Genomic DNA, 117,813 nt, shown 5'->3' with positions numbered 1-117,813 from the left:
GTCAAGTCCCCCATCCGGATACCAGGCCATCCTGTCCTCAGCTCAGAGTCTTGTCTTCAGTCACCTGTTTTGCACTCTCCGTCCTGACCCAAAAAGCCTAGTAGAAATGTCTATCTCCCCACATCAAAAAAATGCTTGCTCAGCTCTGAGACTTGCATTTTCCCACATTGTAACATTTGTGAAATTAAGTTGCATCTTGTGGTCATTGCCAAGGGAAATGTGGCACCAGGAGAGGTGAGAGGGGATGTCCACAAGCCACTTCAAGGAGATGGTGTCTTCCCTGTGACCTCTGATGGACTGGTTGCATTGGGAGCACTATGCATGGTTGAATTTTAATTAAAATCTAGAAACAAATTTGTCTTTTTAAATGTCAGTAGAAAAATTGAACTGTGATGTAGTAGCGAAATTTAATTTATTATGTATACAGAAGATTGCCTGTCATCACAGGCAGTATCATTAAAGACTGTAGAAATTGCCAAGTCTCTTTGGATGGATCTATAGTGGGAAGCCTTCAGCTTCAACCAACACAAACCACAACTTGAAGTGGCTTGAACAATAAGACCATTTGTTCTCTCAGCTGAAAGACAAGAGGGAGGTGGCTCTGGGGCAGGTTGAATCAGTGGCAATGTGATAGAGGACCTGGCTTGTCTATTTCTCTGGCCATCACCTTCAACCATAGAAGATTCAGAGGAGGAAGAGAGCATTGTATCATGTGGCATTCTTCGGATTAAAAGAAATTTCTTAGGAGCCCTAAGAGCAGCTTTCCCTCATATTCTTTTAGGATTTAGGGCTGCGCCCCCAGGAAATCACCACTGGCAAAAAAGCAGAATGACTATGCTGGCTTAAAATATGCACATGAGATGGGTCGGACTGTATTGGGAAAAGTGATGGTTCATTTTATGTATTCACTTGACTGGGCCCTGGGCTGCTCAGATATTTGGTCAAACATTACTTTGGGTGTTTCTGTGAGGGTGTTTTTGGGTGAGATTAACATGTAAATTGGTGAATTTGGAGTAAAGCAGATCAGCCTCCCCATTGTGGGTGGGCCTCATCCAATCAGGTGAAGGCCTGAACAGAACCATAAGGCTGATCCTGCCCCAAATAAGAGTTTTCCTGTCTTCCTTGAACCAAGACTTCAGCTTTTATCCCACCTTCAGACTCAAATTGAATATTGGCTTTTCCTGGGTCTTGAGCCTGCCAGACTTTAGACTGGACTGTACTGGAACTCCATCTCTGGCTCTCCTGGGTCTCCAGCTTGCTGACTCACCCTATAGCTCTGAGGACTTGCCAGTCTCCATAACTGTGTAAGTTAATTCCTGGTAATGAATCTCTCTGCATATATACACCTCCTATGGATGTATATTTATATACTGTCGGTTGCATCTGTTTCTCTGGAGAATTCTAAGACAGAAAGTCATCCACAACCAGAGAGGCTGGTCAACTATTCACATGCATGAAGGATCCTCATTCAGGTACCAACCATCTATCTGTCAGAAGCTGCCAGAAGCTGCATCACTTCTGTGATAGAAAATGCAATTAGGGAAAAAAATAAATCAATTAGGGAAAAACTAAAAATTCACACATTTGGGAAATGTAGATGCAACCCCAGTGTTCTCTGACATGCTGTAGAATTACATCGTTGGTCCCAAATATTCTAAAGCAGCTGGGGTCCTGAGCTGGAATGATATAGAGAAGCCTGGTACCATAATGGTCAAAACAATTCCTTTAGTCTCTATATGTGAAAAGGCTGGAAATGAAACTTGAGTCCTCATGCTTGTAAATGTAACAAAAGTCAACAATGATTGGCGAAACCTCATTATTTAAGAGAAGGAAGTGCAATTATGATTACAATTACAGTTATTAAGCTTTAAGAAAAAATTAAAACTTTTTTGTTACAATAAAATTTTGAGAGAATTTTGTGACCTTAGAGTTCACTGGAACCGTCAATGTGAACTCATAACTTTGGAGAGAAATACCTTTTTTTTCTCACTCTTATTAGTAGTGATTGTGCAATGTTTTTTGTTTTGTTTTGTTTTGTTTTTTGGGTTTTTTTGTCTATCACCAATATGCATGTGGAACAATCAGATATGCATACCCCAGGGTTCAAACTGTGGGCTTTATAACTGCTCCTTATTAAAACTAGCTGGTTCCAGAGATGTCTGGGTGGCTCAGTTGAGCCACTGACTCTTGATTTGTTTTTTGTGTTTTTTTTAAAAGATTTTCTTTAGGGATCCCTGGGTGGCTCAGAGGTTAGTGCCTGCCTTCAGCCCAGAGCATGATCCTGGAGTCCCGGGATCCAGTCCCACATCAGGCTCCCTGCATGGAGCCTGCTTCTCCCTCTGACTGTGTCTCTGCCTCTCTCTGTGTGTCTCTCATGAATAAATAAATAAAATTTTTATTAAAAAATAGCTTCTAGGTATCGAAGGCCAAAAAACATACTATAAAACAACAACAACCATTTTCCTTATCTATTAGAGAGAGCATGAGAGGGAGCTAGCACATGGGGTGGGAGAGAGGGGAGGGGCAGAAGGGCAGGAGAAGCAGACTCCCCACTAAACAAGGAGCCCAATGCAGGGATGGATCCCAGGACCCTGGGATCATGACCTGAGCCAAAGGCAGATGTTTAATGGCCTGAGCGACCCAGGAACCCCAAAGAGGAACTCTTTACCTTCCCACAGTGTACACTTCCACTGAGGAGAAACTAAAACTTCAAGAAATTAGAAAACATGTATAGGACAATCAGTTCTCCACGTGGAAGAAAGGCTGGGACTTGGCCATATGACATGCTTTGGCCAATGGCATTGAGGAGACATGATGCAGCCGGAAGGCTGTGCTTTGTTGTGGGAGAGCAGGCCCCAGATCTCCACTGACCCTTACCCTGGATCCCCAAAATAGTATACCTGGAGCAGATTTTTTTTTAATTTTTTTAATTTTTATTTATTTATGATAGTCACAGAGAGAGAGAGAGAGGGAGGCAGAGACACAGGCAGAGGGAGAAGCAGGCTCCATGCACCGGTAGCCCGATGTGGGATTTGATCCCGGGTCTCCAGGATCGCGCCCTGGGCCAAAGGCAGGCGCCAAACCGCTGCGCCACCCAGGGATCCCGCTGGAGCAGATTTGAACCCATGCACAACCTGAAGCCAAGTTCAGCTGATCCACAGACCAAAGCAGAGCCATCGTGAGTACCAGAAGGATGAGCTGAACCACAGCCTACCTGCTGACCCACCCACAAACATAAGAATAAATGCATATTGTCATAAACCACACTATTTAGGATATTTGTTGTGCAGCAATATGGCAGAGGCTGACTAATACATATTGCTTTTAGGCCTTTCTATCTCTCAAGACTGGTTCAATTCTGATACAAATGACTAAATTTATATACTTATTATTAATATACTAATTTAATATACTTATTAAATATAAAGTGTATTTGTTTTAGTCCATTTGGGCTGCTATAACCAAATACCACAGACTGGGTAGCTTATAAACAATGGAATTTACTTCTTATAGTTTGGAAGGCCAGGAAGTCCAAGATCATAGTGCCTGCATGGTCACATTCTGGTAGTGGCCCTCTTCTTGATTTGTAGCTGTTGTTTCTTGCTGGGTCCTCACATGGTGGAAGAGGCAAGGGACCTCTCGGGGGCCTCTTTTTTTTTTTTCTTTAGATTTTATTCATTCGTGAGAGACACCGGGGGTGGGGGGGGAGAGAGAGAGAGGCAGAGACACAGGCAGAGGGAGAAGCAGGCTCCATGCAGGGAGCCTGACATGGGACTCGATTCCGGGTCTCCAGGATCATGCCCTGGGCTGAAGGCAGCGCTAAACCGCTGACCCACCCGGGGCTGCCCTGAGGCCTCTTTTATAAAGACACTAATCCTATGGAGTCCTCATGACCTTATCACCTCCCAAAGGTCCCACCCACTTCCTAATACTATCATCTTTGGGAGGGGGTAAGATTTCAATATATGACTTTGGGGGGGATACAATCAGATTATGGCAATATTTGTATTTAAAAAAATCTCTAGTGAACATGATTGACTGGCAGGAACTTCATTTAGAGTGAAACAAAAGCAAGTCTCAGACGAATACATCAAATTCCACTTAAAATGCAAAGCCTGCAAAACGAAATAGCATTGGAATGACGTATATGCACAGGAAAGGAATCTATAAAGAAAAGCAAAAGGCATAATAAACACAAAGTTCCAGATTATAGTTCCTGGGGGCAGGGCCAGGGTGAGAATGGAGATGCCACACAGGACGTTCTAACAGTACCGCTCACGTTCTGTGTGTCCCATTGAGTGGTAGGTAGGACAAGGGTCCACCCAGCAGTACGTGCAGGTTTAGTTGCCCCTCTGCAGACAGGAGAATCTCTGGACGCCTGCTAACTATAGTCAGGTGCTGATGAGTCGTGTGGAAGTTTCCATGGACTCAGGCCTTACAGGAATGTTTAAGAGAATTTGACTTATTTGTTTGTAATCAACATTTCAGTATTTTCAATAATTTGATTTATGCATTTTGTAATATTTGACTAAATATGAAGTATTTAAATGTTCAGGAAAATTATGCTTCATACGGTGAGCAAGTCATAGTGCTGTCTCCAGTCAAGAAGTCCTTTGGATACTAAGATCCTAAATAATTATGAAAGAAAAAAGTGGTAAATAACTGTGCATATAAAGGTATTTTATGGGCTGTAATTGTTATTTTTCCATCTCTGAAAGCTGTGATTAAGTTGGAGGTGCATTTCAGGAGCTGGACTAGAAGAGAGAGGATAAGGAAAGGGGCCTTGACATCCCAGTGTGAAGTGGAGGTCTTCCTGAGGTCATGAGCTACCAAAGATGAGTGTGGATGAGCCTTCACATTCACATGAGCAAGGAGACTTGCCAAAGTGATGTGTCTAGGAACAGTGAAGAGTCTCACACCAGACAATGAAGTACATTTCTATCATTTAGAGGAGGTATTTTGCTCTCATTTCTCTCCAAAAAGTATTCAGAAGCCCCAAGGTCCAGGCTCAGAGCACTTTGCTACCTAATCAAGAGGTTTCTAACGGTAAAAAGAATCTTTTACAACTTAAACTGTTTCCTGCGCTGTCCTATCCCATACACTGGCCCCCAACATCTGAGGGGTGGGGGTGGGGGGTATGGGCCTGGCCAGCAGGTATGTTGATTGCTACTGTCCTGTCAAGGCCCCAGTTCTTCTGGGCTGCTGAGAGGGCAGTTTTTGTGCCAACTGGAGTATGGTCTAGAAGGAAGAGCCACAGGACAATGGAAGAGTGGACAGTCAGGAGTGTGGTTTCTGAAGCTCCAGGAAGAAAGCAGCATGGACAGGTGAGTCCAGAACAGCTGGGTGTTCCTGTCTGCACACTGAGGCCTGAGGTCACTGCACCAGCAGCTGCCCACGGGAGCACTGCCAGGGCTAGGCTGGACTCGATCTTTATAGCCCCTGCCATATTGGCTTATAAGGGCCCCTCTCGCCAGATTATACTCCCTCCTCAGGGAACTGCTGGGAGTGGTGTGGATTGTAGAGGTGGGGGTGGAGTGCCCAAGGTAGCTCAGAGTCCTGGTCATGTCCACAGGTGCATGTCCACCGGCACTTCCATCTCCCCATCCTGGGCATCTTCAGATTCCAAAACCAAGCATCAAGGCCAAGGACTCATTACACCAAAGATCTGCCAGGACCCAGACTCAGTTTCAAAAAGCTGGGCTTTCTGGTGTGCAACAGAGTGGGGGCCAAGAGGGTGCTCACGGGTCTGACGGAGAGGTAGGAATTATCTGTGTAGCTGCAGATGACAGTAACAAGGAAAACTGAATTTGGTTTAAGGATACTTGCTATTATCTGATAATAGTTAAAATGCACATACTCTTTCACCCAGCATGCCATGGTTCCAAGTTATAAATTTCTCCTATAGATATATCTACACAAAGCATTTTATATGCAGACATTTATTGAGGCACTGTTTGCAGGACCAAAAGAAAAAAAAAAAAGGAAACAACCTAAAAATCCATCAATAGGAAACCACGGATAGCACATCTACATCATGAAACACTTACTACATGGCCATTAAACAGAGCAAGGAGGATTTATGGTGCTGAAACAAAAAGATCTCTAAGATGTATTGTTCAATCAAGAAAGCAGGATATCATCCCGCAGCTGTGTGGGCAAAACGGGGGGCGGGGAGGGGGGGAACGGGGCTCCGCACATGGGTTTCACATGCGCGGCCTGGACCTCCAGGATACACCAGAGACTGGCAGCGCGGTGGTTTTTGTGAAGGGGAATGGGTCAGAGAGGACACACACCCTTTTGCAATATTTGAATTAAAATATATATACGCATTCCCTAGGTTTACCAAATATTGAAATTTTCAGAAATAGGGCTTGGAATGAATTGTGACTACTAGCGTCCACACGTATGGTCTAGGTAGTCGCCGTTTGCCGTCCCCCGGCAGCGGGGGGCGCCCGCCTTCAAAGGGCGGTGGATGAGTGAATGCGCGGCGGCAAGGCGGGCAGGATGCGAGTGGCAGTGTGGCCGTGAGCCAGGAGGTGGCGCTGCAGAGCTCAGGCCGGGGCTCACCCTGCGGAGTCCCGCGCGCTCAGTAAGCGGGGCGCGGGGGCGTCTTTAATATGAACATACAACCGCTTTTGCACCTAATCGACGCTCCCTTCGAAGCAGGAGCCTGGAGGAATACTCAGAGGAATCCCCGAGCTCAGGCCTTTATACACACGTCAGAGACTCCTGCTTAATTTTGGAAATTGTCAAATGTCATTTGGCCGCAACTTTGGTTAAAGAGGTGAGAGATCAAGTCAGACAAGTAATCCCTTCGTTTACAACACAGAACAGAACAAAACACAAAGCCGCCAAGCGTGGAGTCAAAGCAAGCCCTGCTCGGATGCTTCTTAAACACAGGTTGTGACCGCGAAGCCCTTAGGCGGGGCCGGGACGCCGCGCGCCTCGGCAGCTCCGGGGCGCGGCGGCGCGCGGCTCAGCTCTTCTTGCGCAGCTGGCTGTACTGCGCGCGGCCCAGGATGGGCTCCATGACGCTCGGCCGGAAGAAGCTGTCGCTGACCCTGCGCGTGGGCTTCTCGCGGGCCGCCGCCGGGAAGGCGGGGCGCGGCGCGGCGGGCGCGTCCAGCCTGTCCTCGGGTCCCGGGCCGGGGGGCGCCCCGGGGCTGCGCGCGGGCCGCGGGCCGCCGCGGGGCTGCGGGGGGCGCGGCGTGGGCTCCGGCGCCCCAGACGCCCTGCGCTCCGCCTCCCGGCGCCCGGCCTCCTCGATGTCCCGGAATTCGCTCTCGGGCTCCATCAGCGACAGCCTGGGGAGCTGAGGGCGCGGCGGCCGCGTTAGGGTCCCCGGCCTGCACCCGGCCCCGCGCCTCCCGCCCGCCTTTCTCAGGGACCGTCGCGCGCGCGCCTCCCGGGAGCGGCCCTCCGGAGCGCACCGCCTGGGGTGGGACCGGGGCGGCGCAGGGGAGACCGGGACGGCTTGCCCTCTCCGGTGGTCTCCGCGGCCCAGACCCCTAAGGCGAGGCCGGCAGCCCCCCTCCCAGAGTGTCTGGACCCCTCGGGTCTCCCTCCTGGAAGGTCAGCGGCTTTCCCACACAGCCCCGCCCCCTTGGGCCTAAGCACAGCCCACACCCTGTCCCTGTCTGGGTCAGGGGGCCCATGCCGGGCCCTGTTGGGAGCCCAAGGTGAACAGGCTGGCAGCCAAGAGCCCTGCATGCTTCTGGAGGTGTTGAGTAATTTCTGCCCCCAACCCTTGCTCTGAGGGGTCTGGTGTGTCCCTGGCCCCCCTGGAGCCTGCACAACCCAAAACTTGCTCTGGGAAGGGGCCTGGGGACCCCCAAAAGAGACAGTATTGGTGTCTCTCGGGTTTTTCCTGTTGGTTATAGGTGATACTATCGAGATGGGCAGCAGGGAGCAGCATGCAAACCCCCTGGGGGGGGGATGGCTGGGCCACTGGGAACCCCCAGACTGAGGGTCAGAAGGGAGGATGTGAGGGAAAGGTCTCAGGCCAGGGCCAGGGTCTCTACACTCTCTGCCGGGCTAGCAAAGGGCCCCCTTCGTCAAGGGTGCAGTTTGTCAAAATGTTTCTGGAGCTCTGAGGACCGGAGCCCGCCAAGGAGTTTGGGGAAGGCAGGACTGCTGCAGCCCCTTCAGTCAAATCTGCTTTACCTGTCCTTCCCCGGACCCTGGGGTGGGACTCACCGGGACATAGTGCACGACTGTGTCCACCACGTTGTCAGTGACGCCCTTCAGGGCGTCTGACAGGGACATGGCCCTCCCTTTGGTGGAGGAGACAGCACGGGCTGGGGCGAGGTGTAGCATCCTCGCTGCTGAGCCCAGCACGGCCGCAGGTGCCCATGTCACGGCTGAGATGGTGCTCTGGACGGCCTTCTGCAGCGTGTGGGCCACACTGCCCAGGAGGCCTTGTGGGCTGGGCAGGGCTGCTACCTGGGGGCCAGAGCTAGGTCAGCACCTCCTGCAGCCCCACCCATGGCCCTGATCCCTCCACCTCCCCCCACCCCCCCGAGTGGAGGGAAAGAACTTGGACACCTAATCAAAAAAAACTGTCTGCCAATTTCTTCCAGCTGTGTGGCCTTGGGCAGGTCACTTCCCCTCTCTGGACCTGCTTCTTCATCTGCAAAATGGGAAAGACCGTCTCTGCCCTGCCTACTTGGTGAGGCTGCTGGGAGGGTCTGCTGAGAGAACAGTGAACAGCGCAGCAGGCCTGCACGATGTCTCTGGGCCTGGGGGCAGAGACTTGTTTCATCCATTGCCTCTGCTTCACATCCCCTCAGTGGCCTGTGGGACCTCGAGGTGGCCACCTCCCCACTGGGCTTCTACTTGCTCCCTTACCTCACTGAGCTTGTTCTCCTCGGTGTCTGATTTCTCCTCCTCTGTCTCCTCTCCCTCGGTGTCTGTCTGGTCATTGTGATCCTCCTCCTGGGAGGCAGTGAGGTTGTGCAGCCAGGGCACCCGCACCTCACTCTGCCGCCGGGGCACCACCTGCATGGCTACCGATGCGCCCCACTGGGCCAGACTGCTCTGGGGGTGGTGGGGAGAAGGCCAGACAGGCTGTTGGCTTCACGGCACCTGCCAGGCAGCTCCAGAGGGCAAATTCCCTCACCCCCAGGGCCTGGCCCCAGCAGGCTGTGTCTAAAACCTATCGAGGGATGCCTGGGTGGCTCAGCGGTTTAGCGCTGCCTTTGGCCCAGGGCGTGATCCTGGAGTCCCGAGATCGAGTCCCACATCAGGCTCCCTGCATGGAGCCTGCTTCTCTCTCTGCTTGTGTCTCTGCCTCTCTGTCTCTCATGGATAAATAAAATCCTTAAAAAATATATTTAAAAAATAATAAAACCTGTCCTCAAGTGATAACTTGCATACCTAGAGCACACACATCATTAGTGGGTAGCTCTGTGAACTTTTAGAAGCACACATTTCTGTAACTACCACAGGACAAGATATAGGTGATTTTCAACACCCCCAAAATCTGCCATGTGGTTGCCCCCCTCCCAGTCAGTAACCCCCTCCAAGAGGGACCACATGTTGACCTCTGCCACCATGCACTGGTTTTTCCTGTTTCTGAAATCCATATAAATGGACTATTGCGATGTGTCTCCTTTCATGAGAAACTTCTTTTGTTCAACATGATGTTGTGAGACTCATCTGTGATATTGTGCCTCTAAATAGCCCCTTCTTTTTCACTTCTGGGTCATATATCATGTATATCTACCACAATTTACCCACTCTGCTCTTGGTGTTGTTTTGTTTTCAGTTCTTGGTGAAGGATAAAGACTGATAGGAACATATTGACCTGTCTTTTGGGGAACAGAAGCTCTCATTTCTGTTGGGTTGAATTGCTGAGTCTTGGAGGGTAGGTGTGTTAAACTTTAGTAGATACTCCTTGGAGATCTTTAAAGAGTGAAAAAAAATCAAGAGGACTCCAGTATCCCATGGGCGAAAACAGACCTGGGCAGGTGGGCTAGTGTCCCCTTGAGGCAGAGCTTGGCTCATTCCTCATCCCAGGGAGCTCTACAAACAGGGTGTCTTCACCACAGAACTTCAGGGGACAACATTAAGTTCTATGTGAATAGGGTGCCTGAGGTTGCATGGTACAGAAGGCCCTCCTGACTACACATAAGGCTGGGACAAGGGTTAGTTGCGGCCCCCACTGGTAGGTAACTGATCCCCAACACACGGGACAGTGATACTCCTGTATCCCTACTGGAGCCACAGAACCTGACTCCTAGTAGGTTTTCAGCAAGCATTTGAGTGAATGAGTCAGTCCTGATGATGCTTTTTAAAGTGTCACCCAGGGGCGCCTCAGTGGCTCAGTTGGTTAAGTGTCTGCCTTCAGCTCATGATCCTGGGGTCCTGGGATGGAGCCCCACATAGGGCTCTCTGCTCAGTGGGGAGCCTGCTTCTCCCTCTCCGTCTGCCTGCCACACACCCCACTTGTGCTCTCTCTCAATCAAATAAATAAAATCTTAAAAATAAATAAAAGTGTCACCCAAATGATGGCTGAGAAGTGGTTGTTTTGTTTGCTGACCTTTATGCTTTAATTTTCAATTTTTATTTCCTTTATTTTGGCCTTAGTTTCTTACTTAAAGGTCCTTATAAAAAAAATCCAGTCTATATCTGCTAAAATACACAGTGGGGAGTGGGATATGGTGGGGGGTTAGCCCTGCCCAGGTCTAGAAAAGGCAGCTTTACTTTAGGTGCAAGTAGGATGCAAATTAGACGCTTCTAGAAGAGAAATTTTTAAAACCTGAGGTCAGTCAGGGATGCAGCCCCGCCAGCACTCTCTCCCCAAGAGAAGGGGTTTGGGGCCTTGCCTATTTACAGGTGACACTCCCCAGTGCCTGGATAGCAGCTGGGGGTCTCTGCTCCCTCATAGGTGGGAGAGAGCCCATGGCAAGAAACCCCTTTGCCAGGATGAATGCTGGGGGGTGGGACTCAGAGGGAGAGGGAGAGAGACAGAAGTGGGTGGCTTGCCCTTGGCTCACGTCCTGTCCTTTCTCTCTCCTAAAGCCCAGAAGACTGGCCTTCGGTCCCCATAAGGCCTCTTGTCCTTAGACCAAAAGCCCCAGCCCAAGCTGGAGGAGGGATGAGAGAGACACAGACTGGGGGGTCAGCCAGAACTCAGGGCAGACACTCACCAGGGGTGCCACGCCTGGGATCCACATGGCCAGGGCCTGGCCCTGCTTCAGTGCCCGGGCTGTGGTCTGGAAGGTGTGTCGAGAGAGGATGTTGGCCAGGGCCCCAACCCTGTGCACAAGGCTCGGCTTGGCTTTGGGGGGCTTCTGGGTCTGCTGGTGTCCTGGAGCAGGGGCTGGGTGAGATTTAGGGGGAAAGAAAGGAAAGCTGATCAGAGAGAGAGGGGCTGGAGGAGCTGGGCTGTGTCTAGGGTTGGAAAGAGGTCACCCTAGGTCCACCACTTGGGTCACTCACTTTCCCCACTTACAAATGGAGAGAGGAGGCTAACTTAGGATAGATCCATCTGGAAATCTTGCTGGGCCTTCCCTGTTCCAGAGTAGTGGCCGGGTGCACCCTGGCTGCCTCTTGCTAATTCCCAGGCAGCGTGGGCAGTCAATTCCCTTCCCAGGGCAGGTCTGCCAGCCCCCCAGCAGTAGATACCTGAGTCTTCCTTGGCTGAAGGGAGGAGGAACTCTACCACCTTCTCAACACCACCCAGGGCCAAGTCGGCCCCTCCAGAGGCCAGCCGGCCCGCCCGGGTGTTGGCAGCATACTCAGCAGTGTCTTTGGCTACCCCCCAGGCGAGCTCACAGCTGGCCAGAGCGGCCCCTAGGACCTTGTCCGAAGTGCTGGCGATGGGCACACTGATGCTATTCCTGGCACTGCGAAGGCGAGTAGAGATGGTGTCCTTCAGCTCAGAGGCAATCTGGGGGAAATGGGGAGGGGAGTCAGGCCTGTGGGTCTGGTAGCCCTGAGCCCAGCGTCCAGGAAGGTCTCACCTAAAGGCCGAGGTGGGGAGTATCTGGCTGACTTAGTTGGTAGAGCAGGTAACCTTGCTCTCGGAGTCGTGAGTTCAAGCCCTACATTGGGCATAGAGCTTACTTAAAAAATAAAATACAGGCCCAGTGGAGTGGCACCAATATCCAGGCTCCTTGGTTAAGCTGGGCTTTAAAGGGAAAGGGCTCCAGTCGTCCCTGGGCATGAATCTCCAGCTTCTTCACGCTCCACTTCGGCCTGTCAAGATCCTAGCTAACTGAACCCCCTTGGTGACACCGGCGTTGATATTATCATGCACATAAGGCAACTTCACTCTCAAATTCCTTGAATGTCTTGTCTGTCCATCCCTCAGAACACACATCCCCATCTTCGTTTAGACTGATTCAAATATGTGGCTGATCTTCCTACCAGCTCCATATTGGAATAATTTCTCTTTCCCTCCTATTCATCTGGAAGCTCTTTTGTGACAAAGATGCCCTTCATCTGGAAACATGTGAAGAGCACAGGCCTCTGAGCCAACACACCTGCTCTCATGTGGCCTCCACTTAAGGCTGTGTGGCCAGGGAGAAATCACTGGTTTTCTCATCTGTAAAATGAGGATACTCACTCTGTCCCAGAGGGTTGACAAGAGAAGATTAAATTGGGAAGGCCCCATAAATCGCATCATGGCCCCTGGCACAGGGTAGGGCTCAGTAAATGTTTGTGGGATGAGGAGATAGTTGGTCAGTAATTCCCCAAAAGCACCTGATATGGCCCTTAGTTACTAGATGCCCAATGAATATATAGCTAGGTAAAGTGATTTTTTCAGTCTCATGGTCCATAAAGGGTTGATTTTGAGGACGCGGGACTGCACAAGATCTGATGAGTACAGCTCACAATCTTAGGTGACTATAGTTACCAAGTGGCCCAGGGCAGACCCACTGAGTATCCTGGGATGGGGGAGGGGGAATGGTGGCATCAGAAGCAGTGGGACCCACCGCAAGTCCCTGTTTGAGTTTGCCCCTAGGCCGTTCCTGCTTTCCAGAAAGCCTGCCCTCATTTGGCACCACAGGGAGAGGAACAAGCCCACTGTTTGGCCTTAGGGGCAGGCAGCCACCCACAAACTTGGATGGCACTTGCATTGAAATGAAAGACTGGTAGTCGTAGCCCTGTGCCCTTCCCTCCCAGAGTACCGGCACACTAGAGACACTAGAGACGGGGAAGGGGCTCACCTTCTCAGGAGGGTACTGGAGGGCTGGGATCTTTTCCTCTAGGTGGTCTAGGCCACGGCAGGCCAGCTCATTGGCAGCTGTGACTAGAAGTGAAGGGCCACAGTGGGGTGAGCCGTGAGGACCTGGCAGTGTGCCAAAGAAGGCATCTCGGAGCCCTCAAAACCCCCCAGCCCTGCTGCTTCCAAAGCATCTTGGAACCTGAGCTCCACCCCCCTCTCCCGGCACCTTTAGCCCCCATCCTCCGTGACTCCTAGAGGTTGGGCCCATGTCTTCCCTCTGTGTAGGAGCTCTGGAGTCAGGCAGATCTCAAAGCCCTGAGCATGCACCCGCAGACTGCAGCTCTGGGCAAGTGTCAACCTGCTCCCCATTTGTTAAATGTGGACTAGTGGTGCCTACCTCGCAGGGTTGGGGTGAGGAGGAAGCAGCAGGGACTCTGTGACTCACCAGCACATACTGGTCTCTCCCCTCTCTGGGTAAGGTCTGGGTAGGCATGAAGGACAAGGGGAGTGAAGGTGTGAGAGGAGGGGCAGCAGGGCCTTTGGGTGGGCTTTGTGGGGGTAGGGCCGGCACTGCTTAGTCCTAGGGGTGACCAGGTCTGAGCTGCAGCCGGCCCCAGGCCCCAGACTATCCACGTCCTTCCTTCTACCCTCAAGGAGTAAGATGATCAAAAATGGGAACAGGGTCACAGGAAAGAGAAAGGAGCTCCCCCAGAGAGGGGAGCAAGTGCCAGAGGATGCAGATGCTTCTAGGAGCTACTGCCCAAGGGCTGCTGAAGACAGAGCTTTGCAGTCATGAACATGGAGATTAGTTCTCTATATTTTTTTTTTCATATATTCTCTCTCCAGATAGCTTACCTTTCTTCCCAAAATTCTCAAGCAAAAGAAGAGCCCAGATGACATGGGCCACCTTCTGATTGGACAAAATGAGACCCAGAAAAATTATTTAACGAGTTTGTAGGCAGGGAGGCTAGCCCAGGGTGGAATCCTCAGATACCCATAGTTCTCTAATCAGGATGATAGAAGGTTCTAGATTTCTTGGTGCTACTGGAATTTCCCTCAGCCCTGTCAAGAGGGAGGCACTTGTCATGATGAGCACTGCATGATGAATTGCTGAATCACTATATTGCATGCCTGAAATTAGCATAACACCATATGTTAACTGTACTGGAATTAAAAAAAATAATAACAAAAGAGCCTTTCTTTGGAGACCATATTTTCAAATGGGGCAGAACAATTTGAATTGGGCTGGGTCAGGTAGTAGGGCTCGCATGGACAGGACCCTGGCTGCTACCTCTCTGCTGCTGGGCCCAGAGGTCTTCCCATCCCCCTCTGAGCCATCCCCCAGCCACTCTGCCACCTCAAGGCTCTGCTGGGCCAGACCTAGTGTCTGCTGCCCCTGCTTCTGTGTCAGACTCTGCTAGTTCCTACTGCTGCTGCCCGATTTGGGGCCAAAGTGCATATCTGCTCTACCATGAGCCCCACTCCCACCACTGCCCACACAGCTCTGCCCATCCCTTCCCCTGCCAATTCTTTGGCCTGTCACTGTCATCCCAGGAAAATGACGACTGGGCTGTAGATGGCCAGATCTACAGATGAAGAGAGATGTATGTCTACATCCGTACCTATACCTACAGCCATCTGTAACTGTATCACCTGTATCTGTAGATAAGATCATGTAATGGGATGTAGGTGGTTAGAAAGGCAGTCAGACAGGCAAAAAGGTGCACAGAAATATTGGCAGACAGACAAGCAAGCTATCAGACAGTGAGAGAATGATGGGTGGCAGCCTGCAAGTGCCACGAGGACTCACACTGGGTGGACAGCCTGCGGACCACCGGCTCCATGCTCCAGGCCGCCAGGCTGCTGGCGCCCTGCACGCCCTTCTCGTAGGCATTGCATACAGAGGCCACTAGTGGGTAGGCTTCCTTGGTGCTGGTGTAGGTCTTCTGGAAGCACTCACAGGTGCCGCTCACCACTGGCAGCTGCAGGACCCGCTGCAACACGTTTTCCTGCTCCTAGTGCCAGAAGGAAGGAAGACAATCATGGTGCTCCCCTGCACACTCCTGCCTCTCGGGGAGGTGGCCCTGGGTCATGCAGCCCACTGATGAGGCAAGCCTGTGTCCCAGTGACCTGGGTGGGGAGGGGGCAGGCCACCGAGGTTTCTGGATGGCCAACAGGAAAAACCAGAGCCAGCCTGCCACTCTCCTGGCTCGGTCCAAGCTCTGGGGAGCTGCTGGAACACAGCCTCTCGGCCTGCGGATGCTGTTCGCCTGCCCGTGCGTGCTCCCCCTTCCCTCCCATACTCCTTTCTATCTGGCAGAATGCCACTCCCTCAAGACACAGCTGGAGCCTCTGCTGCTCTGAAGCCTCCCACCCCTCCACGCTCACATCAGCAGCCATCACTCCTTCCCTGGCTCGTCTCTACATTCCTCACATGGTGCTGTGCTGGGATTGTGTGTGTACTCATCTCTCTCCCAGGGGACTGTCATCACTGGGTCCCCACTGTCTAGCCTAGAGCCTGTACAGTGACGCTGGCTGAATAAGTCAATCAGGACTGCACCCGGGGTGGTGGTGGTGGGGTAAGTTTAGATCTGCCCAACAGCACAGAATCACAGATGTTTGGGCCTCCAGGAGCCTCTGTAGCAAAAGGGCTTCCCATAGTCTCTCAGGCAGGCTTGTATTTAGATGCCTCCTTAGATGGACCTCATAGAGTGGCCTGTGGCCCTTGTTGGACTGCACCACTGAGCGCAAAGCGCCCTTACCCGCTGCTCTGCCCTCTGCCCTCTGCCCTCTGGAGCAACACTGAGCAAATCGATTTCATCATTCATGGGAAAATCTATTTCACCATGCATGGCCTTCCACATATTTGAAGGCAGTATGTCTGCCTTCAGTGATCCCTCTCGGGTGCTAACTAGCTTAAGATCCTAACTTAGCTTACTGCCCTGGTCTGGTAGTCCCCTCTGGATATGCTACAGCTTAGTGCTGCCTTTCTTAAACATAGAGCACTCAGACTATGTTTCAAGTGCTTCAAGTGCTTCAAGGGCCAAAAGACTGGCCATGGGATTAATGGCTGTTGAAGCTAGTGTAGGGTGTTAATAGTCTTCTGTCCACTCAAGAGTGCTAAGGATTCTCCACATGAAAAGTAAAAAGGAGGAAGTGCCCCGGGTCCTGACTTAGACGCTGGAGCTCTCTCTGCAGTTTGAACAGGTCCTCTGGGGTCAAGGACCTAGCCTCTTCTATTTGTAGGTTGAGTTCAGAGACCCATGAAGGAGACTTGTAACAACAGGTTACAATATTTTCACTCTCATTTTGCAGCCAAGTTTGAAATTTGAACTAGAAAAAGATTATGACTGTAAATAAGAGTATATTTTAACATTTGGACAGAGCCTTCTGGGGTTGTTGTAGGCAAAGCCAAAGAGGGATAGAGAGAGGTCCTGAGAAGGGAATAAACCACCCACTGTTAGGCTGGATTAACTATGCACTGGTTCATTTTATGCTTCTGTGCTCTATGATTGATTGATTGATTTCAAAGATTTCATTCATTTATTCATGAGAGACACACAGAGAGACACAGGCAGAGGGAGAAGCAGGTTCCCTGCAAGGGGCCTGATGTGGGACTCAATCCTGGGACCCTGAGATCATGCCCTGAGCCAAAGGCAGACGCCCAACCACTGAGCCACCCAGGCGTCCCTGCTCTATGATTTAATATAAAGCCTAATGGTGATTCTGAGTGCAAACGCTAGCTAAAGCCTAACTTGGGACAAGATGGGTGTTATATAGGTTCACAGTTTTTAAAGTTTCACCAACTACCTGAACTGTGCCTAAATCCGAGGCCTGGCCTGGAGGCATCAGGTACACTTCAAAGTCTCAGACTGCTCCAAGTCACAGTGAAAGTCAGGCTGCACACAGAACCCCGGAAGCAATGCTCCTCCAACATACAGCTCAGGCCGCGCACCGCATAACTCAAAGAGGTGCATTCACATATTCTAGAACATGCATGACACCCTGGAATTACAGAAGGCAGTGGCTCGGCATTTGAATCTATATCCCGCCTGGGTGAGTAAAGCACGGGCCTTTGCATCAGCGCTCAGAACGCAGTAGCTCCCTTCCTCTCCTTACCCTCAGCCAATATTTCTGTTCTTTTCCTCTGAGGAGCTCAGTTTTCCGTAGGCACTCCCCCTGATCCTCTAAGAGCCCCCCTACCAAAGGTACTGAGGGCAAGAGTAATGAAGACATGATGGTCAACAAAAGAGGGACACAATCTAGACAGAATTTGTTCTGAGTCCCCTGAACCTCTTTTCCGGCTCCTTCCTCCCCTGCTCAGTGGTCCCCCCACTTCTCATATAAGCCCAAGCTACTTACAGGGAGATCTCCATCCGGCAAGGTGGGGCCCTTGTTGACTGCCATCGTAGCTCTTCAAGCTGCAAGGCAGAGTTGCAGGTCCATCAGAAAGCCCTCAGCTGGAGGCCTGTAGGATCAGTCCCCTAGCTCCAACTGGGCCCAGGCTGCTGGGAGCTCCAGCTCCCTCAACAGAAGACATCAGGTTGGAGGGTAAGTGTCACAGACAGGCGGCCACTCCCTAGGGCCCCACTGGGAGGAGCTGCCCCACAGCCTACTTGTCAAGATTGATGTTTCTTATAAGGGTTTGGGGTAAGAAATGACAAATAAGGGTAAGAGAGAAGAGGTTTTATATGGAGGTAAGGGGCTCCCAGAAGAAGATCCACGAGACTAAAAGAGTAAGTTTCAAGTTTAGTCTTTTCTGATGAAAAAGTTCTGCATTAACTCCTCTCTTTTTAAGCAACCCTAACTGCCACCATTCCCTGAATGCTCAGTGAGGAAGCAACTAGTCACTTAAAACCAGCTATTTCAGCTGTGATCTGGAAAAGCTAGTGCCCCAGCATATCTACCCTACACTCTTGGTCATTCACCTTGAATGATCTCTCTCAGTGGATTCTTTGTAGGCCTCTTCATCTTCAGGGACGTTCTCAGGAGACCCCCACCATCAGCTTCTTCCCTTTACCTCTCAGAAACAAACCAGGGAAGGCAGATGTTTCTGGACCCCCGCACTCACACTAGCTGATGCTGTCTGTCTCAGAGCCCAGGTTGCTGAGCGTCTCCCCCAGCAGAGACAATTCTAGCTGATCCAGGGAAGCCTTGGGCAATGCTACTAACACCTTCCAGCTAGAGGAGGGCAGGGAGGAAGAGGACATGGGGTCAGCCAGTTGTCATGGTTTTTTTTGAGCCAGGGTCCCCTGAACATATATCCCAACCTCTGTAAGGAGATTTAGCCAACTAGGAGGAAGAGGGTCGCGGAATTGACAGAGATGCAGCTCCAGGAGGGTTCTTATTCCAGAGCCATGAAATATCTGTGGGTTTTTTTTCTAATATCTTATTTATTTATTCATGAGAGACACACACAGAGAGGCAGAGACCTAGGCAGAGGGAGAAACAGGCTCCCTGTGGGGAGCCCGATGTGGGACTCGATCCCAGGACCCTGGGATCATGATCTGAGCTGAAGGCAGATGCTCAACCACTGAGCCACCCAGGTTCCCGAAATATCCCTTCTGTAACATGTTTCTGGCCCCAGTTCTTCCTTCTTCCAGAAGGAAGGTGTTGGGATTAAATGTCATTAAACTCATAAATTCTAAAGTTCTATAATCCTTGGCTCCTTTTTCACAGAGTCTCCTGTAAGAGTTTTCAACCCATTTTCCTCATCCTTACTATTTACTATTAAGAGCAAATTTTGAACAGTAAGATTTAAACCCACACAGGAAGTTCACTTGAATGTACTTACTACTCTTTGGTTACTAAGATAAATTACTCTCGGGGTGTCTGGGTGGCTCAGTTGGTTAAGCAGCTGTCTTTGGCTCAGGTCATGATCTCAGGGTCCTGGGATCAAGCCCCACACTGGGCTCCCTGCTCAGCAAGGAGATTGCTTCTCTCTCTCCTCCTCCCTTTGCTCCTTTTCCACTTGTGTGTGTGCGCAGATGCATGCTCTCTCATGCATGCTCCCTCAAATAAATAAATAAAATCTTAAAAGGAGAGAGATAAATTGCTCTCAGTGAAGAAAAGGACAAGAGCTAGGGGTTGACTCCTTGACAATCTAGCCTTTGAGCAGGGAATTTCAACCTCTAGAATTACTAGATTTCAAGGAAGTTTATTGAACTCTACCTGGTCTAAGGTGCCACCAGAATATGCTGTGGAGAGCCAACTGGATTTTGCGGAGTCTGCAAAAGTGTTAGTGTTGACCAGGATCCTCTTACTGATCAATAGCATCTAGACAACCAAGAACTATTACTTCTCATCCCTTCCTTAGCAACAAATCAGGCAAGAGCCTGAGTTCCAGTTCCTGGCTTCAAAGATGATAGAGGACTGTGGTATAAGCCATAGTTTTCAGATTATCTGAGAAGGGCTTTTTAAAATGGATAATGGGGCACCTGATGACTCAGTCAGCTAAGGGTCTGGTTATGATCCCAGGGTCCTGGGATGGAGCCCCACATGGGGCTCCCTGCTCAATGGGAAGTCTGTTTCTCCCTCTCTCTGCTCCTCCCCTCACCTCCCCAGTTCATGCTCTCTCTTGATCTCTCTATTTCACAAATAAATAAATAAAAGCTTAAAGGTGAATAAAAATTAGAAATAAAATGGATAATGGGGATGGGGCGTGCCAGGCTGGCTCAGTTGTAGAGCATGCAATTCTTGATCTCAGGGTCGAGGGCTCAAGCTCCATGCTGGGGCTTTATTAGTAACAATAAAATGGATAATGAGGGGACAAAACTTATTTTCCTTGTTATTGGTAGAATAACCTCTATTGCTGACTCTCTAAATTGTATGCTGTGGGCAATAAGAGAAAGAGGCAGAAGGTGGGAAGATTTCTCATAGATCCTTGGTAATCAAGTCTGTATCTGTGATAGAATAAGGCAGGGAATGAGAGGTCAGAAAAAGGGAGGAGGGTTAAGCAGGGAGCCTCCAAAAGGAGTTCTAAATATATGATATATTTAATACTGATCCAACTCAGACTTTTTAAAATACAAGACAGTGGGGCACCTGGGTGGCTCGCCTGGTTAAGCGTCTGCCTCCAGCTCAGGTCCTGATCCTACAGTCCTGGGATCAAACCCCACAAGGGGCTCGCTGCTCAGTGGGGAGTCTGCTTCTCCCTCTCCTGCTCTGTGCTTATGCTCTCTCTCTCTCTCTCAAGTAAATAAAATCTTAAAAAAAAATCATCCACTTAAAAAATAAAATTAAAAAAATAAAATATAAGACAGTAATGGAGAGGAAAGGCAGCACCTGAAAAAGGAGACTCTGCCCTCACTTCAGGATTCAGGACAAATTATCCATGAGGCTGTGTCTGGAGAATTGGGCCAGAGGGCGGTTCCAAGCCTTTGGAGTAACGGCTCTGGGCCAGAGAGTGTATAGGGCTCTGTGCCGGAAAGCTCTGTTGACAAAGCTGACCCTTTGGCAGCTTTGGCTGGGAGTCTGGAATGTGGGTGAGAGGTGAGGAGTGGTGAAAGGGCCTAGGGCGGTCCCCTGGGTGCAGTCTGTCTTCCAGCCTCAGCTTGAAGGACAGTTATCTTCTTTCCTCCTCCTCCCCACCCCACCGCACCCCCCTCACCCCTTTACCTTTCCACATGAGCATAGAGACCTTGGTCCTCCTGTATAAAGTAGATCCCAGAGCTAAGCATGGCATTCAAACATCTGTTGTTGGATAAATTCTCAGGGAACAATATTCAGTTGTGAATGTACTGGCCTGTACATCTATTAGGAATGTCTTCAGTTTTTAGAACCCCTCATGAATGCGGAGGCTCGGAGTGGGGAAGTAGTTAGAAACAAGAAAGATGCACAGGGAAGGATGTACCAGGGTACCATTAAGGTTTTCAAATTCCAGAAGGGTATTATCCAAACTCATCACCCACCCTAAGTTAGAGGACAAAAGTACCAAGATGGACACCACCATAACATGCCACCACAGATTTGAGGCCAGCTTCTCCAGACAGAAGCCAAAGCACCATCTGACAGAGTTAATACAGAAGACCGTCTCCTGGATGAGATCATCCCAGAGGTCTCTTTCAACCCAGATGTTCTGATCTAAAGCTTTCTTGATCATCTTCCTCAGCTTGGGTCCTCCAGGCGAGAGCTTATTTTTCCTGGAGCTCTCTCTACCAACTGTGTATACTCTGATCATCTCTGGATCGCCCTTCTTCATTCCCAGAATATATTCACAGATACAAGAGTGTCTTTTGTCTAGAAATTTATTAGACATAATTAACCTTTGATAGTAAAGGATCTGGACAAAGTAATATTTAATTGCTTAAAACTTTTTACTTGCCCTGACCTAGCAGCTTTCATTCCTCTTAAAATTCCCCAAGTGTTTCCTCAAATCTCGTTATCTTGACTAATCACTTTAAAAATAAGAGAGCCAAGGACCTAAGTCTACTTCTTAAGAATCTCATTCACATTTACGGGAAATTTATTTAGTGGCATTTCTCTTCTCATTTCCCTTCAGGTAAGTGAAATGGCTTTACTGATAGGACTGATATTGGCTTCCTACCTGACAACATCCTATTTTTCTATATCACTGCCCTCCAATTGGAGGATCTGCAATCACAAATAAGAACTCAACACCCAAGATGGGAAGGAGGACCATGAATAAATGGTCTTCTCAGTAGCCCCTTATTGCTCTTTCCACTCCCCCAACCACCCCACACATATGAAGCCTGATTTATCACAGAAAATTGTGATGCTCCTTCATTCAGAGTATTCGTGAAATTTCTTAACTGCATGAATTTTGATGAAAATTAATGTATAAGTACCCAAACTGTTATATGGCTTTAAATAAAAAATCTAGTTGCTAAATCTAGATAGTTTTTTTTATATAAACCACTAACAAAGTTCTAAAAAAAGGCTTTTCACACAGGATTCTGGAGTCTCACACTTCCACTCAATCAGGAAGGCAACAAACTATTTTGGAAAGAACAATGGATTGGGAGTGAGAGGAATGAGATGCTGGCCTGTTTTTTTAACCTGTTTCATCCACCTGTCACAGGCTACCCACAAGCACCTGTTGTGACCTCCCATATTACGGGTACTCTAGTCCTTTCCATGTGCTTCTGATTTCTGCTTACTCACTGCACCACCCAGTCATCATTTACACCATGAAGGGACCTGATGCATTTCTGATTCTACTTCCGGACAAAGAAATGACAGGATAAAAGGACATAAGCCTAGCTCCCCTGTGCCTTGGCATGGGCCTCTATGGAGAAGTGGGGGGAGGCAAGAGCTGGGGTTGGTATCTGGTCAGAGGAATGAGAGGCCTCTACTAGGTCTGAGAGAGGGCTGGATATCAGACCTACAGTAGTGAGTGAGGCACACAACCAAAAGGTCACTGTATATTAATGTTCAATTGTTTGGGCCTTTTTCAATTTTCACCTACTCAGCAAATAGTAAGCTCCCACTACGAGCATATCAGATGCTCGATTAAGTGTTAGATGAAAAGAAAATACTCAGAAATGCAGAAGTCACTCCATCTCTCTAAAAAACACAAATTTTCAGGCACTCCTGTTCTCCATTCTTGGCCCCACCTCTGCTCACATCGCTGGTCATGAAATGCTCCCGTGAACGAGTCTCTATGCTCAGTATAGCATGGTCTGTGGCTCACAAAAATGTCCATCCTAAGGATGCTGTCTCTTCAGTCTGAAACCACTTCAGTGCATCTTCAGCCTCATCTGAGGATATGCCACTATGATGATGCCTGCTATGGAAGACACAAGACCTCCAAGTCCAATAAGGCCAGGATTGGACTTATAGATCCCCAACTGGTCCAAGGGGTTCAAGATATCGCAGAAGTTCTTCACTGTGTCCAGGAACAAGGGAGGATGCTTCTTCAGAGAGCGGAATAAGAGAAGGAGAAAGGACTGGAGCCACTCTGTTTCCTCATCAGCCACGTTGTACCCAAGAGGATCTTGAGACAGTGACTTCTCCCTCTTTGCTCTGTTGTGTGCAATCTTTTCCATCTGCAAGGAAATTTCATACAGATCCCTGGCCAGGCTCAGCAGGAGAGAATAGTAGTAATGGCGGGCCGCCCACATTCGCCATTTTTCTTTGTTAATGCCAGAGGCTAGCCCTACGCTCCTCACCCAGAGGATGGTATCACAGATGAAATAAATCACACGGTTCACGTTGGCTAACGTTAGGCATACACGGGGCACCAGGTCAGTGGCATGAATGCTCTGCTGAGTCGCCTGCACAGCATGTACTACATTGCCTAGTCTGAACCCTGCAAGAAGAACCCACAACAGTTAACAAATATTTAGTTACTATGGGATATGAAGGCAGGATCCCTATATCAGGATGAGAGACCAGTGCTGGTGTTCTGACAACTGACTGTCATTTGAGGCTCAGTCTTCACTCAGGAATAAGGAAGGACTTTACAGCATATTAAGGACACCCAAAATGATCCTGGAAGGCATAAAACACAGCAACTCTTTAAATTTATCACTTCTATTCAAGTGAATACCTTAACACTGGCTTACAACATCCTTCAGGCAAGGTCAATCATGAGTGTGGATTGTGACATTTTACCATTATCAGCTTATCAGCTCTACATCTTTAGAAGTAGTACTATGATAACATGAAGTCTAGATGCAACTTTATTTACTTCCTTGTTTATTTTTGCACATATTAAGGTTTGATTCACTGTGGCCATTCCTCCCGACCCAAATGCCAATATCCTTTTAGAGAGTCCGATACCTTAGATTTTATTGACTTTCCAGACAAAAGACTGCTTTTTTTGTTTGTTTGTTTTTTGTTTTTAAATAAAACACCATTATCATTTTGCCATCTCTGTGTCCCAAAGCCCCTTCAGCTCCGTAGAGATGGTAGGATTTAGAAGATAGGAAAACTATTAATATTGTCATATGTGACTCCTAGTTGAATTCAATCAACCACTATAAGGCATAGCCATATCTGAGCATGTAATTCAATTAATTGGGGATGTATTAATCAACAAGTATTTACTGAGTATCTACTCAGAATGAGTTATAGTCCTAAACATTATGGAGAATACAAAAGAAGTATTTTCCATTAAGGACCATATCTTTGACTCAGCAAACACTTAATATCCTCAATAGACTTATAATCTCAAGAGAATGTCTGGTATTATATCAAAAATAACACAAAACAGAGTATGTAATGAATAATCCTGGGTTCCAGTTTGGACTCTTGCATCAAAATGGCTGAATGGCCCTGGGTAATTCCTTCCTCAACTTCAGAGACTAGTGACCTATGAGTTCTAAGATACTAAAGAATCTGAGAACTTCTAATCCTATCCTTCAAAGCCATCCCCCAAAGCTCACCCTACCCCCAACATGCCTCCACTTGAAAATTTAAGTCTTCTGGGCACCCCAGTGGCTCAGCAGTTTAGTGCTGCCTTCAGCCCAGGGCCTGATCCTGGAGGCCAGGGATTGAGTCCCACGTCGGGCTCCCTGAATGGAGCCTGCTTCTCCTTCTGCCTGTGTCTCTGCCTCTCTCTCTCTCTCTCTGTGTCTCTCATGAATAAATAAATAAAATCTTTTCAAAAAAAAAAAGAAAATTTAAGTCTTCTGTCAAACTAGTTTCCTCATTGATCGTCCAATACAATGGTCTGTTCATAACAGTTCTGAGCCTTCATGGAGGAAATCATCCTTCAGAAAGGCTCTCCTTCCCTTATTCTCTAGCTACAGCTCAAGTTCCATTTCCTCCTAAACTTTTCTTTTCCTCTATCCTAGCTAATATATTTGGCACTAAATCTTATTATTTACACCATGTAATCTTATTTGTCTCATAAAGCTCAGCACCATACCTAAGGTAGGTACGCAAAAATAATTGTTCACCATCTAATTTCTATATTCCACTCTAACATCTCCGCCTTCCTGCTGTGACAACATCTGATTCTTACCAAACAACTAAGATTTGGGTATGAAATTGTTATTAGAAGTACGAGGTTTTCCCGGTATGCTTTATTATTAAATTGAATTAATAGAGTGCAAAACACTAACTTCATTTTTGCCTTGAACATGAAACCACCCCACAAACAGGCTGAGAACCACCCCATCAATTTCCTCTAGCAATCCCTCAAGAGAAGGAGAAAAGGTAAGCTATTCTGCTCTTCTAGAAAATACAAAGGCCTTCCAGGAGCCAGAAGCTCATGTTAGGGACTGCCAAAACATTGTACAATTCTAAGAATGAAAGACGAGCAAAATGCCATATGTCCACTGGTTATGATTAAGCAAAAAGATACAGTACAGCACCAAGTGTGCACATAGGAGGGTGTTTGCAAATGGTCGGTAGCAAAACATCCAATTTTCTGGGCCTGTCATTTCATGAGGGCAGCCTTACTGGTCAACTTCATCAAAAAACATGATGGATTAGAAATCAATGATCTAGAAAGTAGAAAGCATTTTGTGAATTACAGGGTCTGATGATTTGAAACCAGGAGCCACTGTCCCTCAAGAGACTAGGTACTTACATTTACGGCCAGTGCTCACACTGGACTCCAGTTTCTTGAGCTTCATTACCACCTTCTCTTTGCCAGCTTTAGGCTCTAACAAATATCTAAGCAACATGCATGTGTACTGAGTGGCTCTGAAATGGAAAAAAAAAATGAGGAGAATGATTTACAAACCAAACAAAATTTGATTCATGCAGTAAGGAAAGCAGAAAAGTGTGTTGCTAAAAGCAAAATTTCCAAGACAATTTCTCATGGAAGTGGCTCTTACAAGAGCATAATTTTGCAACAGTCACTCCAAGGGCCAAAGGGTAGAACATGTGATGGAAATATGGCACAAAGGTAATGCAACAGAACTCTGCAGGAATAATGAACAGCCCCTAAAGAGGCCTGTTGCTGGCACAGAGAAATGGGTAGTCAAAGCAGTAAAATGTACAAATATCTCCCTCATGGTAAGTTTCCAGTATTCCATATTCCTTATTTTCTCCTATATAGAATGATTTTTCAGATTTCTAAAATGAAATTTTTACCTACTACCAACTACTGATATGACTGGACATACACTTAAACCAGAACCAAATGAAAAGTTTAGTTGGCACATTGCTTAATTTTTTATAAGAAGATCAAATACATACCAACATAAATACGTATAGATGTCTTTTTATATTCGTCTTTCAATATTAAGCAGGAGCCTTTATTTTTTAATTTTTATTTATTTATGATAGTCACAGAGAGAGAGAGAGAGAGAGAGAGAGAGAGAGAGAGGCAGAGACACAGGCAGAGGGAAAAGCAGGCTCCATGCACCGGGAGCCCGATGTGGGATTCGATCCCGGGTCTCCAGGATCGCGCCCCGGGCCAAAGGCAGGCGCCAAACCGCTGCGCCACCCAGGGATCCCGAGCCTGTATTTATATAAAACCCTAACTAGTTTTGTTTTGTTTTTTTCCCTAAAAATACTAAATATTCAGTAAAGTGATTTTTGCTAGGACTATAAATAACAATCCTTACTAACAGCAATGTAACACATGAGAAATTTTATATCACAGAATCAAACATCTAAACACATTAATATTTAACAAAGTGGGTGCCTGTTTCCCACAGTCCTGTAACTGCACTGGAACCACTGTCAGCTACCAATATTATGCTCAATAAAATGTGGCACATTTTCCAAAATGGTGAACTTGGTACTAGAGGTGAACTAAAAAGAATCAATCTCTCTCTTTCTCTCTCTTTTAAAGTAGATTCATGAAAAAATAAATAAATAAATAAAGTAGCTTCATGGCCATAGGGCTCAAGCTGGTCACACCAATAAGTCTCCCTTTTTCAGATTTGGTCTAATAACAGGAATGTGTCCCAAACCAAGGTATTATTTTATGAATGCCAGTTAGTTTACGGGAGCTATAGATCACCATGGGTGTTGGGAAATAAATACTAGAGATCTCAGATCTTACTGAAAAGTATATCATAAACAATTTGTTTATGAACCAACCTCACTGATAAACCTTGCAGGGTACACTCCGAGAGCAGTGCATTAGAAGGCTTATATTTTAATGAAGCTTGTATATAATGCAACCATTTAAAAAATCCATCAAATTAATTACAACAGTAGTATGGGTTGGTTATTACTATGTGGGCACTGGAGTCAACCATGTGGATTTCAATCTCAGTTCTGCCACTTAGTTCCTATTAACCTTCTGCCTCAGTTTCCCAATCTGTAAAATGGGAATAATTTAGAGTATCTACCTCTTAGGGTTGTGATGAGGGTTAAATGAATGAACAGTTGTAACACACTGAGAACAAAATCTGGATAAAATCGGCTTCCAAAAGTCTCATGACCGGGGCCATTCATGGACTGTCTTAGCCCTTCCACATCCAGAAGAGAAGGGAAAGATGTTAAATGAAATCACAACCCTTACTATTCTTTCTTTATTAAGAATCAACCAAATTTCTTTTTTTTTTTCAACCAAATTTCTAAAAGAAATATCATTAGTGTTACTAATTGGAAACTAATTAGTGTTAAAGCACAATCTCAGGGCACCTGGGTGGCTCTGCGGTTGAGCATCTGCCTTTGGCTCAGGTCATGATCTTGGGGTCCTGGGATAGAGCCCCATGTCAGGCTCCCTGCTAAGCAGGGAGTCTGTTTCTTCCTCTTCCTCCCACTCATGCTCTCTCTTTCTCAAGTGAATAAATAAAATCTTAAAAAAAAAAGAAAAAAAAAAAGGGGGATCCCTGGGTGGCGCAGTGGTTTGGCGCCTGCCTTTGGCCCAGGGCGCGATCCTGGAGACCCGGGATCGAATCCCACGTCAGGCTCCCGGTGCATGGAGCCTGCTTCTCCCTCTGCCTGTGTCTCTGCCTCTCTCTCTCTCTCTCTGTGACTATCATAAAGAAATAAAAATTAAAAAAAGAAAAAAAGAAAAAAAAAGCAAAAAAAGCACAATCTCTGTCTAGTATTTCCAGCAGCATAGCATGCACCTTAGAGGTACAGTTAGTTCTGTCTCTCCATATTGTACTCTGGTGCTCTCCATATTGTACTTTGTTTTATGGTTAACAAAACTATTCCACACACTGGGCAGCCCGGGTGGCTCAGCGGTTTAGTGCCTGCCTTCGGCCCAGGGCATGATCCTGGAGACCCGGGATTGAGTCCCACGTTGGGCTTCCTGCATGGAACCTGCTTCTCCCTCTGCCTGTGTCTCTGCCTCTCTTTCTCTCTCTCTGTGTGTCTCTCATGAATAAATAAAATCTTAAAAAAAAAAAACCAAAACTATTCCACACAGAATCTTGAAGGGGCCAAGAGCAGGCTGCCCCAAAATCTGTACACTGATTATTTTAAATAAAAGTTACTGAAGAAACAGCTGGTACATGGACACTCAGAGCCTCCTTCAACCCCCAGAAAGCAGGAAACATATCTCCCACATGAAAAATAACCTCCCTGTACTAAGAAGTAAAATGATCAAATATTTTGAAATGTTCTATGTAGGAAATGTAGGAACAGGAAATCTTGCCTCCTAACAAACTTTAGTCAGATCTTTAATCATGGCCATTTTTAACATTTTTATCATTTATAGACAGTTAATACTTTACTCAAGATTCCTTTACAAAAGCTTCCTGCAAATATGTTTTATCTTGAGAGATTCCTAAAAATGAATTTTGACAAATAAAGGTTTCGATAACCTTAAGATTATAATACTGAACTGAGTAAGGAATTTTGGAACTAATGGAAGAAAAGAATTTAAGCAGATCAAGAATAAATAACGACTAAATAAACTTTGGAGAATGATTATAATTGACAATTTTGCTTGGAACATTGCTAATTTTTTAATGCTTTGTTTTACAGATTTAAGAAAAGTTTTTCTCTTAACCTATGATTTTTTTTTAAAAGTTTATTTATTTGTTCATGAGAGACAGAGATAGAGAGAGGCAGAGACACAGGCAGAGAGAGAAGCAGGCTCCTGCAGGGAGCCCAACGCGGGACTCGATCCCGGGACCCCGGGACCATGACCTGAGCCGAAGGCAGACGCTCAACCACTGAGCCACCCAGGTGCCCTTAACCTATGATTTACAACGATTTCTTTCTTTCCTTATCTGATCCCTCCAGAATTCAAAAACGCTCATTGAATTATTCTATTTTTTTTTTTTTGGACAATATTTAGGTAAGTTCAGTAAGAATTAGTTCTCCTTGTAACAGGACACAAGTGGAAACATGGGTTACATTACCAAGGCTTTGACTGGAATGTCACACTTGGGAGACAGGCATTAACTCAGATATGACTGGACAGTTTTAAGGCAGTAAGGGTGACTATAAGGAGCCAGTAAGGGCCTTTGGAAAAAGAGCCTGAGAGCTTGCTTACAGGGCTCCCAGCAGCCTTACCAGGTGAGTAAAGGAGGCCACTTCCTGACAGATCCAAGAACCTCAGGGTATTTTGGGGACCTCAAGAAGAGAAGAATTAACTTTTTTTTTTTTTTTTAGATTTTATTTATTTATTCTTGAGACAGAGAGGGGTGGGGGCAGAGGCAGGCAGAGGAAGGAGCAGGCTCCACGCAGAGAGCCCGACGTGGGACTCGATCCCGGGACTCCAAGATCACACCCTGGGCCAAAGGCAGGCGCTCAACCGCTGAGCCACCCAAGCGTCCCAAGAAGAATTAACCTTAATCTCTTGGTATTACAGGTGAAGTCTGATGGCAATATTTGACTTGGCTTCTGGCTTCAAGAGGTTGTTTAAAGTTCAGTATGGAGATTCCTAATAAAAAAAGTTCCAGCAAAGCAGATTTAAAAGAGCCTATATGTTTAATCACTATTTTTGCTTTTTGCTGCATTTTTGTAAATAATCAGGCCAAGTTTATCCCAACTAGATTTATTTTGTAAGAAATTAGTCTTGATTTGGCACTCTTTGGTAAAATGAGAGTGAGTATATGAAAAAAATTATGTTTCAATAATACACCTTTGTGGAAATTAGATTCAAATACAATTCTTTATAAACTGGGCTAGATCCTAATTTCTTCTAGCTTCTTCCGAAGCCTGGTTACAATTCTCCAAACTAGTATTTTTGGTATTTCCTATCCTTTTGACGTGCAATCATTTGATAACTAGGATTGCCCTTTTTCTTAAAGCCCTGCAAATTGAGTATGAACAACTTGATGTGAACTTCAGAAAAGTCACAACAGCTCACACATGAACAATCTTCATGCCTGGTGCTCTACAAGCCACTCAAGATGATCTCCAGAAACACTCAACTACAAACCAAGAAACTCTGTCAGGTTGCCACTGCCTGCCCTCACTTTATGTAAAGATGCTTTAAACCTTAACAACTAGAAATCTTTGACTGGCTACATTCAGAACTCAGAAGCTGGTTCATAATTTGATATAATCATTAATTGCTTTTCTTTTGTTTCCCTAAAGATGCCTTATTTATAATCTGATAATTTGAACCCTGGCCAAACTTAGAACACACTTGCGTCACCACCTCCTGAAATGAGTTTAACCAAAATGACCTATCGTCGGAACTAAGACACTGGTTCAAGGACATGGGACAATCTACCAGCTCAACTTTTAATGTAAGAAACTTCCAGGGAAGTTTCGGAAAGGGAAACCGTAGGGGCCAAGGGTAGGCCAACCCAAAAGGTGCCACTCTGGCATATAGATTATTCTAAATAAAAGTTATTTAAGAAACAGCAGTACAAGGACACTCAGACCCTTCTCTATCCCCCAGAAAGTAGGAAACACATCTCCCATGAGAAAAAAATACCCTCCTTGTAGTAAGTAAAAAGACTTCCTTATCACCAAAGATAGGGGCTTTAAAACAGAGAAATCTATAGAAACAAACCTCGTTACTTTTATTTTTCTCTTCTTCTCATCTTACTATTTCAGCCTAAATCCTATTTAGGATTCGCTCCTAAATGAAGCTCCAAAACACCTGTTTTCTTTATCCTGCCAATTCTTCACAAATATATTGTCTGTTTGTCTAAAATGTAGACAAACTGCCTCCCTGGGTCATTTCTTTAGGTCTTAATTTCAATACTGGGACTCTGTGCACACACCTTTTTTTTTTTTTCCTGTTTCGTGTACATTTATTTCTTAGTCTAGTTGAAAGACCTTAAGGATAGAGGGAGAATCTTTACTTCCCTACAATCTCAGTGAGATAGGAGGGCAATAATAGAAGAGAAATACAATTTCTGTCTCTCCATAAGCATTTCATGGGGGTATTTGAAGCCACAACCAAGTGGCTGGCTTCCCGGGCCACAAATGTCAGCCCAAAGTTCATCTTAAAAATAAATAAATAAACAAACGGGGGTGGGGTGGGGGGAGCGGGGAACGCCTAGTTGGCTCAGTCGGTGGAGCGGTGGACTCTGGATCTCGGGGTTGCCAGTTCGAGTCCCACTGTGGTGTAGAGATTACTTTAAAAAATTAAAAATTTTAAAAGATTTTGTTTATTTATTCATGAAAGACACACAGAGAGAGGCAGAGACACAGGCAGAGGGAGAAGCAGACTCCTCACAGGGAGCCCGATGCGGGACTCGATCCTGGATTCTAGGATCACGCCCGGAGCCTGGGTGCCTGACGCTCAACCGCTGAGCCACCCAGGCGTCCCCCCAAAAATTAAATTCTTAAAAATAACTCCCGGGAGGAATGCCGAGTGGAGAAGACCCGGTGTTCCCCGGGTTAGGAGAGCGCTGGTGGATTGGTGTGCGTGTGCCGTGGTTGGGGTCAGGGCGGCCGCGAGGCCCGGTCCGGCAGAGTGCCGGCGAGAAGGGCTTCGGAACCCAATTCCGTCCCGCCGCCGTCCACTGGGCGGGTCCCTCCTCGGGGAGCCGGGGGTCACGGGACCAGCTCGGGTCGCAGCGCCAGGAAGGGGTGCAGGCCGCCGGCACCTGACTCACCTGAAGAGTCGGTCCCGGCCCTGGGTCTGGTTGGTGAAGCGGGTGAAGGCGTCCATGGCGCCCGGCCCGAGGCCACGTGTCGCTCCGGGTTCGGTCCCGAGTCCTCAAAGGTGTCACTGGGTCCCTGCGGGAGAGGCTGAATCTCCCCGCCTCCACCCGGGCGGGCGCGCCTTCGGAAGAGAGACTTCACGGGCTTCCGGCGGGGACCGGAAGTGGCGGTTACTAAGGAGACGCACCGCCGCCGGCCCAGGTGAGCGGAACTTCGGCTTCCCGGCGCGTGTTCAGCGATTCCCCTCGTGTCCCTGGCCACCCCTCGATATCTAGAGTCTCCTAGAGAGGGGCTCTGCTGCGGGGTGGGGGGTGGGGGGTACCCGGGCTCTGAGGAAGGGGAGGACCCATCTCCCCAGCCTCGGGTGTCCCCGGAGATCCTGGGAACTCCCTGCGGCATCCCGAATGGAGATTCCCCTGAGGTTTTGCTTGGGGACTTTGGGGCTTAATCATTTCCCACCGCTATGCCTCTTGAGCACCACCAGCTGCGGGTCTGGGGAAGAAATGCTTAGCGCAGAGATCAGCCAGTGCGTGGCATGTACTTCTAGCATGGAAAACCCGGTAAAATGAGAGAATTTTCTGTTTGGATCATTGAGTCCTCAAAGAAGATTGCTGCCTGAGGATATCCTAGAAGGGCTAATATGAACAAAGTGGAGGCAGAAACTGATTTCGAGGAAATTGCACCACTGAACGTTGGTTCTTTGGGGCTTGAAAACATGGAAATCCCACCTGTTCCATAGCAGTAATTTTACGAAATATATCCCCTCTAATCAAAAAGTGAGGTCACCTGTTTCTGTAATCGTTATTGCCTTGGTCATTCCTGCCCTTAAAATGTGCAGGCCTCGGGGTAGGATTGCAAATACAGACCCACAAACCATATGTTTTTTATTTTATTATTTTTTTAAAAAAGATTTTGTATATTTTAAATATTTTTATTTCTTTATTTGAGAGAGAGAGTACCCCAGAGGCATGCAGTGAGTGGGGGCTAGGGCAGCAGGAGAGGATCCCCAGGGGACTGGTGCTGAGCGCTGTGTGGGGCTCCATCTCAGGACCCTGAAATCATAACCTGAGCTGAAACCAAGAGTCAGAGGCTTAAAGACTGAGCCACCCAGATGCCCCAAAAGATTTTATAGTAACCTCTACATCCATCCTGGGGATCGAACCTATAACCCTGAAATCAAGAGTCCTGAGCTCCAAGGGCTGAACCAGCTAGGCACCTCTCCCACATTTCATATGTTTAAATATCTGAAAGGTTTTTTAAAAAAAAAATAGTTATTTGAGATAGAGCAGGAGCAAGAGAGAGAGAGACGTGTGGGGGTGGGGAAGGGTAGGAAAGAGAATGAGAGAGAGAGAGAGAAAAGCAGGCTCCTCACTGAGCAGGGAGCCCGATGCAGGACTCAATCCCAGGACCCTGGGAATCACACTCAGAGCAGAAAGCAGATGCTCAACTGACTGAGCCACCCAGGCACCCCTAAATATTTTAAAGTTTTAAGTCTAGGTAACCAGTTGTCACATCAGATATGTTCTGTTCTCCTACCTTGTCAAATATATTTTCATAATGACCTACAAGTTCAGTTTCACATTCAGAATTCTTGGGCTCCTTGAAATACCTAGAAACACAGCTGGAATGTGGGACTGTGGGGAGAGCTGGCCCCCAGTCCTTTCCCACCCGCCACTTCTCTTCTCATTCCTGGCTCCCATCCACATCACTTGAGGGGGCCTTGCATACAATGTGTGGATATTCCAAGCCACATCCAAGTTCTGCCCATACTCCTGCAAACAGCCACGTCCTGGCTACCTTTCAGGTCTAGGAGTGCACATATTAGCATCTGGGCCTGCCCTCAAAAGAAAGCTGGGAAAGAGGTTTGTGTCGGCCTTGGCATCATCTGGGCAGTGAATTTCAGGTTATAGTTACCTGAATGTGGTCTAGACTCCAGAAGGATGCATCTAGGCTCTGGGTATGTATAATCTCTTGGCCCCATAAATTGCTCATCCTTGTCAGAGGTAAGTGCTTGTAAGAGAGGCATTTAGTATTCTCTAAATTGATGTCCCAGGTCAGGGCAATACTGCAAGCAAATGGTTTGTTGATGCTGGCCATGTACCAACCACTGTGCTAAGGCCTAGGTTAATGAGTGACATAGTAAGTAAATAGTAAATACAACACGGTGATATGATGATAAAGATGAGCACAGGGTGCTTTTAAAGACAGATTTATATTGTTTCCTATACCTATAATTCTTCCTTTTCCACAATATTATACAAATTGAATCATGTAGTATATAGCTTTTTCTATCTGATTTCTTTCACTTAGCATCATGCATTTGAGTTTGTTCCATGTTGTATATATCCTATCTGTAGTTTTTGGCTTTTTATTGTTAAAAAAACAAAGTCCATTGTATGGATGTACCATAGTTCATTATCTCTTCACCCACTGAAGTACATTTGTGTTGTTTCTAGTTTGGGGCAATTATAAATAAAGCTACTGTAAATATTTAAGTACAGATTTTCATATGAAACAAACTTTTCTTGTGTAATATGTAGGAATGGGATTGCTGAATCATATGACAAATGTATATTCAACTTTGTGAGAGATTGCTGGACTGTTTTCCAAAGTGGCTATGCTATTGTTTTTAAGATTTTATTTATTTATTCATGAGAGACACAGAGAGAGAGGCAGAGACACAGGCAGAGGGAGAAGCAGGCTCCTTGCAGGCTCCTTGACCCCGATGTGGGACTCAATCCTGGGATCCCGGGATCATGACCTGAGCCAAAGACAGGTGCTCAACCACTGAGCCACCCAGGCGTCCCGGTGACTATGCTATTTTATCTGGTCGCCCGTTGATAAACATTTGGGTCATTTCCAGTTTGGGGCTCTTACAAATAATGAACCATTATTTGTAAGCCAAGTCATAATGAACATTCATATGTAAGACTACATGGGGACATATGTTTTCATTCCTTATACCTAGGTGTGGAATGTGGAATGACTGGCTATTGTGGTAGGTAGTATGTTTAACTTTTTAAGAAATTGCTAAACTTTTCCAAACTGATTGTACCATTTTATCTTCCCAACAGTAGTTGGAGTCGTTCCGTATCGTCCACATCCTTGACAACACTTGGTGTGGTCTTCTAGCCTTAGGCATTCCAGTACACATGTTGTGGCATCTCGCTGTGATTTTATTTGCATTTCACTAACTAATGATGTTGGACATATTTTCATGTGCCAATATGCCATCCAGTCTATCTTCTTTGGTTAAGTGTGCAAATCTTTCACCCATTTGAAAAAATTGGGTCATTTCTTATAATGGAGTTTTAAGAATGTGCAAAACATCCTGAACACAAGTACTTTATCATATATATGACCTGCAACTGTTTTCTCCCAGTCTGTGGACTACCTTTTATTTTCTGGACAGTGTTTTCTGAAAAGGATAAATTTATTTTTGGAAGGTTTAAATTATTCATTTCTTCTTGTATAGGTTGTACTTCAATGTCATATTTAAGAAATCTTTGTTTAGGGGTCCCTGGGTGGTGCAGCGGTTTGGCGCCTGCCTTTGGCCCAGGGCGCGATCCTGGAGACCTGGGATCGAATCCCACGTCAGGCTCCCGGTGCATGGATTCTGCTTCTCCCTCTGCCTATGTCTCTGCCTCTCTCTCTCTCTGTGTGTGACTATCATAAATAAATAAAAAATTTTAAAAAAAGAAATCTTTGTTTGACTAAAGACTGCAAAAGTTTTCTCCTATATTTTCTTCTAGAAGTCTTACAGTTTAAAATTTTACGTTTAGGTCTATGATTTACTTTTTGAGTTAATTTTTGTATATGCTGCAGGGTATAGATCAGAGTTCATTTTTTTAAGATTTTATTTTAAAGATTTTATTCATTTGAGAGAGAGGGAGAGAGAGGGAGAGAGAACAAGTACATGAGTGGGGGTAGGGGCAGAGGGAGAGAGAGAGAAGCAGACTCTCTGCTGAGCAGGAAGCCTGACACAGGGCTCAATCCTGGGACCCTGGGATCATGACCTGAGTTGAAGGTAGATACTTAACCAACTGTGCCACTCAGACACGCCTTAAGATTTTGTTTTTAAGTAATCTCTACACCCAACATAGGATTTGAACTCATAACCCCAAGAGTCACGTGCTCTACCAAATGAGCCAGCCAGGTGCCCCCAGAGTCATTTTCTTTTCCATTTGTATATCTAATTGCTGCAGCATTACTTATTGAAAAAAAAAACTATCATCTTTTCCATTGGATAATCTTTACTTTGTCAAAAATAAGCTGTCCATACATATGTGAATCTAATTGTGGGCTCTTTATTTGGTTTCACTGATCTATTTGTGTATTTTGATGCCAGTACCACACTGTCTTGATTACTGTGGCTTTATAATAAGTCTTGAAATAGGTAATGTTAATCCTCCAATTCTGTCCTTCTTTTTCTAAGTTATTTTGGCTATTCTAGGTACTTGGCATTTCCATATGAATTATAAAACCAGCTTCTTAATTTCCTAAACTTTTTTTTTAAAGGACAGCTGGGACTATCATAGGGATTGTGTTGAATTCATAGATGAATTTGGGGAGAATTGACATCTTAACAAAATTGAGTCTTCCAACCTATAAGCAAGGTATTCTGTCCATTTATTGAGGTCTTCTTTAATTTCTCTCAGCAATATTTTACAGTTTCAGCATACAGGTCTTAAACATCTTTTGCCAGACTTATCCCTATTTCATATTTTGATACTATTATAAATAGTATTTTTATGTCAATTTTTGTTTTTTGTTGCCAGTTTATAGAAATACAGTAGGTTTTTTATATTGAAATTCTATCCAGCAACCCTGCTAACCTCATTTTATTAGTGTTAGTAGATTTTTTTTTGGTAGATTTCATCAGATTTACTATATAAATAATCATATTGTGTGGGAATAAAGACAGTTTAACATCTTTTCCAATCTGGATACAACAGCTTCATCACCCCCAAAATCTCCCTCATGCTATCCTTTTTAAATAACATCCTCCTGGGACACCTGGGTGGCTCAGTTGTTGAGCGTCTGCCATCGGCTCAGGTCATGATCCTGGGGTTCTGGGATGGAGTCCTGCATCAAGCTCCCCAGAGGGAGTCTGCTTCTCTCTCTCCCTATATCTCTGCCTCTCTCTGTGTGTCTCCCATGAATAAATAAATAAAATCAAGAAAAATAACATCCTCCCTCCACACATAGCTCCTGGCAACTACTGATCTGTTCTGCATTACTTGTTTGTGTTTTCTAGAATGCCATATAAATGAAATCACTGCACATAGATTTTGAGACTGGCTTCTTTCACTGTGCATAATGCCTTTGAAATTCACCCGTGTTTTTGTCCGTATCAGTAGTTTTTCACTTTTTATTACTGTGTAGTATTCCTTATGTGGCTATCCCACAGTTGGTTTATCCATTTATGTGGTAAAAGGTATCTGGATTGTTTTTTTTTTTTATTTGGGGCAATTAAAAATAGAGCTGCTATAGACATTTGTGTACAGGCTTTTGTGTGAATGTAAGTTTTCATAGTCCTGGAGTAGATAGATACCTAGGAGTGCAATTGCTGGGTTATATGGTACATATATGTTTACCTTCATAAGAAACTGCCAAATCCTTTCCCAGAGTGGTGGTATCATTTCGTATTCCCAACAGCAATGTAGGAGTGTCCAGTTGCTCCACAGCTTCATTAGTACTGTCAGTGTGTCATTTTTTTGTATTGTATTGTCAGTATTTTTTTATTTTAGCCATTCTAATAGGTATGTAGTAGTGATCCATAAGTTAGTGAGAAGTGTGTTATTCTTGAGCTCTTGTGTATTTCTAAATATCTTTGTGTCATTGATTTCTGAAATAATTCTGTGTGGTCAGAAAATACTTTGTATTTCTTGAGTATTCTTAAATTTAAGAATTGGCTTATGGCCCAGAATATGATTTGTCTTGAAAAATGTTTCATGTGTACTTAAAAAAGAAGCTGTTCATTGCCGTTGTTGGGTAGGGTGTTCTAGAACACTGCTCCACTGTTCTTTACCTCCTTAGGAAATCTGTTGTCATCCTCTATTTTGTTCCTTTATTCATGTCTTCTTTTTCTCTGGCTGCTTTTGAAATCTTGTCTTTATCACCAGTTTTTTTTAAAGATTTTATTTATTTATTCATAAGAGACACAGAGACAGAGAGGCAGAAACATAGGCAGAGGGAGAAGCAGACTTCATGAGGGGAGCCCGATGTGGGACTTGATCCCAGGACCTTGGGATCACGCCCTTAGCCGAAGGCAGACACCACCACTGAGCCACCCATGTATCCCATTTATCACTAGTTTTATTCATGAAGTGCCTTGGTATAGATTTCTTCGTGTTTCATTTGCTTAGGACTTATTTTTTTCTTGTATCTGTGAGTTTATAGTTTTCATAAAATTTAGAAACATTTTGTCTATTTCTACAGATTTTTCTGTCTCTTCCCCCTTTAGGGAGTTCAACCACACTTATGTTAGGCTACTTCAGGTTCTCCCACACCTCACTTTCTTCATTTTTTTCCCTCTCTTGTTTCATTTTTGTTTCTGTATCTTTTTCTGTATCTTAAAATTTACTTATCTCTGTCCATGTAATTCGTTTTGTTTTGAGAGCTTGTGATTAATCTAATCAAATGTAGGGGTGCCTGAGTGGCTCAGCTGGTTAAGCATCTGCCTTCGGCTTGGGTCATGATCCCAGAGTCCTGAGATAGAGCCCCATATCAGACTCCCTGCTCAGAGGGGAGTCTGCTTCTCTCTCTCCATCTGCTCCTCCCCCGCTGATGAGTACAAGCATGTACTCTCTCATACTCTCTCTCTTAAATAAATAAATCTAAAAAATTTTAAATCTAGTCAAATGTATTCTTTGTCTCAACATGGTAATTTTCATCTCTAAAAGTTTAGTTTGGGTTTCTTTGTATCTTCCACATCTCTAGCTAACATTTCCTCTTGGTTTTTGAACATGTGAAATATAACTGTTTTGTCTGCTAATTCTAATAGCTTTGTTGATGATGAGTCAGCTTCAATTGAGTGACTTTTTATTATGGCTATGTTTTCTTGCCTCTGCAGGCCAAGTAATTTTTTTTTATTGGATCCCAGACATTTACTTCATTGAATGCTGGATATTTCTGTATTCTTGTAAATATTCTTGGACTTTGTTCTGGTATGCAGTTAAGTTACTTAGCAATTTTTTGATCTTCTAAGATTTAGCAATACCAGAGAAGCATTTATTCTAGGGCTAATTTTTTTCCACTAGTTGGCAAGACTCTTCTGAGTACCCCACCCAGTGTTTGTGAATTATGAGGCTTTCCAGTTTCCCTGGTGGAAACTGGTATTATTCCTGGCCCTGTGTGAGCTCAGCTTACTGTTTCTACCAGTTAATTCAGGTGGTTCTTTTCTCTCATATTGAGACTCAGCTATCTCCTCTACTCATGCACTGGAAACATCACAGATGTATTCTAGCAGACAAGGAAAGATGATGGCAGCAGGTTTTTATAAGAGTTCCATGGCCCCCAGCACTTTGACAGTATAAGATCCCACTCTGCTACATGTTAAGCATCTTAAAATGGACCCCAGGTGCCACATTAAATGCCTTTATTTAACTGTAATTTTGAAAGCCTTTTTATAATTTGTATAGCTTTGTGTTTTATGAAGTACAGATTACTTGTTCTTTTCTATGGTCTGACATGTTACGCATACACACAGATTGGAACTGATAAATTGTAATATTTTGTGAGTGTTTAATTATTTTGATTTTGTGGGGATTCTGTTTTGTTTTAGTCCAATTTTTTTTGAGTCTCCAGTATTTTTGTAAGCTCTAGAAAAAAATTTCACAGGCCTACAAAAATACACTCTGCCTACAGAACTCCTGATTGGTAGCAGTGAGCCTAGAGAGAAAGGAACAAAAGAGACAGCTAGGATTGCAAGTGCTTGAACGGCATCTGGCATCTGGTTGGAAGTGAGGGAAAGGAAAGAGAGCAATCCTGGTTCACTACTCAGCTGGCCTGGGCACAACCATTTGCAGACATGGAAGAAGCAAGAGAAAACCTAAGTGGTAGGAGAGAGGTTGAATTCTCATTGGGACTGAGACAGACCGTCCCTGAGCAGGAGATGGAGAAAGCAGCAAGAATGCCAGATTCTTCTCCCTGCACTATACCACACATTATCTTGGGCTGGCCTGGAAGATGTGACTCAGCAATACCCATTTCTGCCGATATCCTGATAGTATGAAGAGCATACCTTAGCAATGCGGTAACAATCCTGTGATAAATCAGGAGAGTGGCAGTCTCTAGAAGAAATAGTCCCCATGGGACTTTTCACTAGAAAGGGTAATAATGTGCTGTTTTCTGGTAACTTTCCCTTTTTCTCAGAGTACCTCTGCTTGCTTCCTTTATCAGTTATTCAGAGTTTCATAAGAGGTCCCGGTGCCAGCTTCTGTGATGTCAATCCCCAGAAGAAGTCAAGTTGAGAAGAAGAGGCTCTCCAGTTTTACAAGAAAGGGGCTCCTGGAAGTGCCATCCCCAACAGAGAAGGACTGGCCAAAGGATGATGAAGGTGATTATGTCTTCAAAGATTCAGGTCAGGAGATGGATTCCCTGCCTCAGCCTTATCGAATGATCAACAAGATGGTGAACCTTCTATTTGACCAGTCTTGGAAAGTTATCCAGGAGAGGGATGCATTGAGGGAAGCTGAGCTCAGCCGGATCCAGCCTGTCACCTACCCTCCACATGTAGAAAACAAGGTATGGAGCAGCTGACCAGGAGTCCCTGTTTCCCAGTTGAGTGTTAATAAATGAAACTACCTGATTCAGGGAAGGAACTGCTCCAAGGAACCTTCATTCACAAGACAGATGCATTTTTGAAAGATTATAGGCATGCTCATGGTGATTAAAATGGATCTAGTAATTGCCTGGGAAATGGGTGTTCTAATTAGTTGAAGATTACACAGAAAATCTTTTATATTCTATTGCTATTTAATAATATTTCTGGGGGGAGCCCTGGTGGCTCAGTGCTTAGGCACTGCCTTCGGCCTGGGGCGTGTTCTTGGAGACCCAGGATCAAGTCCCATGTCAGGCTCCCTGCATAGAGCTTGCTTCTGCCTCTCTCTCTCTCTCTCTCTCTCTCTGTGTGTGTGTGTGTGTTTCTCAGGAATAAACAAATAAAATCTTAAAAAAATATATTTCTGAATGTATTAATTACCCTCTTGCTTGATAGTTGAGAATCTGCCAGTGTCTCAGCTATAGCCCTTTCAATAGTGTTCTCAATGAAAAGAGTACAGGGAATGGTGCCGCCTGTCCATTCATCACAGGACCTGTGGTCATGGTTAGCATTGTAAATGTGTACTTATTCTTAACTTATTTGTGTTTTCTGGCCCCTTTCTCCTAAAAGTAGAATGCTATGACTTTCCTGATGCTTGGGCAAGATAATTAGATAAGCACTGTTTGGGGGTAATATTATATCTAGGAAGGGCCCACATGCCTCTTTGAAAAGCTAGCTCATATTCTTATAGATGGTGGCAGATGAAAATCACTCCTTTTTTTTTCTTTGTTTTTATTTTCCCAGCTCAGCAAGATGCCAAATTGTATGGCAGTTTCCCAAGACTATGTCTTCATTGGAGGAGCCAAAGGATTCTCCATCTATAATCTGTACAGTGCTAAACAAATATGTATTTGGGAGAAACTTAAGGTCGATGTCACTTCCATCTGGACCACTGATTTAGGGAATGAAATACTTATTGCTCCTGTGGATGAAATGGGTACAAGTTCTCCCTCTTATTTGTAGCCTCATTTATAGTTATCTGTAGACTGTTTAATTTAATCTCCTTTCCAGGTATGGGTGGGGCCATGTAATATTGACTTACATCTACAGAACAGGATGGTGTTCCAAGCACTAGTCTGTAGGTTGGCCCATTTACCCTCACAACAGCCCTAGGAAGTAAGTACAATTCATTTTCCCTGTTTTTTCAGAAAATGCATCTGAGGCATTGAGGTTAAATAACTCACTTGAGGAAATGTAGAAGGTGAGTGGCACAGGCAGAATGCCAACCAGCCAGTATGAACCCAGACTTCACACCCTTTGGGCACTCAGAAGTCCTGCTGCTCATATAAACCAGGGATTGTTTCTTTCCCTTCAGCCTGAGGGCGAACCAGGCCTTCACAGGGCCTACAGTACACAAGAACCTTAGACAGTGTAATAGAGGACACTGTTTATGTAGGAGAGTGACCTGACTCAATCGGTGTTTTAAGAAGGACACCATGGTAGGACTAAGTCAAAATGAGAGGCAGAAATGTTTGGTTTTGTAGTAGTTTGCTTGTCTGGTGATGCAGTTCTCTAGTATCCCCAAATAAACCTATCTTCTGTTGGGGGAGGGAGGGAGAGGAAGAGGAAGAGGAAGAGGAAGAGGAAGAGGAAGGAAGGAAGGAAGGAAGGAAGGAAGGAAGGAAAGAAAGAATGAAAGAAAAAGAAAGAAAGAAAGAAAGAAAGAAAGAAAGAAAGAAAGAAAGAAAGAAAGAAAGAGAGAAGGAGGCCAAGAACTATTGCTTTCATCAGGGAGAGAAATTCTGAAGGTCTGAACCAAGACACAGGCTATTAAAAGGAGAGGAAGAAATCATAGTATGGTTATGTAAGATGCAATCATTGAGGAAACGAGGTGAGGGATATATGGGAACTCTGTACTACTTCCAAAACTTTTCTATAAGTCTGAGCATGTGCAGCCTTGAGGCAGCTAGAATGGGAATGTTGATACTTAAGAGGAGTTTGGTCTAAAGATGAGATTGCGTTTATCACGCTGCATTTTATCTACTTGGAATCCTATCTGTGTGACCCTCGATGTAATGCATTTGAATGCAGCAACTGCCTTGGTTGTCCGTAGCACATCTGTGGTCATGCAGCAGATATCCCTTGGATGTTTATTGGGTTGAGTTAGGCCTGCACCCACGGTGGGCTCTTTGCCTTTGCCTTTCTGGATTATGGGTGTCAGGGCAAGTTCTGAGTGTCTCACTGAGGCTCCCAGGATAAGAGAATGGGTAGCGGTAGGCAGAGAGGACCCAGGAGGGAGAACAGCCTGAACATGTCGAGTCAGCGGGAGAGGAAGCTAGGGAAACAGATCCGCAGGAGCCAGTAGGGCAGGGGGAGGCCTAATAACCCATGAACACAAGATGATAATTCAAAAAGTCAGATATAAAAATCCCAGTTTTTCTTTGACTTACTTGTTTATCTTACATTCTCTGTTTCAGGTATTGCTAGACTGTTTTACTTTTATAAGGATAGTCTTTTCCTAATCAAAGCCATCAATGAAGCGGTAAGTTCATGTTCTTTCCCTTATAGCTGGGCCAAAAGCTGTAGCAAACAAAGTTCACTTTTACTGTGGAGGTGATGACAGCTGTCCTAGGGTAGAAAGGAAGAGACTCCCTGGACAGAGAGCCTCCTCCAAAATATCCAACTTATAGATCCCCCACCAGCTGAGGGTACATGCTGGATGCCCTGGATTTATTCAGAGAAGTTCCTAAGGAACTCCAGTCCAGACTGAGCATCAGACCAATATATTCAGCCACTATTGATAAGTCCCTAAATGTTCCAGGCTGCTTCACGTGGTGTTCCTTCTGCTCACGTTCTGTTCTCCTTGCCTCCCTACCTGCTATGAGTGCCTCTTAAATATCCCTCGTTCCCTTATATTTCATTTAAGACCAGCTCAGATTATCTCCTTCTCTGAGATACTTTCCCTTATATACTCAAAAAGGACCCAATCTCTCCTTCCTCTGCCTGGCCCCATACAGAGCAGAATCTCTATCACAGTGTTTTCTCCACTCTCCACACTTATTTGTTTGTATGACTGCTTCTTCTCTTGGATGTAACCATCCTGAGGGCAGGGGACATGTCTTACATACCCGTGTAGCCCTTGTTCCTAGCATACTGTCTATATGCCATGGGGTCTCAAAAAATGTTTAGTGAGTCAATGAGTTCAAAGAGAGAGAGAGAGAGAGAGAGGAATGTTCAGAGTAGATTTTTAATTGTAGCTTGTCTTGTAAAAAATACTGTTGATGGTCATCAAAGCAAGTCAGTGGGGAAAAGGAAGTGTTTTCAACAAATGGTGCTAGAATGCTAGATTAGCCAGTAAGGGGGGGGGAATGAACCTCCACCCTACTTCACACTGTATATAAGAATTAATTTGAGATGGATTACAGGTCTACATGTAAAGGCTAAAAACATTATCCTTTTTTGAAGAAAACACAGGGAAATATTTTAGCCACTTTGGGGAAGGCAAAGATTCCTTAGACATGGAAAGCACTAAATACAAAAGAAAAAAATTGATATGGGGCTTCATCAATGTTAAACACTTCTTATTCTCACACCACACACAAAAATTCACTTGAAAATGGGTCATATGTCTATTTGTAAAATCATAAAACTTCTAGAAGAAAACACTGAAGGAAGTCTCATGACCATGGGATTGGCAAAGAGTTTCTAGCTGTAACATCAAAAGTACCATCCATACAAGAAAAAATTGATAAGTTGGACTTCATCAAAATTAAAAACTTCTATAGGTGACACTGGTAAAAGAATAAAAAGACGCAGTAGACTGGGAGAAAATAATTGTAAATCACCTATCTGATAAATGACTTGTATCCAGAACATAGGATGAACTCTCAAAATGCAGACTAAAAAATTAGGCATTAAATAACCCAGTTTTCAAAATGGGCAAGGATTTGAAAAGATAGTCTTCACCAAAGAAGATTTGTGGAAAGTAAATTAGATGCTCAGCATCCTTAGTCACTGGAGAAATGCAAGTCAAAATCACAGCGAGCTACCATTACAGATGTCTTAGAATGCCTAAAATTAAAGAGTGACCATACCAAGTGTTGGCAGAGTTACAGAACAGCTGGAACTGTCATACATGCTGATGGTAAAGTACAATGGTACATTTTTGCAGTGGTTTTTTTTTAAAGTTTTTTATTTATTTAAGTAATGTCTACACCCACCGTGGGGCTCAAACTCACAACCCTGAGATCAAGAGTTGCATGCTCATCCAACCAAGCCATCCAGGCACCCCTTTGGCAGTTTTTAAGAAAAGTTAAACATACATCTACCAGGCATTCCACTTCTTGATATTTACACAGGAAAAAAGAGAGCATATCTCCATCCAAACACATGTGAGTGTTTATAAGCTGCTAGATGTGTAATAGCCAAAAACTGGAAACCACCCAAATGTCCATCAGCAGATGAATAGATAAGCAAATTGTGATATACCCACACAATAGTTCTGGATATACCAGAACTAGTAATGCACATAACAACATGGATGCATCTTAAAATATGCTGAGTGAAGGCAGAAGCAAATTATATGATTCCATTTAAAGAAAATTCTAGAGAATACAAACTAATGTAGTGATGGAGAATATCAGTTTTTGCCTGGGTAGGGTGGGAGGAGGGTGAAGGGGATGATTACCAAGGGCAGGAGGAAATTTTGGGGGGGTGATAGATATGTTCACAGTCTTGGAGTGATGGTTTCAAGGAATATACATATGTCAAGACATCAAATTGTACACTTTAAACATGTGTAATTGGTATATGTTATCCCTATAACGCTGTTTAATAAAACTCATCAAAAGATGTTATTAGAGTTCACTCTAGCAGGAGCTGACTGGAACCCTGAGAGCCTTGAGTGGCCCCACCAGTGCTGGCCCAGTGACCCGCACACCCCAGGAGGAGCCACAGCTATCACAGTTGGCCCCCATTAGAGTGACCACAGTCCTGAGCAGTGAGGTGGAGACCCAGCAGGGACCTCCACAATGCCCCTGCCCACACCACTTGCCGCCTTGCAAGGAGCAGTGGCACCTGTTGGTGGGACAAGAAGGTCATGGCAACAGAGGTTTAGCGAACAGTCAGATGGTTCTATGTGCAGAACAGACATGGTTTCATCAGCCGCAAGGACACCAAGGAAGATGTATTTGGACAGCAGACTGCCATAAAGAGTAACCCCAGGAAGGGACGTTGTTGGAGGAGAAAGTGTGCAGAAGTAGCAGACATTAAAGGCCCTGGTGGAGTTCAGTGCAAGGCAGTAAATCTGCAGCCAAACAGAACCACTGTGAACGCTGCCATGTCTAGGGCTAGGCCTCCATGCAATTACCAGCAGAATTCCAGACTTGTGGGAGCAGTAAAAGGAATAAGGGGTCAGAGTGCCCCTGAAGGTCAGGCCCCACAGCATTGGCCCTGGTGCCAGCAACACTCTCCACCTGCATATTGGGCAGACACCCTGAAGGAGCTCATCACACCATGCCAACTTCCTGCGCAGAGGGGATGGAGGGGGTTGTCAAGCAGGGCAGAGAAGCATATAGACCAGTGAGAGAATCTGTATCGGAGTGGCGCGTCTCAACAGATAGCCTAGAGAGGACAGCAATAAAGAGGAGAAGGAAAATCAAGCAGATGAGACCCAAGGTCAGCAGCCATCTCAACCCCACCACTTCTATTACTGATGCAAATGCCTGGACCACCTAAGCCATGAGATGGCAAAGGGACAAAAGTAGCTGAGAATCCAAGTGAGACTTTGTGGCTTCTGAGGCTAAATAGGACAGAGCCGAGTAAATGCAGGCTCATCACCTGTACCATCATGCACTTCAGTCCGCCAACTAGGAGTGATCACAAAAAACTCTCCGGACTACACCAAAATGTATTTGCACAGTGAAGGAAACCATCCCCAAAATGACAAAGCAACCTACCAAATGGGAGATGTTTGCAAATGACACATCAGATAAAGGGCAAGAACTTCTACAACTCAACACCCAAAACCTAAACAATCCAATTTAAAAATGGGCAGAAGACACAGAGAAGAAGACATGCAGATGGCCAACAGACACATGAAGAGATGCTCAGCATCACTCATCATCGGGGAAATGCAAATCAAAACCACAGTGGGATATCACCTCACACCTGTCAGAATGACTAGAATGAAAAAGACAAGAAATAACAAGAGTTGGTGAAGGTGTAGAGAAAAGGAACCCTTGGTGGGAATGTAAATCGGTGCAGTCATTGTGAAAAATAGTCTGGAAATTGTTCAAAAAATTAAAAATAGAAATACCACATGATCCAATAATTGTACTAATGGGAATTTACCCAAAGAAAATGAAAAACTAATTTGAAAGGATATGTGCACCTCTGTGTTTACTGCAGCATTGCTTACAATAGCCAAATTATGGAAGCACCCAAGTGTCCACTGATAAAATGGATACAGAAGATGTGGTATATACAGTCACAATGAATATTAGCCATAAAAGAGAATGAGATCTTGCCATTTGCAACATGGATGGACCTAGAGGGTATAATTCTAGATGAAATAGATAAAGACAAATACCATGATTTTACTTTTTTTTTTAATTTTTTTATTTATGATAGTCACATACAGAGAGAGAGAGGCAGAGACACAGGCAGAGGGAGAAGCAGGCTCCATGCACCGGGAGCCCGACGTGGGATTCGATCCCGGGTCTCCAGGATCGCGCCCTGGGCCAAAGGCAGGCGCCAAACCGCTGCGCCACCCAGGGATCCCGTGATTTTACTTTTATGTGGAATTTAAGAAATAAAACAAATGGGCAGAGGAAAAAAAGAGACAAATAGATTCTTAAATACAGAGAACAAATTGGTGGTTGCCAGAGGGGCAAGGTAGGGGGTGGACATGGGAAGATGGGTGAAATTATGACATTTCAGCAGTAAGAGGCAAATGAAAGAGTAGAGCTGAAGACCTTAAGTGCTTGTTTTTCTATGTTGACCACACAACTAGAACTAGTGGCATTATCTATGCAGCATCTGGTTTTTATTTTTTCTTAAGGATATCTCTTTGGTAATACCAAATGGTTTTTTAAAAAGTCTGGGTTTTTAAAATACACCTTTAAAGGTTTTTAAAGTGTTTTGTATCTAGCCAAGTTTATTTTTATTTTTTGGAAAAAGAGGAAGTGAGCCAGGGGTGGTAGGAGAGAGGCAAAGGGAGAGGGAGAGAATCCCAAGCAGGCTCCATGCCCAGTGTGGAGCTGGACACAGGGCTTGATCTCATGACCTGAGCCAAAATCAAGAGTTGGACACTCAACCAACTGAGCCACCCAGGAACCCCTTGCCAAGTTGAGGTTTTTAAGTACCTCATTTTAAATTTGTAATAAAACATTGCAACTTGACTTTTTTCAAAAAAGCTCAACAAAATGCAAGCACCTATTAATAAAGGTCTTAATGAGAACAATTATCTTCATTATTATAAAGGTACAATTAAGAAAGTGTAAAAGCAAGCCACAGACAACCATAAGTATCGAGTCTCTCACCTGCCCTGAAATTTGAGCAGATTTCATACTAGGGTTACAGTCAGTCTCTACTTGCTATGGACTGAATATTTGTGTCCCCACAAAATTCAGGTTGAAATCCTAATTCCCAGTGTGATAGTATTAGGAGGTGGGGTCTTTGGGAGGTGTTTATTGGGTCATGAAGACAGAACCTTCATAAATGGGATTAGTGCCCTTATATGAGGCCCAAGAGAACTCCCTCAACCCCTCCACCACATGAGGGCATATTGAGAAGGTGGCAGGCAGGAAGTCTAGGAAGCAGCAAATGGGCTGCTTGGGACTCACTAGACACTGAATCTGCCAGATTCTTGAAGTCTTTGGAAATTGGCTTTCCTGCCTCCAGGATTGTGAGCGATAAAGGTTTATTGTTTATGAGCCATGCAGTCTATGGTATTTTGTTGTAACAGCCTGAACAGATGAAGGCACTGCTGTGGTCCAGATAGAGCCTTTCTTCAAGCACCTGGCCAGAGTTTTCAGTGTCACATAGAACTTACTTCAACTCATTTTGAGTATACATTGAGTTCTAACGTAGGTAGTTTGCAGATATGACCAGGAGAACAGATAATATGCAGTCACCACAATCATCAGGAGTACTTAAGAAACCAGGAAGTAAGTTCAAAATCTTTAGTTCCACTAAAGTTCCACTTCTTTATATATGATCTTGTCCAACTGCTGTACAAAAATGGGGAGTATGAAGCAGTTTGAGGCAACTTTTCATGTCTCTAGTTTAAGAGGATTTTGTGAACCACAAAAGACCCTGAAACACATTCTTCTCTATCATCAGGCTGAGCTTACTCCATCAGCCCCTCTCTTCTTTTCAGGATGATGCCAGCAAGCAAACCACCTGTATAAAGATGGAGATCTGTCGAGGAGGGGACTTTGCAGCCTTCCTCCTACAAGGCAAGATTACCCGCAGGGTGATAAGAAAGTTCAGATAGAGCTTTCAGATAACCCCCTTTTTTCAAACCCTTTAATTCGAAATAATTTACAGAAGAATTGTAAAGATGGGTACAGAGTTCCCCTGGAACTCTTCACCCAGATTTTCCAATACCAACAAACAACATGATCACTGTACATTTGTCAAAATTAAGCAATGACACAGGTATAATACTGTTAAGGTGGTTTTTTTTTTTCAAGTTTTGCCCATTTTCCACTAATATTTCTATTCCAAGGCTCATTCCAGGATATCATATTATATTTAGTTATCGTATCTTCTTAGCCTACTCCAATCTGTGACAATTTTTTTTTAAGATCTTATTTATTTGTTAGAGAGAGCACAAGCAGGGAAGCAGCAGAGGGAGAGGGAGAAGTGGGGACACTGAGCAGGGAGCCTAATGTGGGGCTCCATCCCAGAACTCTGAGATTATGACTTAAACTGAAGGCAGCTGCTCAACTAACTGAGCCACTCAGACACCCCAATCTGTGACAATTTCTCAGTCTTTCTGTGTTTTTCATGACCTTGACACTTTTGAAGAATACCAGTCAGATATTTTGTACAATGTCCCCCAATTTTAATTTGCCTGATATGCTTCTCATGATTCAACCAGAGTTAAGGATTTGGGGGAGATGCCAAAGGGGTGAAGTGCTCTTGTCATTATATATCAGGGGGTATGTGCTAGCAACATCACCTAATTAACTGGCATTTGCCAAGTTCCTCCACAGTTAAGGTACTGCTTTTCCCTCCCCATACTCTGTTAGAAACAAGTCAGTATGTCCATTCAAGGGCAGAGGATTTTAGCATCTCTTCCTGGAGGTAGGAGAATCAAAGAATTTGGAGGCATATGCTGAAACCACCACAGTAGTGGATAAACATTTGTGGGGAGATACTTTGAGCCTGCAGATATCCTGTTTCCCCTTAAAGGATAGCCTACCAATTCTAGCATTCATCCTTGGATCTTATGTGCTGTAATTATTACTGTGGTGATAGAACATATTTTATTCAAGTGACTGTTTGCTTGATTTTTAACTTTTAAAATATTTAGACACATGGTATATGGGCCTCTATATTCTTACCCCAGGCCCCTCAAATTTTTTTTTTTAGATTTTATTTATTTATTCATGATAGACATAGAGAGAGAGAAGCAGAGACACAGGCAGAGGGAGAAGCAGGCTCCACGCTGGGAGCCCAACGCGGGAGTCGATCCCAGGACTCCAGGATCGTGCCCCGGGCCAAAGGCAGGCACCAAACCGCTAAGCCACCCAGGGATCCCCCAGGCCCCTCAAATGTTAAGGGCTTGAAGAAAGCATACACTTTATTATGCTTTATGCATCAAAGGAAGCTTTTATCTCTGTGGTGGTTCCTAGGGCTGCCCCAACAAAGCACTGCAAACTGGGTGGCTTAAAACAAAAGATATTTATTCTTTCCCAGGACTGGAGGCCAGAAGCCTGAAATCTAGGTGTCCAGATGATGACTTTTTCAAGGAAACACTTAGCCAGAACCCCCATACTAAGGGAAAGTGACCCCTCCCAGGTTGACAGGTATTCGGTATAGAAGCTGTGTGTGTTTCTGTGACAAATTAAAGCCCCACAACCACTTCCATCGGTTGTCATTTCCTCAAATATCAGAAGAATGCTCTTGAGGGATCTTTCCCAATTCTAGTCCTCAGCCATACCCCTCTCAGTTATGGATTCTGTGTAATACCACCTTCTTCCCCAGACAAGAAAAGTTATACAACAAAATGTCAGTGGAATCTCCTATGTGGAACCTAGAAAGCATGGGGACTGGGGCAAGAAGACAGCATGGTCAAAAGCTGTAATGTCAGTTAGGAGGCCTGTTGCCTTGAGATGGTCGTGGCCCGAAAGGGACAGGCTGTATAGCTGTTCATGAGTGAGGACCCGAAGAGACCCATAGCAGGACAACATCCCTTTGCCCAAGTCACTGCTCCAATCGTGCCTGCTGGTCCCTGCGCCAGGGGTTCTGAGAAGACAGGCCATTTCTCATGGGACACTTGTTGCCTGCTTGCTGTTGCTTAATGGCTCCCTGGTTTCCCAATGCAGGAGCCGGAGATGTTTGGCTGGATGTGTATAAATTGCCCAAGGAGTCTTGGCTCAAGGAAGTGGAGCACCCCCAACTTGCTATAAATCCAAAGAAAAAAGGCAGACAGCCACAACTGGTAGGAAACATCCCTCTTTTCCACTGATCTGTTTCTCCCTACCCTTGACCCACATCTAGCCTAAATCCTCCCTGCAGTGTCAACATGAACGAGGCCTTATGGAGGCTATGAGAGAGGACAGCAGGCATACTGGCCCATGACTCTAAAATCAATTTGCTTTGGTTAAAATAAGATATTAAAAAGTAGAGGTGTCCTCAGTAGTGGGAGTCTCACTCTCTTTCTTGTCTGAGGGTTGCCTCTGCACCAAGACCACTCCCAGGCATTTCTCTGGGAGGAGGGTCTTTCATCCTGACGCCTGCCTCACTGGTAATGTTTTCCCCCATCTGTACTGAAATAATCCCCTCATGCCTCACATTCCACTGAATTTCCCAGATTATGGTATAAACCAGTTCTCAATATATAGAAACACATATATTCTTCATATCATTCTTAGGAAAGTAGGAGCTCTACCATTTCCGGTTTTTTTTTAAATTTATTTTTAATTTTTTAAAGCAATCTCTATGGCCAACATAAGGCTCAAATTCATGACTCCCAAGATCAAGGGTTGCATATTCCACGAACTGAGCAGCCAGGCACTGCTGTTTCAGTTTAGTTATATGTGATCCCTGGGCCTTGAACTGTGTCTTTAGAATAGTTCCTTGGTAAATATTATTTTGAAACTTAATTTGCTGGGCAGCCTGCGTGGCTCAGCGGTTTAGCGCCGCCTTCAGCCCAGGGTGAGTTCCTGGAGACCCGGGATTGAGTCCCACGTCAGGCTCCCAGTATGGAGGCTGCTTCTCCCTCTGCCTGTGTCTCTGCCTCTCTCTCTCTCTCTCTCTCTCTCTCTCTCTCTTCTCTCTCTCTCTCTCTCTCTGTGTCCCTCATGAATGAATAAATAAAATCTTTTAAAAAAAAGAAACTTAATTTGCTTATCTATCCAATGTGCACTTACTTTTTTAGCCAAGAATTATTGAGTATGCTCTTAAAACACACTGTATCAGGTGCTAAAGAGCTATGAAACTCACATTCACTACTGAGCTCATTGAGTGGCTTTAAACAAATGCCTTTTCTCCCCAGTCTATGTCTTCAAATCAAAGTGTAGTCCTGATTACTGGAAGAGTCACCAGCCCAGAGATCTTCCTCCTCTAAACTCTTATGGAATTTCTTTCTTTTTTTAAGATTTTATTTATTTATTCATGAAAGACACACACACACACACACACACACACACACACACACAGAGGCAGAGATATAGGCAGAGGGAGAAGCAGGCTCCTCACAGGGAGCCTGATGTGGGACTCGATCCCCGAACTGGGATCACGACCCGAGCCAAAGGCAGGCACTCAACCACTGAGCCACCCAGGCATCCCTGGAATTTATTTCTTATACCTCTTTTTGGGTACTTCCCATATACTACCTTGATTTTAGTTATCCTTTTGTGCATGAACTTTTTTTTATTAACTAGATATTTCTAGATTGTTAAGAACATACCTTCTTCTTATTAACCAACCCCATGGTATCATACTCAGTACCCAACAGATACATTTTTTGAGGGCTTAATTCATTATCCAACTGGGAAAACCACCTTGGAATGGATGTTTCTCACCATAATTCACTCAGTGTCCATACACTGAGAAGTAGTCAATTAACACCAGTTACAGGGGTAGTCCTGGTAGCTATGAATTACATTTAGAGTTGGTTAAATAAAATTGTCAACATTGCCAATATATTTTGCCAATCAGAAATATTTGCTTCAGCTTAGATTTTTCTGGAATGAGCTCCTAACTGATCTTACCTCTGTTCATTAATATTTCTTCCTATCACTATTTCCAGTTTCCCCTCCTACATTTTAAGATTCTGGACAGTAGGGATCATATGTTAAAATCCTGCAGGCCAGAGGATTACACAAATATCAGTCCTCCATGTCTCCAGGATGAGTTGATTCCTGACAACAGTAACGGGGAGAAAGAGATGAAAGGGGAGGGGGAACATACATCAACCCTATTGTGAATTAATTTCTCACTTTTCTCCTCAGAGCACTCTTGAACCCGTGACTTCAGAGACTTTAGAAATGGTAAGGACCTTTAAAGAAATTCTTTAAAGAGATTTAAGTTGCATGCAACAGTTTTTTATTTTGACTTGAAATTTACTTTAAATGTCAGGTACACTAGTAAAATGTTCCACCAGGGCACTATTTTCAGACTCTCTGTGACTTAATCTCGAGCCCCACATCCACAGAAGATGGCCCCCTATCCTTGAGGATAATTGAGTCGTTTGTCCAGAGATGGGTTTCCATGAAGATAAGTGAGGTCAAATTTCAGGACCTGTCACTTATAGGGCCTCTTCCAAGTCCGCCCGTGAGGGGCCCTCGCCATGTTTTCACAGGGCCACATGGTTTTGTAAGATTAGCAAAAGTAACATGTTAACCACAGTTGCTTAAGACCATTGTCTCTTTTCACTCAAACTTCTCCTGTCATAACTTACCCCATATCGGATGGTATTAGGATGGTCATGGGCATTTTGTGTTCAAACTTTTTTGTTCCCTTTTTTACAGTGGCCCCCAAATTATACATACTCAGGCCCTATGAAACCCAGGTCACCCTTCCAAAGTAATAGCCCAATCTGCCAAGCCAAGTGTCTTGAGGGATTTCATCTTTATATTGGGATACCTTAGAGAACGGAGAGCTTCTCTGGAGCTTCCTAGCTCTCCCTTTGAGGTGTAGAGCACACCAGGCTTTTGAGAAGCTCAGCTTTGGGAGGACTCAGGCTTACCAGTAGCGTAGTGGTGACCTCCAAATTAGAGTCTCTCTAGAGCCCTCTCTTTTTCCTCCTTTTAAATTACGTTATATTTTGGGGTGCCTGGGCGGCTCAATGTTTGAGTGTCTGCCTTTGGTTCAGGTCATGATCCTGGGATCCTGGGATGGAGTCCCTCATCAGGCTTCTTGCAGGGAGTCTGTTTCTCCCTCTGCCTATGTTTCTGCCTCTCTCTGTATCTCTCATGAATGAATGAATGAATGAATGATAAATAAATAAATAAATAAATAAATAAATAAATGAAGTTATATTTTAAATTATACAAACAATATGTGAACATATCACTATATCACTCTGGGAAAAGCCACATAATTCAGAGAGAGCAGCTATCTCCACAGGTCCTCACCATTATTAGCTCGATGTATGTTTTCTCAATCTTCAGTGTACATTTAAATTCTGATATGTTTATTTTGAAAAATATAGTTTTGTTTTATGGAAATGTTTTTTCTTTGGGAATTTTTTTCTATTTTGTTTTATGAGAATTTCCTATACTATTTATATTTTCTTACAAACTTGTGTTTTTCTTACTCATTAACCTATTGGCAACATTTTTCAGTGTCAGATAAGCCTACCTTGCTGTTCTTTTGACCTCTTGAATTCTGTTCCATGTTATGCACATACCACAGTTTTTTTGAGTGTGAGTCTACTGATGATACTGAGGATATTCCCAGTTTGTGGCTTTTATAACACAGTGAAAATTTTTGTAAATTCTTAGTATATCTGAGTGCTTCTGAGCATTTAGGTGCATGCATTTTTAGTGTTAATATAGATAACTGTTAAATTGCCCCCGCCAAAGTAGCATGACAATTTACATTTAATTAATATTTCTCCACAGCCTCCCTGACCTTGATATTATCCTTTTTTTCCCAAACTGATGGAACAAAATAGCATCCCATGTAATTTTTACTGATCTCTATATCTTCTATTGGCCACGAGATTTTCTTTGAAATGCCTGCCTATATCTTTTGCTTGTTATATATTTGCTTCCAACTGGTTGTTTCCCTTTTTCCTCTGTTTATGTGCTTTTCTGTTGTAAAGAAGTTTTAGGTTTGCAATGCCTGGGTGGCTCAGTCAGTGGGGTGTTCAACTCTTGATTTCAGCTCAGGTCATGATCTTAGGGTCATGAGATCAAGCCCCACCTGGGGCTCTGTGCTGAACGTGGAAACTGCTTTGGATTCTGTCTCTTCCCTCCTGTCCCTTCCAGCTGCTGCATACATGTTTGCATGTGCTCTCTCATTCTCTCTCTGAAAAGAAAGAGAGAGAGAGAAAAAAGAAGATTTTGGTTTGGATATAGTCAGAAGTCTCTCTCTCTCTCTCTCTCTCTTTTAAATATTTATTGGAGCCTGAAGAAGGCTTTCCCAACCTCAAGGTTATAAGTAACTTCTCCTGTGGTTTCTTCTAATAATTTCAAGAGTTTTGCTCCTAACATTTCACTCTAATTCATAGGGAAGTGAGTGTCTTTTGTGAATGAAGTGAGGAAGGGGTCAAACTTTTATCTTTTTTTTTTCAAATAGCCAACCATCACACAAATATCTTTGAGTAATTCATCCTTTCCCGTTTGTTTTGAAATGTGATCTTTTATCATTCCTATATATATATATATATATATATATATATATACTTCTATGCTCTTTATCCTGTTCCATTAAAATATTCATCTGCCTACACCAAGACCTTAATGAACTTTGGAGCGAAACTACCAGGGTTCTAATCTCGTCAATGACCCTGTTTATTTTCTGTTCTATTTTCTGTATTTTTGTTGTTCTACATTTGAGAAAGCTCGGTGGCTCAGGCTCTACCCTCTCACTGAGTGTTTCATTTTTGCTATCATCTTTTCATTTACAAGGGCCCTTCTTTTTTCTCTGATTGTTTGTTTACTTGATAAATACTATGCCTTCCCTAAAAACATTTATAATAATTACTGATATTTCTTCTCCATATATGGCCTATTTTCCCCCAAGTTGCTTTTTTCTTTCTAATTGTTTTGGTCTCTGTCTTTCCAAAGAGATGCTCTCTTCACTTGTCTGGTGGTACTTGGATGTCTGCCATAAATTAGAATAGGGGTCATGGGGAAACAAACAGGATGCCAGGCCTGTGGGCACAGGTGGGACTTGTTGATTGTGGTTTTGCTAAAGAGTGCCCCAACTGGGCTTTTGTGTTGGAAAACACGCATGTCAGTGTCTTGGAGAATACAAGTTTCTCCTGCTATCCAAAAGGAGACTGTTCCAATAAAACCTTTCCTAAGTCAAAATGGTATAAAAAGCAATTACCATTAATTTATATGGAAAATTTTTTAGGTTCCTAGACCCAAAATACAACCTCTCTGAGGCTTTTCTGATACATTAGAACACATCTTGCTAATGTATATACAAAATAAATCAACATGAAGCACAGATGCTCACTGACACAGTAAAGCTCTGGCACGTGGCACATGATGCTGACAGGCTAGGTGTAGCTCCTCAGGAAGGATATGGGCGGGGCGTCTAAGTAGGTGCTCAGTGCTCAGCTCTAATCACAGCTCTCACCTGAGTTGCAGAGGCTTGTGGGGAAGACACCTTGGGGGTCAGGGGTAACTTCAACATTCAGTATGTAAACTTTAACTTCATTATGTTGGCTGCTTGGAGCTTGAGAGTCTGAGTTTAAATGCTTTTTTAAAAAAAGATTTTATTTATTCATTCATGAGAGACACAGAGGGAGAGGCAGAGACATAGGCAGAGGGAGAAGCAGACTCTGCTGGGAGCCTAATGTGGGACTCGATTTAAGGACCCCAGGAACATGCCCTGAGCCAAAGGCAGATGCTCAACCACTGAGCCACTCAGGCACCCCAGAGTTTAAATGCTTCTTAAAAAGATTTCCAGTCAGTCCTGTTGCTGCCTCACTGGTGCTTCCACTCCAGAGATACCCAGTGCTGGCATTTTCTTGAGTCATAGGGCATTTGTGGTATAAATCAGATGGCTGCTAGGCTTTCTCCCCTACTGGCTCAGATCTGACTTTCTTGGGTCGGCTAAATCATTTAGCCACTTGCTTTCCAACCTCAAAATGTTCTTGCTTTTGTTGCCTTTTCATTCTCTTGTTCCTTATAAGTTTATTCCTTTTTTAAAAAGCAGCTTTCTGTCATTTTAATGGGATTTCAGGAAGGAAAGGTGTTACATGTTAAATGTTCACACCAACGTCTGTATTTTCCAGCTAGTTATTGCTGGTCTGTGGTTTTATCAGTATTCATCAGGGCCTTAGTTGCAGCAAAGAAATTGGAAGGATATCAAGTTTCAGAAAATCGGAAGGAACCAAGGGTGGGTAGGCAGTGAAAACATTTTCTAAAGTTAAAACATTCGTCCTTCCATTCTTAGGTAATCCATACTTGGTAATAATTCATTTAATTATAATGTCAGTTTGCTTTGCTAACATTAAAGTCCTAAACAAGATATTAGCAAAGCAAACCGAAAGCTTTGTGTTCATGGATAGTATCTATGTTCAAATATGAGATTGGCCTGTAGTGGTTTTATTTCCTTTTTCTTGTGGTTTTCTTATCAGCCTTTGGTATGAGTATTATGCAAGCTTTGTAAAGAAAGTTGGATGTCTTTTTTTAACCCTCTAGGTCTACGTAAATCCTATATTATCTTTTCAATTTCTTCTATGATTATTAGTCTATTGTAAAAAATTTTGAGGCTATTTCAGTTACAATTCATATAATTTATCAGTATAGATATAGAACTATAGATACATGTAAATAAATTTCTCCTATAGTATAAAAGTGAAAATCTATCTTTTAAGTTATTCCTTTTTCTTGTTTTTAATGTTATTTATGTGTGCCTCCTTTTTATTTTTTAAAGAAACTGTTTGTAGATCCAACTCACCAATTTTAACTTGGCAACATTTGTAGGATCTAAATACTGGAGATGTTCCAGATATCTTTCTTTTTGTGGTTTCTAATTTAATTCCATTGTGATTAGAGAACATACTTCATATAATTTGAAGCCTTTTAAATTTATTAAGATTTGTTTTGTGCCCAGAATATGGCTTATCTTGATAAGTGTTCTAAGTGCACTTGAAAAGAATGTGTATTTATCTATTGTTGGTCAAGTTATTTAAATCTCCTACATATTTACTGCTTTTCCTTCTGTATCTGTACTATATCCTTACTGATTTTCTGTCTATTCTATCAGTTATTGGGAGAAGAGTGTTCAAATCTCTAAGATTACAGATTTATCTATTTCTGCTTTCACTTCTCTGAGTCTTTGCTTCTTGTATTTTGAAGCACTGTTATGTGCATAAACATTTGGAATGTTATGTCTCCTTAATGAATTGACCATTTTATCATTATTCGGTGAATCTTTGATCCCTGGTAATATTCTTTGCTATGAAATCTGTTATGTCAGTTATTAATATAACCACCCCAGGTTTCTTTATATTACTTTTACAAGATGTATCTTTTTCTATACTTCTAATATTTTGGTGTTTTTGTATTTAAAATAAGTTTCTTTTTGACAACAAATAGTTGGGTCTTACCTTTTTATATAATCTGACAATCTCTACCTTTTAATTGGGGCAGTTAGACCACTTATATTTAATATGATTGATGATGTGTTTGGATTTAAATCTGTCACTTTGCTAATTACTGTCTTTTGTCCCACCAGTTTTTTTTTTTCTTTTCCCTCTTTTCTGTCTTCTTTTGGGATGTTTTTTTAATGATTCTGTTATATCGTCTTTGTTTGGCTTATTAGCTGTGCCTTTTCCTTATCGTAGGATACAAACATTTGTTTTAGAGGAGACATTAAGTTGAGTCATCCAGTTCACATAATGAAGATCAAACCACCCAAACCAGTTACAGGTTAGTAAAATTCAACTAACACTTTCTTCTCTTCTGCCTTTAATTTCTGTTTTTTTCTTTCTTTGTCTTTCTCCACATGTCCCGTCTTTTCTATTTATTAGGGGCAATATGTAAATTATAAGTATAGTTCTGAAGAGGAAAAATTTTTAAAAGTCATAAGCTCTGGGATCAAAAGACAAAACATATAAATGTTACAAGAATACAGCTAACAGAATTGGGAAATCAGGCAAGACACATCTAGCTGGAGTTCATTCATTTTGATATTCCTGTGTTAGTTCATTCATCAGTGTTTGCTGAGTGCCAGTAATGCAGTAAGCACACAGGTGAGTAAGACACATCATCTTGTGCCCTAAGAGCTGCTGTTCCACCAAGGGAGAAGAAGAGGAATCCGGCATTATAGGATATGATAAGTGCAGCAATGGGGAACACCTGGAACCATGGAAACATAGAAAAAAGAGTGACTAACTCTGTCCACAGAGCAGGCAAAGGCTTTATCAAAGGAAGGGGCACTTGGGAAGGTTTTGAAGGATAAGTGGGAGTATGTCATGAGGAAAAGAGAAGTCAATTGTAGGCAGAGGACAGAGTATATCCTTTCAATACCTGCAAATGGCATCAAAGATATATCTATAAGAATGTTCACTGCTGCAGTATTTTCAGAAGCAAAATCTCATACACCTCTCCAAAGGAATACTTTGCAACCATAAAAAACGAAGGAAGGGATCCCTGGGTGGCTTAGCAGTTTAGTGCCTGCCTTAAGCCCAGGGCGTGATCCTGGAGTCCCAGGATTGAGTCCTACATCGGGCTCCTTGCATGGAGCCTGCTTTCCCCTCTGCCTGTATCTCTGCCTCTCTCTCTGTGTGTGTCTCTCATGAATAACTAAATAAAATCCTTAAAAATAAAAAGAAAATAAAAAACAAAGAAGGAAATTCAAAAGGCCAAGAATATCCAATTCACTCTCATAAATGAACATGATGATACAACATGCTCCATCAACATTTATTGTAAAGCTACGGTGATTAAGACAGATAGAAAAACAAAGGAGTGCATAGTAGATTGCAATATATATAAGATATAGAAATATAGATAGAAAAATCAATGAATGAAATATCAGAGGCCAGAATAGAGCCAGGCATAATGGCCACTGGATACCTGAGGGGTGGCACTCCAGAGCAGTGGAGAAAGGATGGTCATTTCAATAAATGGTACTGGTTGTCCATATGGAAACAAAAGTGAGACTTGACTCCTGCCTCACACCATCCACAAAAATTAATTCTAGATGAACCATAGAAGTAAATAAGAGAAAACAATAATGCTTTTAGAAAAGGTATAAAACAATATCTTTATGATTTCTGGGTAGGGAAAGACTTTGTAAACAAGACACACAAAACAAATACAAAAAGCACTTATAATAAAAGAAAAATTTGGGGCACCCTGGTGGCTCAGTGGTTTAGTGCTGCCTTCGGCCCAGGGCGTGACCCCGGGGTCCCGGGATCGAGTCCCACGTCGGGCTCCCTGCAGAGAGCCTGCTTCTCCCTCTGCCTGTGTCTCTGCCTCTGTGTGTCTCATGAATAAATAAAAAAAATTTTTTTTAAATAAAAAGAAAAGAAAAATTTGATAAATTTGGCTACTAAAATTAAGGACTTCGAGTCACCCTAAGACATCATTAAAAGCATGAAAGAGCAAGCCACATAGAGAAGACATTTGCAAAACACATAAAACTTGTGAATTTCATATCAAGAGTATATAAAGAATTCCCACAACTTATTAAGGAAAAGAGATAATCTAGTATAAAACAGCAAGAAATTATTCAAATGGCCAATAAACATATGAGTATATATACTCAACATCATTAGTTTATCAGGGAAATGCAGATTAAGACCATAATGAGTTTACCACTCTATACCCACCAGGATGGCAACAATGAAAAGACACTGTACCAAGTTGGTAAGGATATGGAATAACCATAACTAGACTTCTCATACACTGTAGTTAGGAATGAAAATTGATAACAATCACTTTGGAATGATCTAGTAATGTTGATGATAATTTACACCCTGAGAGCCAGCATTTATACATTTACACTCCTAGGCAGTGTGACCAACTATACTAGTTTGCCTGGGACTGAGGGTTTCCAGGGATGTGGGGCTTTCAGTGCAAAGCAAACCAGGGTGAAGTGGCCCCTCTCCTTCTAGGTATACATCTGATAGGTTTAAAAGTAAATGCGGGGATCCCTGGGTGGCGCAGCGGTTTGGCGCCTGCCTTTGGCCCAGGGCGCGATCCTGGAGACCCGGGATCGAATCCCATATCAGGCTCCCGGTGCATGGAGCCTGCTTCTCCCTCTGCCTGTGTCTCTGCCCCTCTCTCTCTCTCTCCTCTCTGTGACTATCATAAATAAATAAATTCAAAAAAAATTTTTTTTAAATTAAAAAAAAATAAAAAAATAAAAAAATAAATAAAAGTAAATGCGTACCAGGAGTCATGTACAAGAATCGTAACAGTGACGTGATATTCAATAGCCCCAAACATGGAATAACCAAAATGTCCATCAACAACAAACTATAGATCAACTATAATGTCTTCACTCGGTGGAATACTATCAATAAAAAGGAACAAACTACAGCTATCACAACAAAGTGGCTCACAAACAGTATTAAGCCAAAGAGGGCAGACATAGAGTTAACACTATATATAATTCCATTTGTGTATATAGTTCAAAATCAGGCAAAACAAAACTCTCATGTTTAGATGCACATTTAGACAGCAAAAATAAAATAAAAGTAATGCAGTGCTTACATAAAAGCTAAGGGAACGGTTGCTGCCCTTCCCAGAAGGCTGTGACTGGAGACGGGCCCTTGCAAAGCTTCTAGGGAACAGGCAATGTCCTGTCCTTGGACCTGAGTAGAGACAGATGTTTGCCTTATGGTAATTTATTAAGATATATATTTTTATGCTCTTTGCTGGATGTATTCTATTTCCCAAGAAGACAAAGGTTTAATGAATGAAAATAAGCAACAATGAGGAAGGTCTATGGTACTGATATAAAGAGATCTCAAAGCTATTATGAGTGAAAAAATGCAAGGGTGCTAGTGTATAAGAGCAATTCTCAAACTTTAGCTGGATCAGACTCGCCTGGAGAACTTGTTAGAACCCAATTTGCTGGGCCCCACCTACAGAGTTTCTGTTTCAGCCTAGGGTTGAGCCCGAGAATCTGCATTTCTAACAAGTTCCCATAGAGCCTGTCAGATCCCTGCTGATCTGGGACCACACTTGGGAAACTACTAGTATCTTATATGCTAGCTACCATTTGTTTAAAGAAAAGGGGTCTCTGGGATCCCCGGGTGGCACAGTGGTTTGGCGCCTGCCTTTGGCCCAGGGCGCGATCCTGGAGACCTGGGATCGAGTCCCACGTTGGGCTCCCGGTGCATGGGGCCTGCTTCTCCCTCTGCCTGTGTCTCTGCCTGGTCTCTGCCTCTCTCTCTCTGTATGACTATCATAAATAAATAATTAAAAAATAAAATAAAATAAAAAGCTTTAAAAAAAAAAAAAGAAAAGGGGTCTCTGTTGCTGGTATGCAAGGAACCAGCAACAATGGTGGCCACTGGGGAAGGGGGGCTGGGGCACCATCGGGCCTCCTGGGTACCCTCCAAAGAGAGCAGAGTTTTGAAAGCTGGGATAGGAACCCAGAAAATCGATCACCCGGGTTTACTGTGGATTTAGGAACAGTTGAAAAAGAAGGAAATGAAAGGTTTCAGGGTGGGAGGAGGGAGTAGAGTGGTAAGAAAAGTGATTGGCAGAGAGGAGGTTTTTGAAGGAAGTTAGTTGGATAGATGTAAACACAGGTAGGGGTGGGACTGTATGCTTATGTGAGCCTTCAGCAGTGGCTCATTAGTGACCAGCTGGCAGGTTTGGGGCCTTACCAACCTGAGGAGACACCAACAGGGGTCTGAGGCCTCTAATGCCCTCGAGAACATTTCCTTGGCTTTCTCTGGGGATCTAGTAATTCAGAAACAGAAAGTGATGGGGGGATGGAGCTGGAGGAGCAAGAGGAGGAGGCAGCTGTCCTTTGCCTGTGCTCCCTGAACAAGTGGGTAGGAAAGAGGTGGAGAGAAACCCTGGGCTCCCACATGGACTTCTGAGGATAAGGGATTCTGCAGGAAACTGGGGAGCATGGAGGAAGGGGGGAAAATTAGACAGAGGGAAGTCCCATGGTTTGACTAATTTTGGCATCTTTTCACCCTAGGGACCACATTTAAAAGCCCCCTGGAAGTCTTTGCAAAGATAGAGGACTGCTATGGGTTGGGCTCAGGGCAGAACCACTTCATCAAGGAAAATCAGTGGGAACAGCAAGCAGCCATCTTCCACACCTCCTACAAGAAGTACCTGGATGAGAAAGGGGAGGAGGAGCCACTCAGGTGAGTGGGAAGGAGCACTCTGCTCCCAGGGAGCCCTGGGGCACAGTGCAGGAATCAACCCAAGCTCTTGAACTTGTCTGAGGTGTAAAGGCTCCTCTTGATTTGGGGAATTTTTCCAAGAGTTTCAGCAGATCTTTTGAAACGGTGTGTGGAGATTGTTCAAATACAGTTAGAACAAAGGTGGATCACATTGTGGATTTCAAAGAGGGGGTAGGCATGTATGGAGGTAAGGAGTAGAGTTTATTTTAGTATTTTATGCCCAGCCCTCATCTCTTAAATTTTTTACCCCTGATTATCTAGACAACACAGAATACCCTAAAGACAGAAATGAAAGTCACTACTATTCAGATTTTCTCCATTTCTATCCAGGCTATTTATTTATTTATTTATTTATTTTAAGATTTTATTTATTTATTCATGAAAGACACACACAGAGAGAGAGAGAGAGAGAGAGAGAGAGAGAGAGAAAGACAGAGACACAGGCAGAGGGAGAAACAGGCTCCATCCAGGGAGCCTGACATGGGACTCAATCTCGGGTCTCCAGGATCACACCCTGGGCTGAAGGCAGGCGCTAAACCGCTGAGCCACCCAGGGATTTCCTATCCAGGCTTTTTAAACATAATATATTCATGTATAATTCCTGAAATACCTTCTAGCAGCAGGTATGGCTCATGAACCCCCTGCTGTGATTGTAAAAAACCGAGCCCAAATCTTTAAAGAGTGCAGTGGAGCTGGTTTTAGGAACTAGCTCTCCCCACAGCTAAGCTGGACCTCAGGGATGTTCTTGCTTCACACAGGAAGCGGAGCCTCTCATCTTGCTGTGAAGTGCACCTCCAGTTTTCTCACTTCAGGACACAGACTCCTAGGGCTGCACCCTCATCGTAGCTGCTTGATACCTGAACTAGGACCCAGTGAGGTTCAGGGGTGCACTGCCTTGCAGGGTAGTTGGGAGTTTTGCAGGCTACCTCTTAAACTGCTGGTAGTGTCTGTAGTGAGAGTCTTTAAACCACAAGAAACTCTATAAACCAGGAAATCTTTTATTTTTTTTTTTTCGTTTTTTTGGGGTTTTTTAGAGCAAACTTAGCACACCACTCATTGGATTGTCCCCAGCATAAGCGACCATTATTCATGTCAGCCAAGTCTGGTCACTACAGAGAAAGTTCTACTCAGTGCTGGGTGCTGTTGCCAGTCTGGGAGTGACTCCTGCAGCCCCGCCTGCCCTGCCCTCCCCAAATTCCAAAGTCTGCAGCCACCAGACCCAGCCCATAGAACGTGATTTACCTTATGGCCCTATGCTCCTGGAAAGGTCCATCCTAACATTCCCTTCATAAACCCATTTCTGATTTTAGTGCCAAGCCTCTGCCAGCTTCTCTCCTGGCCAAGGAGTCTGCCATGGCTCTGACTAGTGTCCCTTTTTTTCTCAGCATGGCCTCATTCCATTTCCTCCTTCCTAGCAGCATAATTGCAATGCCAGCGGAAGTCAAGAGCCCCTCAGGTAAATAAGCACGAAGCAGGTGGTTATCCTGGGCAATGATCCACTCAAGGGAATGCCTCAGCAAACCATGCATGGTGGGAGGGAATGAGGCAAAATGTGCATCACCTGCTTCGCAGTTGGAGCTTAACAGTTTCTGGTTGGACATTAGGCATCCAGATTCCTTGATAATGGAGTTGGGCATTGTTTTCAGGGAGTGACTTGCCACAGAGGAGGGTATGAGCACATATCCTGCCAGGCTGCTTCTGGACAGGAATTCATTTTGTGGAAAATGTTATTTAAAGCACTGACAGCCAAGAGGATGTGAATTATCTAGAAGATGTGAGAGCAGCTGAGGGGCAGTGTGACTGTCCTCCCCACCCGGGAAGGCGAATTGTCCCTAGGAACCACCCTTCCAGGGGTGCCCACTCCTTCTGTTGGGTGCTGCCCATTAGAACAGGCTACTTTTGATTTCAAACTGAATTCCTCTTGAGCCAACACTTTCCGTACAAACCAGAGGGGACTCAGATTCTTTACATGACACCCTTTCCTCTTTTTCTTTCCCAGGAGTAGCCTGTGTCCTTGGCATACATTGGACTGGAAGTCACAACTTCTTCCTCTATTCGCTTAACCGAACTCTGAAGGATAAAGTCGGTACTTTGGGATGGGAGTTGCCTAAGCGGGGCTCTCAGAACATGTCCTCCTCCAGCTTAGTTGAGGGCATGTGACTGACATGTCACTTCAGAGGACCAGAGACATGCCAGCAGAAGCAGGTGGCTCAGTGGCTGTGGTGTCACTGGGAGGCTCTGTCTCTGAATAGTCCCGTTTCTTAAAGAGAACAGGTCAATAGGGACAAAGCCCAGTCAGGTCCACAGAGCTCCTGTGGCAACGAGGTAAAAAAAGATGTGGCATCAGAGGCCAGATCCAGCCCTGGCCCAACAGCCTGCAAGCTGCGTGCTGTCAGGCCAGTCACCCCTGCCCCAGTCCTGTCTTCTCATCTGAAACAGAGCTAATTCAGGACACCACCCCTGCCCCTTGCTCACACTTGTCATAAATAGGAGAATCCCGAGGATCTCACATAGGCAAGCTCTCGGAAATTGAAAGGCACTTTGGAAATATGGTGGTTGTTTGGTTTATACAGACTCATGGAAGCAGTTGCATGAGCACACTCACCCTGTGGTAATTCCGTGAGCTGTACATGTAGGTCAAACTTTAGAATTGTCCTTTAAAAGTAAAATTTAAAAATAGGCAAAGGAAGACTCTCTCCTATCATCCCTCTGTCTCCCAGGCAGCATAGCTTCCAGCCTCAACCTCTGTACCGACTGGCTGGGACCCTGGGCAGGTCGCTTACATCCTGCCTCAGTCTCCTCATCAATGAAATGGGGGTATAATGGGCCCCCCTCAGGGGACCCTTGCGAGAATTCACCGGAAGGAGGCATGTAAAGTGCTTAGCACAGTGCTTAGCACCTAGTAAGCACTCATTCCATGTTAGCTGCAGTCGAATAGCAGCATGACCCATTGTTTTATCCTAAGGAAGGAGACAGCATTGCAGAGAGGTGAGAGGGATGGTGAGCCCAGACAGGCAGACTAGTGTGGGTCTTGGGCTGCACACGTAGAGGTGATGTGTAGGTGCAGGGGCTGGGGGGGCAGCCTCGCGCATGGTGTCCTCCCTGCAGACCCAGAGGGTGTGTGGCCCTGTGCTGCGCCCATTGCTGTCTCTCAGCTCAGCTATACCTGCTCCTACCTGTTGATTGCCTGCGAGGATGGCGTGCTCACACTGTGGGACCTGGCCGAAGGTGAGCCCCCCACCTCTGCCTAAGCCCTGGATGGGTCTCTGGGTAATGAGAGTCTGGGAGCGCAGGGATGTCTGCAGGCGCTGGGCCTTCTGTTAGTTACTGCCTTCTTTTGTCAGCTTGGGGAGGTGGTCTTGCTTTCCCTTCATCCAGCCATTCAATAGACACTTACTGAACTTAATATGCTCTGGTGGTTTCCATTCTCTGGTATTTATTGAGTGCTTGTTCCATACCTGGCACCAGACCAAGGCCTGGAAGTCTGTCCATTACCTCATTATCACACTCCGGTGAGGAGGTGTCTTCCAGCTCAGGGTGTGAGATCCTGGCAGTCTCAGCCCTCCTCCCTCTATCCCCCAGGCTCTCAAAATAAACATGTCTTCCTTGCTGCTATTCTACCCTGAGCCTGGTCAGCGGGTACCTCACTGGTGTGCAAGCTAAGAGACCTACAGCGTGGGCAGGGCAAGATCAGCAGCTATTCTGGGTGGGTGGCACCTTGCTGGAGTCCTGGGGTCCCAGGGTCCCCAGGGAGAGAGTAGATGAAGGGGCAGAAGGAGATGGAGAAGCAGACTCCCCATTGAATGAAGAGCCCAACAGGACCTAGATCCTAGGACCCTGAGATCATGATCTGAGTCGAAACCAAGAGGCAGATGCTTAACTGCCTGAGCCACCCAGGTGCCCTGGGACTGTCTCCTTCTTACCAAATGTTTTTAGAAGTAATGACTGAATCCCTGGTTTGTCATTTTTGAGAGTAGAGGGGGGTTGTCTTCCCTGGTGGCCTTCCTAAGGCAGCACATTGGTGAGAGTCCGGGACAGTGCCCTGTTTATTGGTGGCCTCAGGGAGGCTTATGTCAGATCAGTTAAGTGCCTTCCTCACCTGAGCTACTTCCATCTGAAGAATTCCATGGTTGTTTCCAATAGCGGGCACTCCGCCCACATGGTAAAAAGATAAACATGGCTACAGGCCCTCTTGAACTTGAGCAAGAGTTACAGCACCCACAGTGTTCTTTTTATTTTATTTTTTTTAAGATTTTATTTATTTATTCATGAGAGACACAGAGAGAGAGACAGAGACACAGGCAGAGGGAGAAGCAGGCTCCATGCAGGGAGCCCGACGTGGGACTCGATCCTGGGTCTCCAGAATCAGGCCCTGGGCCAAAGGCGGCGCTGAACCCTGAGCCACCCAGGCTGCCCCCAACAGCGTTCTTAAAATAGCTGAAGATACATCATGGGCAGAAGAATGATCCTAATTTCACATTCACTTGCCCAATAGCTTGCTTTCATTTTTCTGGGTATTGATACATTCTGGATATTGCTTGGCTACACACACACTTCCCTCTCATTCTCCGAGAACCACCCCATCACCTAACCCCTCAGATCCACCTTGCCCTACCACCCCTCCTCCATGAGGCTGGTCCTCTTCATTCCCTGTGCCTCTCCATCCTTAGGAGGGGAGCTCTTCTCTCCCACTGGGCATTGGGGTTCTCTGGTTTCACTCTCAGAGTGCTCTCCCTCATATACCTGCTGATCACAGACCCTGCGCACATGGCTGCATCATCCTCTACCTACTTATCTGACCTGCCTGTAACGTTTTTTCCTCCAGGTTTCCTACTTGGGGTCGTTGCTCTTCCCGAGGGATGTTTCTGCCAGAGCATTCACTTCCTAAAATACTTCTTAGTCTACAAAGGACAGAACATGTATCCTGAGGGTCCCTTGAAATCCCAAATGCAATGTGTGGTGCTGTGCACAGATTCTTCCCTCCATCTTCTGACAGCCAAGGGGACCCAAGTGCCCACCATCAGCGAGCTTGTTAAGAGGTTGGTAATTTGAGTGCAGGACAGGGTAGATGATCTGCCAGACAGATGACGCCATTCAATAAGGAGAAACCAACCCCCTCCCCAGCAGGAGTCCACTTGCTCTGTAGTCACCACACTCCCTGAGAACCTCAGGATCCCCGCTCTCTTTCATGTGTGGGTATCTATGCAAAACTTGTGTCACAAACTTGTATGATGGTGTAAATGACACCTTTGTGTCTCACGTGACCAAGAACAGTGTTGTGTCTACCAAAATAACCTTTTATCAGTTTCCTCAAGCATCTTTCTTTTTTAAATTGTGAAACACTTTATGTATGCAAATGATGTATATAATATGTATGTGTGTATATTTAGGGTGTATCTATACCACCTAGGAGTACACATTATATACACACACATATATATATACACACTATATATATATTCTATATAATCTGTGTGTGTGTGTGTGTGTGTGTGTGTGTGTGTGTAGAGAGAGAGAGAGACACAGAGCAAGAGAGAGAGAGAAACTCCCTTGTAAGAAATAGATAATCTTTGATTCAGTTAAGGCTCTCTGTGTGCTTTGTCCCCGGTCGCACCCCTTATCTATTGCTGTGTATAACAAACCACTCTACAACTTAATGACTTGAGAAAACAGTCATTGTTGGGACGCCTGGGTGAAGCACCGCCTGGAGGCCCAGGATCAAGTCCCACGTCGGGCTCCCTGCATGGAGCCTGCTTCTCCCTCTGTGTCTCTGCCTCTCTCTCTTTGTGTCTCTCATGAATAAATAAATAAAATCTTAAAAAAAAAAAAAAAAAGCCTAGAATCTGAGGTGGGTTTAAAAAAAAAAAAAAAAGAAAGAAAACAAAGAAAACAGTCATTGGTTAGCCCCTAATACTGTAGGTCAGCAACTTGGGCCAGGCTCCGATGGGCCGCCCTTCCAGGAGTCTTGCTCAGGCTCTCACGTGTGCCTCAAGCAGCATCTGGCAGCTCAGCTGGGGGCTGGATGGTCTGAGGTGACCTTGCTCACATAGACGGTAGGTGACTGGGACTCTTGGTTCTCCTCCTTATGGCTAGTCCTGTGGGCTGTCTCAACCTCCATCACCTGGCAGCCTACAGGGTCCTCCCAGCAAGCAGGGGCAGCCACGATGCACAAACGCTTTCCAGGCCTCTGCTCCAGTCATCCTGGACAGAGCACATTATGTGGCCACACCTGCAGTCAAGCAGTAGGAAAACTGACTCCACCTTTTTATTTATTTTAAAGATTTATTTATTTTTGAGAGAGAGCATGAGCGGGGGAGGGGCAGAAGGAGAGAATCTTTCAAGCAGATTCTCTGCTGAGCAGGGAGCCCAATGCGGGCTGGATCCCAGGACCTGATCATGACCTGAGCTGAAACCGAGAGGCAGCGCCTGCCCCTTGACTCCACTTTTTGATGGGAGTTGCTGCCAAATACCATGGCCAGTTTCTTTTTCAACCTACAACGTCATTTTCCAAAATTCATCATTCGCTTTTCTGCAAGAATTAATCGCATGTATCTCCAAGTAACATGTCCTTTAGCTGTGCATATTTGGGGGATTTGTAAATGGAATCATGCTCTATGTATTCTCCAGCTTGTTTCTCAGCGCTGTTGCTTCTAGAACTTGCTCTGCGACCTTGTTCACAAGAGTTGCACATGTTGGCGAATGCAGCTACGTTTATTTTCCCTGCTGTACCGCAGCCTGCCATATAACGGACCACAAAAGGCACTCTCCTAACAGTGGATGATCAGATTGTCCCCAGTGTCTGCTACTCAGAACAGTGTACCAGAGTGTCTCTGGGATGTATGCCCAGGAGAGGCTAGCACAGCCTGGACTTTTCCAGCATGAATGTGTGTCTCGTTTCTTGCAGGCCCGTGAAACATCCAGAGGAGGCCATCTGTGCAGTGGCCCCGGTTCAAGCCTTCCCCGGCACAGTAGGTTCCTCATGGTCCTCACTCCTCTTCAGTAAATCTGTTCACTTTTCCTTCAAAAATTATCTGTCGAAGGTCTGTCAAGTGCTAGGCACCACACTACCCCTGGGGTACGCGGGATAAAAGAGTAAGCCACTGCCCTGGTGGGGCACACGGTTCAGCTGGAAAGACAGATGAATCACCAAGCAGCTGCCCTGGGAGATGAGAGAGGCCATGCAGCATCCTGGCATCCCACACTGGATGCCACAGAGCAGAGAGAGGGGTCACTGACAGCCTGTGGAATTTGGTGGGCTGTTTTCGGGAGGTGGTGACAGGACAGATGAGGTGGAGAGGTCAAGGACAGACTCCCCCATATTTGAGTGCAAGGGAAGGGAAATGGTGTGGTGGCTGGGAGAGGATGAGATTGGGGCACACCGAGCATGCTCATCTGCAGGGAGGAAGGGGCCCAGGCAGGAGAGAGACCTATCTTGGATCTCAGGCCAAGAGGGGCCGTTGGATTGAGCAGGGGTCCCAAGGACAGGCAGGAGGAGAGCCAGCTGCTCAGCAGGGGGCTGCTAGTGCACTCAAAGAGAAGCCAGGGCAGAAGGAGGAAACACTGCTCAGGATCAGATGCAGCACCTGGAGGGCCTGTTGTTGCTGGGGTCACCAGAGAAGTACACACACGTGTACACACACAAATATGTGTACACACACATACACACACACACACACCTCTGCTCCCTGGGCAGCTCTTGGTGCCTGAAAGCAAAGCAGTTCTATTGCCCGTTTTTATGTTCAGCTGCTTCTCTTACTCCAAATGGAGGTGACCAAGAAATCCCCATCACCATCTCTTTGCTTCCCAGGTGCTGATCTTTTGCAGGAATGGCTCTGTACAGCTCATGGATGTGGCCAAGCCTCAGATCATCTGTGCCTTTGCTCCACCCAGAACTTACCATCTGGCGGTCCCCTGGAAGCCTGTGTTTGTCGTGTCTTTGCAACATCCGTGTTTCCTGCTCCGAGGTACAGGAGGGGGACCCTGGGGGCTGCTGCCCAGACCTGTGGCCTGCTAGTTCCCTGACACCTTCTGTCCCCTCCCAAAGCACAGAGGGATGCCCCCAATCTCTTCCCCCTTCTTTAGACCCCTCCCCACAGGCCAAAAGGACACAGCTGCTGAGCCCTCACTAGGCACATAGCTAACAGGCAAGGTCTTCTCTCTGGAATCCTGCTGCACCAGATCAAGTGAGCCCCTCACAGTTTAGCCCCAGTGACCAGGCCTTACAAGCAGACAGCAGCCCCCCTGTACCCTCCCAGCCCACAGAGAAGGCCATCACTCCACAGAACTTGCACTCTTGTTTCATCTCAGGAGACCATCCAGATGAAATTGAATCTGACGACACCAAGGACATCCAGAACTCCATCTTCTACTTTAATCTCGAGGCCTACCCACTCCTGGAAAACATCTCAAGAAATCACACCATTCCTAAAATGGACATAACCGAGAACATGGCTTTCACTCAGGTGTTGCCCTTGGAGAAAAGATGTGAGGATTTCCTCGAGAGGAGGTAGAGTCTTGGGTCTGCTTCCCACCCCTGCACCTGGGGTTGTCTTTTTTTTTTTTTTTTAAGATTTTATTTATTCATGAGAGACACACACACACAGAGAGGCAGAGACACAGACAGAGGGAGAAGCAGGCTCCATGCAGGGAGTCCAATGTGGGCCTCAATCCCGGGTCTCCAGGATCACACCCTGGGCCGAAGGCGGCACTAAACCGCTGAGCCACCCAGGCTGCCCTGGGGTTGTCTCTGGATGGAGGACTGGAGGACTAGTGAAGTTTGTTTGGTGGTAAGATCCATCTAGCATCGATCCCCCCGTCAGCGGGGACCCCACTATATCAGAGTCCAGGAGCCACACTCTCATTCCCATTCCACTTGGTAGAAAAGGAGCAGTGGGTTCAGACTGGTAAAGGAGGACTGGCAGTTGCTGTTTTCTCCATGTCCAGACTGTCTTTTCTGTCTGCTTTCTCAGTCCTTTGCTTTTTTTAAAATCATATTTGGATTTTCAGACACAGTCATCTAAGGCAGGGGCCAGCCAACATCATGCTGAGGGCAAGTGTGGCCCATGCCCACTTTTGTGACTAAGGTGTTACCGGAACAGTCACACCTGTTTGTTACGTCTTACCAAGGCTGCTCGTGGGCTACAACAGCAGAGCTGAACAGTGCCAGCAGACACCATATGACTCATAAAGCCGCCTCATTGGCCATCTGGCCCTTTATAGAAACTGTTTGCCAGCCCCTGGTCCAAGCCCCCTCTGCTGTATTCAGCAGCTGGACAAATGGTTAGGCCATGCATCTCTCTCCTTTCTGCTAACCTAGTCCTGTTAGGACTCTGCTCACAGCCCCTTCTGCTGCAGATGCATAAAGAGCTGTGCTCTCTCAGCTCTGGAGAAGCAGGTGCCTCCTCTAGTCCATCCACCACAAATTTTCAGCAGCTTGAAAATTCATGTTGATGATTTGTGTTGTAATTGACCATACACTTTGGGCGGGAAGGGTCACCAGTGGAGTCCTGGATTCTCATCCTGAGCCTGCCACTACAGAGCTGACTCCCCTGGCCCCTTCCCTTCCAGAGCCTTCTATAGTGTCCACTCTGGGACTCTGTGCTCTCTCCAGTCCACATAACATCGCTTTATGATCACTTCCCTTTTTGGCTCTAGAGGAACCAAGTGGGCCAGCTAGGATACTCAGGTCTGAAATCAGATACCACCACTTACTAACCTTAAGATTTTGTTGAGTCCCATAAACTCCAAGAGCCTCAATTTCTTTGTTAATCCAAAAAAAGATTTGTCGAACACCCACAGTGCACCAGGCTGTGCTGTGGACTCTTCAACAATGACTGGCCGCCAGGTGTTGTAGGAATTTGAAAGAGGATACATGTCAAGTGCTGGGCACAGGGTGGTCACTCAATAAATCGTAGGTCCAGGGATCCCTGGGTGGCGCAGCGGTTTGGCGCCTGCCTTTGGCCCAGGGCGCGATCCTGGAGACCCCGGATCGAGTCCCACGTCAGGCTCCCGGTGCATGGAGCCTGCTTCTCCCTCTGCCTGTGTCTCTGCCTCTCTCTCTCTCTGTATGACTATTGTAAATAAATAAAAAAAATTAAAAAAAAAATCGTAGGTCCAAGAATGATGATGGGTTAATCCCAGTTAGTTCCCCCAGGGAAACTCTAAACACCACCGCCAAGTGGCGCCATGGCCCCCACAGCATTTACTTGTGGCCTTTGGTTCCTTCCTGGCTGTGGTGGACTGCCTGATGGCTTTCGGTATCTCCTGGAGGGAAGTAGGCCCATTCATCAGGAGAGGTGGATAGCCTGTGGATCTTGAGGAGGACAGCACAGAAGGAACTTTTCTCCGGATTGAAGATCTACCAAGATTTCCCAAGAGTGTTTTGCTGTTCTCACATGGAGGGTTCTTATTTTGACCCTCAATGGCTTGATTTGTCCTGAGGATATGCAGCTGAAAAATTTAGGGCCAAATAAAGTCTACAACCAGCTTTCAAGCAGACCAGGGAAACATTTAGAGAGAGGAAGAGAAAATGTGAACCAGTAAACCAGTAAAATGTGAACTAGTAAAACCCAGGAAAATATTCACAGAAAGAGAGACACACAGAATGTTCACAGGTGGTGAATATAGGCACAGGTTCATTGTACTATTGCAAAAGGTTTGAATTTTTTCTAAATAAAAGATGAGGACAGGTTATAAAGTATTATTTACAGTATAACCCTGATTTTGAGTAAAAGAAGCCTGGAAGTGTGTACACCGATTGCAAGGGTAGTTATAGTTGGGTGCTGAAGTATGTGTGGTTTCTTTGTATTTTCCCTCTTTGCAGCTTTTCTACCAAGAAAAACATTATTTTGGAAAATTTAAAATAATGGTTAAAAAAAATCAAGAGTATGAATTTAGGTCATGGCTGTAGTGAGACTGTTCTCACAGGAGGTCCCAGCATGGAACGTTCTAGAGCTCTTTTTTGATGAGGCCCAGAGAACTCTTTGTTTAAGGAGCTGATCTCCGTTTCTGCATTTCAGTCTGGCCTCACTTTTGTTGGCCTAAAAAGGGTGAGCCTTCCCACTTGATCCAGAAGCCAATGGGGGGAACGGACCCCAGGCCCACATTTCCAACCCTAGGAGGCTCACCTCCTGCCTGGCAGCAGAGGGTCCTGCCAATTCAGGCTGCTCAAGTCCCTGGTTGACAAGTCCCATCCTCAGCCACGGTATAAGTGGAGATTAGCACTTGGACGCCCATCAAAGGAGCCCTACTTAGCCCCTGAAATTTGCTTCAAGCAGAACTCCTTCTAACGGAGCACTTCCCCACTGGGGGGAAAAATTATTCGTTATTTCTAATGGAAGTTATATGTGCACTTGTAGAAATTTGGAAAACAGGACAATGCAAAAAAAATTTTTTTTAAAATAACATCACAAACCCCCTAGCACTGCTGTTAATATGTTAGTGCATTTCCTTCAGTGTTTTTATTAAGCTGAGATTCTGTTTCATGTTGAGTTTTTCAGTCTGGTTTGGTGTCACTCCAGAATATAAGTTAATTATTTTTTAAGAAAAACTTCCTTGTAAAAAAAAGAAGAAAAACTTCCTTTTAAATACGGTTTTTAATGCCTCTGGAATTTCCATGAAAGAGTTGTGTCTACAATCTGTCTCTCCACTCCCCTGCGGTTGGGCTGCTCTCATAACAACAAGGCCCTTCTGCCCTGCCCTCCTTCAGTCTGTGTTCCTGTGGGAACGGGACTCTTCTGCATTCCCTTTGTCCAAATATCTTTCCTCTCTGTCAACACAGCTTAGCCCTTAGGTCCCATACCCCAATCCCTCCCTGGGAAGGCCCCACAGCCGCTGAGAGGGTGGAAAGGACTGCCTCCCAGGAGCCTTCTGCAGAGGAGAGGGCTGCAGGGGCTGACCAGGTGGGCATCAGGGGGCCAGGGGCAGGGCTTGGGAGCTTGGGAACAGAAAAGCTTACGGAAGTGCTCACTAGGCTTGGGGCCCCAGCAGGAGCTAGGAGGGGTCACACTGTGGTTGGTGCCAGCTTGAGCCACAGCAGTTTGGGCCTGATGGCAGTGTTCGAATTATATCCCTTGTGGCAACCTATTTTCCAGATTGGATGCCAGCAATAAACTGGGAAATGTTGATTTAAAGAAGGCTTTTCCTGTTCTGCTGCTTGGAGATCTGATATCTGGGGCTTTCCCAATGAGGAGCCTCTGCCCCAATATTTTAGTTTGAATTTTTTTGTTTTGTTTTGTATTAGAGAGAGAGAGAGCGTGTGTGTATGTGGGGTGAAGGGGGGAGACAGAGGGAGAGGGAGAGATAATCTTACGCAGGCTCCGTGAGGCTCAATCTCATGACCCTGAGATCATGACCTGAGCCAAAATTAAGAGTTGGACTCAACCGACCCAGCTATCCAGGCACCCGTTATTTTCAAAATTTTCAAACCTACAGCAGCTTTGGAAGAAAAAGTCACTGACCATCCACAAACCCATAACTTAGACTCTGTCCTTAATGTTTTCCTACTGTTTATCACGCATATCCATTATATGTCCCAAAGGTTTTCATCTCTTTTTTCCATCTTTTTATTCCTCATATCTGAAACAGCTTCTGTTGGCTCTAAAACTAGGTGAAATTTCAAGGCAATGGGTTTATGTGGCAATTGACTCAAAGTTTCAGACTTGCAATAATCTGTCCCAATTGTTTTCACAAAACCGCACTTGGGACTTTTATAAACAGCCAGTGTGAAAGGGAGCCGGCCTTTGGGGCTTTAAAAGGAGGCCGGTTAGCATCAAATATGTGTCTCCACCCCCCACCCCGCCACCCCTTCCCCAAGGCCTGGCTTCTGTTCCCATCCAGCCCCAGTCCCCAGGCACCATTTCCTGGTCTGCCATCTCTGCCTGGGTCTAACTGGATCACAAGACAGAAATTTCTGGACTCCAGGAAACAGAAACAGAGTGCCCTTCCTCTCCCTCTCTCTCTCTCTCTCTCTCTCTCTATTCCCTTTGAAATACAAAGCCCAGCAAGATTCAGGTTCTACATAGCCAGCTTTCTGCCAGAAGGTGGGCTTCTGGGGTAGCACAACAGGCCAGGTCCACAGGGCCCCTGGCTTCCTTGGCCAGGGCAGGCAAGAATTGATGGCTCATTACATTTTTTATTGATTGATTGATTGAGACAGAGCACAAGCAGGGGGACGGGCAGAGGGAGAGGGAGAAGCAGACTCCCTCACCGAGCCCAGGTCCCTGGGATCATGACCTGAGCCAAAGGCAGATGCTTAACTGACTTAGCCACCCAGGCACCCCTATGTTTTTCTCTCTCCTTCCTTGACTTGCTTTGGATCTTCTCCCCAAGCATGAGTTCATTTTCTTTTGATTTTAAGAATTTTTCATCAATGTGTTGTGAATCATTTTGTCCTGGTTTGTTTTGAGGTAAGAGAAAATTTGGTTGCTCATCTAGCCAAAGAGAAGTTTCAAATGTCAGATGGCTGGAGTCTTCCATCTTCTTCTCCCTTAGGCTTCACTGAGAGGTGGGTGTAAAGAGCCTCAAATTTGGGGTGCAAGCTCTGCAGTATGACTGGGTCACAGACTAGGGGCCTCTAGCTGTGTGATGGGACAGGCGGCAGTGTCTTTGTGCATAAAACCAGTGACAGCTGTATCTCCGCATAGGACATTATGGCGTTTGCAGTAAAGGCTAGCCATGACTTATCATTAGATCATAGAGAAAGTCCTTCTCCGCACCAACATTATGTTTTGAAACTCATTCACGTTGTCTTGAACACATGAATGGCTTTATTTTCAGGCTTCCTTTTATCTTGTTTTTTAAATTTAAATTCAATTTGTCAACATATAGTGTAACACCCAGTGCTCATCACATCACGTGCCCTCCTTAATGTTGGGCTTCCTTTTAAAACTTGCCCTAGTTTTGTCTATTCAACAGCCTTGTGGATGGTTGCTTTTTTTTTTTTTTAAGATTTTATTTTTAAGTAATCACTATACCTCCTATGAGGCTCAAACTTTCAACCCGGAGATTAAGAGTCGTGTGCTCCAGTGACTGAACCGGCTGGGTGCCCTTGGGTGGTCACTTATTGAATCCATGTTGTTTTGACCTCCTGACCCAGAAATTTCACTTCCACTAATTTATCATCGGCAGAAGTATGATTATAATTAACCTTTACTGAGCATGTGCTGTGTGCCAGGTACTATATGCTAAGTGCTCTGTAGGCATAATCTTATTTTTCTTACTGTTATCACTACCCCCACTGCAGTGAGAAAGCTGAGGCTGACAGAGGTCAAATTGCCCACCCAGGGTTACCAGCTTGTAGGTGAACTCAAGCACTGTGAGTTCAAAGTCTGAGGGTGGAGACCCCTGGGTGGTTCAGTGGTTGAGCATATGCCTTTGGCTCAGGTCGTGATCCTGGGGTCCTGGGATCGAGTCCCACATCAGGCCCCCTGCGAGGAGCCCGCTTCTCCTTCTGCCTATGTCTCTGCCTCTCTCTGTGTGTCTCTCTTGAATAAATAAATAAAATCTTTAAAAAAACAAAACAAAGCCTGAGTGTGTAACATGCACACATACTGCCTCCTCCCTGCCCTTCGTTCCCACATGCAGGCACCGTTGGTTCATTGCAGCCTGGATGGAAGTTAACAAAAGATTGCCCGAGTGTCAAGATTGCCAACCCCAAGTGTACGCATTTGGGAAAAGAAGGTGGCAGGTGTGTGAGTGCCACCTGGAGGCAGTTTCTAGGATACATTTCCAGGACAAACACCAGGGAGCCCAACGGAGGTGGGGGGGCGGGTGGCAGATATTATGCATGTCTATGCTTGTATGCATGAAAACAATTTCCAAGGATTTACAGTGTGCTGTTAATTACAGTTGCTTTGGGAACAGAAAACCAGGATCTGAGGTGAGAGGGAGAGATTGCTTGTAGTTGTATACATACTTGGATTTTTTGTTTTTAAGCAAAGTGTACATTACTTTTTCAAGTTAAAAAAAAATTCTAGTGCATTGAGAACCAAATAGGTCTCCGTGAGGATATTCCTTAGCAGGCAAAGCCTTAAAACAGATCCAAAGCTGCCCAGAAGTGGCCATCCTCCTGCTTGCCTGAAGCATTGTAACAGCCTCTGTGCACTCAAGCACCCCCCAGCAGAAACCTGGCCCGCAGCCCGCACCCCTTCCCCAGAACTAAGGCTTCCTCTGCCCTCCTTACAGCAGCCCCATCTGCGTGCAGAAAGAGGGATGAACCTTGAGCTTCTCTGATTCTCCTGTACCCTTTCATGTGCATTTGTTATTTACAAAAACAAAAAAAACAAAAAAACCTCTTATTTTGTAAAAGACCCAACTCAAAGGCCTTCTCTTCCAGGAGCAAGCTCCACTCCCACCCCAGGGAAGGGTCTACCCTTCCCCCTTCTGACATTTGAACTCATCAAATGACATTTAAATGCCTTGTATTACAAATGTTCTTTCTCTCCTGTCGCTCTTAGTACACTGGGGCTACAGGGCTGTTTAAGTGACTCTGGTCCTTCCCACACTCACACCCATGCCTGTCACCAGTGTAACCAGAAGAGCGTGAGCTCACTCCAAGATGACTCACAGAGAAATGACACCAGATGAACTGTCGCACAAGTAAACTTGATTTGCAGCAAATGAAGAGATGGCCTGAGTCAGGGTGAATGGGTTCCTTTTATTGTAGGGTTAGGATGAATATTTAGATAGGAAGGCTTGTCGTTGTCTATAGGGTCATGCTGTGCTGTAAGGACACATGCCTGTGCATACATAGTGTATTTATTTTTTAAGATTTTATTTATTTATTCATGAGACAGAGAGAGAGAAAGAGAGAGAGAGAGAGAGGCAGAGACACAGGCAGAGGGAGAAGCAGGCTCCACACAGGGAGCCCAATGTGGAACTTGATCCCAGGTCTCCAGGATCACGCCCTGGGCCGAAGGCGGCGCCAAACCGCTGGGCCCCCAGGGCTGCCCATACATAGTGTATGTTACGCCAGTGAGGCTTATGCTCCTCCTTGGCAGAGATTCTAGTATTGTATATATATATATATTTTTTTTTTGTATATATATTTTTAAAGATTTTATTTGTTCATGAGAGACAGAGAGAGAAGCAGAGACACAGGCAGAGGGAGAAGCAGGCTCCATGCAGGGAGCCCGATGTGGGACTTGATCCCGGGATCACACCCTGAGCTGAAGGCAGATGCTCATCCACCGAGCCACCCAGGCACCCCAAAATTCTAGTATTATAATGAGGTAAAAGAATCTGTCAGTCCCTCCGTGGGTCACTCCATGGTCCATGTGTGCAGGTGTGAGTTGGGTGTTAAGTTCAAACTGGTCTGGGTTGTCTGAGCCTCTGAAAGTCTATCTGGGCAGGTGTTATTACTTGAGGGGTAGGTTTGGGTTTAATCACAGGATGCTGTGTCCCTCAGTTCTTTTGCTTGAGTTAAGAGATACGCTGAAAAGAAGAGCTTAAAGAAAAATGTGAAACAAAAGTCAGTGGGTACAAACAGGTGATCAGTCAAGGTCAGGTCTTGGGGTCCAGCTGGTGACACTGATAGATGTTCAGGAAGTGTTTACTCACTGGACATGCTGGCATTCTGATGTGGCTAATGGGGGTCCACGCACACAGACCATGACTCCCCCAGCACACCGTGCTTTCTATCAGGGGTGGGGGGCATCTCCTGGTTTAGGATGCCCACCCTGTTGTCAGGCAGTAAGGGTGTTCTGAGGGTGGGCTGTGCACCAGGCTGAGTCCTGAGGACACAGACGTGCAGCAGATGTGCCATTTGGAGAATTCTTCTCTTTTTTTGTCTTTTTTTTTTTTATTAGTTTCAGAGGTAGAGTTCAGTGATTCATCAGTTGCATATAACACCCAGTGCTCATTACATCACATGCCCTCCTTCATGTCCATCACCCAACTACCCCGTTCCCCCAACTTCCTCGCCTTCAGTGATCCCCAGTTTGTTTCCTATGGTTAAGAGTCTCTTATGGTTTGTCTCCCTCTCTGATTTTATCTTGTTTTATTTCTCCCTCTCTTCTCCTATGATCCCGTTTTGTTTCTTAAATTCCATATGAGTGAAATCCTATAATAATTCTTTCTCTGATTGACTTATTTCATTTAGCATGATACCTTCTAGTTCCATCCACATCATTGCAAATGGCAAGATTTCATATTTTTTGATGGCTGAGTAATATTCCATTGTTTATAGACACCACACCTTCTTTATCCATTTGGAGAGTTTCTTAGATTAGCACAGGGCAGGCAGGGTCCACCTGGGGACCTAGGAGGAGGAGGAGTGGGGGCACACGGCGTGAAGCAGTTTCCTCTCATCTCCACCTATGCGGCCCACAGTTTCCAGAAGCTGGAGAAGAAGGTGAAAGAGGAGGAGCACCGGACCCGGCTTCACAGGTATTCCTTGATGCTCCAAAGAGAGAACTTCAGGAAGTGACTGGGCTGCCAAAAAGCTTTGCAGTGCACAGCCTTCACCCCAGGATGCCCTGAGGTCCAGAGACACAATGACAGAGGACAGCAGCTCAGTAGGCCCCAGGGACCTGGACTGGCAGGCTGGGACCTCAGCAAGGGGGAGGTAGGCCCTGGGAGCCTATGCCCCTAAGCCACTTGTCAGAGCCCTCGGTGGGCAGAGGTGCCACCCCAATAAACAATGATACCGTTTCCAGACTCCAAAGTTGATGTGCTGTGTAACCCTCTCTTCCCACCCAGTGCAGACCCCAGCAGGGCCCAGGCAACGATTTCAGGCAGAGTCCCGGGCCTTGTGAGGCCCATTCATCTTCTAGAGAAAGAGAAGGAGAGTCACTTCGCTCAAATGAGCAAAAGACCTCAGGCCACCTCTTTCTCCCCACCCATTTCCTTTCCTTCCCTGTGCTGGCTCATGACCTTTCTGGAATCACTTGGAGAGGCTGAGGTTCTGAGTGGCTGGGCACCTGCCTGAGGTCACAGGGGCCTGAGAGGCAGGGTGGCAGGCAGGGACTGTGGCACTACTGCCCCTTGCCTGCTGGCCTGGACCCTGGAGGATCCCGGGGGCAGGGCTGGAGGACTGGAAGGAGCAGCCCCTGGACCCAGAAGACAGGATGCAGAGCACCCCCTCCACCCTGCAGGGGGTTCCCCAGCTCCAGGCCTGTGCCTGCCTCTCTGAGGACATCGTGTGGTGCCTCTGAGAACTGCAGGCAGGTGTCTCGTCTCAGCCTCCCTGTGACCAACTGCAGGTGGGGGCTGTGACCCTCAGTGACCTTTCCCACCTATCTCCTCCTTTGGGTCACACATGCTCCCCACTGCCACGACACCTCCTCCACGGTGCTGGTGCAGACCGCAGAAGGTCCCTGGATGGAGAGGTCCCCCCTGCCTGCCCCTTGCCTTCCCATGTGGGGCAGCAACGACTCCCACAACCACCCTCTTCCTCCACGCAGCTTGCCCTGAGGTCACTCTCTCTCAAGATGAGGGGGGAGAACTTGGGATGATGGCCTTGGCCTTACCCACCACCCGAATGGGACGGGACACTAACATTTATGGGGCACCTACTATGATGTGTGCTTGCCGTGTGTGCTTTCACAAGTGATCTTGTGAAATGTCCATATCATCATTACCCACATTTTACAGACAGGAAGTTGAGGCTCGGTTACATGGCCTAGAACAGCCTCTATCAAGCCCTAAAGGACTTTTTCAACATCAAGTGTCAGAGACTCGACTCAAATGAGCTTTTGGGCTGGCTCATGTCAAGTGAACACCCAGGAGCATGATGCTCCCCGTGTAGCTGGGTCCAGGTGTTAGATAACTTCAGGAACCTCTCTCCACCTCTATTCTGATTCCCTTTGCAGGGAGGCCCTCTGCTTGGGTGGCAACACGGCTGCCAACAGCACCCACAGCAAGTGTCTCTTTCTTGATGGTTCTGGGAACATCTGAAGCCTGCTTCTCCCCGCCCTGAGCCTGGTCACATCCTCGAACCACTCATGTGCTGACTGGGTGGGCCTGTGGCCTGTGCCAGCCCTGGAGGGACATGGAGGTCATGCCCACCCCAGCTAAGGAGGAGCAGCCATGTGAAGCAAGGAAAGTGCCAGGTCTCAAGGGGAGAAGGCAGGAGGGGTGCTGAGCTGGCCAAGACCCCAGAGGTGCCCGGTCTGCCTTCTCCAGAGTCATGTGCTGCCCACACCCCGCTGCTGCCTCGTTTCCTAGTATGGGGAGAGCGGGGAGCAGGAGGGGAGTTGGGGCATTCACAAGGCACCTCCTATGCCTGGTCCACAGGAGGGAGAGGGGAGGGGGGGGCCAGAGGACCCAGGGCCTGGCCATGTGCAGGGAAATGGGCAGAAGAGGCCTTAGCAGCGCTGAGCAGGGGCCCCACAGCTCTAGCCCCACTCAGGACTGGTACACCGGGGGGCTGAGTGGGCTGTGCCAGGGGGCCCCAAGGAGGTCCTGGCCCATTGGGGAGCAAAATGCCTCCAAAGCACCAAGAACTTAGGGTGTTCTTGGGGCACCTGGGGGCACTCAGTTAAATGTCCAACTCTTGATTTCAGCTCTGGTCATGATCTCAGGGTCCTGAGATGGAACCCCATCTCCTCCATGCTCAGTGGGGAGTCTGCCTGAGATGCTCCCCCTCCCCCACCCTGCTCATGCCAAGTATGCTCGATCTCTCTCTCAAAAAAAAAAAAAAAAGAAAAAAAAAGGAGAACCTTGGGTCTTCTCAGGAGACTGTTGGAATTAATGTGAGTCAAAGGAGTGCCCACGGTGCCAAACTAGAAGGCATCAGGCTCAGGGTTGTGCAAATGCAGGGACAACACCTGGGGGCAGGGGGGCTGGGTGGCCAAAGTGGCCTGGCCCTGGGATAAGCAGGGGCTTTGCAGTCAGGACCAGCCCCAGTTCTCCAGATACAGGGTGTCTCAGAATCCTGGCATATCTGTATGCCCCTCAGATGGCCTTGTTTATGTAGCTACAAGTTGCTAGAGGGAAGACAGCCAGCCCATGACCACCACCCCCTTCTTGTCCTCGAGGTTCACATGGTGACCCACGTAACATGTCCTTGAATCAATGTCTTAAGTACAGAACCATCAGCTTAGCTGCCCCTCCTTAGGACGCGGCCCAGCCAGCATCAGCACCCACAGTCCGGCCTCCTCGGCGAGCAGAAGCAGCTTCCCTGCTGGCAATCGGTGGCACTGGTGGTCAAGGTGCATCAAGAGCCTTACTCTACACCCCCCAACACACACACTTGCCTGCCGCCACTATTCCGAGGACCCAATTTGTCGACGACTGCCCACCATCTGCCCATCTGCCCCAACCGCTCAGTACTAGCTCTGTAAAAAAATCCCCACTGTCCATGCTTCAGCGTCCTGATCTGTCCAACGGGTAGAAGCACACACACCTGCCCACTTCACCTGTGCCTGGGAGGCTAAACTGCCTTGAGGTTAGATGTTGAATTTAAAGCCCTTGATACAGGGCACCTGAGTAGGTTAGTAGGCGAGTAATCTGCCTTCGGCTGGGGTCTTGATCTCGGTCCAGGGTTGGAGCCCCATGCCAGGCGCCCTGCTCAGCGGGGAGTCTGCTTTTCCCTCTCCCTCTGAGTCTCCCCCTGCTTGTGCTTTTTTTCTCTCTGTCAAATAATAAAATCTTAAATAAATAAATAAATAAATCCCTTAACACAGAGCCTGGCTGATGGGAGCTGCTCCGTGTGTGCCTGTACCCCATGGGCTCTGACTGGGCCCCTGTGAAAGCAGCTCCCCCGGAGGAGGCAGCACCGCTGGCCAGCGGCCTGGTGGGGCACCCCCTGCTGATGCCATTCCCTGGCTCCCGTCTTGCAGCAGGTCCGCGCCCACTCCCTCCAGGCCGGGACCCGGGTGAGGTGGGGCGCCACCCAGTCCCCAACACAGGCTGGCGTTTAGCTCTGACAAACACCATGTGACCTGGGGAAGCACACAGACGCACTCACATCCGTGTCCCAATCCAACACCGCCACTGACCAAATGTGGGGCGCATTAGGGCGCCTCTCTCTACTCAACTTCTCCATCCTTAACAGGGCCCCACCAGCCGACCGCTTTCATGGGTTAGTTGGCTGAGACCTGAGAGAGCACACGCTCTGACCTACCTAGATGCCAGGGACAGTCCCAGGGCCTCGGAGCGGGAACACCGGCCTTCCTCCTGGGCGGGTGGCGCTGGCCCAGCAAGGGGGCGCAGGAGCAGTGCGAGGAGACCCCCCCCCTCCATCCCCATCCTCTATCTTATTAGCAGAGACCTGTTAATGAAAATTCACACCCAGGTGCTAATAAACACTGGGCCGCTCCCGGGCTCCGAGAGGGAGGGTGAGGCTCTCCCCAGGGGAGGGCGCTGGCTGATGAGACCCACTTATCTGTGAAAAGACTTGCTAATAACTTTAATTCCCCATCCTAAACCACAGGGCCTTTGCCATGCAAACAGATTTTCTAAATTGGCTAGGCCCCTGGAAAAGCCTTCCCACTCGGCTCCAGTTAGGGTCCTGGGAGGGGAAGGCAAGGTGGGAGGGGAGGTGTGGGAAAGGAGGTGGTCATCGGAGGTGTGAGGTCTGCCCTCCTGCAGGGCCTCTGCTTTTGGATCCCACTCTCTGCGGCCAAATGCTGGCCAGGGTGCGCCTGAACGCCTGAATGACACAGCAGTGCCGCAGGCCTGTTCTGAATTACTGCCCCTCCCGGCCTGGCGAGCCCTGGAAATGATCTCTGAGGTGGTTTCAAAACAACCCTATCAGTATCAACGGCCAAACAGATAAACCAGGTTATATCTATGCAATGTAATACCACCGGGCAGTAAAAGAAGTACTGATGCACGAGACCACACGGATGAACCCTGAAAATGTTATGACAGATGAAAAAACCCAGACACAAAAGGCCTCATATTGTGTGATTCCATTCATACAAAATGTCCCTAACAGGCCAATCTATGGAGATGGAAAGTAGATGAGTGTGCTGGGGTTGGGGGTGAGGAGTGAGGGGTGGGATAATCAGAGTGACTGCTAGTGGGCACAGGGTTTCTTTTGGGGGTGATGAAAATATTCTACATTAAGACAGTGATGGCAGTTGCATAACTATAAATACATTAAAACCATTGAATTAAAAGGTTGAATTTTAGGGTACATACACTATATCTCAATAAAGCTCTCATAAAAAACAAACACCAACACCTGTACTTCAAAGATGCTTGAAGGAGAGGGGAAAACTCGGTATCCATCCGCAGAGGGCCCAGGGTTGGGCAGAGGCTGACCTGGCCCCACCACACCTCTCCATTAAGGCTTAACTGCTTACCAGACCCCATGAGTGAGACCAGGCTCCTTCTGGGTCAAGGCTTTCTTCTTCCCCTTATAGTGTGTCCCTGACCTGAACCCAGCAATGTAGACAGGAGTGTGGTTCCAGGTCAGGTGTGTGGATTTGGATGCAACCCCATGAGCCTCTCCACCCTAGCAAGGCTGCTAGAAGGGCACAGTTACATAAACTCTCCGGACTGACTCACTGATGTTATTTTATGTCCCTAAACCACCTGGGAGAGAAACCAGAGTGGAGGTAGATGAGAAAATCCCAAGGTTCAGGTCATGATGCTCCAGCACAAGGGGAGAAGGGGCTTGGGACGCATGAAATGAACCCTTGGAGCTCCTGTCCCCTGGCAAAATCCTACCAGGGATAAGAAACTCAGATTCTGAATTCATATCTGGGCTTGAGTGCTGATCCCTAGTTTATTCTTCCGTAAAATGGTTATTCGGGTATAAAATGTGTAAAGGCCCTGGTGCACAGTAAGTACTAACGGAAATGTATTTTCTACAGAGATGCTTTGGTTTTACCCAGCTCCCACCGGGTTCAAAGAAAACATGGACAGACTCCACCTGCTACCACCTCCGCATTTGCAGCACCTCCCCCTTCCAGGCTGACCTTCCTAGAATACTAGATGCTAAACCAGGGCTGGGGGCGAGGGGGAAAGGGTCTGAGCCGGTGTATTTTGAGGACTGAAGACTGCAAGAAACTCTCGTGATTCTCCTAGGTTCTTTGAAGAAGGGGAGGGAGCTTTGTGTCCATGTAGAGGAAGAAGAAACTGCCAATTGACACCAGCACCGTTTATTCACAAATAAATAAATACATATGAGGCAGGCACCCCCTGCCGGGCTCCAAGGGTCTACCTATGGGTCCTTCCATTGCGGGAGGGGCTGGGGAGAGGCGTCCTGGGTGGGGACAGGTTCTCACTCTCAGGAATGTCCATGCCGGTATCACAAGTGCCCCCTCCTAGGAAAGGGAGTCTGTCGGGGGGGGGCGCCGTTTTGAAGGTGCTCAGGACAAAAATGCCTCGATGGTCACAGGGCTCCAGTTGTACGTTGTCACTTCATCTGTTCAGGCCGGCGGCCACTCCAGGGGCGAAAGGGGCATCCAGGTCTCCAACAGGGCCAGCACGTCGCCGGGAAAGAGCTGCGGAGGGAGAGGGAACGGAGTTCCCGTCAGCACTGGCCGCGGGGTGTGGGTGTCGCGCTCGTGGGTTCCACTCCCAGGGCACCTTTGGCGGGACACAGGTCTCTGTCCCTTGCGTGTCCTCTCCCTCCCCTCGCCACTTGAGCGCCCCGGGCACACCAGCTACGCTGCTCCGGACAGCAAGCAGGCCGGCCCAGGCTGCCGGTGGGGGTGCCGCAGGGCGAGCTCCCCCTCCCAGCGTAAGCTGCGCGCCGGGGACGCGGCCAGCACGTAGCAACCCCACCCCCGCCCCAGGGCTCCGGGAGGCCGTCCCGGGCGGGAAGAAGTACTAACCGGAGACGACGGGCCCGGCTCCACTGCCTGCGATTCCGAAAACGCCGCCTCCTCATAAAGCACCGGTGGGTCTGGCGGATCGGGCGCTGCTAGCGCTCCGGGACGGGCCGGCGGGGACCCCCAGGGCACCGCGGAGCCCAGGCCCCCCGGGGCGCGCGCCTGCACCTGCACCTGCACCGGCGTCTGCGTCTGCGCCTGCGCGCGGGGCCGCCGCCGCCGCCGCCGCCGCCGCCGTCGGGGCAGAGCTGGCAGCACGGAGGCGCCGCCGCGTCGCCGCGCCGCCGCCGCCGGCGCTGCAGGCTCTCCTCGCTGAGGCCCAGCACGGCCGACAGGTGGCCGATGTAGCGGATGGCCAGGCGCAGCGTCTCGATCTTGGTGAGGCTCTGGCCGGCGGGCGCCACGGACGGCGGCAGAAAGCGGCGCAGCTCGTGCAGGGCGCGGGCGAGCGTGCGCATGCGCAGCTTCTCGCGCTCGCTGGCGCTCTGCCGCTGGCCGGACCCCAGGCGGCTGCCGCGGGCTCCGCGCCTCCCGGCGCTGCGGGCTCGCGGGGCCGCGGGGCCGCCGGGCCGCACGGGGCTCGGCTCGGGGCTGCCGGCCGGGACGCTGCCCCAGGAGTCGGGGGACGAGGCGGGGGAGCAGCCGCCGTCCGGATGCCGAGCCGGGCCCCAGCAGGCGGAGAGGAGCCAGGGCTCGGGGAGCGGCGGACACAGGGACTGGGCCATGGCGGCGGCGGCGCGTCTGGGGGCCGGCGGCCGGCGGCCGGCGGCCGCTTTATCCCGAGCCCGAGGTGTGAAGTGGCCCCTTCCAGGCCGCATCATCTGCACTTCAAAGCGGGCTCGGGGCCTGGAAGGGGCGGGGCTCGACCCTTTGAACCAACGGGGGCGCTGAAGGTGCGGGGCCCTTCGGCTGCTGGGGTCGGCCCCACCTGGGCCCTCGCCTGGGCACCTGACCCGGCCGCTCGGGCCTCTTGCTGTCGCCCAGTGGCCAGGTCAGGGACCTGAAGGATAGCACCCGGATTGGGGGCCACCTTCACCTGTTGGGACCTTAGCGTTTTCTTGCAAAGTCGTTCCCAGTTGGTATAATGGGAGCCCTGGGGCATGCTGCAGCCAGGTCTGTAGAATCTGTAGGATGGGGACTCCGAGTGGGGCCCTGATCCCCCCCTAGAGGTGAGAGGAACAGTAATCCGTGTCTCCTCTGAGGCAGGCTGTCCTGGACGTGGCCTTACCTGGTGGTGATGGTCATGGGAGGAAGGGAAACTATCCGAGGCAAGTCCAACAAGCTGGCCAAATCTGGTCAAGTTGCTGGACCAGCTGAGCTGAGAGAGGGGAAGCCTGATGCCCTCCAGGACACCCTCAGCCTGGCGGCACCAAGGGCCTGGCCTGCTGCCACCACTGGCCTCTAGCTGGTATCCTAACACTTTGGGGCGGGTACAGAGGCTTTGCAGTTGAAATGTGAGTGGATGTGACACAGAGAAAGCATTTGACAAAATTCATACCCCTTCATCATAAAAATTGTCAGCCAACTAGCAATTGAGGGGAACTTTCTCAGCCTGATAAGAGGCATCTACAAAGAACCCACAGTTAATATCATACTAAACAGTGAAAGACTGAATGCTTATCCCTAATACTGAGAACAAGGCAAGTATATCTGTGCCTACCCAGGCCTACTCAACATTGTCCTACAGGGCCTAGCTTGTGTAGTCACAGAAGAGAAATAAAAGGCATACATATTGGAAAGGAAGAAATAAAACTGTCTCCATTTATAGACAATATGACTGTGTAGGAAATCTCAGAGAACCTATGCTGCCTGCCTGACCCCCTAGGAGTTTGAGTTTGCACCTTGTCATAATAGCTACTTTGTGCACGGATATCTGTTCTCCACTAGACTGTGAAGTACCTGATGTCTAGCATCAGGTCTTCAAGAGAAGTGGTATATACCATCTTTCTCAGGGCAAGGGGTGTAATGTTTCACATCGCCCATGGCTTCCAGCCTAGTGAGACCATTGGGTGAGCTGGTCTGTAGCAAAGGGGGGACAAGTGGCTTAGTACCTTCTCCCTGGTATCTCTGCCCACCCCCCTCCCCTTCTTTCTTTTATCTTCTACTGCCCTTGGCCTCTTCTGGCACCTTCTGTACCCTCTTCCCCTGCAGTCTGTCCCAGCAGCCCCAGAATTCTTATGCCTATGGTCACATCCAGGAGAGGCAGTGCCAACCCACCCTTGGGAAGAAGGGGAGGAGCCCATTCCCTGGGCATGTGCTGTAGACCCACCTATTCCCAAGGAGAGCCTGCTCCAGGAGGGTGCTCCTTAGCCTGAGGCTGTCAATGGGTCTGCTCCTTTTGGACCCTGGTCAAGGGATGCCTTCCTGGGGCTCCAGATCTAAGCCAGCGTCTGGGCCCCTTCAATCTCATAGGACCCAAAAGGACTAACTATTATTGGTAGAGCATATTGTGCACTAAGGGGAGGAGGTGCAGAGTAAAGACGATTAGGTAGGAGGGTGGGATCTGAGAGGGCTCTGGGCACTCTGCTGCCAACCTTCTGAATGTCAAAAAATCCCTCCAGTTCCCACATGATTCGGAATTCCACTTTGCAGCTGATAATTGAGGAAACTCAGAAGGACCCCCAAAACACCTCGGCAGTCAGCTGCCCTTTGGTTTCATTGTCATCTTTTTGAAAATACAACACATGCACCTTATTCACAAAAAAAGTCCAAAGCTCAACAAGTCCCAAGGGTATAAAAAAGTCCATTGCCATCCTGTCTCTGAGGCCCGCTCTTCCTGTCCAGAGGAAAGCGCCAGCTCTGGTTTGTTGCAGAAATGACTTTTTATTTTATTAAGTACAAAATCAACTAGACATGTTTTGGACAACAGGCATGTGTGGGAGGTAGGCTGTTCATCCGAAAAACACAGCTCAGGCTCCTGAGGATTCTCACATCTGGGCCCTAAGATTTAAAGTCCCTTGTGCACTTGTGCCCTGAGCAGAGTGTCTGGTGTCAGGCTTGGAGGCTAAAAAAAAGAGGCCAGGGAAAGCGCAGAGAGGCAGGGTAGATGGCAGGCTCCCCCCTACCCCCACCCCCACCTTGGGGACCTCAGCCCTCAAGGCTGCCACCTGGGGATCCCTCCCTCTCCTGCTGCCCCTGGGGTGTCCGGGCTCAGTTCGTGCAAGAGTCATGGCCAGTGGGCCCAATGGAGCCAAGTTGGGGCAGAGGAGGGACTCCCAACCCAGAGCCTGGGCTTTACCACCTCCTGCCAGTCGCTGCTTCCCCCCACCTCACCCTTCGGGCCTCTCTCACCTTTGATCACCTTATCGCCAGCCTCTCCTGGGGGCTCGTTTGGGAGTTGCCCAAGTTAATGAGTTCTCCGGGCAGCATGGCCCACACGCCCTCCCGCTGGGGTGAGGCCTTCACACCTCTGGGGCCTGTGTTTTGACAAGTGCCGGAGCCAGTGGCTCCTGCTCCCCTGGCCCGAGCCTGCCTTCGCCTGCCAACGTGTAAGGCTGGGAAATGAGGCCTTGGGGTAGCCCCACTGAGCAGAGGTGAAAGTTCAGTTGGGGTCCTTGGCTGAGGTGTTGGGGGGGCAGGCACAGGGCAGCATCCTTTTGGGCTGGGGCCTGGGTCTCAGCCTGCCCGCTAGGAACCAGCCAGCTCTTCGGGCCAAGCCTGAGGTCCTGGACGCGGCCCCCCTCCCACCCCTCAGCCTCTGTGCTCTCATTTCCCGGCCAGCCCCCTGACACAGGAGTGCTAATCAAAGGTGCTATGTCAATACTCCCCTTGTAGCCCCTAATCCCGGTCCCCGCCGGAGCCAGAGGCCCCAGGAGAAGGAAGCAGCTCTTCTGCTGCCAGCCTGCTTAGCATCAGCAGGCGCATCTCCTGGGAAGCTCCTCATTTAGGTGTCCCCTGCGGCCAGGATCTTCCCATTACACCCTGGCACCAGCCCCTTTCAGGGGAGGAAAGCTGTCACCTTTACACGGCCTAGGACACCCTTCTGGAGTGTGGCCAGTGTGGGTTAGAATAGAATCCCTGTCCTGCCCTGTACCACCTGCATCAGGTGGGGAGTTCACTCTCCATCTCAGCCCCAGCTTCTACTTTTGCGCCACAGGATAATTGGGCAACACTCACGTGCATGTTTGCTACTGTGCTGGGGCCTGGCTGGGTCACAGCTCACCACCCTGTGGTGAGGTGGGTGTCATTGCTCCCTTTGCAGATGAGGAAATGGAGTGTAGAGAGGTTGTCCTGTGTCACAACGCAAACAGGGGCAGGGCTGCAGCCTGTTTACTTCTGTCAGGGTCAAAGCCTGTGTTCTGTCCTCCCCACCACCTTCTCCTATCTCCTCTGGAAGACGAGAGGGGTTCCTTTCCTCCTCGAAACTTCCCCAGTCCTCAAGCATCCACAACATCTTGTCGCAAGTCACAGGGATCAGTGGACATGTAAAAGAGGAAGGTTTCCACACCCACCCTGGACCAGCAGTACCAGAGCCCTGGTGGATGGAGGTGGAGAATTCTCGTATGGAAAGTACAAGTGCCCCAGAATGATGAAGCTCGGTGTCCTATAGCAGCCACCTGCCCCCAATGCAGAGATGGAGAAAGCACTGGGAGTGCCCAGTACCCGCCTCCCCCAGCATGGATCCTAAGCCCCCATGGGTCCCAGATGGATAAGGCTGCAGTCACCTGGAGCCCCAGAGCAGTCAGGGGGCTCAGCAGGCAGGCCCCTTAGGCTTCTCCTCCACCTTCTTCCTTCCCCAGCAGATTTCCCAGCTAAGGCCCCTAAGGCTCCCAGGGAGCCCCTTCCAACTAAGATCACCCCCCTTCCTCACACCTTTAGCTGCTGGAGCCTCTGAGCTGGCAAGCCATATGGAATAGATTATTCTGGACCCAAGGTAATCTGATTATCTTGGTCATGGATCAGCTGGATGCACAGCCAGTGGAAGTCACAGGAGGCAGAGGGGTGATGAGGAGGGAGGGGGTGGGAAGAAAGGAGAGAGATTTGGCAGATTCCAGGAAAGGCTCCAGTGAGAGGAAGTGCCAGAGTCTCTGCCGTGCTGGGAGCCAGGCCGAGAACGCAGGGGAAGCAGATAGTGATAGTGCCTCTCTCTTAGGGAAGTCACGTGTACGCTGCCTTGCTTCATCTGGGTAAGTGGAGGAAGATCTAAGCTTTACAGTGAGCGTGGGGAAACCAAGGCATAAAGGGAATAAGGAGCCGAACCAGCCCAAAGCCACGAGGCCTGGGAATGGGGGAACCTGTCACATGGCACCTTGGTTTCTCTAATGGTAAAATGGAGCCCAGTACTCCCAACTGCCTGCTGAGATGTTCTGGGAGATTGTATGCCTTGGATGGAAGGCTCCAGTCTCAGGACAGAGAGTTGACCCCTGGGTCAACCAGCAGCATGGACCAAATTCCAAGCCACCACCAGCAGAGGGCACTGCCCAGCCACCTGGGGTTTGGTGATCTGAGTCAGGGGCCTTTGTTCTAGGGCCAGGGTGGGGTGGGGTGGGGTGGGGTGGTGGGCACTAGGAACCAGAGATGCAGGGGCCGGCTTAAGAAGTGGCTGAAGCCACGCAATGCCAGCCCTTGCTCCCAGCCACCCCATTCTGGCCTGTTGGAGGGTTGCGGGAAGCATTAGTTCTGGCCTCTCTCCCTTCCACTCTGCCAGGTGCGGTTGTGGCACAGAGGCTTGCATTTAGGGAGGGGAGGAAGCTTGCCGGGCCTACCTCACCATGCTTTATCCCGCTGCAAAGGGCTTACTAGCTTGGGAGGTCCTGGCCATCCCCTCCCCCTGGGCAGGCAGGATTCCTGACCCACAGAGGGTTGGCCCTGTAGGGCTGCTTTCCCTGCATAAACCTGGGGACAGCTGAGGGGGCCCAGACTCACTCTTCCACATTCCCACATTAGCCTGGACTGCTGCCCAGCAGCAAACAATGCTAATCTCACCACCTGTTCTGAGCCCCAGTGGTGTTGTCGGGCAGGCTGGGCCTCCACCTGGACTTGCCTTACCCTGGGCTGACATTTGCCCCTGCGGCCCATTACTGAACTCCACTGACTCCTAAAAAAATGTGAAATGAGTGTCCTTTCTTTAAAAGAGGAAGGAGAAGAAGAAGAAGGAGAAAACAGGAAGAAAGATGAAGGAAGAGGGAGAAAGAAGGGGAAGAAGAAGAAAAAGGAGAAAGGAGGAGGAGGAAGTGGAGGAAGAAGAGAGAGAAGAGGGAGAAGAAGAAAAAGAGGGTAAAGCCAGCTCAGGGCCAGTGTGATGGGCTGTGTGACTCCCAGACGGGCTACTTCGCCCTCTCTGGAGCCCTGTCTGCTCCTCTGTCCACTGGGAAAAACATCCATCTGTGTGCTGAGAAGCAGCACAAGATAGAGCCCAGAGGAATGAGGAGAAGGGTAATGGGCTTGGGAGGGTAGGGCCCAAGCAGGGCTCCCTGGTCTACAGACCTGTCCTGTACATTCCTGGGAGCAAAGGTTGAGAAAGGACCACAAGTTGATGGAAGCTCTGGACAGGGGACACCTTGGGCTCTGTGCCCTTGCCAAGTTCCTGGTAAGGATCTGCAGGTCCAGCTAAGCCGCCAACCTAGGACATGTCCAACACAGCTCCTCCAGAAAACACAGGATGGAGCTGCTGCCAGGCAGGATGTACAGCTTTCGGACTTCTCGTAATGCCACCCCTACCCCTGCTGACCACTCACAACAACATGGTGAGGCACCAGGACAGTGATGAGGCCCCTGCCAGGTCAGTGGGTGGCTCAGGCCCTCAGCCGGCTCCAAGGGCAGAGGAAGCAGGGGAGGGAGGGCACCCCCAGAGGTATCTGACTTCAGGCCCAATAAAAAGCGGGCTGGGGGCTCTAAGGCCTGAACTGGACACTTGACTGGGACCTGGGGGAGTGAGGACCCTTTGGGCAGAGAATTCTTTCGGGCTGGAGGACAGGGGTGTCCCTGGACAGAGTGGAAAACATCTTGGGAGAGGGAACACAGCTTAAACTGACTAGATGCTAAATCACTCAGGGGAAGGGTCTTACGTGGTCAGCACTGGTTGTTTGTGAAAGGAAAGGATGAATGCCGCCCTTAGTTCTGGAGGGGCCCCTGCCTAGAGGAATCCAAGATCCAGCCCCTGGCCTGAACCGAGCGAGTTTCCTTACCCTTAGAGATCATACCCCAGCCCAGGCTCTGGGAGTACACACGGTGCAGGCGGCCAGGATAGCTGGGGCGCCCCAGGTGTGCCGGCTGCTGCCGGCTGCTGACAGCCCCAAACCAGGTTAGCCTCCCTCGACAGCCCACTTCCAGGGCTCCCCAGGGCCGGCCTGCAACTGCAGAACAGCCTCAGTGTGCCTTCTGCCCAGCAGTTTCCCTGATGGGTATTCATTCTGGTTGAAAAAAGATTACAGGCACACGTGCAGACGTACTGCTGCGGGGCAGAACCAAGCTGCAGAAAAATCCGTTCAGTAGGACACCCCCAATATACACAATAAGGAGAGAACACAGATCTAAAAAAAACTGCCTCTAACCAGAAAGTCATCCAGTGTTGCCATGCAGGTTATGAGGGTCGACTGAATGCATGCACGTAGACCCAGAAGCAGTCTCAGGACACTCACCCAACCTAAAACAACGTCCCAGGACTTACTTGGTGTGTGTGTTGGGGTGGAGGGGTGGGGTGGGGTGCAGGTCTGGGTTCTGGGAGGCAGTTAGGGGAGACTTTAATCTCATCTGAAATGCTTAAATTTTTTACAAGAAGTTTGCATTTGATATTACACATGCAACTTAAAAATAATTTTAAAAATCTAGGTACAAGGATGTTGCTATGTGGAAATCCATAAGGCACCTCAGTGTGTACTAGAAAACTTGTTACCAAAACTGCTACCACAGCCTGGAGAACCAGGCGCGCCCTAAACATCTCATTGCACAAATACATCTACTGATGGGGCGTCTGGGTGGCTCAGTCTATTGAACATCTGACTCTTGATTTCAACTCAGGTCATGATCTCAGGGTCATGAGACTAAGCCCCTGCATCAGGCTCTGCACCCAATGGTGCACCCAATCTCTGCTTGAGATTTTCTCCTTCTCTCTGTCCCTCCCCAGCCCTGCCCCCCCACCCCACTCATGCACACACGCTCTCTCTCTCAATAAATAAGTATAATCTAAAAAAAAAATTACATCCATGATATGGAGAATGTTAATACATTAGTGAGAAAAGTCGGTCACAAAACAACATGCTCTTTTCATATCCAAAGAACTTGAAAGCAGGGACTGGAACAGAGATTTGCACACCAACTTTAGTAGAAGCATTAGGCACAGTGGCCAAAAGGTGGAAATAACCAAATGTCCAGCAACAGATGAGTGGATAAAGAGAATGTGGTCTATATGTATGATGGAGTATTTTTCAACCACAGGAAGGAATGAAGTTCGGGCACATACTACACCATGGACAAACCTTGAGGGCATGATAAAGTAAGCCATATACAAAGAGCATGTACTATGATTCCACTTCCATGAGGCGCCTAGAGCACTACGTAGAGACAGGACGAGGCTGAGGTGCTACCAGGGGCTGGTGGTAAAGGGAGTGGTTGTTTAATGGATACATGCTTCTACTCAAGGTGATGGAAGGATGTGGAAAGAAGTGGTGACAGCTGCATAAAACTGTGGATGTAATTAACACCATTTAAAAACAGTTAAGATGGCAAATTTTTATGTTATATATATATTTTACCACCATTTAAAACAATTTTAATGTAATATACAAAACTACTGAATTGTACACTTTACATAGGTGAATGCATGATGTGTGAATTATATCTCAATAAAGCTGATATAAAAAAAGAAAACAAAGAGACGCCTGGGTGGCTCAGTTAAGCGTCTGGCTCTTGATTTCAGCTCAGTTTGTGATTTTAGGGTCGTGAGATCAAGCCCTGTGTCCCGGCTCAGTGGGGAATCTGCTTGAGATTCCCTCTCCTTCTGCCCCTCCCCACCATGTGCTCTCTTGAGGGCTCTAAAATAAATAAATAAATCATTAAAAAAAAAAAAACCAACATATATACCAGAAACTTCAAAAAATGGAAAAACAAAAACAGAAAAAACCTCAGCATGCTCTCTCCTAAGGCCTCTAGCTCTATGTTTGTGTATTTGCAGGGATGCCTAGAAAAGCTTAGGACACCGGGATATGTGCTAACCCGGTGCCAACCTGGTGTTAACCTGGTTTTCTCTGGGTGGATGGAACCAGGGGCATTTAAAATTCCTTTTGACTGTCTACATTTTCTCACTTCCTTGTAATGAGCATGCATTGCTTTGATAATTAAAATAAGAGGAAGAAAAGGAAGGGGAGGGATGCGGGGGGTTGAGGAAAAAAACTTTGCAGAACCACCCCAAACTTGTTTGCCTTCCAACAGGTGGACCCAAGTGCTCTTTTGGTTTCCTGGGCCGGGAGGCTGGGGCTTCCCTCCCAGAGCCTGGGCCACAGGAGTGTCTATCACTCGCTCTCCCACTCGCTCTCCCACTTTGTACTTCCCAAGAGCTGCAGGACCACAGGTGGTCACTTCTCTCTGGCAAGGGTAGGCAGGCAGGCAGGCAAGACTTCTGTAATTCCACATGCTGAACACATTCTGCTCCAGCTAATCCTTCCAGCAAGGACACCCATTTCATAGATGAGAAGACTAAGGCTCAAGGGATGGAGCCAAGCCATGGCTGGCCCTAGGCCGGAGCCACCTCCACTGGCTCTTGTTGCCCGGGGAGTGGGACCAGGCAGTCCTGGGGCCTCTGGAGGCCCTCCCCTGCCAGCCACCCTGCCCCAGCCTCCTGCTGGAGGAAGAGCTGTGGGTCCACCTCCATGGCCCTGGCCACTCCTGTGCTTCTCCCAGCCAACAGGGGCCATGTCCTTCTTGCCATAGTCCACATCCTCTGCCCGCCCATAGACTCCTTGGCTCACTCCCAGGCCCTGCCCTGGCTTCGGCTCCGGCCAGTCCTCACCTGGTGACTGTGGTCTCCTCACTGCTTCCTGCCTTCCCCTGTGAGCTGCCCTGATCACTGATCACTCGATCACTCTCATTCGACCTAGCCAGTAGGGCCTCTCTGTGGCCCTGACCCTCCACAACCCGCACACCAGGTCACTGCAGACTGAGAGGGGATCTTTCCTCTCCCCCAAGTTCTGATTCCCTTGACGGCTCCTCTGTCCCTTGAGCCTCCCCTCGGCCTGGGGCAGCCTTTCCCAGTGGTGGGTGCATGGCCTCTGTGGGTCTGAATCCTGACTCTGATGGTTTGTCTTCCAGACCTAACTTTGGGAAACAAAGGGTTTCAGAAGGAGAGGTGAGTGGGGAGACAGGGTAACTGGGTGACAGGCATTAAGGAGGGAATATGGTAAGATGAGCACTGGGTGTTGATAAATTGAATTTAAATAAAAAAATAAAAAAAAAAGAATCCTGACTGGGAAATGAAGGTCAAGGCACTTTCTCTGGGCCTGGCACACCTAAGTCCGGGGAGAACCGCAGGCCAAAAGTCACGGGGTCTGAGCAGTGAGCAGGTTACTGCAGACGCAGCGTTGGGCACTCTGCAGTGTGGCAGTGCTCAGAAGACCAGGCGGTTGTGAGGCCCAGTCAGGGTGACCTTGCCCTGGTACCTGCATCGCTGGGCCTCCCAGAGACACTGATGGCACTCAACCTGGCAGGGCCTTGTCACACACCAGCCCCCAGAGCCAGGAGAAGGGACATTCTCTGGGCAGGCAGACTTGGGGCTCCTGTCCTCCCCCACTCACCCTCTTTCTCCCTCCCCATCCCAGGGGCACAGGCCCTACTCCTTCCCTGGGCCTCCCAGGGTGGGGACCTGCAGCCTCCCGCCCCCACCCCCAGAAGGGCTTTCTGGGGTTTCTGAGAAGACCTGCTGCTGGACTGTTTTGGAGGCCCCAGAACACCCTCGTTCCCAAGTCGACACCTTCTGCCCTGGGGGAGGTGGCCTTGTGTCAACAGGCAGAGAGGAGGTGTGAAGGCAGCCCCAGTGGCCAAGGGGGAGGCTGGGCTGGGCCTTACTGCTCCCTGGTAATGAGAATACCACATGGCTGCTGCAGCCCCCATGTGCCCTGCCTCACCTTCCCTTCCATGTTCCCACAGCCTGACCACCCCCAGGGCCTGGAAGGGAACCCCGGGGGAAGGCAGGCAAAGACAGCATACAAGGCAGAAGCCAGGCCTTCACCCAGCTCCAGGTCCCTGGGCCTGCTCTGGGGCGCCCTGCACTGCCTGCCTGGGGAGAAAGGGCAGGTGGAGAGTTTCCAGGAGCAGGGCTGGGCATGAACAGAAGGTGGGGGCCGTGCTGCCACCAAGAGCAGGCTGGGCCACAGTCCCCGCCCTCCCACAGCCTCAGGAGGCCCAGAGCTGAAGAAGCCCCTTCAGGGCCCCACCCGGGCCTCTGGCCTTCCACTCTGACTGCTGCCCTGGGGCAAAGTCCGAGGAAGTCCACAGGGGATGATGTGTTTCCTCCCCCGTGTGAAAGGATCTTGGACACCCCCTGCTTCGGGGCGTCGACCTGACTGGTGCCACACTGGCAGACATAGCTTAGGGTCACGGGGGCTTTATGGCTCCAGCCCACGCACTAGCAGGCCCAGCCAAGCCTGGGCTACAGGCACAGAGCACAGGGGTGAGAGTGGCAGGGGTGCTGGGGCACCTGGGAGGCCTCCTTCTGCGCCCCCCAGCCCAGCCCAGCCCACGACAGCCTGAAGGGCCCCCTGTGGTTCTTCACCCTCACACAGCCCAGAGTCCTGAGGTAGCCCCAACCTCTCCCTGATTCTTGTGCCTCAGGGGTTTTCAGGTCCAACCCCCTTGTTTTATGGGGCTTGTGAGTGTTGGCAGAGGCAGTAACAGCCATCCATTCCAGCTTCTGCATGTGTCTACTGTGTACTTGTAGTCTCTTCTTGATCACCTCCACAAACAGGCCACTCACTCCCTCACAAAACAGCACTTCCAATCTTTTTTTTTTTATTATTCATAGAGAGAGAGAGAGAGAGAGAGAGAGAGAGAGGCAGAGACACAGGCAGAGGGAGAAGCAGGCTCCATGCAGGGAGCCTGACGTGGGACTGGATCCTGGGTCTCTGGGATCACACCCTGGACTGAAGGCGGCGCTAAACTGCTGAGCCACCAGGGCTGCCCCAGCACTTCCAATCTTGAGCAGCTCTTCAGTCTCTCTAGGGTATTCCCTTCTAGGTACACAGGGACATCCATCATACCCTTAAATTTTTTTCTTGGGGCACAAAACATCCCTGAGTCCTTCAACTATTTCCCTGGTGACCTGGCTTAAAGCCCTGTCACTAACCTTGCTCTCCTTGGCTAGGGCCTGTTTCCTTCCATTATAAATGGTGGCCCCCACATTTTGAATGCTTACTCTGGCAATGGCCCATCCTGCATAGGGAATAAGAGACTCATTACCCCGTTTCTTGCAACTGGGATCACATTTGTTTTATATGCCTGTGATGCCCAGGAGGCAAGGGCTACCATGCCCTTTCCAAGCGTGCTTCTGGTTACATGATGCCACCTGACCTTGAACTAAGATATGCAGAGGATACCTTGAGCTCTGTTGCTCCCTTCCCCTTATTAGATCTGGTAGGTTGTTCTAGCCTGTCAGCATCTGTTGAGATTTTGGCTGTTACCCAACTCCCTCGATGTGTGCTTACCGCAAATTTGACCAATTTGTATCTTTATTCAAGATCATGATGAGGCCTTTGATGAGGCTGGGAACAGAGCTAGTGGCCTATCACCGTAGATCTTCCTCTAGGTGAACACCCATCCATTCATCATCTGTGGGAACACTGAATCTGTCATGAATTCCCTTAACTGTCATCCAACTCACAAGGATTTGTTGACAAGGATACCCTAGGTACTTATTTAGTATGTAGACAGGAATTGTACATGGCTGCTCATACCCAAATGTCAATGACTTTGACAAAGTGGTGATTTATTTTCTCTCACATTAAAGAAATTCAGGGATAGATAGTCCTGGGCCAGTATGGTGCTTCTATGTTGTCATCAAGCCCTCAAGATTGTTTGCTCCGTCATCCTTAATGTATGACTTCTGTCCTTGGGATTGCTTCACTGTCACAAAATGGTTGCTGAAGCTCCAGTCATCACATTTTCCAGGAAGAAAATATAAGATAGAAACATGGGTGCATCTCTGCTTTAAAGAGCTTTCCTAGTGGCACTGGGTGGCTCAGTGGTTGAGTGTCTGCCTTTTGGCTCAGGTCATGATCTGGGGTCCTGGGATCAAGTCCTGCATCAGCCTCCCCATAGGGAGCCTGCTTCTCCCTCTCCCTATGTCTCTGCCTCTCTCTCCATGTCTCTCATGAATAAACAAAATCTTTATAAACAAACAGATTTCTTAGAAACCCCAACCAATACTTCTGTTAACATCTTGTTGGCTGTTACATGAGCAAGAGACGCTGAGAGATGTAGTCTTTCAGCTGGGCATACTGCTACCCACATAACACCAAGTCCTGCTATGTAAAAAGATTTAAGAATAGAGGCTGTAATGGATGCTGTGTGCAACTAGAAGTGTCTGCCATACTCGTGAACATTCTACTGACCATGTTTCTCTGACCTAACCACCACCTTCTGCTATCACAGGAAGCAGGGTGCACCCGGTCTGGTGCCAGTAGCCCGCTGAGGCCCAGACATCAATCACCTTATCTAAGAGCATACACCTTAGATGTCCCTCCTTCCACCAGGAGAGTCGATAGGGAAGAGAGAAGCAGAGCTGGCCCAACTAGAAGCCTCCGTGGGGCAGGACCCAGACCCAGCTTATTTGCCAAGCACCTGGGGCAGGTTTCTGCATAGAGGGAGGAATGCCTGAGGGTCCCAGAGGCAAGCTGGACAAGCAGCTGCGCCAGGACCCAGCCCACCAGGAAAAGCAGGCTCAGATCCTCTATTTCCTAGCCTTGGCTGGGCTGGTGGGCTCCAGCTTTGGCTCCAGGTATCTGAACTCTCCTGTTCCCTCAACGCTGTAGCTGGGGTGACCCCTGCCACAGGCCAGAAGCTGGAGTGCCCTGATGAAGATGACCCCCCATGCTAGGTCCATAGAGGCAAAGAGCTGCAGATGGAGGAGGGAGATAGAGCAGGATGTGCTGGACCTGCTGCTGGAGTCTCAGGGATGGAAGGGATTGGCTTCTTCTAGGGCCAAGACTAAGAGATACCACCCCCCTTACCTACACCCAACCTCATCCTTTACCTACTTCATTCTTCTGCCCTTGAACTTGCTATAAGCAAAACTTGTAAGTGTAGGCTCTGTGCTAAGCGCTCTGACATGCATTATCTTTATTTACCCCAACAATCACCCTGGCAGTCAGAATACCCACTTTACAGATTAGAAAACAGATGCTCAGTAAGTTGCCCAAGTTCTCACAGCTTATAAGGGGTAGAGCTGGGACTCTAAACCTAAGTCAGTCCGATTCCATAGCCCAGCCTCCTGTCAAGTGACACTGCTTCCCTGTGCTAAGCAGGCCCAATATGAGGGGACCTACTTTGGCATCTTGGCATACTCTCCCAGTGAATGGGGCTGGAAGACAGTTTGTCCCTGTGCTTCCAGAGCCTGGCTAAGAGCCAGGGCCCCACTTTCTAGAACTTACACTCTGACATCTTACAGCCCAGTCTGTAGCCGGGGCTCTGGTGCTAGCCCAAGAGAGGAGGCCAGGCTACCCTAGAAACAGGAGAGTAAGCAGGGCTCTATGCTGACAGTGGATTCCCATTATTCACCAAACTCTTTCATATGAAATCCTCCCAGGCTGGCTCTAAGGGTGGGGATAATTCTGGATTTTCAGAACTTCCTGGAGATTGCAAGCAGATCTACCTGCCTATGCATGAGGCAGTGCTATTTGGCAAAAACTAAACACACACTAAAGATGCCTCAGTAAGGGCCTGACTGGTGCACATATGCTACAGAATATCATAGAACAGTTTAAAAGGGGTGAGTCAGAAAACTTAGTATCAACAGCAGGTTGAAACTTCAGAATCTAGATTAAGAAACACACAAGAGGGATGCTTGAGTGGCTCAGCAATTGAGCTTCTGCCTTTGGCTCAGGGCATGATCCGGGGGTTGGGTCCCACATCGGGATCCCTGCGGGATGGGATGGAACCTGCGGAGTTCTCCCTCTGCCTATGTCTCTGCCTCTCTCTGTGTCACTCATGAATAAATAAGTAAAATAGTAAAAAAAAAAACACAGAAGGGATCCCTGGGTGGCGCAGCGGTTTGGCGCCTGCCTTTGGCCCAGGGCGCGATCCTGGAGACCCGGGATCGAGTCCCACGTCGGGCTCCCGGTGCATGGAGCCTGCTTCCCCCTCTGCCTGTGTCTCTGCCTCTCTCTCTGTGTGTGTGACTATCATAAATAAATTAAAAAACTGTGTGCCTATCATAAATAAAATTTTTTTATTTATTTATGATAGGCACACACAGTGAGAGAGAGAGAGAGGCAGAGACACAGGCAGAGGGAGAAGCAGGCTCCATGCACGGGAGCCCGATGTGGGACTCGATCCCGGGTCTCCAGGATCGCGCCCTGGGCCAAAGGCAGGCGCCAAACCGCTGCGCCACCCAGGGATCCCTAAAAAAAAAATAAATAAATAAATAAAAATAAAAAATAAAAAAATAAACACACAAGAAACCTGATGGATTTTATTTACAACTGTCAATTACATATATATATTTTTTTTAATTGAAGTTTGATTTGCCAACATGTACTATAATGCCAATTACATATAAATCAATTCCTAGGCAGTACAGTTCAACCTAAAAAGAGTAGGACTCACTTTCTAAGTCCCCACCACCCTTAGGAAAAAGTTGGGTTTTTTTCTATTTTATTTTTACTTGTTTTAAATCCTTTTAAGTCACGGAATAGTGCATAAACTGCCAGCTTCTCTCCAGAGAAAGCCTATTTGGAGTCAAGAGCACTGTTAAGTGAGTCATCTTCTCTCTGTGCCATGGACAAATTAGAAATTCCTTCTCCTCATTCACGGCAGCTAGAATAAACTAAACAGGTGTTGCCCTGACCAACATTGTTCAATGACAATCATTACTTCATCATCACGTCAGAGTGGTAATTTGGGCATATTTTCTCTGGTATTTTAAAAAATAAGTCCTGAGCAGAAGTGATGTCACCTGGTCATTGAAGGGTTGTCAGAGCCTCCTGCCATTTTTTTTTCCAGTTAAAATGATCTGCTCTAATGTTCACACAATGTTTAAATGTTCACTGAAATCATCTATTACCCTCTACAAGTCAGCTAAATATATCCTGATGTGGGATGCTCTAAGGCACAATGTTGAATGAAAGAAAGCAAGTTACAAGTCACAAGGCTCAGTCGGTTAGGTGTCTGCCTTTGGCTCAGGTCACGATCCTGGGGTCCTGGGATCGAGCCCCACATCGGGCTCTTTGCTCAATGGGGAGGCTGCTTCTCCCTCTGCCTCTGCCCCTACCCCTGACTCATGCGCTTACTCATTCTCTCAAATAACTAAAATCTTAAAAAACAACAACTGCAACTTACAGACAACAGGCTGCAATGTTGCCTCATTTACATACATCCATGTGAACATGTGGGCCAGGTCTGGAGGGGCACATGACAACCTGATAGCTGAGGGGTTACAGGGATCCCAGCTTTACCTGGAATGTTCCCACTACTTACAAAGAGAATTAGTGAAATATTTGAGGAGCAGCCACAAATACTCCAAGGTCATTATTTATTACTTCGAGTTGATATAGGCCAACCTATTCCGGAAACATCATCATGTTGACCTTTAGTTACTGACCGCCACCCCCCCCCTTTTTTTTCACATCACACTTCTGCTCCAAGGTCCATCTGGCAATCCAACTTCTTAGGCTGGCCCCAGCCAAGCTGTCCTCCAGCTTTCTACAGCAGCACCTTTGCACACTGTTCTGGAAGCACCTTGCCAAGTCCCACTGCCAGCCCTTTGTTTAAGCAGTTCCCACAGCCAGAATGTTCCCTACTCGCCTCTCTCCTTAACCAAGTCCTACTCATGGCCCAGGGCCCAGTGGTGACCTCTCTAGCTCTGTGGTCAGAGCTCTACACCCTGACCCTCATTTGGGCCTCAGCTTCAGAGTACAGCGCTTTCTCTGAAGATCACAAAGGACAGTGATGCCTCCTTAAACTGTAATCATTGCTGAGGAGAGCTTTACTACTTCCAAGTTTATTTTATTTTTAAGGATTTTATTTATTTATTCATGAGAGACAGAGAGAGAGGCTGAGACACAGGCAGAAGGAAAAGAAACAGGCTCCATGCCGGGAACCTGATGCAGGACCCGATCCTGGGACTCCAGGATCATGCCCTGAGCCAAAGGCAGATGTCCAACTGCTGAGCCACCCAAGCATCCCTACCTCCAAGTTTATAATACGAGACTGTAACAACAGTCCTACAAGTAGATACTATAATCATTATTCCTGTTTTATAGAGCAGAAGCTCAAGCTCAGACTCAAGCTCTGCCACACAGCTAGTTGGTGGCGGAGCTACTAAGTGTATAATGGCCTTTTCACTTGTCTCTCAGCACAAGCCTGAAATGTCATGAGTAGAAACCACAACTAGCTCACACTGCTATGCCTGGCTTTTGCCAGTTGCTAAATAAATATGAATGAAATGTGATGCCTACAGCATCCTGAAATGTAAGTAACCTTCTTCATGAAATGGGAACAGCAAACATTTAGCTCACCTGCCAGGCCCATACTGAATGGTTCCACCCAGTACCAGCAGCCATCCTGGGTGGTGCGTTTTTGTATTACTGCTAGGAGATTGAGGGAACCTTGAGTGTCAGAGGAGTTAAGTGACTTGCCCAAGGTCACAAAGCAAACATATTCAGGCCTGCTTGGGGGCTCACCTTCTCCCATCTTCATCACCCACTGCTCCCTATCCCTCTTCTCCTGCCTGTTCTATTTTTCAGGGACAGAAACTATCTGTGGGTAGTGAGATGACTTTCTCTGTACCATTCAGCAAACCAGCAAGTGTGGATTCCAGCTGCAACCCAGGAAGGATCCACCTGTAGGTCCCCCTACTTTCACCCCACCCCGAATCATTGTGGGCAAATCCCTCGGGGCTTGTCTTGACCTCTTACCCAGCACACCTGCAGACAGTGAGGGGAAGTCGCTGGGGGTGAGAGAGGCAGCCTCTCTTTGCGCGGGTCCACATGTCACACGAGGGCCAGCCCGGCCGTCCCCAGACCATGGCACTGCCCACCACTGTCGGGGTCCTGGGCACTCACCACGCCACGAGCCCGGGCGGGTGGGAACTCGGTGAGAAGCTTCGCAGCTCCAGCCAGATGCGAATTGTCCCTCCCACACCTCCCGGGCTGCAGGGGCCTCCATTAGAGCCCCCGAGGAGTCAGAATCCACACCTCCGCAAATGGGCCCGCTTTCCCAAGGCCCCCCTGCCCAGGCCTTCCCTGGGCTCTGTGGGTTTTGACACCTCTCTGTAACCTGGCAGGGGGCCACCTCTCACCTTCGGGCCAGATAAAAGCTCAGGCCTGGAGGTGGCCGGCTCAGCCTCCCAGAGCCCTCGGCGGCCCCGGCCATGGCCCAGTCCCCTCCTCTGCGCGGCCTTCTGGGCCACGACCATTGGGCCTCACCCCGGGGCTGGGGCTGGGCCGGCCACCCCGACTCCACGTCCCCGGCCTCCTCCTCGGATTCGTCGGGCTCGTGCCCCTGCGACGGCGCCCGCGGCCCGTCGCAGCCCGCGCCCCCGGCCCGCAGCGGCCGCGCCGCAGAGGCCGCCCCGACGGCGCCCGCACGAGCCCGCAGCGCAGCGGCCGGCGGCCCGCGGCAAAGCGCCAGCGAGCGCGAGAAGCTGCGCATGCGCACGCTCGCCCGCGCCCTGCACGAGCTGCGCCGCTTTCTGCCGCCGTCCGTGGCGCCCGCCGGCCAGAGCCTCACCAAGATCGAGACGCTGCGCCTGGCCATCCGCTACATCGGCCACCTGTCGGCCGTGCTGGGCCTCAGCGAGGAGAGCCTGCAGCGCCGGCGGCGGCGGCGCGGCGACGCGGCGGCGCCTCCGTGCTGCCAGCTCTGCCCCGACGGCGGCGGCGGCGGCGGCGGCGGCCCCGCGCAGGCGCAGGCGCAGACGCAGACGCCGGTGCAGGTGCAGGTGCAGGCGCGCGCCCCGGGGGGCCTGGGCTCCGCGGTGCCCTGGGGGTCCCCGCCGGCCCGTCCCGGAGCGCTAGTGGCGCCCGAGCGCCTGGGGAGCCGGGTGCCGGACGTGGATCCCTGGGTTACACCCCCTTACTGCCCTGCGATGCAGTCGCCCCCGCAACTCTCCCAAGGGAGAGCCCGTGACGCTGCCCTTTGGACACCGCCCCAGGCCTGTTCCGGGACTCAGACGTCCCCAGAACCGAGGAACCAGGCCACGCCCTGGACGCCGCCCCCCGCGGCCCCCGAGCTGGCTGTAGTATACCAGGTACGCGCGCATGTTAGGGTGCTACTTCCCTCGGGGTGGTCCCCAGGTTTCTTTGGAAATGGCAGGGGTGGGTAGGCTCTAGTCTGCAGGGAATCACAGGCTTTTTTCTATCCCAGTTTATCTAATCCAACAACCCAATGAGAGGTAGAGAGAAGCTGAAGAGAGTATGGAGAGGACCTTTACCTCCTTGGGGAAAGAGGTGTGGCGGGCCCCAGGTCGTTAAGGCCACCACCACCTGGACCTAGAAAACTTGACAGCCAAGTTAAAGAGGGAATCCTTGGACTTGCTCCAGAGGCAAAATGAAAAGTAGTAAGAGCCATTGGGGATTCGCTCCCAAGTGCTTCATTAAGGTTTGGGGAGAGGGAGCCCGGCCGGCCCCAGGGGTGGGGACTTCCAGGGTAGACTGGTTTGGAGCTTTCCTTCAAGCTTCATTTGTTCATGAGGCCCATGAGTATATTAATAACCAAAATTTACTGCTTGCTGTTTGCCCAACACCTTCTTGACGCTGTACATGTATTAACTCAGCCAACACTACAACTGTGGAATAGGTATTGTCATCATCACCCCCATTTTACAGATGAGAACACTGAATAAAAGAGATTGAGTTCTTAAACCTAATTAGTAGCAGAGGTGAGATTTGAACCCCTGGAGTGTATCTCCAAAGCCAGTGTTCTTCACCACTTTGCTTCACTGCATCCATGGCACCAGGGCTGTCCAGAAGCTGCCAGCCACGTTCCAGGGAGCATCCAGGGTCAAGGTCTCAGGGCATCAGGCAGTGGCCTACTAATCAGCTGCTTTTGTCTCTCTTGCAGGGTATCTCAGTGTCTCCAGAGTCCTGTCTGTTGCCAGAAACCCCACCCCTCCTGTCCCGCCCAGCATGCCAGAGACTCCAGCCTCAGACCCAATGGGGATGCTGGAGCCACAGTGTAGAGGTGCTCCCCAGCTCAGAGAACCAGGGACCAGGCCCTGCCTTCCAGCTCGGTGATGAAAGCCCTTCCCAGAGCTCAGACCTGCAGCTCAGTGGCTGCCCTGAACTTTGGCAAGAAGATTTGGAAGGGGCCCACCTGGGCATCTTCTACTAATGGCCTTGCCTGTTGCCTTGTCAGCCAGGAATCGGGCCTTTGGTGTGAAGTGCCCTCCTCATTTGCTACTTGCTGTGATCTTCAAGCTTTTTTTTTTTTTTAAGCCAACGATCTCTTTTCCAAGTGATGTCTCTCACAGAGGCAGTGTTTGAAACATAGTGGGTGGCCTCCCTGGTTGGAATCAGGACTGGGGTAGTGTCCTCCACGTCCTGGACACCCCCAGAATGACCAGTGTTCTGCAGGGCACTGCCTGAGCCTCAGGAAGGTGGTGGCTGCTTGACCACAGAGTTGGCCAGGCTGGGATTGTGGGGGGGAGTGGGTGAGGGGGTGGGTGAGCGGGGAGAGAAGCCTGTATGCTTAGATTTTGTACTTCTTAAACAAAAACAAAAATTTTTATTTGGTCTGTTTTTCTTCTATCAACCTGGGTTTTTATTGCCTCTGGAAAAGGAAGAATGTTCCCATCCCACAGGGAACAGTCATGCTGCTCTTCCTCACCCTGGGACTAGGCCTCCTGAGGTTGGTGTGTGCCCTCACTTGCTACTTTGACGAGTCTTTATCTCCAGGGGCTCCACCTGGCCTGCTGGGCAGGGTCACACAGGGGGTTAACGTTTGGGCCTGTTCACTTGCCTCCAACCCATCACCACTATGTTGTCCATTCTTTTGAGTACATTCCCACTGACCCGGAGGGCTCTTTCACAGTTATATAAAAGTGATTTTTAAAAAAATAATTAAAAAAAAAAAGAAATGAAGTGGTTAGCTTGCATAAGCTAGGGCCAGTGTATTTATTTCTAGGGTTGCCATAAGAGAAGAGCGTACATCAGGTGGCTTGAAGAACAGAAGTATAATTTTCTCACAGTTCAGGAGGCTAAAAGCCCAAGGTCAGTGTCAGCAGGGTTGGTTTCCTCTGAAGCCTCTCTCCTTGGCTTGCACATGGCCACCTTCTCTCTGTGCCCTCACATAATTACCCTGCGGTCTTTGCACCTGGCTTAATCACTTCTGGTTAAGGCCACCAGTCATACTGGGTTAGGGCCTATGCATACGACTTTATTTTACCTTAATTACCTCTTCGCAGGCACTATCTCTGAATACATTCACATTATGAGGTCTTGGGGCTTAGACTTTCACCATGGATGTTGGGGGAACACAGGTCAGCCCATAATACCTGATGTGAGGTCCTGGAGAGACAACATTCCCCAGCTAGCAGGGCAGATTAGAGGAAAGTGAGCGGTCAAGGCCCAAGTTGAGAATGTGAGTTTACATACAGTACTTAGGGACCAGAGAGAATGCGACAGCGTGGTGGGAAACAGGGTTGACACCGCTTTCTTGAGTTACCTGATCCATGTTACTGCTGCTGTTCTGATGTATGCTGCTTTAAGTAAAAATAAGAGGCACCTCCAGAATCTTGAAAGAATGCCACCCAAGATCCATTAGTCAAGGCCACCATGGGCTTGGGCGCCAAAAGTGGTAACAACCTCATTCTGTATATACTGACCCAAGTAGGGGAGAATCGCAGGATATAGGGGATGGGCAGTGAGGGATGTTTGCCAAGCGGGCGAGTGGGGAGTGACCCCGGCAGAAGAAACTGCATGTCCAGAGTTGACAGAGGTGATGAATAGAGTCGGAAAAGGAGCTCATAGGTTATGGGGATCCTGTCTGGCCTCTTTCTTGGGTGCTGGGAAGGCAGTGAACGTGGGGAAAGTGGAAGGATTTGGGTCAGAGGCACGGGTGGTCCCTTGGGCTGCTTGGCAGAAACGGAGCCGGGTGGGGAGGCCACAGTGCAGGGCGACAGAAGCGGAGGGAGGAAGACCAGAGCACAAGCTGCTTGAGCTCTCAGCTGCACGCAGGCCAGCCATCCAACCCGATGATGTGCCCGCTGACATCATCAAGCAAGTCACTCCTCTGTGCCTCAGTTACTCCGTCTCCTAAAAGAGGAACTAGTTTAGGTGCCCACTGAAGTAGCTTCTTCCCCTAGCCTTCTAGGGTTCTGGTTCTTACCCCAGGGGCTCCTGTCCCTGGGGCCTGCCAGCCACAGGTGGGAGGATGAGAAGACCTCACACAGTGAGGAGATGGTTACAGGGGCCTGACCTGGATGTGCGTTCCACTCAGCTCTAACTCTCTGTATAACTGGGAAAACCTGCCCAAGCCTCAGTTTTCTCAGCTATGAAATGGGGACAGTAACAGGCCCTATATCTCAGGGTTCTTGGGCCTGGCACATAGTAATTGCTGAATGGAGAGAGATGGTGTGGTCTGGTGGGTGCCTAACCTGACTGCATGCCGAGACACTTCGTTCTAGGGGCCCACCCTGAGAGCATGATTCAGTGCATTCAGCTGGGACTTAGGAGCCTGGGGCTTTAAGAAAATCCTTCCCAGATTTGGTTTCAATGGATAGTCTTCACTCCTTCATTTTATAGCTGATGAAACAAGCCCAGGGAGAGGAGCAACTTTCCCCAGCCCCCCAGCTAGGTAGAGATGTCAGGCCCCTGACTCCCTGTCCAGTGCTCCCTCCTTCCCTAGAAGACCCAAGGTCTTGGCTCCATGGTCTCATAGCAGCTGCACCAAAGGCAGAATTAAACAACTGCCCATCTCTTCCTTTGGTTCGCACAGATCTGGAGTTAGTCCTCATAGGGACAGAGGGGGATACTCCCTGGTCCTGGCACGGATGGCCATGCCCTTCCAGCTCCAAGGCCAGGTCTTCCCTCCTGTGAGGGCTGGAGTGGAGCCCCACAGAGCACTGGCCTCCTCCAGCAGCATTTGGAGCGTCTGCAATTCGGCAGCCACCAGCCGTCTTTTCCCAGCTCCCCCAGATCCCCTCAAGAGGCAGAGGTGAGAGGCCACCAGCTAGAGTTGCCTGGGAGACACCTGAGGTGCTGCTAGAATGGGGGTACAGAGCCCAGGGGGCTTGGGCTGATCTCTCAGCCCTGTCCTCAGCCTCTGCAAGGGAAGACTCAGGCCCACCTCTCAGGAGCAGTAGCCCCTCGCCTCCATCAGTGGCCTCACCCCTGCTGTGCTTGCCTGCTGCTAAGTGCCTGGCAGGAGAGGGAGAGGGGCTGATGCCTGAGCCCTGCCTGGTGACTGATCTTTCCACTCCTTTCTGGGCACACCCTCCACCCCTGCCTCCATCATCATCTGTAAGACATTGGACATCCTTTCACGACCCTGTCGCATAGAGAACATGCCTCCTGAGGAGCCTCCTGGGGAAGAGGAGGGAGGAGACATTCCCACACCAGAGGCTTCTTGCCCATCCCCAGGGTCTTCCTTCCCTGCTGGCGGTGAGTGGTCAACCCCCTGCAGAGTGCTGGGCAGGGACAAGCAGCCTGAATTCTAGTCCACAGGCCTCTGCTCTGTGTGCGACCTTGACCATGGTTCTGCAGGCGGGTCTCTGGCTCTGTGCACCCTCACCGTATTCTCAGGACCCGATTTCTTCCAGACACACAGGGCATTCGGGATGCCAGCCTCGGAAGCTGTCAGGTGGTGGGGAGCACACAACATGTGGATGCCACAGACCTCGCCCCAGCTCCAAATGGAGGAGGGCTTCCGCCGCTCTGCCCCAGCTCAAGAGCCTGCTTCTCATTCTAGCTCTACTGAGTTAAACTCCCTGCGCCTCAGTTTCCTTATCTGCAAACCTGAGATAAAAACAATCCTTATCTCCCGGGTGTGGTGAGACCCAAATGAGATAATGCGCATAAACACTTGGCCCAGTGCCAGGCACCAAGACGAGGATCCCTGCAGACTCTTCTCCTTGGAGGTCAGCTCTCTCCCAGGGACCCTGGGGGGGCAGACCCCTCCCCCAGCGGGACCTCCTGAGGGGGCCTGCCCTCTGATCCCCAGAAGGTTAAGTGCCAGCCATGGCTGCTGGGCACTGGCGACAGGAAGGGCTGGCTCACAGGGGCTAGGCCGAGGGAAGCCTCCTGATTGGTGGAGAGATCCCACCCCATAACCTGGGCTGGTCTCACTCCTTGGCCCGCCCTGCCTTTGATGTAGGGACTGCAGTTGCCTCTGAGGAGCCTTCCTGGCCCAGCCCCACCCCCACTTCACCCAAGAGGGAACAGAGGCTGTGAGGAGAGAGGGGAGGCCAGGAGGCAGGACTAGGGGTAACAACACCCAGATTTCCTCCTCGTGCGGGACAGTGCACCAGATAGCCTGATATGTGACTCTCCTTAGATCCACACACCCCAACCCTCTGATCTATTATTTTTATTGTGCAGATGCAGAAACCAAAGCCCACGGGTTTGTGTCACTTGCCCAAGAAACTGGCCAAGCTGTGATCTGAAACCAGGCCCCCTGCTCTCTGACTCCAGCCCCAGTGACTCACTTGGAGGAGACCCCCAAGGAGCACTGTGATCTGTTACCTCCCATGTTCTCTCCACCGGCCTGGGCTGCTCAGCTGGGCCCTGTGGGGCTGAGGGCAAGGTGAGCTTCCAACAACCTGGCACCAATTGCCACGAAACTTCCACAAAGGCCATGGAGTCATGGGGTCCCAGACCTCCTCCTCAGAATAGGCACTGACCACCAGCTGCCCCAAGTGATCTGGGGGGCATCTGCCTTTTTCTGCATGCTACTCGTGAAAACAGCCACTTTACAGACTGATATCCCACCTGCCACCATGGATCCTGGAGAGGAGATGGGACATGCCTTTGGCCAGTGAATGGTCAGACCAGACCTGGGTCCCAGAGCTTTCTGTCCTCACTCCAAGCACCCTCTCACCGTCCCACATGTGCTGGCTGCGACGCAAGAAGAGGAGCCCAGTCAGCACCCTGCTTCCTTCCCTCATGTTAGGACAGGTGCTGACCCCAGTGTCTGGAACTATGGAAACTTCTGCTTTCTGAAAAAAAAAAACACTCCCTCCACTGTCAGGACCTGCTCTGTGCCTGGCACCAAGCCCCAGCTCTCCCCACAGCACCATCAGAACCATCATGTCCAGTGGCCTAGGGCCCCTCCCCCCATAGTTCCCAAGCACCCAGGTCTCCAGCCTGCCATTGATTATGGATGAAATGAAGACTGCCGGCAGACCCCATAGGGACACACAGGCATTATGTAGGAGGGACCAGCAGGCTGATGCTTCTTGCCCTCTGCCCGCTGGGGGTACCATACACCCCAAGTACCTCCCCTCCCAGTCTTCCTGGCTGCTGGGCAAAATCACTCCTGCTCTAGTTTAGCAATGAGTCTAGACATTGATCTAGAAATCCTTTATTTACATTTTCTCTTAGAAAAAAAAATATATAGATCTTGTCCCCTGTTGATTCTTCAGGTTCAGGATCTCTATGGAAAGGTGAGAGAGGGCACAGGGCTGCTCCCCTAAGGCCATCCATCATCCATCAAGGGCTTCTGCTCATCTGGCCCTAGAGCTGGGCTTCCCTGAGATCAGCCCCAGGGTCCTGGGTGACAGACACCAGGCCAGTCCTGGGGTAGGGGTTGGCATGAGGGGCGGCGGCTTGGGAGGTGCTTGGACAGTCTGGCCATTGGGAACTGGACTGGCCCCCATGGGCAGAGTGGAGAAAACATGGGCCAGAGACTTTGTCCCTGAGGGGAGGACACCATTGCCTCAGGGTCCGACATGGGGTCCTGCTGTGGGCCACAGGGACAGGCACATACAGGCATCTCCCATGGGGGACAGGTGATGGTAAGGACCAAGGACTATTGGCTGTTTTCTCTGAACCACTGGAGTACTGCCTCCTTGTTTTCTTTCACCCACTTGATGTTTGCTTTGGTCTTCTCCAGGGCTTGTTCCAGAGCCCGGGTGCCTGAGCCGAAGCCCGTGTCCATGTTGTTTGCCTTGAATTGCTCCAGCTGCCGGGAAAATGAAAATTCTCAGCCCCAGACTGGGTCTCTAACACAGCCTTGAGGGGAGGGCTGTCCAGTCTTCTGTCCTCCCACCCACATTAGGGCCCTTGGCAACAGAGCCACAGCCTGTTCTCCAGGAGAGGAAGGGCTGTAGGAGAAAGTCTTCATCTAGGGCAGAGGTGAAAACGAACAGCCTCATGCTTAAATCTGGCTCCTGGATATATCTGACCTTCATTGCATGGTTCTTTATTGAGTTGGCCCTCAGTTTTTAATTGAATTATAATCTCAGCCCAATCAAGGGAGGGAAGAGGGACAAATTAAGCAAGATACCACAAGGAAGCAATCAGCAAATTCAAAATGTGGCCATTTCTATACTAAAAATTACCTAGTTGTTTCAACAAATAAATGGTATTATTTTTTTAAAATATCATAGATTAAAAGTACTATTAGTACTAGTGTAGCCAGGATAATTAGGCAAGAAAATGAAATAAAAGGCATCCAGAAAGGAAGAAATAAAACTCTCTCTATTAGCAGATGACATGATTTTGCGTACAGAAAATCCTAGGAATCTACCCAAGAAACTATTAAAACTAACTAATTCAGCAAGGTTGCAAGATGCAAGAGCATAGTACAAAGATCATAGTACATTTCTACACACTAGCAATGAAAAATACAAAAACTAGGGACGCCCTGGTGGCTCAGTGGTTGAGCTGCCCCTTTAGATAGGGGATGGACCTCTGCGGGCTGCCCCAGAGTCCAGGGCAGCTTACCTGCTGCAGCTCAAACTCAGTGGAAAATCGTCGGGTCACTGCCTGGATGAGGTTGGAGAAGGAGAAGGAGCCGGTGCCATAGCTACAAGGCGGGGAGAGAGAAGAGCCATGAGAAACTGAGAACTAATGCTCAGTGACTGGCAGGGGACACTATATCCTCACAACCACCCTGTGACTGTCCTCATCTTATAGATGAGAGGAAATGACATGCCCTAGGGATGCGAATACAGGTCTGATGGCACTGTCCCTGCTCCTATCTCTCCAGAGAACTAGATTTTCTTCACCCCCGCCCCCACCCGAGGGCGAAAAGGGACAGCCCAGACCCTGTCTTGTCTTGCATTATTTGCCCCTCACCTGACCTCAAGCTCGGTTAATTTGTCAGCACTCCTAACTTCCAGCCCTGCAGTGTCCCATGCACACAGACACACAGACACACGTGTCTCCCTCCAAGGACACTCCAGCCTCAGTGGGCACTTCTAACATGCTCTCGCAGACTCACTCCTCAAAGAGCTTTTTCCAGTTGCTCTGAATGAAGTCCCAGGCCAGACTTTGCCCGACGACATTGCTGGCGATGCTGCTAAGAGTGGAGATGACATCTTGCTTCCGGATGAGTTCAGGGTTCAGAGTGTAACTCAGGTACCTGTGAGGGCAGGATGTTGTGTTAGTGACACTTCCAAGGGCTAGAGTCATATGATTCGAGAGAGGATCCAGGACAGCAAAGGGTCCCATGCTCACCTCGCCCACACCTCTCCTGTAGCCTCTTAGTATCTCTTTACCCTACTACAGGCTGAAGACCCTTAGTGCTACCTCTCTCTGCCTAATGGGACACTGAGTCTCCTCGGTGGGGTCATTGGCTAATGCCAAGGGTCATGCCTGACATGGACCAGGTGCCTGATAAATATCTGATGACTGACCATGAATGACTGAGTAAAGGAAGGACTCCCAGAGCCCAGAGCCCTGTACCAGGTAGAGTGGCTACTCTTGTCCTTGACATTGAGGGAGGCTGGGAGATGGTATATGTGGCACATGGGGGGAGCCAGGAGCCCTCATCCTAGACTGTGAGGCATGCCCGGCTGCACCTCCAAAGTACTCAGGTCCAGCTGCACCAGTCTCTGGCGAAGTTAAACTGAGCTGCTGTCAACTACAGGCCAAGAAGCCGCAGCAGTTAAAAACATGAGACATGGATGCAGATCTGGGTTCAGATCTTGACCACCTCTTACTAAAACTTCTGGATTTTGAGCAAGTTGTTTGGCTTCTCTGAGCTTCAGTGTTCTCATCTGTAAAATGGGGAACATACTGCCCCCATTGTACAAGTTTATGGGGATCCCCCGTAAATGAGAGTGTGGAGGCCCGGCTGGTTCATTGTCTCCCATGTGGAGATCCTGGTTCCCAGTGGGCTAGGAAACGTGCTCAGCCCCATCTGGGCCCAGTCCTCACCTGTTCAGGATCCAGACCTGGGTGCTGCAGGCCAGGGCTGAGCGGAGTTTGTCAGCCTCGTTTACCAGCGAAGTGTTCCTAAACTGCTCCCACACAAAGTTCCACTCCTCCTCGCCACCCTGGGCAATGGCGTTGCAGTACACGGTAGACCGCAGGTTGGGGTAGATCCTGGCGAGGGTGGGGGTATCGGGTAGAGCAAGAGCAGGGAGGGTAGGATGAGGGTCTGATGAGGACGTGGCTACGGGTTTGTGAGACAGATGGAGGTTGGGGGAGGAGGAGGGGTAGACTCACGGGTTATTTTGGGGGTTCTTCCTCCACTCTGCGAAAAGAGTTGAGACCAGGTCCTTACACTTAGGAACCCCATAAGTGCAGGCGGTGCTGACGGCATTAATCTCGTTGTACCTGTCCCAGAGGTGACACTTGGTCAGCAGGCCCATGGGTCACCTGGCCTAGACTCTGGCAAAGATTCCCCTGCTGATGCACAGCTCTGGAGAGGATGGCACGGCCCAGGCTCTGTCTGAGGCTGCAGTCCATCCCACCCACTGGGTTCCTCTGTTTGCTCTGTGCCTTGGGCAGCCCAGGGACCTAGAGGGGTCAGCACAGGCTCCAGCCCCAATTTGAACATTTAGAATCTAAATGACCAAGGGGCGCATGGGTGGCTCTGTTAAACAGCCAGCTCTTGATTTCAGCTCAGGTCCTGATTTCAGGGGGTCCTGGGATCGAGCTCCACATTGGGCTCTGTGCTCAGTGGGGAATCTGCTGGGGGTTCTCTCTCTCTCTCTCTCTCTCTCTCTCTCTCTCTCTCCCTCTGTCCCTCCCCAGCTCATGTGCTCTTGCTCTCAAATATATAAATAAATCTTTAAAATAAAATAAATGACCAAGCCAGTGAGGGACCTCAGAGTTTTAGTTTGGTCTCTTGTACAAAGGGCCAGATGGCCCCACAGGCCACAAAGAGCCTTAGGGCAGGCCACCTCCTACTCCTAGGAGGGGTTCTTTCCCTGCTGGTTGCCCTGGTCCAGAGATGTCTTCCAAAGGAGGATACTGCAGGGCTGTGCTCTGGACTCCTCAGGTCAGGGTGGCTGGGCCGCCCATGACCTCTGGGAATGAGGAAACGAGCAAGGCCCTGAGCTTCTCAACTGCATACTCACTGTTCTGTGAGGGTCTGTGGGTGATCGGTCCAGTTGTTGGTGATTTTTTCAAAATGATTAAAAAGAGGTGTGACCTGCTTCCTCAGGTAGTTCTGGGGAGAAGAAAACACAAAGAGCTTTGAGGGTGAGACTCATGCCTGACCACTCTGAGCCCCATGCACCCTCTGACGTGGGTGGGTAGGTGTAGCAAGGGCTAACGGCACAGAAGTGAAGAGGCTGGAGGCTTGGGTCTTGCCCGGGACCGGCCAGTGAGCAAAGGGTCTGGGGCTGGGCCAGCTGTCAGCTGACCGGTCCCAGGTTCTCCCTCCCTCCCTCTGCCAGTCTAACACTCCATGTGCTCATGTTACCACTTTTTCATACAGTGTTGGGTCCCACCACCCCTGCTGCCCGATGCTAAATATCACATGTGTATTGTGGGAGCAGCCTCTACAGAAAATAAAATCCACCCAGGAGCTTTCCTGAACTATGATTTTCAAGTTGGTGAGTTCACCCCTTATTTTTCCTCTTCTACCTAGTGTTTCTATAAGTCTGCACACTGCTCTTTGTCCCTGACACTGGAATGTAAGCCCTGCTTCACATGATCAAAACCCCTTGCAGACTCTGGTGCAACGGGGTAGATCACCACGTGTGCCATTCGGCATCCACGTCCAAATGTTAAAGGAATAAACTTCCAAGAACAAAGGAAATAGGAAGGAAAACCAGAGTGGATGAGGGCCCTGCACAGACAAGGAGCTGGAAGGTGGAGAGAGAGGGATGGAAGAGCAGAGTGGCACGGCCTGCAGCACAGCACCTGCCGAGGGGTGCATGGAACCGGAAGTGAGATTGGCCAAGACAGGGCTCAGGGTCAGAGGGACAGGGCTGCAGTGGGCAGGGGTGAGGCAGGGGTGACACAGA

The 117,813-nt window shown here is 48.0% G+C and overlaps 6 protein-coding genes across 12 annotated transcripts in view; 2 read left to right on the top strand and 4 right to left on the bottom strand.

Moving 5' to 3' along the window:
* Positions 1–5,923: 5,923 nt before the first annotated feature.
* PLIN1 (perilipin 1) lies at positions 5,924–18,239 on the bottom strand. 3 transcript variants are annotated; one of them, XM_055326822.1, is made up of 9 exons: positions 18,103–18,239; positions 17,537–17,595; positions 14,985–15,189; positions 13,176–13,258; positions 11,629–11,893; positions 11,151–11,323; positions 8,848–9,036; positions 8,197–8,442; positions 5,924–7,312 (listed from the first exon to the last, which is right to left on the bottom strand). In XM_055326822.1, exons 2-9 carry the CDS (start codon positions 17,579–17,581, stop codon positions 6,977–6,979), a joined length of 1,542 nt encoding a protein of 513 aa, XP_055182797.1. In that variant the 5' UTR covers positions 17,582–17,595; positions 18,103–18,239; the 3' UTR covers positions 5,924–6,976. The 3 variants fall into 3 exon arrangements, with proteins under 3 accessions (XP_055182797.1, XP_055182796.1, XP_055182798.1); XM_055326821.1 differs by lacking the exon at positions 18,103–18,239 and having other exon boundaries at positions 17,537–17,789; XM_055326823.1 differs by lacking the exons at positions 8,197–8,442; positions 18,103–18,239 and having other exon boundaries at positions 17,537–17,789.
* Positions 18,240–21,402: 3,163 nt separating this feature from the next.
* On the bottom strand, positions 21,403–32,225 carry PEX11A (peroxisomal biogenesis factor 11 alpha). Of its 5 annotated transcripts, XM_055326825.1 has the most exons (3): positions 32,026–32,217; positions 25,674–25,789; positions 21,403–23,444 (listed from the first exon to the last, which is right to left on the bottom strand). In XM_055326825.1, the coding sequence occupies exons 1-3, from the start codon at positions 32,079–32,081 to the stop codon at positions 22,873–22,875; spliced, it is 744 nt and encodes a 247-aa protein (XP_055182800.1). In that variant the 5' UTR covers positions 32,082–32,217; the 3' UTR covers positions 21,403–22,872. The 5 variants fall into 5 exon arrangements, with proteins under 5 accessions (XP_055182800.1, XP_055182804.1, XP_055182803.1 ...); XM_055326829.1 differs by lacking the exon at positions 25,674–25,789 and having other exon boundaries at positions 32,026–32,225; XM_055326828.1 differs by lacking the exon at positions 25,674–25,789 and having other exon boundaries at positions 21,403–23,626; positions 32,026–32,041.
* A 27-nt stretch (positions 32,226–32,252) lies between these two features.
* On the top strand, positions 32,253–81,197 carry WDR93 (WD repeat domain 93). Its single transcript, XM_055326820.1, has 17 exons — positions 32,253–32,275; positions 40,478–40,822; positions 41,643–41,835; positions 43,316–43,380; positions 49,219–49,297; positions 51,395–51,510; positions 53,525–53,563; positions 59,047–59,131; positions 63,372–63,543; positions 64,968–65,038; positions 65,582–65,668; positions 66,691–66,810; positions 68,408–68,621; positions 70,487–70,550; positions 71,390–71,546; positions 71,890–72,088; positions 80,911–81,197. Exons 2-17 carry the CDS (start codon positions 40,520–40,522, stop codon positions 81,005–81,007), a joined length of 2,061 nt encoding a protein of 686 aa, XP_055182795.1. The 5' UTR covers positions 32,253–32,275; positions 40,478–40,519; the 3' UTR covers positions 81,008–81,197.
* A 5,440-nt stretch (positions 81,198–86,637) lies between these two features.
* Positions 86,638–88,033, bottom strand: MESP1 (mesoderm posterior bHLH transcription factor 1). Its single transcript, XM_055326819.1, has 3 exons — positions 87,544–88,033; positions 87,312–87,496; positions 86,638–86,978 (listed from the first exon to the last, which is right to left on the bottom strand). Exons 1-3 carry the CDS (start codon positions 88,031–88,033, stop codon positions 86,904–86,906), a joined length of 750 nt encoding a protein of 249 aa, XP_055182794.1. The 3' UTR covers positions 86,638–86,903.
* Positions 88,034–105,822: 17,789 nt separating this feature from the next.
* Positions 105,823–108,056, top strand: MESP2 (mesoderm posterior bHLH transcription factor 2). The gene is made up of 2 exons (XM_055326734.1): positions 105,823–106,701; positions 107,514–108,056. Exons 1-2 carry the CDS (start codon positions 105,823–105,825, stop codon positions 107,781–107,783), a joined length of 1,149 nt encoding a protein of 382 aa, XP_055182709.1. The 3' UTR covers positions 107,784–108,056.
* A 4,898-nt stretch (positions 108,057–112,954) lies between these two features.
* Positions 112,955–117,813, bottom strand: part of ANPEP (alanyl aminopeptidase, membrane) — a 15,711-nt gene continuing 10,852 nt past the window's right edge. The window contains exons 15-20 of the mRNA XM_055326582.1: positions 116,920–117,011; positions 116,063–116,173; positions 115,772–115,939; positions 114,834–114,974; positions 114,335–114,416; positions 112,955–113,570 (exon numbers count right to left, since the gene is read on the bottom strand). Of these exons, the coding sequence (XP_055182557.1) occupies positions 113,418–113,570; positions 114,335–114,416; positions 114,834–114,974; positions 115,772–115,939; positions 116,063–116,173; positions 116,920–117,011 (747 nt within the window). The 3' untranslated portion in view covers positions 112,955–113,417. The remainder of the gene's footprint in view (positions 113,571–114,334; positions 114,417–114,833; positions 114,975–115,771; positions 115,940–116,062; positions 116,174–116,919; positions 117,012–117,813) is intronic.

Source organism: Nyctereutes procyonoides, unplaced genomic scaffold (genome assembly GCF_905146905.1).
Source record: "Nyctereutes procyonoides isolate TBG_1078 unplaced genomic scaffold, NYPRO_anot_genome, whole genome shotgun sequence".
Taxonomy (NCBI): domain Eukaryota; kingdom Metazoa; phylum Chordata; class Mammalia; order Carnivora; family Canidae; genus Nyctereutes; species Nyctereutes procyonoides.
Note: the sequence above shows the minus strand (reverse complement) of the source record. Positions and strands in the feature narration are given on the sequence as shown.

Excerpts from the sequence above, each read along its gene's own strand:
- PLIN1 (XM_055326822.1), bottom strand. The coding sequence starts at position 17,581 with ATGGCAGTCAACAAGGGCCCCACCTTGCCGGATGGAGATCTCCCT. Across the intron at positions 13,259-14,984 it reads CCGCAGGCTGTCCACCCAGT|TCACAGCTGCCAATGAGCTG; the intron begins GTGAGTCCTCGT and ends CTTCACTTCTAG. Across the intron at positions 9,037-11,150 it reads TCCCAGGCGTGGCACCCCTG|AGCAGTCTGGCCCAGTGGGG; the intron begins GTGAGTGTCTGC and ends CACCACCCCCAG.
- PEX11A (XM_055326825.1), bottom strand. The coding sequence starts at position 32,081 with ATGGACGCCTTCACCCGCTTCACCAACCAGACCCAGGGCCGGGACCGA. Across the intron at positions 25,790-32,025 it reads GGCCGGGACCGACTCTTCAG|AGCCACTCAGTACACATGCA; the intron begins GTGAGTCAGGTG and ends TTTCCATTTCAG. Across the intron at positions 23,445-25,673 it reads TGTGAGCACTGGCCGTAAAT|GGTTCAGACTAGGCAATGTA; the intron begins GTAAGTACCTAG and ends TTCTTCTTGCAG.
- WDR93 (XM_055326820.1), top strand. The coding sequence starts at position 40,520 with ATGTCAATCCCCAGAAGAAGTCAAGTTGAGAAGAAGAGGCTCTCCAGT. Across the intron at positions 68,622-70,486 it reads ATCAGCGAGCTTGTTAAGAG|GCCCGTGAAACATCCAGAGG; the intron begins GTTGGTAATTTG and ends CGTTTCTTGCAG. Across the intron at positions 70,551-71,389 it reads TTCAAGCCTTCCCCGGCACA|GTGCTGATCTTTTGCAGGAA; the intron begins GTAGGTTCCTCA and ends TTTGCTTCCCAG.
- MESP1 (XM_055326819.1), bottom strand. The coding sequence starts at position 88,033 with ATGGCCCAGTCCCTGTGTCCGCCGCTCCCCGAGCCCTGGCTCCTCTCC. Across the intron at positions 87,497-87,543 it reads CTGCCAGCTCTGCCCCGACG|AGACGCCGGTGCAGGTGCAG; the intron begins GCGGCGGCGGCG and ends AGGCGCAGACGC. Across the intron at positions 86,979-87,311 it reads AGCCGGGCCCGTCGTCTCCG|CTCTTTCCCGGCGACGTGCT; the intron begins GTTAGTACTTCT and ends CTCCCTCCGCAG.
- MESP2 (XM_055326734.1), top strand. The coding sequence starts at position 105,823 with ATGGCCCAGTCCCCTCCTCTGCGCGGCCTTCTGGGCCACGACCATTGG. Across the intron at positions 106,702-107,513 it reads AGCTGGCTGTAGTATACCAG|GGTATCTCAGTGTCTCCAGA; the intron begins GTACGCGCGCAT and ends TCTCTCTTGCAG.